The 121896-nt window shown below is 45.6% G+C and overlaps 2 protein-coding genes across 2 annotated transcripts; both read left to right on the forward strand.

Annotated features, from left to right (window-relative positions):
* Window positions 1-11332: 11332 nt before the first annotated feature.
* Window positions 11333-29340, forward strand: LOC144492966 (lecithin retinol acyltransferase-like). The gene is made up of 2 exons (XM_078211726.1): window positions 11333-12208; window positions 28675-29340. Exons 1-2 carry the CDS (start codon window positions 11741-11743, stop codon window positions 28825-28827), a joined length of 621 nt encoding a protein of 206 aa, XP_078067852.1. The 5' UTR covers window positions 11333-11740; the 3' UTR covers window positions 28828-29340.
* A 19610-nt stretch (window positions 29341-48950) lies between these two features.
* On the forward strand, window positions 48951-119500 carry cfi (complement factor I). The gene is made up of 15 exons (XM_078212966.1): window positions 48951-49082; window positions 58935-58982; window positions 62516-62563; window positions 65495-65542; window positions 76730-77000; window positions 81629-81770; window positions 81876-82072; window positions 83330-83446; window positions 83618-83725; window positions 88819-88848; window positions 92325-92443; window positions 97820-97923; window positions 106107-106390; window positions 114064-114162; window positions 119029-119500. Exons 1-15 carry the CDS (start codon window positions 49020-49022, stop codon window positions 119244-119246), a joined length of 1896 nt encoding a protein of 631 aa, XP_078069092.1. The 5' UTR covers window positions 48951-49019; the 3' UTR covers window positions 119247-119500.
* The last annotated feature ends 2396 nt before the right edge of the window (window positions 119501-121896 follow it).

Genomic DNA, 121896 nt, shown 5'->3' on the forward strand with positions numbered 1-121896 from the left:
ATCCAGATGGCCTGCTATTTCTTCTTTAATGATGGATTCCAGCATTTTCCCAACTACAGACGTGCCGCAGGGATCGGTACTGGGGCCTCAACTATTTACCATTTATATAAATGATCTGGAGGAGGGGACTGAGTGTAGGGTAACAAAGTTTGCAGACGACACAAAGATAAGTGGAAAACTGAATCGTGTGGAGGGCGTAGAAGGTCTGCAGAGAGATTTGGACAGGCTGAGTGAGTGGGCGAGGATCTGGCTGATGGAGTATAACGTTGACAAATGTGAGGTTATTCACTTTGGAGGAAATAATAGCAAATTGGATTATTATCTAAATGGAAAAAAATTACAACATGCTACTGTGCAAAGGGACCTGGGGGTCCTTGTGCATGAGACGCAAAAACCCAGTCTGCAGGTGCAACAGGTGATCAAGAAGGCAAATGGGATGTTGGCCTATATTGCAAGGGGGATAGAATATAAAAGCAGAGATGTCTTGCTGCATCTGTACAGGGCATTGGTGAGGCCGCAGCTGGAATACTGTGTGCGGTATTGGTCCCCTTATTTGCGGAAGGATATATTGGCCTTGGAGGGAGTGCAGAGAAGGTTCACCAGGTTGATACCAGACATGAGGGGTGTTGATTAAGAGGAGAGACTGAGCAGATTGGGTTTGTACTCGTTGGAATTTAGAAGGCTCAGGGGGGATCTTATAGAGACCTATAAGATAATGAAGGGGCTGGATAGGGTAGAGGTGGAGAGATTCTTTCCACTTAGAAAGGAAGCTAGAACTAGAGGGCACAGCCTCAAAATAAAGGGGGGTCAGTTTAGGACAGAGTTGAGGAGGAACTTCTTCTCCCAGAGGGTGGTGAATCTCTGGAATTCTCTGCCCACTGAGGTGGTGGAGGCTACCTCGCTGAATATGTTTAAATCACGGATAGATGGATTCTTGATCGGTAAGGGAATTAGGGGTTATGAGAATCAGGCGGGTAAGTGGAACTGATCCACTTCAGATCAGCCATGATCTTATTGAATGGCGAGGCAGTCTCGAGGGGCTAAATGGCCTACTCCTGCTCCCATTTCTTATGTTCTTATGATCTCTCTCTCTGATTGCTCTGTGTGGGTGATCTCTCTCTCTCTCTCTCTCTCTGACTGCTCTGTGTGGGTGATCTCTCTCTCTCTGATTGCTCTGTGTGGGTGATCTCTCTCTCTCTCTCTCAGATTGCTCTGTGTGGGTGATCTCTCTCTCTCTCTCTCTCTCTGATTGCTCTGTGTGGGTGATCTCTCTCTCTCTCTCTCTCTGACTGCTCTGTGTGGGTGATCTCTCTCTCTCTGTTTGCTCTGTGTGGGTGATCTCTCTCTCTCTCTGGTTGCTCTGTGTGGGTGATCTCTCTCTCTCTGAGTGCTCTGTGTGGGTGATCTCTCTCTCTCTCTGATTGCTCTGTGTGGGTGATCTCTCTCTCTCTGACTGCTCTGTGTGGGTGATCTCTCTCTCTCTCTGATTGCTCTGTGTGGGTGATCTCTCTCTCTGATTGCTCTGTGTGGGTGATCTCTCTCTCTCTCTCTCTCTGATTGCTCTGTGTGGGTGATCTCTCTCTCTCTCTCTCTGATTGCTCTGTGTGGGTGATCTCTCTCTCTCTCTCTGATTGCTCTGTGTGGGTGATCTCTCTCTCTCTCTCTCTGATTGCTCTGTGTGGGTGATCTCTCTCTCTCTCTCTCTGATTGCTCTGTGTGGGTGATCTCTCTCTCTCTGATTGCTCTGTGTGGGTGATCTCTCTCTCTCTCTGTGATTGCTCTGTGAGGGTGATCTCTCTCTCTCTCTCTCTGATTGCTCTGTGTGGGTGATCTCTCTCTCTCTCTGATTGCTCTGTGTGGGTGATCTCTCTCTCTCTGACTGCTCTGTGTGGGTGATCTCTCTCTCTCTCTGATTGCTCTGTGTGGGTGATCTCTCTCTCTGATTGCTCTGTGTGGGTGATCTCTCTCTCTCTCTCTCTCTGATTGCTCTGTGTGGGTGATCTCTCTCTCTCTCTCTCTGATTGCTCTGTGTGGGTGATCTCTCTCTCTCTCTCTGATTGCTCTGTGTGGGTGATCTCTCTCTCTCTCTCTCTGATTGCTCTGTGTGGGTGATCTCTCTCTCTCTCTCTCTGATTGCTCTGTGTGGGTGATCTCTCTCTCTCTGATTGCTCTGTGTGGGTGATCTCTCTCTCTCTCTGTGATTGCTCTGTGTGGGTGATCTCTCTCTCTCTCTCTCTGATTGCTCTGTGTGGGTGATCTCTCTCTCTCTCTGATTGCTCTGTGTGGGTGATCTCTCTCTCTCTCTCTCTCTCTGACTGCTCTGTGTGGGTGATCTCTCTCTCTCTGTTTGCTCTGTGTGGGTGATCTCTCTCTCTCTGGTTGCTCTGTGTGGGTGATCTCTCTCTCTCTGAGTGCTCTGTGTGGGTGATCTCTCTCTCTCTCTGATTGCTCTGTGTGGGTGATCTCTCTCTCTCTGACTGCTCTGTGTGGGTGATCTCTCTCTCTCTCTGATTGCTCTGTGTGGGTGATCTCTCTCTCTGATTGCTCTGTGTGGGTGATCTCTCTCTCTCTCTCTCTGATTGCTCTGTGTGGGTGATCTCTCTCTCTCTGATTGCTCTGTGTGGGTGATCTCTCTCTCTGATTGCTCTGTGTGGGTGATCTCTCTCTCTCTCTCTGATTGCTCTGTGTGGCTGATCTCTCTCTCTCTCTCTCTCTGATTGCTCTGTGTGGGTGATCTCTCTCTCTGATTGCTCTGTGTGGGTGATCTCTCTCTCTCTCTCTCTGATTGCTCTGTGTGGGTGATCTCTCTCTCTCTCTCTCTGATTGCTCTGTGTGGGTGATCTCTCTCTCTGATTGCTCTGTGTGGGTGATCTCTCTCTCTCTCTCTGATTGCTCTGTGTGGGTGATCTCTCTCTCTCTCTCAGATTGCTCTGTGTGGGTGATCTCTCTCTCTCTCTCTCTGATTGCTCTGTGTGGGTGATCTCTCTCTCTGATTGCTCTGTGTGGGTGATCTCTCTCTCTCTCTCTCTGATTGCTCTGTGTGGGTGATCTCTCTCTCTCTCTCTCTGATTGCTCTGTGTGGGTGATCTCTCTCTCTGATTGCTCTGTGTGGGTGATCTCTCTCTCTCTCTCTCTGATTGCTCTGTGTGGGTGATCTCTCTCTCTCTGACTGCTCTGTGTGGGTGATCTCTCTCTCTCTCTGATTGCTCTGTGTGGGTGATCTCTCTCTCTGATTGCTCTGTGTGGGTGATCTCTCTCTCTCTCTCTCTGATTGCTCTGTGTGGGTGATCTCTCTCTCTCTGATTGCTCTGTGTGGGTGATCTCTCTCTCTGATTGCTCTGTGTGGGTGATCTCTCTCTCTCTCTCTGATTGCTCTGTGTGGCTGATCTCTCTCTCTCTCTCTCTCTGATTGCTCTGTGTGGGTGATCTCTCTCTCTGATTGCTCTGTGTGGGTGATCTCTCTCTCTCTCTCTCTGATTGCTCTGTGTGGGTGATCTCTCTCTCTCTCTCTCTGATTGCTCTGTGTGGGTGATCTCTCTCTCTGATTGCTCTGTGTGGGTGATCTCTCTCTCTCTCTCTGATTGCTCTGTGTGGGTGATCTCTCTCTCTCTCTCAGATTGCTCTGTGTGGGTGATCTCTCTCTCTCTCTCTCTGATTGCTCTGTGTGGGTGATCTCTCTCTCTGATTGCTCTGTGTGGGTGATCTCTCTCTCTCTCTCTCTGATTGCTCTGTGTGGGTGATCTCTCTCTCTCTCTCTCTGATTGCTCTGTGTGGGTGATCTCTCTCTCTGATTGCTCTGTGTGGGTGATCTCTCTCTCTCTCTCTCTGATTGCTCTGTGTGGGTGATCTCTCTCTCTCTGATTGCTCTGTGTGGGTGATCTCTCTCTCTCTCTCTCTGATTGCTCTGTGTGGGTGATCTCTCTCTCTCTCTCTCTGATTGCTCTGTGTGGGTGATCTCTCTCTCTCTCTGATTGCTCTGTGTGGGTGATCTCTCTCTCTCTCTCTGATTGCTCTGTGTGGGTGATCTCTCTCTCTCTCTGATTGCTCTGTGTGGGTGATCTCTCTCTCTGATTGCTCTGTGTGGGTGATCTCGCTCCCTCTCTGATTGCTCTATGTGGGTGATCTGTCTCTCTCTCTGATTACTCTGTGTGGGTGATCTCTCTCTCTCTCTGGTTGCTCTGTGTGGGTGATCTCTCTCTCTCTCTCTCTGATTGCTCTGTGGGGGTGATCTCTGTCTCTCTCTATCTCTCTGTATCTCTGATTGCTCTATCTCTATCGATGACGAGGAGGTGCTGGCTTTGGACTGGGTGGGCAGAGTAAAAAGTCTCACAACACCAGGTTAAAGTCCAACAAGTTTATTTGATGCATGAGCTTTCGGAGCGCTGCTCCTTCACCAGGCGAGTGGAGAGTTGGGTTCACAAACAGGGCATATATCGACACAAACTCAATTACAAGGTCACGGATGGAATGCGAGTTCCATTCCATTATATACCTCTATCACTCTCTCTATCTCTCTCTCTATATAATCTCTCTCTCTCCATATATCTATCTCTCTCTCTCTCCATCCGTCTCACTCTCTGTCTCACTCTCTGTCTCTCTATCTATGCCTCTGTCTCTGTCTCACTCTCTCTGTCTCTCACTCTCTCTGTCTCTCACTCTCTCTGTCTCTCACTCTCTCTGTCTCTCACTCTCTCTGTCTCTCACTCTCTCTGTCTCTCACTCTCTCTGTCTCTCACTCTCTCTGTCTCTCACTCTCTCTGTCTCTCACTCTCTCTGTCTCTCACTCTCTCTGTCTCTCACTCTCTCTGTCTCTCACTCTCTCTGTCTCTCACTCTCTCTGTCTCTCACTCTCTCTGTCTCTCACTCTCTATCTCACTGTCTCGCTCTCTATCTCACTGTCTCGCTCTCTATCTCACTGTCTCGCTCTCTATCTCACTCTGTCTCGCTCTCTATCTCACTCTGTCTCGCTCTCTATCTCACTCTGTCTCGCTCTCTATCTCACTCTGTCTCGCTCTCTATCTCACTCTGTCTCGCTCTCTATCTCACTCTGTCTCGCTCTCTATCTCACTCTGTCTCGCTCTCTATCTCACTCTGTCTCGCTCTCTATCTCACTCTGTCTCGCTCTCTATCTCACTCTGTCTCGCTCTCTATCTCACTCTGTCTCGCTCTCTATCTCACTCTGTCTCGCTCTCTATCTCACTCTGTCTCGCTCTCTATCTCACTCTGTCTCGCTCTCTATCTCACTCTGTCTCGCTCTCTATCTCACTCTGTCTCGCTCTCTATCTCACTCTGTCTCGCTCTCTATCTCACTCTGTCTCGCTCTCTATCTCACTCTGTCTCGCTCTCTATCTCACTCTGTCTCTCTCTCTCTGTCTCACTCTGTCTCTCTCTATCTCACTCTGTCTCACTCTCTCTATCTCACTCTGTCTCTCTCTATCTCACTCTGTCTCACTCTCTCTATCTCACTCTGTCTCTCTCTCTCTATCTCACTCTGTCTCACTCTCTCAATCTCACTCTGTCTCTCTCTCTCTATATCTCACTCTGTCTCTCTCTCTCTATCTCACTCTGTCTCACTCTCTCTCTATCTCACTCTGTCTCTCTCTCTCTATCTCACTCTGTCTCACTCTCTCTCTATCTCACTCTCTCTCTCTCTATCTCACTCTCTCTCTCTCTATCTCACTCTGTCTCACTCTCTCTCTATCTCACTCTGTCTCACTCTCTCTCTATCTCACTCTGTCTCACTCTCTCTCTATCTCACTCTGTCTCACTCTCTCTCTATCTCACTCTGTCTCACTCTCTCTCTATCTCACTCTGTCTCACTCTCTCTCTATCTCACTCTGTCTCTCTCTCTCTCTATCTCACTCTGTCTCTCTCTCTCTATCTCACTCTGTCTCACTCTCTCTATCTCTCTCTGTCTCACTCTCTCTCTATCTCACTCTGTCTCACTCTCTCTATCTCTCTCTGTCTCATTCTCTCTCTATCTCACTCTGTCTCACTCTCTCTCTGTCTCTCTCTCTCTCTATCTCACTCTGTCTCTCTCTATCTCACTCTGTCTCTCTCTCTCTATCTCACTCTGTCTCTCTCTCTCTATCTCACTCTGTCTCACTCTGTCTCTCTCTCTCTCTATCTCACTCTGTCTCTCTCTCTCTATCTCACTCTGTCTCTCTCTCTCTATCTCACTCTGTCTCACTCTCTCTCTATCTCACTCTGTCTCACTCTCTCTATCTCTCTCTGTCTCATTCTCTCTCTATCTCACTCTGTCTCACTCTCTCTCTATCTCACTCTGTCTCTCTCTCTCTCTATCTCACTCTGTCTCTCTCTATCTCACTCTGTCTCTCTCTCTCTATCTCACTCTGTCTCACTCTGTCTCTCTCTCTCTCTATCTCACTCTGTCTCTCTCTCTCTATCTCACTCTGTCTCTCTCTCTCTATCTCACTCTGTCTCACTCTCTCTATCTCACTCTGTCTCACTCTCTCTATCTCACTCTGTCTCACTCTCTCTATCTCACTCTGTCTCACTCTCTCTCTATCTCACTCTGTCTCACTCTCTCTATCTCACTCTGTCTCACTCTCTCTATCTCACTCTGTCTCACTCTCTCTATCTCACTCTGTCTCACTCTCTCTATCTCACTCTGTCTCACTCTCTCTATCTCACTCTGTCTCACTCTCTCTATCTCACTCTGTCTCACTCTCTCTATCTCACTCTGTCTCACTCTCTCTATCTCACTCTGTCTCACTCTCTCTATCTCACTCTCTCTATCTCACTCTGTCTCACTCTCTCTATCTCACTCTCTCTATCTCACTCTGTCTCACTCTCTCTCTATCTCACTCTGTCTCTCTCTCTCTATCTCACTCTGTCTCACTCTCTCTATCTCACTCTGTCTCACTCTCGCTATCTCACTCTGTCTCACTCTCTCTCTATCTCACTCTGTCTCTCTCTCTCTATCTCACTCTGTCTCTCTCTCTCTATCTCACTCTGTCTCACTCTCTCTATCTCACTCTGTCTCACTCTCTCTATCTCACTCTGTCTCACTCTCTCTATCTCACTCTGTCTCACTCTCTCTATCTCACTCTGTCTCACTCTCTCTATCTCACTCTGTCTCACTCTCTCTATCTCACTCTGTCTCACTCTCTCTATCTCACTCTGTCTCACTCTCTCTATCTCACTCTGTCTCACTCTCTCTATCTCACTCTGTCTCACTCTCTCTATCTCACTCTGTCTCACTCTCTCTATCTCACTCTGTCTCACTCTCTCTATCTCACTCTGTCTCACTCTCTCTCTATCTCACTCTGTCTCACTCTGTCTCACTCTCTCTATCTCACTCTGTCTCACTCTCTCTATCTCACTCTGTCTCACTCTCTCTATCTCACTCTGTCTCACTCTCTCTATCTCACTCTCTCTATCTCACTCTGTCTCACTCTCTCTATCTCACTCTGTCTCACTCTCTCTCTATCTCACTCTGTCTCTCTCTATCTCACTCTGTCTCACTCTCTCTATCTCATTCTGTCTCACTCTCTCTCTATCTCACTCTGTCTCTCTCTCTCTATCTCACTCTGTCTATCTCACTCTGTCTCACTCTGTCTCACTCTCTCTCTATCTCACTCTGTCTCTCTCTCTCTCTCTCACTCTGTCTCTCTCTCTCTCTCTCACTCTGTCTCACTCTATCTCACTCTGTCTCACTCTCTCTCACTCTGTCTCACTCTGTCTCACTCTCTCTCTATCTCACTCTGTCTCACTCTCTCTATCTCACTCTGTCTCACTCTCTCTATCTCACTCTGTCTCTCTCTCTCTCTCACTCTGTCTCACTCTCTCTCACTCTGTCTCACTCTCTCTCTATCTCACTCTGTCTCACTCTCTCTCTATCTCACTCTGTCTCTCTCTCTCTATCTCACTCTGTCTCTCTCTCTCTATCTCACTCTGTCTCTCTCTCTCTATCTCACTCTGTCTCTCTCTCTCTCTATCTCACTCTGTCTCTCTCTCTCTCTATCTCACTCTGTCTCACTCTCTCTATCTCACTCTGTCTCTCTCTCTATCTCACTCTGTCTCTCTCTCTCTATCTCACTCTGTCTCTCTCTCTCTATCTCACTCTGTCTCACTCTCTCTATCTCTGCTGTTCCAGCTGAGGTTTGCCACTCCCGCCCAGCACGCGCTCCGCAGCCTCCCAATGGAACGCTGGGCTCCACCAATGGCGGCCGCTGAAATCCCTGCGCCAGCCAATCAGTGGTTGTGTTTGGGTGCGTGGCCGCGCCGGTTCCGAGTATAAAAGGCGCCGAGGCTGGAGCGAGCGCATCAGAGCGGAGAGACTGACCCCCCCTCACACAGAGACCCTCATACAGAGACCCCCCCTCACACAGAGACCCTCACACAGAGACCCCCCCTCACACAGAGACCCTCACACAGAGACCCCCCCTCACACAGAGACCCCCCCTCACACAGAGACCCTCACACAGAGACCCCCCCTCACACAGAGACCCTCACACAGAGACCCCCCCTCACACAGAGACCCCCCCTCACACAGAGACCCTCACACAGAGACCCCCCCTCACACAGAGACCCTCACACAGAGACCCCCCCTCACACAGAGACCCCCCCTCACACAGAGACCCTCACACAGAGACCCCCCCTCACACAGAGACCCTCACACAGAGACCCCCCCTCACACAGAGACCCCCCCTCACACAGAGACCCCCCCTCACACAGAGACCCTCACACAGAGACACCCCCTCACACAGAGACCCTCACACAGAGACAGAGTCTTACACAGAGACCCTCACACAGAGACACCCCCTCACACAGAGACCCTCACACAGAGACACCCCCTCACACAGAGACCCTCACACAGAGACAGAGCCTTACACAGAGACCCTCACACAGAGACCCTCACACAGAGACCCTCACACAGAGACCCTCACACAGAGACAGAGCCTTACACAGAGACCCTCACACAGAGACACCCCCTCACACAAAGACCCTCACACAGAGACACCCCCTCACACAGAGACCCCCCCTCACACAGAGACCCTCACACAGAGACCCCCCCTCACACAGAGACCCTCACACAGAGACCCCCCCTCACACAGAGACCCCCCCTCACACAGAGACCCCCCCTCACACAGAGACCCTCACACAGAGACACCCCCTCACACAGAGACCCTCACACAGAGACAGAGTCTTACACAGAGACCCTCACACAGAGACACCCCCTCACACAGAGACCCTCACACAGAGACACCCCCTCACACAGAGACCCTCACACAGAGACCCCCCCTCACACAGAGACCCTCACACAGAGACAGAGCCTTACACAGAGACCCTCACACAGAGACCCTCACACAGAGACAGAGCCTTACACAGAGACCCTCACACAGAGACCCTCACACAGAGACACCCCCTCACACAAAGACCCTCACACAGAGACCCCCCCTCAGACAGAGACCCTCACACAGAGACAGAGCCTTACACAGAGACCCTCACACAGAGACACCCCCTCACACAGAGACCCTCACACAGAGACACCCCCTCACACAGAGACCCTCACACAGAGACCCCCCCTCACACAGAGACCCTCACACAGAGACAGAGCCTTACACAGAGACCCTCACACAGAGACCCTCACACAGAGACCCTCACACAGAGACCCTCACACAGAGACAGAGCCTTACACAGAGACCCTCACACAGAGACACCCCCTCACACAGAGACACCCCCTCACACAAAGACCCTCACACAGAGACACCCCCTCACACAGAGACCCTCACACAGAGACAGAGCCTTACACAGAGACCCTCACACAGAGACCCTCACACAGAGACCCTCACACAGAGACAGAGCCTTACACAGAGACCCTCACACAGAGACCCTCACACAGAGACCCTCACACAGAGACCCTCACACAGAGACCCTCACACAGAGACCCTCACACAGAGACCCTCACACGGAGACCCTCACTCGGAGACAGACCCTCACTCGGAGACAGACCCTCACTCGGAGACAGACCCTCACTCGGAGACAGACCCTCACTAGGAGACAGACCCTCACTCGGAGACAGACCCTCACTCGGAGACAGACCCTTACACAGAGACACCCCCTCACTCAGAGACCCTCACACAGAGACAGACCCTCACACAGAGACCCTCACTCAGAGACAGACCCTCACACAGAGACACACCCTCACACAGAGACACACCCTCACACAGAGACACACCCTCACACAGAGACACACCCTCACACAGAGACACACCCTCACACAGAGACACACCCTCACACATAGAGACACTCTCACACATAGACAGACCCTCACACAGAGACAGACCCTCACACAGAGACAGACCCTCACACAGAGACAGAGAGAGAGACTCCTAGTCAGAGCGGAGAGACAGAGCTGGAGAGAGACCCTTACACAGAGACAGACCCTCACACACAGAGAGAGAGACTCCCAGTCAGAGCGGAGAGACTGAGAGCTGGAGAGAGACCCTCACACAGAGACACCCAGAGACAGAGAGAGAGACTCCTAGTCAGAGCGGAGAGACAGAGCTGGAGAGAGACCCTTACACAGAGACAGACCCTCACACAGAGAGAGACTCCCAGTCAGAGCGGAGAGACTGAGAGCTGGAGAGAGACCCTCACACAGAGACACCCAGAGACAGAGAGAGAGAGAGACTCCCAATCAGAGCGGGGAGACAGAGCTGGAGAGACCCTCACACCCACAGAGAGACCCTCACCCAGAGAGACTCACACCCAGAGAGAGAGAGAGAGACCCTCACAGCCAGAGACAGAGAGAGACTCCCAGTCAGAGCGGAGAGACTGAGACAGAGCTGCAGAGAGACCCTCACACCCACAGAGAGACTCACTCCCAGAGACAGAGAGAGACCCTCACATCCAGAGAGAGAGACTCCCAGTCAGAGCGGGGAGCAGAGAGACACCCTCACACCCAGAGACATAGAGAGACTCTCACACATAGAGAGATACTGACACCCAGTCAAAGCGGGGAACAGAGCGAGCGTCCCTCACACCCAGACACACAGAGAGAGACCCTCACACCCCAAGAGAGCGGGGAGCAGAGACACAGAGAGAGATCCTCACACCCAGACACAGGGAGAGTGTCCCTCACACCCAGAGAGACAGAGACACTCAGAGAGAGAGAGAGAGGGGAGCACAGAGACAGTGTCTCTCACACCCAGAAACAGACATCCAGAGAGAGGAGCAAAGAGACACTCACCCAGAGAGACACACACCCAGAGAGAGGAGCAGAGAGACACTCGCACCCAGAGAGAAGAGCAAAGAGACACACACCCAGAGAGAAGAGCAGAGAGACAGAGTGTCCCTCACACCCAGAGAGAGAGGAGCAGAGAGACACACACCCAGAGAGAGGAACAGAGAGACACTCAGACCCAGAGAGAGGGGAGCAGAGAGACAGACAGATAGACACTCACACCCAAAGAGAGAGAGAGTCCCTCATAGCCAGCCAGAGCGGGGAGACTGGAGAGCAGAAGCAACCCAGCCAGAACTGGGAGAGATTGGGGAGCTGGGAGGGACTTATCTATTTACCCAGTCAGAGCGGGGAGACTGAGCTCAGGAACCTGCCCGGATAAAGCAGGGAGAGACTGAGCGGGGGCAATCCAGCCAGCCAGAGCTGGGAGAGACCAGTCCTCCAGCCACCCAGAGCGGGGTGAGACCAGTCCGCCAGCCAGCTAGCCTGGGGGGAGACCGCAGACCCGCGGCAGCCCGTCTATCCACGCCAATGACTGAGGGAATGGCCTCCGAGTCGGACACTAATGCTAACTTCTGCGAGCTGTCCTCCCTGAAGAGAGGGGACCTGCTGGAGGTGTCGCGGACGCTGTTCACTCACTATGGCATTTACCTGGGCGAGGAGAAAGTTGCTCACCTGATGCCCGACATCCTGCCCCTGTTCACCGAGGACAAGAAGCTGATCCGGGACGTGGTGACCAACCAGCGCCTGATCCTGGGAGTGATCTCCCGGAACGCGAGTATCAGAGTGGATTCGGTGCAGGATTTTGCCTATGGAGCCTGCATTCTGGTCAACCACATGGACTCGGTGTGTAAGAAGCCAGCACTTCCCAACGAGGAGGTGGCAAGAAGAGCAGAGAAGCTGGTGGGAAGCACGGAATACAGCCTCTTGTGGAACAACTGTGAACATTTTGTTACTTACTGTAGATATGGCACCGCGGTCAGCACCCAGACTGACAAGGTAAAGTTACATAGTTGTGGACACTTCGGATCTCAGCATTTTCCTTCATGTTCTGTACCTTTTAAGTTTCTATTATAGAATGTGTTATCATTATACACGTTCTTGCAAATCTTTTTTTAGTCTAGGCTATTTATTTGGATCAGCACAATTTAATTAATATCATTTGTCTGTTGCACAATTGTGTTATGAGGAATTGATGAAAGGCTCATTCTCTCTACAATAAGTACAGATTTCTTTTCTTAAATGTAATTCATCATTTGCAAACGTTTAGATTTTCAATTTAAAGTGCATGTGCTCTTAAAATGGCTTCTGGAAATATCTTTGAATGCTCCTGCTGCCTCTGTGTACAAATGTCCTAGCCCCCTGAAACTGAACATGGACCCCAGATGAACAGCAGTACAGACTGTGCCAGTGCAGCACTTGGCCCATAACTTCCGCAGAGTGGGCATCTCCAGCGGATTGCCACTCTGAATTTACCCTGGCTGAGATTGCACAGCTCCTGTCTCGCCCAAACTTCCTCACTCAGGCTGGGTGGGACAGAAGATGGTAGCCATGATGTGGAGATGCCGGCGTTGGACTGGGGTGAACACAGGAAGGAGTCTCACAACACCAGGTTAAAGTCCAACGGGTTTATTTGGTAGCAAACGCCACTAGCTTTCGGAGCGAAAGCTCGCTCCGAAAGCTGGTGGCGTTTGCCACCAAATAAACCTGTTGGACTTTAACCTGGTGTTGTGAGACTCCTTCCCGTGGGACAGAAGAAGCAGAAGCATGCCCCTGGCAGTATTGGCCTGAAGTAACTGGGGCGCAGAGAGACGAGTCACTCCCTGTTTTTAGTAGCTGCCGTCAAGGGGATGTTTAAAGGGGTAATTTGAAGGGAGCAGGTAAGTTTCAAAGGTATGTAGTTGCTCTGATGGGTCCCTGGGAGATCTGAGGAACAGTTTAAAGCTTATTTATTAGTGTGACGAATAGGCTTACATTAACACTGCAATGAAGTTACTGTGAAAATCCCCGAGTCGCCACACTCTGGTGCCTGTTCGGGTACACTGAGAGAATTTAGCATGGCCAATCCACCTAACCAACGCGTCTTTCAGACTGTGGGAGGAAACCGGAGCACCCGGAGGAAACCCATGCAGACATAGGGAGAACGTCCAAACTCTGCACAGACAGTTATCCAAGCTGGCAATTGAACCCAGGTCCCTGGCGCTGTGAGGCAGCAGTGTTAACCGCTGTGCCACCGTGCTGCCCGGAGGGTCATCCTGACTCAATGTTGGTTCTATTCTCTATCTACAGATGCTGTCAGATCTGCTGAGATTTTCCAGTATTTTCTGTTTTGGTTTCAGATTTCCGCATCCACGGTAATTTGCTTTTACCCTGGGGGGTTGTGTGTATGCGGGGTGTCCCATGCGAGGCTGGGTCTGGGCTTCCTGGCTGTTACCCTGGAGTTGGAAGTGATTTTTTTTTTTCCTTTTAACTCTTTCAGAGTAACTATCAGGAAAACTGGCAGAACCAGCCAAAGCTAGTTAGTGATTTAAATTGCTTCTGTTGGATGGGTTCCCAGCCTAGTGCAAATGTCCAGGGGAAGTTAGCACTTCTGGGCAATTGGTGGGTAAACCCTTACATGGGAACTTCCTAGAGCGATTTTCCCAGCGTATATTTCGCTGGGGAACCGGAAAGTTACGGATCATGGTACAAACCTTTTGCTTTCTGCATGTGTTAGCCACCAATCCTTTCAATCGGCAAATCCTAAAGATATTGGGGGTCGAAATGGTAGGGCAGCTAAGAGAATCCATGTAATTTAAGTAAGTGAAAACAGCGTGTCAGTACACGGTATCAGTACACTTTTCCAGGCCATAACTAGAGTATATTTAGGGCGGCATGCTGGCAGTGGTTGGCATTGCTGCCTCAGCGCCAGAAACCTGGGTTCAGTTCCGGCCTTGGGTTGCTGTCTGTGTGGAGTTTGCACATTCTCTCTGTGTCTGATGGGTTTCCTCCGGGTGCTCTGGTTTCCTCCCACAGTCTAAAATGTGCAGATTAGATGGAATTGGCCACACTAAATTGCTCCTTAGTGTCCCAAGATGTGTAACTTAGGGGGATGCGTGTGGTTACTGGGATGGACTCTGGGTGGGGTGCTCTGTTGTGGGAGTCGGTGTGGACTCGATGGGCTGAGTGGCCTCCTTCCGCACAGTAGGAATTCTATGGGTTTCCCCCTCCACGTCTGCATTTTTAAATTAGTCAATTTCTAAGAGTATTTTGCCACATGCAAAAATATTTGAGGATAGCTGCATTAGAGGTTATTATTGGTGATCAGTGGAATTTCAATGTTAATAAGTTTATCAGTAATAGATAACAGTTAGGCAAAAGTGTTGCTCTGTGTTAGTGTTTTAATAAATATAACCCATCCCATTCTGAAACTGCTTGAACTTGTACTACAGAAGCTGGCAGAGAATCATCTTCCTGAACTAAAATTAAGTAACGTTTAGAAACATAGAACATAGAAAAACTACAGCACAAACAGGCCCTTCGGCCCACAAGTTGTGCCGAACACATCCCTACCTTCTAGACCTACCTATAACCCTCCATCCTATTAAGCTCCATGTACTCATCCAGGAGTTTCTTAAAAGACCCTATTGAGTCCACCACCACTGACGGCAGCCGATTCCACTCACCCACCACCTCTGTGTGAAAAACTTCCCCCTAACATCTCCCCTGTACCTTAAACCTGTGTCCTCTCGTAGCAGACATTTCCACCCTGGGAAAAAGCCTCTGAGACTCCACCCGATCTATGCCTCTCAACATCTTATACACCTCTATTAGGTGTCCCCTCATCCTTCGTCTCTCCAAGGAGAAAAGACCGAGCTCCCTCAGCCTATCCTCATAAGGCATGCCACTCAGTCCAGGCAACATCCTTGTAAATCTCCTCTGCACCCTTTCAATCTTTTCCACATCCTTCCTATAGTGAGGCGACCAGAACTGAGCACAGTACTCCAAGTGGGGTCTGACGAGGGTCTTATATAGCTGCATCATTATCCCCAGACTCCTAAACTCAATCCCTCGATTGATAAAGGCCAGCACACCATACGCCTTCTTAGCCCCCTCCTCCACCTGCGGGGCCGATTTTAGAGTCCTATGGACCCGGACCCCAAGGTCCTTCTGATCCTCTACAGTACTAAGAGTCTTTCTCTTTATATTGTACTCCTTCATCCCATTTTAATTTTATTTTTTCTCCTTACAGTATCATTACAGGGTATAATAGAAAAACATATTCAATTTCTCTCTTTCCCTTGGTCCAAGTCTTTTTTTCTTTATTTCTAATGTTACCTGGGTCTTCTGTGAAATCATGAATTTGCTGTTTGTTAGTCTGCATCATTTAGTGGTATTCTTAGATGGGTATTAAATGCCGTTTGGTTATTTGACCATTGAGAAGGGGGATGATCTGAACAGGATGTTGCCATATGTATCCAATCCTTTTTATCCATTGTCGGACCAAGCAATACCCTTTAATGAAACCAACTTTTGGACTGAAGCAGAAAGTCGCAGGCTCTGAATTCCATGACCATATACATGTATACACCTCAGAAACAGGCCATTCAGCCCAACCAATTCATGCTGGTGTTTATGCTCCTCCAGTCTTTGGAGGCTCAAAGCACTTTATGTGCAATGAAGTACTTTTTTAAAAGTGTTCTAAAGCAAGAAACCCAGCAGCTAATTTTCACTCTGCAAACAGCAATGTGATAATGGCCAGATAATCTGTTCTTCTGTGGTGTTAATTGAGGGATAAATATTTGTCAGGGAGATAACTCCCCTGCTCCGCTTTGAAAGAGTGCCTTGAAATCATTTACATCCCCCACTGGACAGGCAGATAGGGGCTTCAGCTTAATATTCCATCTAAAAGACAGACAGTGCAATGCTCCCTCCGTATCATATTCTAAGGTCTTCTGAAGAATGCTTGTTTAGAGTTCCTACTAGTTTAGCGAATGCAAATTAGTTCTATACACTAGTCAGTCACTTGGGTTTTTTTCACCTGGTAATTCCTTTTATGTTCTTTGCCCAGATGCAACCCGCAGCGTTGAAATTTGAAAGCTTTTTGGTGCTTGCTACTTTTAGAAGGTGTTTGATTATCACTGGGTCATGTTCTTTTTTTGCTTTTAGATTACCTTTGCCACTAACATTTCACTTTGGAATAATGTTTCAGCAACATCTCTTCCCGCAACAGTATTTACAGCTGCTATTTCACAGTGGGAAATACATTTTTTTATTCTTGGGAATTCCTTTTGAACAGTTCTGTCTGGGAGAAAGATGTATTGTTCATCCTAGAACCACATCTGAAGAGATTTGCCTCTTGCATCTAAGAATCAAATGTGCCATTTCCTTAAGGATGATCTCCATGTACATTCTACATTCCCCTACACGGAGAATATTGCCTTTGGCTGTAGCTTTAACCACACAGCCCTATGAGAGGTATTTTCCTAACCAGCCTGCAGTGGGTTTGGTGGCAGGCGGTGCAGTCAATCCAATCGGAGCCAAAAACAGCATATAATTCTGTTGCAATTCTAACGACAGCGGGTTGCTCCTCCTGCTCGCAGGTGGTGTAAACATCATTTACATCTCATGAATGCTCATTAAAACAGCTGTCCTCCCAACATCACGTCAGGCCTTTCAATCTTGCGTCGTGCCAGTGGGAATTTACATCGGTGTCAAACCTGGTTGCTAATGAGTGACGTGCACAAGGTGGTCCTCAATTCACCAGAGACTTCGGGGCGAATGCAGCAAATTTGGACCATAGTGCTGCACTACTCCAGATGCAGTATACATCACTCTGCCATGGCAGACCAGTACCTGTCTCCACCTCCATGCCAGGCTGGTTTTCATGGGCAGCACCGTGCTGCTGGATCCATGGACACTCCCGTGTCACTGAGTCGGATCGTTATGATGCCTGGGATTGGGGGGTAAAGGGGTCTCCTTCCCCTGGTGCAGCACACCAGTGTCTATCTGGACAGCACTGTGTTGTGGGAGGTGGTTGTGGTGGTGGTGACGAGGAGTTGGAAGATGGCTCACGGTGGCAGGCAAAGCCTGCAGAGGGGCAAGGGGATGGATGAAGAAGTCTAACAATGGAAGGCAGAGGGAAAATTGAGGAGAGGGAAGCTGTACCCCAACAAGGCCACATGAAAAGCCCATAAACAAGAGGGTCAAAGGGGCACCAAATTGTTTGCTGGAGGTGGTAAGGTGAAACCTCCCAAGTTTGATGGACAGATGTTCAAGTGGGGATTGGCACCAACAGGTGAGAGGCTTCAGGGGCGGGTGAACATACTTCCTCTTGATGCTGCTAGCCTTTTGCCTCAGGGCTGCTGACACCTTGCATGGTCTGGTGGGGATAGGTGGGCTGGACAGAGTGGTGAGTTTGTGCTGAACTGGTGTTTAAATCTAGCGCCAGGACCTTCAAAGGTATTAGCTGAAGTGGGCAGATGAATCAGCTGCCAGGAGAGTGGGAGGAGAACTTGCACGGTGGCACAGTGGTTACTGCTGCTGCCTCACAGCGCTAGGAACCTGGGTTCGATTCTAGCCTCGGGTCACTGTCTGTGTGGAGTTTGCACATTCTCCCTGTGTCTGCGTGTGTTTCCTCCGGTTGCTCCAGTTTTCTCCCACAGTCCAAAGATGTGCGGGTTAGGTGGATTGGCCATGCTTAATTGCCCCTTGGTGTCAGGGAGATCAGCAGGGTGAATGTGTGGGGTTACGGGGATAGACCTAGGTGGGATTGTTGTCAGTGCAGACTCGATGGGCCAAATGGCCTCCTTCTGCACTTTAGGGATTCTATGAAATCAGTGAGCTTCCAAGCACTGAATCTGGCATGGGATCCTGCTATTCTGGTCAGCAGGACAGAAACCGACAGAGCTGCCCACCACACAGAAAATGGGAGAATTCCTGCCCTACACTCCTGTGCTACCAGGTCCTCCCAAGCCACAATTGGATATATCTTTCAGCCCTTGCTTTGGTAGACTAACTTCGCAAAGAAGTAACCAGAACTTTGTCAGAAGTCAGAACACTTGACGGGAAGACCATAGCAGCACATATTTGGGTTCTTTAAGCCACAACCTGATTGATGCACATATGCTAGTAGACATGAGAATAGGAAAAGATACTACACAGTGCTGGAACACAAGAATTGAGTCAATGCAAGTGAGTTGCCAATAACCTGGAAACAGCCACAATTCCTTCATTTTTGTTGCAATCCATTGCTTCCTCAAGACAGATCAAATAGATTAGACAGTGATCTAACAAACCAGGTTAGTTACTGGTTTGGAGAATCCTATGGATTAATGTGGAAGACAGATTGTGGCTGATGCCTCTACCCAATTCCAGTGGACCATATCATTTTCACGCTGAAGCAGATATACTGGAGGTGGCTCCAAAGTAATCTGCTATTTATTAAGTCATTATCCAGCAAGGAGTAGCCATGGGCCATGAAAATAGTGCTATAATCTATTGTAACCAATTGTAATACTATCTCCATCTGATCAACGCCTTTCTTGATTTCTCTAAAGGTGTTGCTATTTAGCCATCAATTCGCCCTCACTCTCTCCCTGGCAACTCACTTAAGGCTAAACCAAATTGTTTACAAGCTCGGTGTCAGCCCATGTCCTGACTGGCATTAAATCTCATTATTTCAACCTCTGTCTGCCTCCACCCCGGTGCTCACTCGCCTACATTGGCTCTAGGCTGGGTAACACCTAGGATTTTAAAGGTTCTCATCCTTGTTTTCAAATCCATGGCTGCACCCCACCCCATGACGAACCTTACTCAGATTGAAACCATCTAGGGCTACCTGCACTCTTCTAATTCTCACCTCTTGAACATCCCTGATTTTAATCGCTCCAGCTTTGGTGTCTGTGCCTTTAGTTGTCTCGGCCAGAAACTCTGGAATTCTCTTCCTACATCTCTGCCTCTTGAACCTTGTCTTCCTTTAAAAGCTACCTCACTAGGGTGGCAGATGGCACAGTGATAACAGTGCTGCCTCACCGCGCCAGGGACCGAGGTTTAAATCCAGCCTTAGGTCACTGTCTGCATGTTTTCCAGATGCTTCAGTTTCCCCCCACAGTCCAAAGATGTGCGGGTCAGGTGGATTGGCCATGTTAAATTGCCTCTTAGTGATTAGCGAGGTAAATACGTGGGGTTACGGGGATAGAGCCTGGATGGGATTGTTGTCGGTGCAGACTCAATGGGTATTTAATGTTAAAGGCACCACAGAAATAAAAGTTGTTGTTTGTTTACAAATCTTTCAGCTATGATTATATGACGGTCGAAACAAAACTGGTTGGCAGACATTTCCTTCTGGTAATAACTAAATATTCAATACTCTTTCAGTTGGTACTTGTAATGGAAAAGCTTGCTTAGTGGAATGTGGAAAGGTTACATAGAAGATAGGAGCAGGAGGAGGTCATTTGGCTCATCAAGCCTACTCCACCATTCATCGTGATCATGGTTAATGATAATATTTAAATTAATGCAACATAACAAGATGTCAGGGGCCAATCAGCAGCAGCTGTACCTTTTTAATTTGGCACTAACCAATACTCATCAAAATGCTGGTTAACTTGTCAATCAGTCCCCTTTCTTATCCAAAGTTAAATTTCTGTAAAACTTAAAGGTGAAATCAAAGCTTTTATCAACCAAAAATGAACTTAATCCTTTAAATAAAATGTTGACATGTCCTTGGACTTTGTTTCAGGATTGCACACAATAATATTTTTACAACACCTACACATAAGGGAAATGATCATACATGATTGCACGGTTTACATATTAAGATATGGCATTCCTGGTCTAGGGTTGGGGATATTGGCCGGGGAGAATGATGTGTGGGCTCAGAGATTGGTTGGAATAAAGCTTCCAAGTCTTCATTGTCATTATGCATTCTTAAATTAATCTCCTCAGCAGGTAGCCCTGGGGCTAAACATGATATGGGGGGTCTCTCCTAATGTATGAAGCTTACAATTAAATGTTGCTGATGCCATCAAAGGAACTGTTGATGCAGATATGATGGGCCAAAGGGCCTCTTTCTGTGTTGTAAATTCTTATTGTGTTGCAATAGCACGAGTTGATTGGCTGAACAGTGCAAATAACCAGACTGTAGGGGCATTTTGACTTCAAACATTTTAATTTGACTCCCATTTTCTGTAGTACATATTTTCAAACTACATGCCCTGATGACTTAACACGTTTGAATTACTAAAGCACTTGAATAGTTCTCAACCTATCTCTTTTGTGGAAGTATGACTTCACAGTCACTGGAAATCCTTCACACCAAATCTTCTGGTCTAGACTTCATTAATTAAGCAAGCGTGTGTTTTGCACAGCATGATGATGCCTAGTCTGCCATCCTATCTGGGTGCCATATTGAAAAGGCACCAACATCAGTGAGCCACAAAGAAGGTGTGGAAGATGGACTCCTCCAGGACACTGAATCTGGAAGGTCCGCTCGCAGATGCTCCCCCACTCGCTGCTACGGCATTCCTGGGTCCAGCGTCTCCATCCAGGAAGCCCCAGGCATTGTTCAGGTGTGTCCTAACACCTGCATGCCATATTGTTCCAAACGTGTTTCACACTGGTGTGTTTTCCTGTGGATGTTCGGACCCTCAGCTGCATCCGATTAGCAACGTGCAAATGAGGTTCATGCCATGGTGGGCATGATCCTGCGGTAAATTTACGCTGGTGTGAAACTGATTTTTGAGCCTCTTGCTGATTCTCTCCCTCCCCTACCTGCCAGTGAACCCACGGTGGAGCCATGGGAGAATTCCAGCCATGGAGTCTGATGCTGTAGTGCATTCACATTTCCAGCAGCTGTGACAAAATGGTACTGGGAATGGAAGACATCACTTAAACAAAATGGATGATGGGGAAAGGAATTATTAGGAGGAGTAACTAGAAGCTTCATGAGAGAGGTGTGGGTTTTGAAGTGAGAGAGGCGCAGTGGTTTAGGGAAGGACTTCCAGAGTATGGAGACTGGAAAATACGTATTTGCTGAAGGAATAATGCTTCTTGAACTGGGGAGGAATGAATGGAATCCAAATTGCCACCATTTCTGTCTGTAATGACAGCCTTTGTGATACTGCAGTAATTAGAGTGCGTCATGTGGCAAAATGCAGCAAGTCAGCAATTTTCTTTGTCACACTGGACCAGCTTCAGGCATGATTCACATATCCGGATGTTACCTAGTTTTCGTGTCAAGATTTCGTAATCTGCAAGATTAAGAAACAAATGCCCCTCCTACTGTATCAAGTTGTAATATTCAGGCTTCCTCTCTGGACTCGAGCTCTGCTGTTTCCTGAGTATCATTTAATTTTCCTCTGCTGTTTGAAACTCTTACCCACATCAGTAAAATGTTCAGTAAAATGGATCCATCTTTGCTCCATATCTGGCTTGATTTGTACTTTATTGCTGAGCACCTGCCCTGCAGCCCTCCTTGGCTCAAGTTCATGAAGATCCTATTGCTTCCCCTACTCTACAGACAGCATCATCCACTATACCCATTCTAAAAGTTAGAGATGGGGAATACATTTTCAGATCCTCTTCCAGGGGCACAGGCAAGGGAATCACTTAAAGTAGAAAATTAAAATAGAAAATTGATTTTGTACAAAACCTCATTCTCACTGTAATCGAACTGGTCGCCATTTTAACTGCTCACAGCACTCAGGTGGCAGAAGCAGGCAAGATTCCTCAAATTCCCTCTGCGTATTGCACTGTGCAACTTCTTTTAAGATCGCTGTGCATGAATGCATCTTAAAGGGAACCTTGGTGGTGCACCACCTTTATTTTGTCCCCTGCATTGTACATTCCAGATTGCTGCATGGCTACCCGTCCCTCCCACCCACCCCACCCCCCACAACCTCTTGCAGTTTGGAGTAAGCATTACAGATTTATTTAACTAGGCCCAGAACAGAGAATGTTTCCTCCAAGCGCCTAGTTCCACACTCCCTCATGAAGGCTGATCCATCCTCCTTCTTAATTTTAAACCCCTCTATGGGGGAGTGGGGGGAGGGGGGGGGGGTGTAATCTCAGTTGTCCTTTCTTTGATATTTGTACTTGGCAACGTCTTGCTGAACCTTTATAACCCCGGCCTCCACGTACTTCTGCAAGTTGTGGCCCAAACTGCAAACAGTACTCCAGTGGTTAGTGTGTTTAAGTATTTATGCCCCCATTGTATCTTAACTTTCCATTTAATACCTCTTGTTAAAAAATACTGTAATTCTGTGAGTTTTAAACACATTAGATCCTGCTTTTAATATTTTGTAATCCCTCTGCTCTTCCACAGTATCCCATGATTGTCCCATTCAAATTATAATTAAATTCTTATTTATCATTATCCCAAAATCATGATTATTTTCTTTTTTCTTGCTGAGATGTGCTACCTTTTTTAATATTCTGCCTGATCACTGAACCTCTCCTAATACTCCTTAAGGATGGGTATATAATAACCCCTTTGTCACTTCAGGCAGTAAGCGATAGAAGTGTTGGGGACAAACTGGAAGCAGGCCAAGCGACTCTTGAAATTTGTACGATATTCTGTGGTGAGTTAGATCGGCTCCTTGGCATCAATATAGACTACTGCGGCTTAAATGAACTACTTGTTGAAGGATGTTATTATGAGGATTGTTCTCTTGCACACAGGGCAGCAGCAGAGCTGAAACTAATCTCATAACTGGTGCAGTAACTTCTACTAAAATGTTTCAATATGCAACATATGATTTATAATATTTCTTTCAACTGTGGGTTTTCTGTGTTTCCTTGCTGGACTGTGTCCCTCTGGGTACAGTTAACTGGCCAACATCCCAGTCATTATACAAATGAGAGTTCATGGGGGTTTTACTTAATGCCACATAGATAAATCTCATGCTACCTTGTGGAAGTTTTCTGTCCATAATATGTGTTTCTGCTATGACGACAAACTTTTAACCTGTTTGCACTTTTGACTCCAGTTTCCAAAGAACCTTTTTTGGTGAACAGTCTTGGTTTATGTTCACACATTTCAGAAGGAAATTGCATGTTTTATTTATTTAAAAAACCCCAGAACTTTGCTTTCCTGAATGTTGCCTTTACAAGAAGAGTCAAATGGCCGATATTTTCTCAGAAATGTACCAATTTAGCCCATCAGACAGTTGCTGATTCTTTTGAGGGAACTGTTTTTTATAAGCTTCTTAAGTACCTGTCCAACTTCCGTTAATTTTTTTAATGGAATCTGTATCCTGCATTCTGACAACTGTCTCAAAAATACTTTTCATTTCCCTCTAGATATTTTTTCTATTTGGAATCCATGACCTCTAGTTAAAATCCATCCAGAGCTAATTGTATCTCCATTCAAAATCTCTCATTATCTCAACTTTAATTTGGTCATTTTCTCATCCTAATGTTCCAACTCTCCTGATAGTTAGCTGAAGCTCTTCATCCCTGATAACATCCTTGTGCCCTTCCTGAAACCTTTACATTTTTCCCTGAAATGTGAAGCTTGGAATCGTCCATAATTCTCCAGCTGAGGTTTAAACCATTGATTTGTAAAGCACCCGCATGATCAGCTCATTTTTCAATTCTGTTCCCCTATATAGAAACTCAGATGCTTTTTAACCACCTTGTTAATTTGCCGTGCCACCTTTTTTGAGGATTTTTGTATGGGAGGGCTGTCACAAAGTTTCTCTGCTCATCTACACTCAAGTCGTGCCATTTAAAGCTTGGTGTCTTCCATCATTAGATCTCCTAGAGTTTACCTTTTCAAACACCTCTGCATTGAACTTCATCTGCCATGTTTTCCCCATTCCACCATCATATCTGTTTCCCAGAAGCCAGTACATAAACTTAGGCAAATAGGTGGTGGACTCGTCAACGTTGAGAGCGTTCAAGTGGTTATTGGATAAACATATGGATGATATTGGAATAGTGTAGATTAGAGGGGCTTTAGATTGGTTCCACTGGTCGGCGCAACATCGAGGGCCGAAGGGCCTGTACTGCGCTGTAATGTTCTATGTTCTAGGTCATAGGTTAACAGTTCAAAATCATACAGTGGCTAAAGTTAATACCATGTTTGGAATGAAATGAAAGAATGGTCTGCAATTTGAAATCTCAAACCCTTTGCGGTATCTTTAGCTGTACAACTTTGAGCATTTTGATCACTTTTCTCTGCGCTCTAAAGGGCAATGTCATAATGCTGCAATATTCCCAGTGATGAGAGTAAAATCAGAGAGGTTCCAAAAGTAGCTGTGGCTATCGAGAGTTTTAATGTAATCAAGATGGCCCTAAAGGCTCCAGAGGAACAGGAGGTCCACTCTGGGTTGGGGGATTCTCATTACTGCATATGGCACTTTAATTCTGCCTGTGAATGCTCTGATCTTTTGACCTAACTGTACAATTCCATTTCTTTTTGGCCTGCATTGATCTTCCATCAATATTCAAATGCCCACAGTTAGAAACAGACCTACTTTCCTGCCCTGTTGCTGCTTTAGTACTAACCAGCAGAACAAGATGAACTGATTGCCTGGCACTTTCTGTGGTTTGTTCTGCTAAGTAATTATTCATTGCAGCTTCTGCAAGGAGCCAGCCTAATGGAGGGTGGAGAAAATCTGGCCAATGGGCCAGATTTAAAGGGATGTGCACACTTAAAGCCAAGTGTCTACATATGAGAACAAGTAGGGCAGACTTTTCCCCCCAAAATTTGAAGTGTTGCAAAAGTCTAAAAACCGGCGGAACCTCTGGCCTCAGACGCCCCCCTTGGCATTGCGCAGTCCCAGAGTCCTGGCGCGAGGCTGACTTTTGGCCTCTGGTTCATATTTCCCGCCCAATACACTACTCGACCAGCACAGTGAGGCAGCAAAATCTCGCCTGTATTGTTTCAACTTGTTATCAAATTTAATTTTAAATGTGTCCAAGAGAGAGAAAACTGAAAAACGCAATGTGAATGCACAAGGTGGATTCTGTGGACAGTTAAGGATGTAATACTGCATTCCAATTTCGATTCACTGGCACAATGTTCTATAACTGCATGTGGTCGATAAATGGAGAGTTTTCCTACTTAGCCCTGGAGGCTCCCTTAACCAGAAGACAGTCAGTATGCCCAGCAGAAGGTGGTAGCTAGTGTCAATACTGTCATGTAATCTTGGAGGAGGTTTGGAAGAAGGTTGCACATTGAGGGAGCTGCCAAATTGAGGCTCCTCAACAGAACCGTTTACCAAGCGATGACCCAAGTATGTGTAGCTCAACATTTTGCTTGTCAACTAGTTCTGCATGTCAAATTTTCATGCAAACAGTCTTTCATTTCATCTTGTGTGTGCCTATTTCCCCGTAGGCCCTGCAAGCTGAGAGTTAAGCGTGTGTTTGCCATTGAAACATATATGCGACAATGTGGTTTCTCAAGAGCGCTCACAACTTTCGAAAATAGTATTTACCAAATCTTTTCTACCATGTTCACTTCTGCACCCCAAAGGCATTAGCTCCTTGCTCTATGTGCTGTGGTATGCACCTCTGGGTTTTCTTGTAGAAGTGGTTATTAATCGTGTATCAGCTGGCTACTCCGCTGCAACAGCATCACCGTCAAGCTCAATCCTTTCCTCGTCTAATGCTCTCATGGGCATCGGGATCACTGTTCCCCTTGCCTGCTTCCTCTTTTCTCCCATTCTGTGCTCTGCAGCAGCTAAATGCAATCGTAGCATTCCTCCTATTGGTTGAGTAGATAACCTCGGAAACTGGGGCCGAAACCTGCAACCTCTGGTTAACTCTGAATAAAGTTGCCGTGTTTTTGTGCACAGTTAGTTCAGTGTCATCATTAGAACTTAGAACCATCTGGAATGGCCTGTGATGTGTCATAAGCAGCACATGACTCTTCATTATACTTCAGCTGTTATTTTTTAAATGCACACAACAGGGAATTAATTCAATGGTAACTAATTCTTGTGTTGAGATGAGGGTGAAGTTGGCTGATCTCCTGCAACTGATGGAGATGGCCCTGCCTTATGGACATGGCCAGACAACACTAACAAATACAAGCAATTGTCTCGCATGGAGCTCACAAGATTCTTGTGAATGGACTCTTCCCTACTGTTCCCTGGCTTCCAGAGCAGCTAAATGCATTTATCCAGTTGTTCTGCTGATAAATTCATAGAATCCTACAGTGCAGAAGGAGGCCATTCAGCCCATCCAGTCTGCACCAACCACAATCCCACTCAGGCCCTATTCCCATAACCCCACGTATTTACCCTAGCTAGTCTCCCTGATACTAAGGGGCAATTTAGCATTGCCAATCCACTTAACCCACACATCTTTGGACTGCGGGAGGAAACCCACAGAGGCATGGGGAGAATGTGCAGACTCCACACAGACAGTGACCCAAGTCTGGAATCGAGCCTGGGTCCCTAGCGCTGAGAGGTAGCAGTGCTAACCACTGTGCCACGGGAACTCTTCCTGTACTGCACTCTTTGTCCCATTTTCACCAGTTGCTGTGAGGCCAGTGTTCAGTAGTGTTTGGAATATTAAACAAGTAAGTTGCTTCCTTTCCTGATAATTCTTTCAGACCTTTAGTTTTTGTTTATTCAAGTTAGTTAATTTAGGATTACTTGGTCTGAAGGTGGTCTTTGTGTGGACTAATAATTGGAGCTCAGGTGTTCATATTTTTTTGTTAGTGAGTGCCTAAATTAGGATGGGTGAACCCTGCCTTTTGTACTACTCCAGGATGTGGTTAATCTCAACAATCATTCCTAACCTCTATCAAATAGCTTTATTTAGTAACATTAGAGAACATTCCTTTTGGGTTTCAAAGTATCCACATATGGAAAATATCTAAAAGTCAGTTGCACATCAGCATGTTTCCAAATAAAATGCTATTTCAACAGAACTGTGACATCTCGAACATACAATTTCAAATGAGGAGCACGGTGGTTAAAAGCTGTTTTTAAATATTTAGTAGTTGCATGCTCATACAATAATGCACCAATGTATGGTTCCACATTGTAGTGAAAGTGAGACTGGGCAAGTGACTTGCCCAGGCCTTTGGGGGAGTAGGGAGGTGGCTTAATGACAAGGAAGCTTTACTCCAGGTGGCCATGTCTTGACGTAGAAAAGTAAAGGTAGTATCACATTTCCATTACGTGAATTTTTGTTTTAAAATACCATTAGCTTCTCAATATTCTACACTTCAGCTTCTCGGTAGACCAGATGATTTCATAACTGACAATGTTATGGAGCTTCTAAAAGTTTTGTTGCAAATGGCGAATCTGCACTCATGTATATTCATACACACAACTATTTCTAATCTCTTTTGAAACACATCCATTATTTACCTGCAATGGTGCACACCAACTTCACTTTACACCTTCCCTCAACCAGCCCACTGCTCCATGTTTCTGAACTCAATCCTTGGTGCCCTGGGTTTTTATACAGATTTTTTCCCCCATTTTTTTTATTCTGAGGTGTTCACCCCTATACGCCTCTTCCCTTGTAGGCGTACAAACATACTACTTGAGCAAGGGGGCCTATGTACATACTTTAAAAAAATTATTTGCTTTTTCATTCCCTTTTTCATTTTTGTTACCTTTTTGATTGGATCAAGAGCCAACTTTTATTTCCTTTGTTTTGCTGTAGTAACGATAGAGAGACTTTCCTCACAAAGTGGTTGAATTTGGATGCTGTTGTGTTTTTCAGGCAGAGTCGCCCATATTTAAAATCTTACTTTGCCATTTAATTAAAATGCAAGAAATTACTCCTGGGCTGTATTCAGAACTTCCTTGTGTATCCTCTGGTTTACTATAGCAACTAATCTAATCAAGGGCAGCCAGACTTTGTCCACATCAAACAGTGAATAAATTTATATGGGGGTTTAGATAAAAACCATCGTATTAAACAATGGATTTATAGAACATGTTTGGGTTCTAATTTACTGAGTTTAAAAAGCAAAGGAAAATGCAATTATCCACCATGACAAGTATTCCTGTTACCACAGGAACAAGGGATTGTGCTAGAGTTAACTTTTTGATGTTTTAAATTCCCTACGAGTGTTACAAGTAGAGTACATTCAAGAAAGTCTTGCATAATGGCAATGCCATAAAGTTGGTATTGCTAATGTAGATTAATCTATAATAGAAATGAAGCTTGAGTCCCTAGATTCAACCACACAAACCTTAAATTGTAGGCCTTCAAACTAGGATCCCTGAACTGCAGTAGCCCAAGGGCATCTCGCTGGGAGTCAAAGTATTTGTTGACTTATTTTGGTGCACATTGTAGCTCAATAATAAGACTGTTTCTCCATTTGGATGGCTGCATTTTACAATTTAATAGGGGAAGAGTCATACTCACAAATGTTCCTGACCTTTTCTAAAATGCAAATATGCAGAAGCATTCATTTTGGTCAACTTTGTAAGTTTGAGCTTAAAGTGGTTCTGTAACTAACTCAGCTGAACCTTTAAGTAATATGACAATGTTTTTTTTGTGTTTTTCAGTTCTGTGAAGCGGTGAAGACTGTAATCCGGGACCAGAGGAGTGTTTTTGTCACTGCTGCATTAGGGTTGGTTGGGATTTTTTGTCTGGGCTTTGGGCCGTCCACCACTCTCCCCACAGTCCTCATACCATTCTTCCTATGGATGGCTGGCTAATTTGTGCAGTGACCTCCAATGCAATGTAAATATGTCTTATAACTTGCCAATTGTGTACAAAGAGGGATATGATTTATAAATGTTCATCGAATTTCAGTAAAATAGTTGGCCTTTTTTGTGAGATGTAGCTCCATCAATACACAAAATAAAATTGTATTTGGCTTACTATGTAAGCCTTGTCTGACTTTTTGTTTTCATGGAAATTTTTGTGTGTAATAGATTCCTAAAATCAAACACTTCAATGTAACTTTCTTCTTTCTTTATAATGTTAAAGGTGCGCTGCTATGTTTGAAATCTTTAAAAAAAAACTTCATGTATTTTTACAATCTTGCGTTTACTTGCTGATGCTAACCGTTCTGTTTTGGCCATAGATGCAGCACCCTCTCTGGATAGAGTTTCCAAACCTGTATTTGCTCACAGGGCATTAATATTTCTTATTTAAATTGGTAACTATAAATACTGTGGGTCCTAAAACATTTTTAGATGAAGAAATAAAACACTTAATTAAAAATAGACCAACATTATTTAGTAGATTCTGTTTTCTGTGTGCGTTCATGATATCCAACAGACATAACCTCTACATGGTTAAACTGCATATATGAAGCAGTCTTTGATTCATGATTAAAATTCACGGGTGGAATTTTACAAAAAAAATTTCTAAGAGCCGAATGAGCATGAAAACCGGAGAGAATTGCGGCGTACGGTGTTTTTGGGGGCAAGCTCCTACACAAGCTATACAATCGTATAGCACTTAGTTTAAAAAAGAGAGCCAAAATGTGATTCTCGCCAGTAGGGGGTGGGGGAGAGCCTAATTTCACCGATGAAGGTGACTGTTGAGCACTAGGAGCACCATTGCGCAGGCAACTCAATCTCCCAGTGTAATGGGAGACCTCCTGTCACCTCGACCCCCCCCCCCCCTCCCCAAATCACACAAACATCAGGACCTCCACTGGCGAGGGGGGGATAAGTACAAGTGACCTGGACGATGGCGTCTGGGACTCGTGTGTATTTAAATTGGCTAAGGGCACAAAGTTGATTTCACCAGCAAATTAGTGCGGGTAAGATCACATGAGGTGAGAAGCGGGGCGCAGTCCTGTTTTTATTTTGCCCCTCTCCCAATCTTACCGGCTTGCCCTGCGGATTGATCAGTGGGATGAGCTGGTAAGATCGCTCCGCACATCTTTTGAACAGAGTGAAAACTGTGCCGGAAGGAAAAGATGGTGATAATCAGTGGTGAGGTTATCATTGTGAGAAATGAGATGACTATATGGTTTCTTTGGAACTGTGGATGAGATTGCTTCAACTCTTCTTTTGACACAACAAATTTCTTGAAGAAAGGTGAAGACTGACCTTGCTGAAATTAAGTGAAGCAAACATTTTGGCCCAGAGTTTTGCCAAGTTGGGTTGACTCAGGAGTCCTTTAAAATGGCAGGCAGGACCCAGTTCAGAGAGCCCTACCCCATTCCCATATCCAATCATTTTACCCGCTGTGCGGTAAGAGTACAGGTAGCTTAACCACATGGAGGTGGCAGCTGAACACCCAGCCCCCAGTGGTGGTGTGTGTGGTTGGAAAGGAATCAGTTCATTGATGGGCTTTGAAATGCAAAATAAATTGTTTCAGTAATTCAGTGCTATATTGTAAGTTCGATATGCTTTCACATATGCAGTGATTGATTATGACCAACTTACCTTTGTCCTGCACTTTTTTGATAAGTGCTCTTATACATTCAAAACTATAGAAAAGTTTTGCATATTTTGAGTAATGAGCTAAGATGATTTGATACTCTTTAAAATGGAAAAATATAACATCTCCATCAACTCCATTTTTACATTTCTCATGGTTTGTTATTATAGCCTGGCATTTATAATGGCCTCAGCTAAGTTGTGAAAGGTCCAGCCCCACCTACCACAGCATGGGGTTATGTTCACATTTTGATTTTAAGAGGTTATTAAAGGAATAGTTGTCTTTGCGGTTTACTCAATAGATCTTTGTTTATACAATGGATTAAACTTGGCGAGATAAACTTTATTGGAAAAAAAATTAAACCCCTTCAAAAAAACTTTATTTGAGTGAGTTCCGTAGGTTGTTCACTTTCTTTTCATCTCCATTTCAAAACTATGAACCCTCACATCTGCCTATAATGGGGCCTTGCTGAGTGGTTAGAGAGGGGCCACGGAGAATGAGGGAGCATGTGGGACAGGGTGAAGCTTTCAGTGCTGATGTCCAGTAAATGGAGCTGGGGCATTCCAGTTTGTCAGGCTGTCACCATTGCTGCCTTGGGCCTGCTGCCAGAGGTGCTGGACCCCAACCATTCCTCATCAACATGAAAATATATAGTGGGCAAGGACCTTTCTTAAAGGGGTCAGGAAACTTCCAGAATTGACCTTCCTGACTGTGCCACAAAAATCCAGTCCTTTACAATTCAGAATTATAGTCTAATATTGGGTTGAGAAGGTGAATATAAATATTGTGATCTTGTGAAGAGGTGCTGGACCAAAGGAATGTTATGACTGGTCAAGTGACACCGTGGATCAGCATTCTTTCCATGTCTGTACAACTACCCACAAATGAGCAACTGAAACCAAACTGGTTACGCTTTGGCCTCTGGTGTTTTTAGGAAATCGCAACTTGTAAAAGTGCAATTAAATGGTTTATAGTTTAAATCCAATATTTCTCCTTTTGCCATCCCATATACCAGCTGATATCTAGCTGCTGAAGTTATGTGCACAGCAAATGATTGTGAGTGATATATAAATGATTCTTACCCTACACTTGGAGGGGGGAGTGGAGAGGAGAGAGAGGTTCCTGAAGGCTTGAGGAAGTTTCATTTGATAATGTGATGTCGGACGCTGGTGCCCATTATTAGAGATGACATCAAAATGTCAATTTAGGTAAGCAGAAAATGTTATTTTGGAAATGTTACAAATTTCAGAAGCTTTTGGCAAAGATTCCGCATTGATTAAAGAGCAATATAAGTAATCTGAGCAGAGAACCCAGCCACTGGTTCAGGCAAGCAGGTATGTATCGTTGCTGGTCTCCAGCCTGAATAAATGGGGAGGCTTGTGGCAGGAATCTTGGGCATCAGGTTGTAAAACCACCCACCAAATCCAAAATGAATGATGGTCGGTATGAAGGTGATAATTAGCATTGGTGGAAACCCCATATAACATGGAGAAAAGCCAAAAGAGAGAGGATCAGAAGTCAAAGACAAGGGGCTAGATTTGTCAATGATGTGACTTGATTTTTAAAACTAATTAGCAGAAAGACAATTTAGCACAAATTAACAGTGCGAGAATGGCCAAGAAACAGGATGTCATTTGGGTGTTTTTTAAAAGGCCAATAGTTGCCACGACTGGGCATACCGTTGTCAGGAGGAATAGTGCAGCAGAATCAGAATCGACCCCACACCCTTACCGTACCAGGTTGAGGTTTCGACAGACACTGGGGTGAATTTTCCCGTCCCGCCCACCACGGGAATTGTAGCTGGCAGGGGGGTGGACTATGTAAAAGTCCGTTGACCTCGGTGGGATTTTCCGGTTTTGGGATGGGCATGGCCAGAAAATCCCGTCCTGTCTCTGAGAGGAGCGATGTACCCTTCTATCCATGCAGACTAAGAAGGCATGGATGGAGGTGACTGCAGAGGTCAGCAACATGGGCGTCATTTGGATGATACTGCAGCAATACACAAAAACTTCAATGATCTACTAAGGTTTGGAAGGGTGAGTGGTAAGTGACACCAGGGTGACAGCCCTTTAACTCTGTATACCCCAGCATACACGCACTCTCTTCCACCTTCTTCCATCAGGAAGAAGATACAAAAGTCTGAGGTCACGCACCAACCAACAAGAGAACAGCTTCTTCCCTGCTGCCATCAGACTTTTGAATGGACCTAACTTATATTAAGTTGATCTTTCTGTCCACGCTAGCTATGACTGTAACACTACCTTCTGCACTCTCTCCTTTCCTTCTCAATGAACGCGAGGCTATGAACAGCGCACAAGAAACAATACCTTTCACTGTATACTAATACATGTGACAATAATAAAATCAAATCAAATCAAAATGCACATGAGCTGAACAGACTGCTGATAGTTTCCAGTAACATTGTCAGGTTAAGCAGCCAGTTGCAGCAGTGAGAGTAGCTCTAATAAATCCTCCTTCATCAAATAAAATTTTAAAGTTTGTTAGTGTCACAAGTAGGCTGACATTAACACTGTAATGAAGTTACTGTGAAAATCCCCTATTTGCCACACTCCGGCGCCTGTTCGGGTACACTGAGGGAGAATTTAGCATGGCCAATGCACCTAACCAGCACGTCTTTTGGACTGTGGGAGGAAACCCACGCAGACACGGGGAGGACATGCAGACTCCACGCAGACTGTGACCCAAGCTGGGAATCAATTCTGGGTTCCTGGCGCTGTGAGGCACCAGTGCTAGCCACTGTGCCACCTACCTGACCAGGCAAAGGTGCATTGCATAGGGGGAACTTGAAGTAACTATTTTCCTGAAATATAGGCCCAAGTTTAATGATGTAGTTCTTTGTTAATATATGGAATGTCACCACTGTGTTAGATGAGATAGGTTTTTGTCTGACAATTCCATTCTTTTGTCACAAGTGTTTGGAGCTTGTAAGTTGGTGGTCTGGGAATTCCGACAGAGGAATGGGAAAGTCCCAGTGGGAGCAGTGTAGGCGCCTGTGGACTGCAAGGATTATGAAGAGCTCTCATGGGAGAGAGCATTGGAGACTCGAGAGCATTTTTACTTCTGTAAACTCCTCTTGCTGTATGTGCATCAACTAGCCACTAGATGGTGCAATATTATCACATTAGTAAAAATAACTTAAAATCCAAAAGAAGCTTTACATTTTTCTCAGTAATCAAAATTTCTAATGCCCAAAGGGTTTAAACAAAGAGAAATATTTGAAAAGTTACATTTTTCACAAAAATTAGATTAGATTTATCCATTGAATCATCTTGCATCTTTTAATTTCTTCACTGATCTTTTAAGGGTGTCAGGCTTGCATTCTGTATGACAAGATTCAAAGGTTCAAACCTCAGTCCTTCAGCATATTGGCCTAAATGTTTGCAGAGACAGGCGGGCCCCAGGCCTTAGCCAAAATGGTGCTGGTGCCATGAATCGGCATATTTGGCACGCACTATTTTTGCCAGGTTGGGGGAGTGGGACGCAGCTGGGGGACTGGGTGTATTTCACACACGTGTAGTTCACAGAAGCAGCAGCACATTTAAAAGTACAGCTGCCTTCACACACAAGCAATTTTCATCAGCCAGGTTTCTGAAACACAATTTATAGGGTGTATGAGTTTGAAAAGAAGATCTAAATCTGCAGTAGTTCTTTGATACCTTGGGAAAGACAACAGAAGACATGAATGTGCGTAAAACGTAGATAAGGTCTGTGGAACTGTGAAGTCTTTTAAATCCTCTGCTCTTTAAATTTTGAAGTAAAATAGACTGCAGTGGAAAAGAACGAGTACTTGTAATTTCAACAATGTTTAATGATAAGCCTGAGGGCTATCATTATAGCATTGGTACTGCTTGACTGCCTCGACAACCTGTCATTATCAGAGTGGTGGGGGGGGGGGGGGATCAGTCCTTAAACTCACAGCTTGATTGACAATTCCCAATGATTATAAAGGGAATAACTCTTTGGTGTGGGCCAATGTTTGTTTTTCTAAGAGATTAAATGCTTGAAGGGATTTAAATGTGTTGATTGGGTTTTTATCATTGAGCGTGTGTTTTATAGTGAAGTCTGTAATAGACATTTAGGACTTTATTTCATCTCAACCTGACTCCTGAGGTCTGCCCATGTTGGACACTGGTTGAGGTGGCATTGAGGGTATAATGACAGAGAGTTGTAGGTAGGGCACATGGGTTGGCATGATTTGGCATTAAGTTGACAGAGGGGCTATAAAGGGATCTGAGGATGAGTGGGGGGTCATGGCTTGGCATGGAGGGTATGAGGGGTGATGGAGTGGGTAGAGGGGCTTAGATTGGCATCGAAGGTAAGGTGTGGATAGGGGGGAGGTGCCGTGATTTGGCATGGATGGGGCATGGTGAGTGTATGGGGGGTTGGGGCAGATGAGGGCTTGAGGGCCTTACTGTTAATATTCTAACTTGAACAAAGTCATAGAGCAGCAAGGTGGACCATTTAGACAGCTCACCTCTGCATTTGGCCATCCCTGTGGCTGCTTCCACACTGTGCCAGGGGGCAAGCGGCCCTGATTCCAAACAGTGTCCACCCCCCAGAATGAAAATCCAGCTGTTTGGGGAAGTTTCTCCTCAATCAGTTTGTGGAGCCGGGAAATTTCCAAACTCTACACATCCGACTCAGGAGTGAATATTTGGCCCATAATTTGGGCTGATGCTCTACTGCAGCACTGAGAGAGTGCTACACTGGCAGAGACGCACTCCTTCAGATAAGATGTCAAACTGAGGTCTCACCCACTTTCATCATGTGCATCTAAAACATCCTACAGCACTATTCAAACTGTTGGGGAGCTCCCCCATTGTCCTGGCCAATATTTCTCCCTCAACCAACATCACAGCTTAGTTAGTCATTCAAAATAAATCAAAATAATGGAAATATTCAGCAGGTCAGGCAGCATCTGCAGAGAGAGGAATCTCGGATTAATATTTCACATTGAAAACCTAACCTTGAACCTCTATTGGTCAATTATCTCATTGTGGTGTGTGCAAGTATGCTGTGTACAAATTGGCCATTGGGTCTTCCAACAGTACCTACATTTTAAAAGTACTCTGTTCGCTATACATTATTTTTTTTTACATGAAGGCCTTCGCCTCTTTCAACAACTTATCTCAACAGTCTTCCCCCAGAGTTGTGGCTTTTGAGATACGAATTTTGAGTAAATACAATCCATGGTTCAGGTGCATTCTGGAACATTTGGTTTGGTATGTGTGCTCTGCCTGAAGGCAAGTCCTTGCCTCATTGTCTGCTGATACTTCATCCTGAGCTCCTTTCCATCAGACCATTGGATGTAGGAGCAGAATTAGGTCATTCGGCCCATTGAGTCTGCTCTGCCATTCAATCACGGCTGATAAGTTTTTCAACCCCATTCTCCTGATGTTTCCCTGCAACCTTTGGTTCTCTTACCAATCAAGAACCTGTCTATTTCTGTCTTCAATGCACTCAATGGGCCTGATTTTACCAAAACTTCACGCCTGTTTTCAGGGGCGAAATCGCAGTAAAGTTGGGCGTTGTGCCTATACCACGATCTGCACCCGATTCTGAGCAGATCGCGGCTTTACCAACACCCTATTCGGGCGCGGGTCCGGCCCACACCCGAATTGGGCAGCCCGACGATTTAAATGCATTTGCATGCATTTAAATCGACTTAATGAACCGCGCGCCCAACTCTACCGCCAAATCCCACTTTACCGTCTTCTGGTCCGTTCCACGTCCGCGCTGTAACCGACCTGCAAAATAAAAGTCTGAAGTCACCGCTGCAGCTTCCGAAGAATGGGGTCAGAGACTGCAATGGCTCTCTGACCCAGGTCATCCTCTGGTCGGGGCGGGAGGGGGGTGGGAGGAGGAGAGGGGGTGTGACCGATCATCCCCTGGGAGGGGGGGGGGGTTGGTGGGAGGGGAGGGGATGTGACCGATCATCCTCTGGTCAGGAGGGTTCCGCTGCCTGTCTGCGGCTGATCCCTCCTGGCACCATCAGTGGTACACTACCAGCCACAGATTACTCTTCCTTGCAGGTGCTAGAGAGCGGGAGAGATGGCTGTGGCTGGTAGTGTACCAGTGATGGTGCCAGGAGGGATCAGCCGCAGACAGGCAGTGGAATCCCCCCGACCAGAGGATGAGACGTCACACCCCCTCTCCTCCTCCTCGCCCCCCCCCCCCCCCAGGGGATGATCGGTCACACCCCCCCCCCCCCCCCCCAGCCGACCAGAGGATGAACGTCAGAGAGCCGCTCTCTTCGCTTTCTGAATTTTTTCTTTCGCACCCGGGCGCTCTGTCAGATTTTTTTCAAACTGCGCATGCGCAGTTCAGAGCTCCGATCGGTCCGCCAGCGCTAAGCCCCGCCCACAGCGCGGATCGGGCCGGAGCCGGCAAAACACGTATGGGCGCGCTGGAAAGAGGATTCCAGGCGCGGATCTATTTTACACCCAGACCCGGCACTCAGACTCAAAATGGTAAAATTCCCCCCAATGACTTGGCCTCCACAGCCTTCTGTGGCAATGAATTCCAAATTCACCACCCTCTGGCTGAAGAGATTCCTCCTCATCTTGGATCTAAAAGGCCATCCCTTTACTCTGAGGCTGAGCCTTGGACCCTGGTCTCTCCTACTAATGGAAACCTCTTCCCCACATCCGCTCTATCCAGGCCTTTCAGTATTCTGTAAGTTTCAATGAGATTCCCCCCTCATTCTTCTAAACACTCCTCATCCTCAAGCTTTTCATTCCCGGGATCATTCTTGTGAACCTCCTCTGGACCCTCTCCAAGGCCAGCATATCCTTCCTTAGATAGAGGGCCCATAATTGCTCACAATATTCTAAATGTTTCTAATAGTGCAGCCGATTCTCCGGCCCCACTCACGCAGCCACAAAAGTCCCGTTATGGCCGGAGACTCTCGCGACAGGGGCCACAACATGATTTTCTCTGAGAAAAACTAATTTTGAGATTCTCCCCGCCCCCCAGACGTAATCTGGTTCACTCCCAGTGAGCGCATGAACCAGATTAGCATATTTAAATCTTCATTTAAATATGCAGGATCTGTTTTAAGGCAGATTCACCCAGCTGCTGGAATCCACCCAGCCACCTGTGCAACGTGAAGCCGTAGGAATCACTATTGGTCTTCACAAATGCGGACCAGATGTGATGACTGAGTCGGGGGAGGTGCTCGGAAACCCTTGGAGCCCCTGTGTGGTCAGGAACATGGCTGCTGGCACCCTGGCACTGCCACACTTAGAAATGTTTTGGGAGAACTGCGGCCAAGATTTTCAAGTGGTGGTTTGCCATTGCCTTCTGCGCTCAGGAGTTGGGGAAGGAGGCTGTCCCAAACCTATCTCAGCTGCTCTGGGAATTGAACCTGTTCTGCTGGTGTTATTATGAACCATATGTTGACCAATATCTAACCAACCGAGCTAAACAGCTCCCCTCCCCTCCTGGTACATTTACTTATGGAAGACTTTTCTTTAGCATCAAGTTTCAATTTGGTTGTTTTACAAAATCATTGGAAGTAAAACTGGAGGACTAACTTCAAAAACTTTATTCAATAAAGTTTATATTGAATGCTTTCTTTAAACAGAGGACGTCTGTTTGTATATGAGAGAACGAGAGTACAAAAACAGCGATAGCATTATGACAACACATCCATTGTAGTTTTTGTTTCCTGTGATACAAAAGTCGGGTGGAATACTCAGCTGCTGAGATTGTCTTTGCATGAGCTCAATTTACATAAAAGTTGCATTTTGAATCCAACTAATGATCACACCAGTGATCTATTCAGTTACAAAATGCAAATATTCCTTGAGATAAACATCCCAGTTGTTAACACTTATGAGACAGTGCCCATCATTCCCTTCACCAACCCCTATCAAGAAGACAAGTATATTCTTCTTTAGACTAAATTGGACACAGCACTTGAGGAATGGCCTCACCAGAGCCCCACATAATTGCAGCAAGGCTTCTTTACCTCAACACCCCATTGCAATAAAGACTAAGATACATTTTGCCTTCTTAACTGCATGCTGTACCTGCATGCTAATTTTGTGAGTCATGTACAAAGACTCCTAAATGCCTCTGGATATCAACATTGATGTTTCTCTCAACTTTTAAAAAACAGGCATCATCTATTGATGCTTTAACACTAGGGGGAGCAAATGTGCAGTCCTTGGTGTTATAGCCATAGCAGATGTTATGCTGAGCAAGTCCAATCTGAGTGAACCCTGTCTTATTGATCATAACCCTTTTTTTGTTTTAACAAAATGAGGGGAAAAAGCTACTGACCCCAGCAGCATATAATTCCAGTAACATCTCTGGGTTTTTAAAAAGATTTATTAACAAGAGAAAAATAAAACTTAAGTACACAAGATTGAAGTTACAGTTAAAACGGTTTTACAAACATCCCCCCAAAACTCACTTAATCAGAATACACAGTAAACATCTCCTTGGTAACAGTCCCTTACAGATTTTTAACTCTAAAAATCCAGTAATATTACCCATGGCAAAACTGCTGTCACTTTAATAAAGTGACACAACCACACAACCTCTCACTCGCTTCCATCTGTAGTGGAAATCCAAGAAAATTCAGAAACAAGATTGCTTTCTACAACTAAGACTTTCCTGCTTTCTGGATGGCTGCTTCAGATTTCGCACCTTCTTTCAGCACAGTGTGGACCTCAGGATATCTTCCCCACACTGCCAACACAACTCATCTCAACATCTCTCCTTAAACATCCTTTTTCCCTTGCAGCTTTGATTCCATTGTCCTCAACACCTCTTTCAACTCAGCTTTTCCAAAAATACAAAAAATCTTTCATGTCTTCCTACTCCGGGTCAAATAACATTTTATAACCTTCCCTTGTTTACTGGCCTCCAATCCCCGACCACCCCCACCCCCGATCCCTGATCGCCGACTTCCTCATGGCCAGACCCAGCCATGATGTGGAGATGCCGGCGTTGGACTGGGGTGAACACAGTAAGAGTTTTAACAACACCAGGTTAAAGTCCAACAGGTTTATTTGGTAGCAAATACCATTCGCTTTCGGAGCGCTGCTCCTTCGTCAGATGGAGTGGAAATGTGCTCTCAAACAGGGCACAGAGACACAAAATCAAGTTACAGAATACTGATTAGAATGCGAATCCCTCCCATCCCTGACCCCACCACCAGCCTCCACCCCCAATGCAGAGTTCCTCCCATTCCCTCCCTTCCTTCACCCCCCACCCCCCCCCCCCCCCCCCCCACCCCTCCTCAAAAATGAAGCATAACTGAACTGTTCAGTACCAGGATCAGACTGTACAGACAGGCCAATTTAACTAGAATGGTGCTCAGTGGAACTATAGAGGTTGGGTAACCACACACAATGCTCGATAGCCAGGAAGTGAAGTATGTTGGTTCATGGTACAGGTTATGGTAATACAATGAGAGGTGATAATAGGAATAAATAGGATATGTTAACAGTCCTGTGCAGTGGGAACGAGAGTAATAAAACTATTGGGAAAAATCATTTAATACTCTGATGATGTATAGTGGCTTTGGTTAATCCCATCTGAAATCAAGCTTGTACCCGTCCATAGTTTGAAAAAACAATGATCATATTACATAGAAACATAGAAACATAGAAACCCAACAGTACAGAAAGAGGCCATTCGGCCCATCGAGTTTGCACCGACCACAATCCCACCCAGGCCCTACCCCCATATCCCTACATATTTTACCCACTAATCCCTCTAACCTATGCATCTCAGGACACTAAGGGGCAATTTTTTTAGCATGGCCAATCAACCTGGCCCGCACATCTTTGGACTGTGGGAGGAAACCGGAGCACCCGGAGGAAACCCACGCAGACACGATGGCATTAATGGCATGAAAATGAGATTTTCCTTCCAGTCATATCCTGCATTTTTTCCCTATCTTAGTCCAAAGGATCAGCTACAATGAATCATTGGTCACTGTGCGTTCCAGGGTATTAATCATGATATATGGTCACTTCCGAGACAAACTGAAGCAATGTACAACCCAAAAGATAACAAGGATCCAAAAGTCTCGCCTAATTGATGAACACACGTGGGAAGAAGGACAGGACGTCTATGTTTTCAACGTTTTACTGAGAAATATGTGATCTCTGACCCAAGTTCCCCTAAATTAAGAGCGTATTTTCCCCGCAGTTACCAGCCTCAGGCCATTAGCTTCAGTTCATATCCCAGCCAGGCAGAACCCCATTCTCACTGCATACATGCTGCTTTTTTGGAACTTTATTTTCCTGTTCAAGATACATTTACAAGGCCGGAATATCGACATCACAGCAAGGCTCTCTCCCAACAATTAGGAGTTTAAGGCCTAGGAATGCGTTTGCTCTGGCCTGTACACTGGGAGCGGGGAACACTCTGTGCCTGAATGGCTGAGCTTAAGGTGCGCTTCATATTGAGCTTTGGGCCTCAATGCCATTAAAATCTTCAGCCAATTCACCAAATGGGTGTTGCCAGGCAACTCACTGGAAGTGAGGCCTTACCGACCCTCACCAATTCTTACAGGCAGCCAAGAGAGAGGAGCAGCTAGGACGAGTGAGGGAACTTGAATCACCAGAAAAGGAATGGTTCTTGGGAAGGAAGATGACAGTGACTGTGGGGGGGGGGGGGGCGGGGAGAGGGGGGGGGAGAGGATTGCAGTGGCAATCAGAGTAAGGGCAGGCATTGACTAGTAGAAAGCCAATGTTTTAATGTCAGGTTGCTCCTCCTGGCTCCACATACAGCAGACCCTTTGATCCGCCTACCTCATGGTGAACCGGCGTGAGCCCTTTTAATTTCAGATGCTTCCTTTTCAAAAGCAATACTAATATGGCAAGCTGCTAACTTCTGGCTCATAAAGAATGTGCACTTTCTGCTAGCCAAAATGGAGACTAGCCACACTTTAAAGGTTCAGAATGGTTATGGCACCATTCACTTCCTTGGCTAAATGTTTAGAAAGCTGCACAGGAAAAGCCTTTGCTTTTAATTAAGATGAAGGTAGGTTTAAAAACTGAACTCGATGGGGCTGATCCTGGCTTCTTCCCTTCCTTGGTGCCTGAAGTTTATTGAGGTTGGCGAGGCCCAGGAGTGCTGGAATGTCCTCTCCTGAGTGAGCGCCCACCCCAGTGCGGGCCTAGCAGGATCTAGTCAGAGGACAAGGGGATTTGGATTCCAAACCATCAGCCTGAAGCTTCCGGAAGTCGAGAATGCACTGAAAAGTCAGAAAATGTCCCCTTTTACTTAATTTACCCTCACTCTTATCATTCCACATTTGAGATATTTCAGTGACTCCCAAGCAACAGCTTTGTTTCCTTCTCACTTGCATGTTGCAAATATATTTACATCAATACTATTTCTATTCATTTCCCAGCTATTACAACCTAATTTTATATTTTATCTCCACTGACTAACTTGCTAATCTACTTTGCCTTGCTCACCGTGCCTTCTGTAACTTTGTGCTTTCCAAACTTTCTTTAGAAGCTCTGAAAGAAAGGTGAAGATTTCTTACACATTATGATAAGAGACCCATTATCCGACAAGAAAACTCAGATTAAACATTTTAGAAATATTTTGTTATCAACTGCATAATAACAATAGACTTTAAAATCCCAATTTTACTTACCAGTAAATACCAATACTTGCATGTGCAACAATATGTGTAAAAGATTTTGTTTGTATAGGAATTACTACAATGCTTGTACTTATTTGCATTTTTGTTAATATGTAGTATTACCTATACAAACAAGGATATGAAATTGATTTACTTTTTGATTTGATTTATTATTGTCACATATATTAGTATACAGTGAAAAGTATTGTTTCTTGGGCGCTATACAGACAAAACATACCGTTCCTAGCGAAGGAAACGAGAGAGTGCAGAATGTAGTGTTACAGTCATAGCTAGGGTGTAGAGAAAGATCAACTTAATGCAAGGTAAGTCCATTCAAAAGTCTGATAGCAAACTTTTGTGATAAAGTTGGTATTTATGTTGCTTTGTTTATCCAGTGTCCATATGCCCTTGCAAATGTGGACAAATCTGGCAAAGCAAATACTGAAATAGAAATGAGTTAATTATTGGTAATGTTTTTTGCAATATCTGATGTTATCCTGGGTACATAACGCACTTGACAAAAAGGGTTGAATCCATGAATAAAATCAAGTCAATCAATTTCAAACAAATTCCTGAAACAAATATGCATTTTTAATATTTCTGTATTGAACGGATGAATGCTTCATTCTTTTGCAATGCCTTTACCGTGATGTTAAATGGGATTCTAATTGAGATAAACATATCCTCTCTGTTCTAGAGCACTCCTTGAGTGAGCCATTTTCAACTGCTGTCTCAATGTGGGCAGTTAGCAACTTGGAGGGGGGAAGGCTTTTTGCTTGACAGGCCCATTGATGCAATTTTCAGGTAGCCCACCAATCTGTTCATCGCATGAAAAACAAAGAATTTGTATTTATGTGGCAACTTCCATAACACCAGGGCATCTCAAAGCACTTTACTGCCAACATTGTACTTTGTTTAGCTGTTGTTATGTTGGAAATACAATAGTCAATTGACACACAGCAAGATCCCACAAACAGTAATGAGATAACCAACCAGCTAGTCTGTTCTTACGATCTTTGTTATGATCTGCTTCAATGTGCAAATAGGAAAACTTAGGCCCAAAGCAGTCGTAGGACTCTGATTGCAGTTTTCAATCATAATTGGACGGAGCATGTGCTATGCTCCTCCAGATTTGATCTTCCATACTGTGCATCTCGGCTGGAATTCTCCGGCCGTTCACACTAGCGGGATTTTCTGGTCCCGCTGCAATGAATGGAGATTTGGCTGAGTGCTAAATTCTCCGTCCTCACTTGTGGCATCAGAGGGGCGTGAACGGCTGGAAAATTCCCCCCTCATCTTTCATGTTCTTCAGATTGGATCAAAGTTCAAGAATGTCATCAGTTTGAATGTTAATTCCACACTCGACCAACTGTTCTGATTCATCAGCGATTGCTTCAAGCCCACATTCTGGAATGTTACTTCTGCTAATTGTTATGATCGTAGCCAGGCTGTAAGCTGCTGGTGAGATCTGGTTAGCGACCGATACTGTTTTGTTTCAAATAAGCAAATTTGAAATTCAAGACCAATAGAATAAGGCCACATGATTCCAAGGGTTTTGAAGCAACAAAAATGAACTTTACAATAAAAGGTCAGGAAGATAACACAATTTACAATATCTATCTTATACTCTAGCATTCAGGGTAAGTATAAGGTGCAGGTGAATCAACAGGTGAACTGTGGTCAAACTCACCCACCCAGACATTAGCAAACACAGTGAGTCAACCAATCACACTGAAACTTTATCTCTTTCACGGGGGTTTCCAATCTTCACGTTCAAAGATCTCATCTTGGAATTCTCTCCAAACATCACTCCAACCTGGACAGCCTCAATGACGGCCTGACTTGCAGAGTTTCAATCTCATCTTCTGAGAGTTTGTTCCCTTGGATTCCCAAGTACAATCAAACATCAAGCACAATTTCAGCTCTTCGGCCAAATCAAGCAGATTACTACTTCTCTAAAAGGGTACCTTTGTCCTAATGAGAGACCAACCTTCCATTGCCTTCTCGGATCTTTAGGGCTTCTTCTGACCCCTTCTGATTACCAGAGCTTCTCCTAAGCTCTTTCACTTAGAGTTTACTCTTTGCAGCCCTTTTCTCTAATTGGAGTCTGTCCTTCTTTCAACTGTACTTAATTGGGACCTCCTCCTGTTCCCTGCGTGTTGTTCTTTACCTGGGACTTCCTTTTGTGGCCTCTCTCTGTACCCCTCCTTTATCCCTCTCCTTGGGACACTTGTTGGTAATCGTGTTCTGCACCCAGTCACCAGACACAGGTTTTCACCCCTTTCTTCTTTTGCATCTATGCGCAGGAGTGCTGTGCCTGTCCTGGGCTTGTCCTGGGCCTGTCCTGGGCCTGTCCTGGGCCTGAAGAACGTAATGATACACATCTGCACATGTGCAGAAAACTCACATGCTTCACCTTCCAAGGAGGAGAGGGTGCTGGCCTTTATGGGGATTGCCATTGCTGAGACTGTGACCACCAGTGGGACTGAAGCCATTAAAGCTGACAGCATCTTCATACCTAATCCTCCATCTCACATCACACTTCCCCATTATCCTACAATCTCTTCTGATTTACAAGCTGCAAATAGTGTAAGCAGACACCTCTTACTTTTCCCTCACAACTTGGCCCTTGTCCCTTTTTACTTTCAGATACGTAAGAACCGAAACTGGCGCAGATACTGAAACTGCGCAAATTTCAGGCAGTAGCTTAAAGGTGGGATCGCCGTGTGTTAAGACAAGCAGGCACATGCATGCAGTAGCCAGAGGGAAAGAATAGTGTAGGTGCTTCATCATGGCTCTGGATACTAGTGTTCAGTTGACATCTAGGTTGTCACAGCAGCAGCTGTGGGCTCTCCAGTAGGTCAGTGTGATTGCTGAAGCACCAACTCAAGGGCCTGTGATGCTGACTCCATTGAGTACAACCTGCTGTCGTCTCTCAATACAACAGCATTCATCCCCTCACCTCTGTCACTCTGCAATGTTCTTATAGTATCCTGCCAATCCTGCCAATCCAGGCTTCTATTGCCCATGCTGAGGTGGTGCAGTCATCAGCTCGATCTAGGCCCAGGACTGCTTATTGATTTGATTTGATTTGATCTGATTAATTATTGTCACATGTATTGGTATACAATGAAAAGTATTGCTTTTTGTGCGCTATACGGACAAAGCATACCGTTCATAGAGTACACAGGAGAGAGGGAAAGGAGAGGGTGCAGAATATAGTGTTATAGTCATAGCTAGGATGTGGAGAAAGATCAGCTTAATATAAGGTAAGTCCATTCAAAAGTCTGATGGCAGCAGGGAAGAAGCTGTTCTTGAGTCGGTTGGTACATGTTCTCAGACTTTTGTTTGAAGAAGGTGGAAGAGAGTATGTCTGGAATACGTGGGGTCCTTAATTATGCAGGCTGTTTTTCCGAAGCAGTGGGAAGTGTAGACAGTTAATGAATGGGTTTGCGTGGTGGAGTGGGCTACATTTATAACCCTTTGTAGTTTATTGCGGTTTGGTCAAAAGAGGAACCATACCAAGCTGTGATACATCCAGAAAGGATGCTTTCTATGGTGCATCTGCAGAAATTGGTGAGAACCGTAGTGGACATGCTGAATTTCCTTATCCTCCTGAGAAAGTAGAGGTGTTGGTGGGCTTTCTTAACTATAGTGTCGGCATGGAGGGACCAGGACAGGTTGTTGGTGATCTGGACACCTAGAAACTTGAAGCCCTCAACCATTTCCACTACATCACTGTTGATGTAGACAGGGGCATGTCCTCCATTATACTTCCTGAAGTCGATGACTAACTCCTTCATTTTACTGATTTTGAGGGAGAGATTACTGTCGTCGCATCATTTCACCAGATTCTCTGGGTGGGATTTTCTGGCCACGCTCGCCCCAAACCTGGAAAATCCCGCCCAAGGTCAACAGACCTTTGCGCAGTCTGTCTCCCACCCGCTGCGGTTCCTGTGGCGGGCGGGACAGGAAAATTCCACCCTCTATCTCCTTCCTGTACTCCGTCTCATCATTATCTGAGATCCGACCAACTACAGTGGTGTCATCAGCAAACTTGAAAATGGAGTTGGAGCAGAACTTGACCACACAGTTATAGGTGTAGAAGGATTATAGTAAGGGTCTTCATGTTGTTCTGAAAGGCCATTTACAATATCCTTCCACGAATGGCAGTAGCTTCCCATCATCCATGCTGCAGCCACTGGGGTAGCACTGCATAGGAGCACCAAGCCTGGCAAAGAAAGACAAATGAAAGATGGGCATTAACGGAATGTACATGAGTGATTACTTTATTTTTGCATTATGGAACGATTCACTTCAGGAAGTCGGATTTGGATGCGTATTTTACTTTTGGATTTACTTTTTTATTGTGGGAAAGAGGGTGATGATAATGGAAGGGTAAGGGGTATGGGCTGTTAATGAAGGGGGAGATATGGTACAGGCTCCAACGGGCATGAAAGGGCTGTTAAATTGAAGGCTTCCCATCGCCTTTTGCTTTCTCCTCCTCTACCTGTTCCTCAGCTGCTCAGTGTACAGCTAGTGACAAGAGCTGCTCCCTCCTGGCTGTGCAGCTGACCAGCCTCAATCCTGAAAGCTGCTCAGCCAAGTACCACAGGGCTTCTCCAGAGCAATGGAATTGCCAATTGCCTGCTCTGTCACATTTCCTGTACGGCTCTCGTTGTATGCACGTTGTACATGTGTGTGTGTGTGTGTGAGTGTGTGTGTGTGTGAGTGTGAGTGTGAGTGTGTGTGTGTGAGTGTGTGTGTGAGTGTGAGTGTGTGTGTGAGTGTGAGTGTGTGTGTGAGTGTGTGTGAGTGTGAGTGTGTGTGAGTGTGAGTGTGTGTGTGTGAGTGTGTGTGTGAGTGTGAGTGTGTGTGTGTGTGTGTGAGTGTGTGTGTGAGTGTGAGTGTGTGTGTGTGAGTGTGAGTGTGTGTGTGAGTGTGAGTGTGTGTGTGAGTGTGTGTGTGAGTGTGTGTGAGTGTGTGTGTGAGTGTGAGTGTGTGTGTGAGTGTGAGTGTGAGTGTGTGTGTGAGTGTGTGTGTGAGTGTGAGTGTGTGTGTGTGAGTGTGAGTGTGTGTGTGAGTGTGAGTGTGTGTGTGAGTGTGAGTGTGTGTGAGTGTGTGTGTGAGTGTGAGTGTGTGTGTGAGTGTGAGTGTGTGTGAGTGTGTGTGTGAGTGTGAGTGTGTGTGTGTGTGTGAGTGTGAGTGTGTGTGTGAGTGTGAGTGGGTGTGTGTGAAATGGTGTCATGAATCATGTCATTAGTGGTCACCTCCTGTCACCATTCTTTGGTTTGCCGTGATGTAAAACGACTGCTGGCACAGAGGACTGCCACACAATGAAAGAACCATGATTGGTGCCAGGATTCTAGGCATTGACCTGCATAAAATTCTGTCTGCGGTCACACGCCAGCTGCACATGAGGGTGTGGAATCCTGTTCAGTTCAAGGTAGATGGCAGGGTTGATATGACAAGCACACAAAACAATGTGTGTCCAGTCAATGGGACCCTACACCACTCTAACGCTTATAAGGCCATAACCCTTACCAACCATCATGCTCACTCTGCCTGTTTCTCTCTGGTGAGAAATAACAAAATGTAGCTATCTCTCTTTCAACAGAGAACCTCGAAGGTCTCTTTCATGCATGAATGGACTGCAAACTGTGACATGTTGCTAATATTTCTAACACCAGCCTGAAAAGATCCAGACGCAAAGAAGTTCACAACTGCAGTCACTGTCACAGCCACTGGCAATGCCATCCTAGTCCTGGTCTCAAACCAGTGTTATAGCTGCAGAAATTGGCAGATTCGGTGATAATCTCCTGAGTGAAACTCAGACATCTCAAATACTGGTCTTTGCTGAGGTTCAGTTTGGGAAATTGTTCCCTGAAAACCCTGGGTTAATATGGCCTCCTTCTGACAGACTGTCTCCTCTCCCTCTACCTCCCTCTTCCAGTAGCTCTTCCTGCTGTGTGTCCCCTCTGCTCCTTCTTCCTGCCATGTTTAATTGCCAGACCTTTTTGTGCAACCACGCCTGGGAGAAACTGGTCTCCAGAGTGCGCGGAATTTTATCGCCGCTTTATGTCTGTTTTGCGGTGGGAAAATGCTGTAAAATCGGGCGTAAAGCGGCTAGCACGAATGGCGCCGGTTTTCGCGGCCAGCGCAATTTTACGACACCCGGATTTCCGGCGCAGTCAGCTTCTCGCCGGAAATGGGCGAGAGGCTGATTAATTTATTTAAATTTATTTAAATGGTGCTTTACATGTGATTAGTGAGCCGGATGCTCAATCACCGGGCTCCCTTGTCTTTATGGCCTCGCCGGGAGAGGTTCTCTCCGGCGAGGAAAACACCTGCTCCCCAGTAACGGGGAGCTGCCGTGTTGACCTCGCCGGTGAAACCGGAGGCCATTGAGGCCCCTCAGGGAGGCTGAATGTAAAGGTCCCTCGGGCAGGACTTCCTGATTTTGGGGTGAGCATGAGGCGGGGGGAGATCCTTCCAGTTACTTATTGTGAATCCAGTTGTGTGAGATTAACTGAAGCCACCAGCAAAGTGACAGCACTGATGTCAAATCGACAGTGCACGCTGATTAACATCATAATCTTCCTGTCCTACATGTTTCTGCTGGAAGTTAAACGTGAATATTCTAACAGCCTCATCAACATGGCATTTGGAACATCAATTTGAGACCCGAAGAGTGCTCCAAACACTGGAGCTATCAAGCACAATTTCACCCCATAAGGACCTGATCTAATCAGTGCTGCTTATGCAATGCTTGGTTGAAAATTAATCCTCAAACATTGACTGGCCTGAGCAGAGTGGAAGCTATTATTTCCCAATACAGACTGAGGAGCACTCAGGAGAAAGCGTTTTACCATGGTTCTCTCAGTGTCTCTGTTGTGTTTGATGGGCCTCTCGATTATTGCTGCTGAACAAAAGGTAATCGCTTTTATTAATAACACAGCAAGTGTAGCACTCAGAAACAAAATAGCCAATAACTGCACGATGAAACTTTTGATGGATTTCTCTGAAAGGTACGCTGTCAGGGTGTTCTGGTGAATCTGAGTTTGCCTCCTGCAGTATTGAGTGAGTCATTGATCCCAGTTCAGCCCAAAGGCTTGGCTGAGTTAGCTGATGCAATGGGTCTGAGGTGCTACAACTGGTCTCAGTGTCGCTCTGTTAGAGATGGGGCTGCAGTTGCAAAATGTGCACCTGTGGACCTCAGGTGAAGACAGCAATGAATTTTGCTGCCGTGCACACTTGGCTGGATGTAGCCAGCTGTGGTACTCTCACTGTTCGGTAGCCAGTTTATGCTCATCCAGCCAGGCTTGTATGTGAAGAATGGTTATCATCATCACAGGAACTGTGCCCCAGGGTTCTTGCATGTTCTGTTTTAATTCAGATCCACTGTTTTTGCTACTTGCTTCACCTCTTTATCATTCTCTATTCTATGTTGTGTGGACTTCTCCAGTGTCTTTTCCTCTTCTATTCTTTGCATTATTCTTTTTTTTTGGTATAATCCCTGCAAGATATCAACCTTCTATTACTAGTCCAGCAACAATACCAGTAGTCTTCACCTCCCCTTAATAGGGACTAGTAATCCAGATACCCAGGGTCATACTCTGGGGACCCAGGTTCGAAGTCCACCACGGCAGATGGTGAATTTGAATTCAATAAAAATCATTGTCAATTTTTGTAAAACCCCATCTAGTTCATTAATGTCCTTTAGGGAAGGAAATCTGCCGTCATTACCTGTGATCCACAGCAATGTGGTTGACTCTTAAAATTCCCTCTGAAATGGTCTAGCCTTCCACTCAGTTCAAGAGCAATTAGGGACGGGGCAATAAATGCTGGCTCAGTCAGCGATGCCCACATCCCATGAATGCATTTTAAAAGAGTAGTTTGAAGGGCATGTTAATAGGGTTAGAATAAATAGGCTGGGTTGGGACTTGTGCAGAACATCAACAGCAACAATGATCATTATTGGTGAAAGATCTGTTTTCCATGCTGTGAATTCTGTGTAAAGTTTGAATCCATCACCTTCCTCTCAGGGATTGTTTCATCAATTGCGCTCTGCTCCACGTCTCTCTTCATTTTTCCAGTCTTATTAAATGTCTTGTTCTGTCCTCCACTGATAAAAGATGCAAACTTAAAACTTCCTTACCCCATCGATAGCACCTTGAAGAGATAACCATCACTCTAATCTGATAAATATGTTTTAACATCTTATCATCTGCTTATTCTTTTCTGCGAGTTACAGAATTGGTAGGTGGCAGGTTTCATTTAGTGAATGGGATATTTTTGACATCTCAGGCCACTTATGTTTGTATGTGTTGTCCAACTTAGTGTAAGCTATTTGTTTCCCTCATTCACTGCTCACAGGTACTTTAAGTCCATGCTCTGAGATTCTGTACTTAAAACTCAACCTTGGAGGGTAAAATTCTCAACTTCATGAATTTTATTAAAAGATGTAGATGTGGGTGTGAAATAGTAATATGCTGCATTTCACTCACTTACTTTGTTGTTAAATTAGGTAAAAATGTGAGGGTGGCACGGTGGCGCAGTGGTTAACACTGCAGTCTCACAGCGCCAGGGACCCAGGTTCAATTCCAGCCTCGGGTCACTGTCTGTGTGGAGTTTGCACGTTCTCCCCTTGTCTGCGTGGGTTTCCTCCGGATGTTCTGGTTTTCTCCCATACTCCAAAGATGTGTTGGATTAGGCATGGGGTTACAGGGATAGGGTGAGGGATAAGGCCTGGGTAAGATACTCTATCAGACAGTCAGTGCAGACTTGATGGGCCGAATGGCCTTTTCTGCAGACTAGGGATTCCATGATTCTAACTTTCCAATGTTTTCTCAGGACTAAGGATTGTGTTGGAGAGTGTTATGTCATGGCACTCCAGGCTTAGTTAATACAATTCAGGTTTTGTTAGGAAATAAAGGTATTTATTGAATTTTTAAAATCAGATACAGGGGTTTGCTGCCCTGGGCTGCCTTGAAGCAGCCGACCTGGCTGCAAATCTCTGTAGCATGGTTCTCTTATTCAATAAATACCTTTTGTCCCTAATGAAGCCTGAATTGTATTAACAACGCCTGGAGTGCCATTCAATAACATATTTACAATGAGGATAGGTTGTGATGGCACAGCCTACCTGAGAGTATCCGATTTATCTGAAATTTGGCAAAGAGCGATGCTCATCTGAGTGCCTGTTTTTGGGAGAGTAGAAAGTTGTCCGGGTAATGCCAGACCCTGAGGGGTAGACAAAGTAACAAACCCGGTGTGGCCGGTGAGTCAAGGGGTTAGGAAAGATATAGAAAATTAAAATGAAGAGAGATTATCCTTCAGGAATAAAGGAAGTAAAACTTGAGCTGCAGAGAAAAGAACAGGAATTGCGACAGTGTTTTTTCTGAAAGGAAGGAAATCGAAGAAAAGAAGTGAAGAAGATTTTGTAAGATATTGGTCTCGACTGGACAGCGCGGGAGCCACTAGTGAAATTGACAAAAAGATTGATTTGCAACAAGGAGAGAAAAACAGATTCTCCAGCCAGCCAGAAAATGTAGAATTTGATGGAATAATTTTCCACCAGGTGAAAAAAAAGAAGTTAAGCAGTTTTAAAAAAGAAAGAGGAGCTGTATTCCCGCCAAAACTGCAGAAATACAGGAAAAAAGAGCTGTGGCAATTGACAGTTGTAAAGGGGTAATGCATTTAAAGTTGTACAACATTTAATGCAACAGCCACCAGAAGGAACAAAGGATAAGGGACAGGAAAGTCCGAGAAGACCTCTGATGGAGGACAACTATCAAAAGGGGGACTATAAGCAACGCAAGACCTGAGCTGAGGAAATAAAGACCTCAAGATAGAGGAAATGTTAGAGCTCAGAGTAGACAGTGAAAGATCTTGGAGAGGGGGAAGCATTGGAAGTCCCCAGCAAGGAGGCCACGGAGAGAACCCAAAAAGAGGGCAACAAAAAACCCCAAATGACCAAATGAGGAGCTGAAGGTAATAAGCCTCAGTTGCGTCCATCCTTTTGTATTGTAATGTGAAATTCCTTGAAAGTTTTAGCAATAATCTACAAGCCAATGGTAAAGGTGCAGTCAGAAAGTAAGACAAGTTACAGCAGAAGGAGAAGTGAGAAAGAAGAGAAAAGAATTGGATAAACTTAACCGAGAACTGCAGCAAACAGGAAATGAGGTAAGAAGTTTGTGACCTGTAATCTAAATGAGAAGTGGCCCAGCTATATCAAAGCTCAGATTTTTAAAAACTAGCACGATCAAAAAGGTAGAAGTAGCCAGGAAATCCATTAGGGCCAGTAACAATATAACATTTAGCAGCAAATAGTGAAGGAACTGGAATTAAAGCAGGAAGTTATGAAAAAAGTAAAAAGGGTTGAGAGAAAAAGCACAAGCGGAACTCAGTAACAGAGGTCATAGCATGGAACTCGAGAAGAGCCAAGGAAATCCCACCGGTTTCATGATGGCTGAGAGAACGCTGCTCTCAGAGTGAAATGCATCAAAGATTTGATCCATGGCGCTCATGTACGACATCCTGTATCATCGACTGTAAGAGTCACCATGCCAAAGTTAGAGCAGAACCGTCATTTACCAGAGCCATTACTGGGAATTCTTTAGAGATCCAATTGAATGACTGAACTACCAGTCATGTGGAAAACACGTGAGCTGGAGAAATTGGCATTCTGCAGAGAGGCAGAAACTGTCTGGTGTTGAGGGTGCTGAGGAGGACTTAGCAATGGAAAGCACACCTGTTGGAACAAGTTAGCAATTCAGGAGAATTGTCTAATAAATTTAACAAGAAGAGACAGGAAATGTTGGTCATAAGAAGTAGAGTTGGATGCAACTACAAAAGGAATATATCAGTTCTCTGAAAACATGCCAAGCATAAGAAGGGAGAGATCGTTATCAAATGTTGTTAGGAGGAAATGATGGATTCACCTAGGAAGAAACTCAGAAACAGATAAACTGAATGGATGGCAAAAGCAGATGTTTGGAATAAAGAACTGCTCATGTTCAAGCAGAAAATTGGTTGAGGTAGAAGATGAAAGGAAGAGGTTGGAAAATAAAGCCGCTCAGCTGTGGAAAGTCGTGCCAGAGAGAACTCGACAAAGCAGCATTTCATGCAGAGAAGGAAACTGAGATTAGACACCAGAACAAGATTGCTGAAATGGTCACACTAACAGAAATGCACAAGAACTAATCTGACAACATTGTCAATGGGAAAGATGCTGAATAGAAATGCTGGAAAGGAAGAAACTTTATCACATGACCTAAATACCAGAAACAGAGTACCACAACCATTTCCTTCACAAGTGACAGACCGGGTTTGTAAATGAGCGATCAAGACGGAAGACAGTGTTGTATTGTGATGATGCAAGACTATGGCTGGAATTTTACCATCTCGCCTGCCACGGGAATCGGAGCAGGTGAGGGGCGGACCATGGAAAGGTCCATTGACCTCGGGTGCGATTTTACGATTTAGGGACGAATGAGGCCATAAAATCCTGCCCGAAATGTGAAACTTTGCATGGTGGCAACCTACTAGTAGAAGTGTTATGTTAAATGCAAGCCTCAAGGTCTCATCATTGAGCAATCGCTACATTGATTTACACATGTCTAACTTGTGTGTATAACGTTTATTTAGAATGTTGGTTTGAGTGAATCGATTTTGAAGACTGTATAAAAAAACTAAAGGGGGAGGCATGTTGTGTATGTGGCATTTGTTTCTTTAAGACAGTACAGCGGAAGAAGGTCACCTGGCTTGAGGAACCAATGAGAACCAAGGGGAAGTGATCACCCCTGAGGGTGGAGTCCTCTCTTGGGCAGAATAGATCTGGACGCCGTGTAGTAAGCATGTAAGGACTGGAGACAAGGCTGCCTAGGGCTACAAACCCCCGTACAAAGATTCTCTTTATCAATAAATACATTGCGTTCCTAAAAAAAGTCTGAAATCTCTTGGCAACACAAAGTGCCATTACATAACAGAAAGAAGTCCTTATAGCAGGGATTCAATTCAGAACAAAATGAAGTTGCTTTTTTCTTGGATAGATGCAGTAATAGTTTGCTCTGAATCTTGTTCAACTTATTGGGCCCAATTTTACCGTTGCGTCGCGCCCGTTTTCGGGTGTGAAAACGTAGTAAAGTCGGGCGTGAGGCCATTAACGCGATCTGTGCCCACGTCCGCGCAGATGCCCACTTTACCGAGGCCTGAAAATGGCCGCGATCCGATTTGCGCCCGTTCCGGGCGCAACGGCGATTTAAATGCATTTACATGCATTTAAATTGAATTAATGAACTGTCTGCCCAACTTTACCAGTATTTCCCCCTTTACCATCACGTTCGCGCATCCAGGTTCGGCGCAAAACAGACATGCTCGGCCAAAGGTCTGTTTCAGGCGCTCCAGCTTCTGAAGCGGTAGGTTCAGAGCTTCCAATGGCTCTCTGACTCAGATCGGTTGTGGGGGTGGGGGGGGGAGAGGTGGGCCAGATCATTCTCTGGTGGGGGGGCGGGGGGCGCCAGATGTATCTCTGGTGGATGGGGGGGGAGGGAGGACAGATTCGTCTCTGGTTGTGGGGGGTGGTGGCGGGGGGGGGGGGGGATTTGGGGGGAGGGCAGAGGGCAGAGGGAGGCCAGATCATTCTCTGGGGGGGAGGGAGGAGGAGGCAGGTCAGATGTATCTCTGGTGGGGGAGGGAGCGGGAGGAGGGAGACCCGATCGTTATCTGGTGGGGAGGTGGGGGAGGTGGGTCAGATCATTCTCTGGTGAGGGGGAGTGCGGGAGAAGGGAGGGCAGATCATTTTCTGGTAGGGGGGGAGGCGGGTCAGATGTATCTCTGATAGATCGGGGTGAGGCCTGATTGTTGTCTGGTGGGGGCCAGATTGGGGATGGAGGAGGGCAGATCGTTGTCTGGTGGGGGGAGGGAGGGAGGCCCGAACTTTCTCTGGGGAGGGGGGTGTGGGGGGGTGGGAGGCCAGATGGATCTCTGGTGGGGGGAGGGGGGTTTTGCGGGGAGGCAGGGGGGACTGCTGCCACTCTACTGGCGATCGGTGGGGACGAAGGGGGGCAGAGGGTCGCGATCGGTCTGGGTTGCGGGGGGGTGGGTGGATAAGGGGGACAGTTATGTTGTGGGGGTGGGGGTGATGTCTGTGGGAACCATCGCTCCCACTTTTCGCTCCCGGGCCGCTTTATCCGCTTTTTGCGGCCCAGGAGCAATGTGACAGCGGCGCGATTTTCAAATTTTTTTTCTCACTGCGCACGCGCAGTTCAGAGCTCCGATCGCTTCAGGTGCGATAAGCCCCGCCCACAGCGCAATTCAGATTTGCGAAAAAATTTTCGGGCTAAGTGCGTATGGGGGCGCCTGAAAGCAGGTTTCCAAGTCGGATCTGAATTGCGCCCAGATTCAGCACTTAGAATGAAAATGGTAAAATCGGGCCCTCTGTTTTAGGCACTCGAGTTCCAATGGAAAAAATACAAATTCCAGCAGAATGCATATCGGTATGGATTCTTGTGATATGGCCAGATTGAACACTCATTAAAAAAAAATTCCTTTCTCAGGGTTGCAAAGCCAATGCGCAGAGTGAACAGAGCAAGTCCTTAATCCGTCTCCCTGCTTGGTCCAAAAGCCAATTCAAATTCAAATCAAATCCAATTCATGGCCTCCAAAAGAGACATAGAAGATCCAAGCTGACAAGAACAGGCATTACACCTGATCTCACGTTTGATTCCACACTTGATCTCAGCTAAAAGGACAGACTTTTCACTCACATAAGTAGAAACTAGTGAGAGTTGTCGAAACCAATCCGAGCAAAGGGTAGTTTAGTGAAGAGTTCCAGGGTTCTGTCACAGCGACCATGGAAGAATGGTGCTCTGCTCCAAGTTGGAAATTAGAGAAGGTCTCGGAAGTGAAATTAATTGGCAAATAATAAATCTGGCCTGTCAGGCAAGACCAGCGTGATGCAGAACTGGAGGCCCAGAGTGCCCAGACATAAAAGGCAAATGCAAGATGTCTTAGAGTGGAGTTACTTAAGCATTAACCTGGAGAAACAAGAGTAGACACTTTGAAACAAAAGAGAAGGGAAAAGCTTTCAGGGATGGACACTGTGGGGAAGTGGTCCTCAGACTTTGAGATGAATAGTGAACTGGAGGAAGAAGTAGGTGAGCGGTATCCCTAGATTCCAAGCTTTTTTTTTCACATGAACAGAGAAGATTAAAATGGTACAATAGAGTGTTTCAAAGTTTGAGAGGGTAAATCATAAAAGATTGTTTCCAATGACTAATAAATGAATGAGAAGACAGCATATACTCGTGGTGTTGGAATGTGGAAAAAGAATATTTAAGTCCATAAGACATAGGAGCGGAAGTAAGGCCATTCGGCCCATCGAGTCCACTCCACCATTCAATCATGGTTGATTTGTACATTTGTACATTGAAATTCTCGAACCGAAGTGGAAAATTACAGATTAAAATATTAGTTAAGAGGAAACTGGATCAGTGTTGAGAGGAAAAATGTAAATGAGCAAAGAGAAAGGGCAGGGAGATGGATTTAGAGTGTACAGAAAATCTCACTCTGCAGAAGCCAAAATGTCCACACTCTGCACTGTAATTCCTATGATTTGAAGAGAGTATTTTTTTCAGTATGTCTTTAACCAATCTCTCAGTCACTTCTCCTCCCTACAGAAAGTTACTTCACCAATGATCCTTTCCTTGAGGAGCCGCTGAACTTCAGATCGAATGAAGATCCGATCCTCAGCGCTGTAACGCCTACTCTTAGTCGCAATGGGCTTGCAGCCTGGCACAAGATTCTGGAACAGGGAGGGTGTGGTGATCTTCAGCGTCGAGAGGCTACAGGCGGGGCGTGTTGGGCAATTTGGAGGCTGCTGTTCTCCCACTGAAAGCGAAGGGAGTGGCCCACCGTACTGTAGGGTTACACTCCTCAGGTGGACCATGAAGTTTAGTCCGAGAAGTATTGGCGCGCAAAGGTGCGGCAACACCAGGAGCTTGAAACGCTCGTAAACTGTGCCTTGCACCGTTAAAGTTACCACGCAACTCCCTACCATGGTGACAGGCCGGGACCTTGATGCCATAGAAATTGTCTGTTTGACAGGTTGAATCCGGAGTCCACACCGCTTCACAGCGTCTGGGTGGATAAAACTCTCAGTGCTCCCGCTGTCAAACAGACAATAAATCAAGTGGTTGTTTACCTGAATGTCCATCATAGACTTGTCAAGTCTATGAGGCTTGGCCTGGTCCAGGATGATCGACGCCACCGTTGGTTCATGAGCGCCACTGCAGGCAGCTGAAATCGCCGAGGATGACCCCTGCTGGTCGTTCATGGTCGGTGCCGACCAACATGGCCGCTCCCATAGGTCGCACGTGGGTGATGGCGCCAAACTCAGCGACCCCTGGTGGTCACACATCTCCGACTCCGTCGACCGTAATGGCGTCGTCCTGGCCTCGCACGTGGACGAAACCCTCGACGATGTCGACGACGAAGAACCGGGCTCTGAGGAATCGCAGGCCGCACTGCTGTTCCGAAAAGCAGATTTAGATCGGCACACTTTCGAATAGTGCCCCTTCTTACCGCAGGCGGAGCACAACACAGCTTTAGTGGGACACCGTTGCCGAGTATGCTTCGCTCCCCCACAGAAGTAACACCGCGGGCCGCCCGGAGCTGCTGCCGTCGTCTGGCCCGAGTGTGAGCACGCCATTACGCAGCATTTCGAACCCGAGGGACGAGGAGGGATAAGCGACTGCTCCTGCCACGTTGTCTCCACGTGGTCTTCAGGATACAGTACTAGGCTTTTGGAGGCCGTCTCCAGCATCTCCGCTAGTTCTATTGCCTGGGTGAGGTCAAGGTTACCTTTCTCCAGTAGTTTGAGTCGGATGTACGATGATCCGACTCCCGCCACAAACGCATATCGAGCGAGGTCGTTCATATTCTGCTCTGCTGACACTGCTTTGCAGTTACAGCCCCTGGCTAGCTGTAGGAGCTCGTTCGCGTATTCCTCCATCGTTTCGCCGGACTGCCGTCGTCGAGTGACTAAGAGGTAACGAGCGTGTATTTCGTTGGGCGGTTTAATATAACGCTTCTTAAGAAGCTCGAGGGCCTTTGTGTAGTCGGTGGCCGCACGGATCGTGAGGTAGACGGTGTCGCTTACCCTCGTATGGAGGACCCGGAGTCTGTCATCATCTGTGGTGACCGCTGCGGAGGCTGCCAGGTAGTCCTCAAAACATTTCAACCAGTGGTCGAAGGTGTTAGAGGCGCCCACCGCATGTGGATCTAGTGTAAGGCGTTCAGGCTTCAGTATCTGCTCCATACTCTCTTTCTTTTTTCTTCGACGAGAGTTTATTTACAGCAAATAAAATTGATGCGCGTTATCACACACGAGAATTGATGCTCAGGAAATAAAGGCTTTGATTTGCTGTAACAAGGCAGCTACTAATTATATACACGATCCCAGACTGAGGGGTCCCAGACAGAGCAGAGACCTTTATACCTCTCCCAGGAGGCGGAGCCCGACTGGGATGTACCACAATAACTATAATACAAGGTGTAACAGCCCAACCCTAACCCCAACAGCAACAAGTAGAACAACCCATCCCTAACCCCAACAGCAACATATATACATACTTGTAGTACTGGCCAGACCCTGGCTCAGTACTATCTAGTGGGAACCAATGATGGTTCACCACATTCCTTTTTGAGGTTCTGTTTCAATGTCAGTTGTTGTAATAATGTCCCCAAAGTTACTTCACCAATAATTATATCCATCTTGTGTAGGTGTCGCCGACAAGAAAGAGCAATGAACCAGTGAGCAGCACTCAAGCTGTAAGTATTGTGATGTTTTTCAATCTGTGGCTTACTGCTGTCCAGTTTGAACAAGAGTAAAAAGATACAACAAATGAAGCATTACTGTTAACATTGACTTGTCTGTTTATTTTACCAATATCATTATATCAGACACGGGTGGCACGGTGGTACAGTGGTTAGGACTGCTGCCTCACAGCGCCAGGAACCCAGGTTCGATTCCGATTTGGGTCACTGTCTGTGTAGAGTTTGCATGTTCTCCCTGCCTCTGCCTATGTTCCCTCTGCGTGCTCTGGTTCCTCCCACAGTCCAAAGATGTACGGGTTAGGTGGATTGGCCATGCTAAATTGCTCTTGGTGTCAGGGGGTTAGGAGGGTAAATAACTAGGATGATGGCGATAGATCCTGGGTAGGATTGTGGTGGGTGCAGACTCAATGGGCCAAAGGGCCTCCTTTTGCACTGTAGGGATTCTATGATTCTATGACCTGTGCTCCTCCAACTTTTCTTCACTTGCTTCCTCTAAACTCACAATCTGCCACCTTATACAGCATTGTTTCTCTACAGTCACAGAGTGTTGAAATCAAAGTGCTAATTCCTTCCTGATGCACTCAGGTATTCTGTGTACATGCATTGTGGAACTGGCAGCTAATCTCAAGCACTGCTATCGCTGCACTTTGGACTTCCCTCACCTGACCATTTTTCGGGGAGGCACTGAGAGTACAAGTGGGCTACCTTAGAAACCCTAATTTAATTCAAGTGTTCTTTAGCTGATGTCTTTTCTGGTGTCTTCACTCCTGTTGTACTGCTTGTATGTGACAGGTCCTTCCAGCACTCCATGCTGTTCATTAAGAAGATTGAATTCTTAAAGCTGGGACTGCATTGTGCGGCAGTTTGAATCTATTGTCTGATTTTCCATCCCTGCTTTATTGGAGTTTAATGTGGGAAAATGTGAGGTCACCCACTTTGGCAGGAAGAATAGAAAAGCAGAATATTATTTAAATATAGAGAATGCTGCAGTACAGAGGGATCTGGGTGTCCTTGTATACGATCACAAAACGTCAGCAAGCAGATCCCTCAATTAGGAAAATCGACATGGCCTTTAATGGAAGCGGGTGGAGTCTAAAAATAGGAAAGCCTTGCGACAACTGTTCACAGCTTGATAAAACCTTGGTAGTGCACCTGACGTAAGGAGGGATATAGTTGCATTGAAGGCAGTTTAGAGAAGATTCATGAGGCAGGTTCCTGGGATGAAGAGGTTGTCTTGTGAGGAAAGGTTGAGCAGATTGGGCCTGTACTGTTTGGAGTTTAGATAAATGAAGATGGACTGTGTGCAATTCTCCCGAATTGGCTCTTAGTGCCCACACCAGCAGGAAAGCCGGAGTGTCTCCCACTGGCGATCGCAGTGGCTGTGAGGTGGGATTCTCCCACCTTATCAATGCAAAGTTATGCATTGCGCGAAACACTCCTGCCAGCCCAGCTGTTCCGCGCTGACAGACAGGCAGCCCACCCCCCAAACCGGCCTCTCCCCCCCCCCGCTCCCCGCCCCCCCCCCCCCCCCCCCGCCCCCCCGCCCCCGGGTGCCAATGAGGAGAAACCTCTGCTCTCAGATGGTCATTATCATTTGGAATTCTCTTCCTAGTGAGCAGTGAATGCCTTGGATACCGAATTTATTCAAGAATGAGCTGGACAGATTCTTGATCTACAGGGGAGTAGCAAGATGATGCCTCATTTTGCATTGAGAAGAGGTAGTGATGGGAGAAATGGAACTCTCTGAATGCTGCTCCTTCTTGAGTCAAGCAAGTGCAAAGCATTAAAAACTGATAGGAGTGTTTGGGCCATCCTTATTGAGCTTGTGTTGCATTAACATGAGTCCATCCCTGTGAAAAGTGGACTTCCAGCTGCTTAATAGCTGCCATTCACACGGAGTTGTTGATGCCATGGGTGAAAGATCTTTACTATGTGAAGTTGCTTAAGGACGTGTGCTAAGGGAGCAGTAACCAGATACCGCAGTGGCCCTATTGTCCGTGGTCTCTTACAGGATGATCCCATCATTTGGTGATTGAGTGACTATTAATAGTTCTCTAATCATTGTGAGATATTTGCCCTGTTGTGAGATATTCAAGCTGAGAATGAAGGTGTTGGAGTGTCCCATGTATCAAAAGCTGAAGGAAATCTCGACTGTGAGAATTTGTCATCACCTCACTCTGCCTGGAAACCGAGAGCTATCAGGTTCTCACATTCCAGAGCCTTCAATGCCCACGACTAATGAGCGACAAGGGAGCATCGACCTTTAATGATGTGGGAAGAGAATTTTTGCATGTGGAAGTTTGATCATTTATCCAGGTAACGGGATAAATGTTGAGAGGAAAAATGTAAATGAGCAAAGAGAAAGAACAAAGAACAAAGAACAATACAGCACAGGAACAGGCCCTTCGGCCCTCCAAGCCCATGCCGCTCCCTGGTCCAAACTAGACCATTCTTTTGTATCCCTCCATTCCCACTCCGTTCATATGGCTATCTAGATAAGTCTTAAATGTTCCCAGTGTGTCCGCCTCCACCACCTTGCCTGGCAGCGCATTCCAGGCCCCCACCACCCTCTGTGTAAAATATGTCCTTTGATATCTGTGTTAAACCTCCCCCCCTTCACCTTGAACCTATGACCCCTCGTGAACGTCACCACCGACCTGGGGAAAAGCTTCCCACCGTTCACCCTATCTATGCCTTTCATAATTTTATACACCTCTATTAAGTCTCCCCTCATCCTCCGTCTTTCCAGGGAGAACAACCCCAGTTTACCCAATCTCTCCTCATAACTAAGCCCCTCCATACCAAGCAACATCCTGGTAAACCTCCTCTGTACTCTCTCCAAAGCCTCCACGTCCTTCTGGTAGTGTGGTGACCAGAACTGGACGCAGTATTCCAAATGCGGCCGAACCAACGTTCTATACATCTGCAACATCAGACCCCAACTTTTATACTCTATGCCCCGTCCTATAAAGGTAAGCATGCCATATGCCTTCTTCACCACCTTCTCCACCTGTGACGTCACCTTCAAGGATCTGTGGACTTGCACACCCAGGTCCCTCTGCGTATCTACACCCTTTATGGTTCTGCCATTTATCGTATAGCTCCTCCCTACATTATTTCTACCAAAATGCATCACTTTGCATTTATCAGGATTGAACTCCATCTGCCATTTCTTTGCCCAAATTTCCAGCCTATCTATATCCTTCTGTAGCTTCTGACAATGTTCCTCACTATCTGCAAGTCCTGCCAATTTTGTGTCATCCGCAAACTTACTGATCACCCCAGTTACACCTTCTTCCAGAACAGGGAGATGGTTTTAGAGTGTACAGAAAACCTCGCTCTGCCAGAGTATAAGATGCTCTCTTCACTCAGTCACTTCTCCTCCTTTGCTGGACATTTATTTTCACCTCCTTTTTGTGAAGTGCTTTGGGAGATACTTCCTCCTTTTTGAGGTTCTGTTTCAATGTCAGTTGTTGTAATAATGTCCCCAAAGTTACTTCACCAATAATTATATCCATCTTGTGTAGGTGTCGCCGACAAGAAAGAGCAATGAACCAGTGAGCAGCACTCAAGCTGTAAGTATTGTGATGTTTTTCAATCTGTGGCTTACTGCTGTCCAGTTTGAACAAGAGTAAAAAGATACAACAAATGAAGCATTACTGTTAACATTGACTTGTCTGTTTATTTTACCAATATCATTATATCAGACACGGGTGGCACGGTGGTACAGTGGTTAGGACTGCTGCCTCACAGCGCCAGGAACCCAGGTTCGATTCCGATTTGGGTCACTGTCTGTGTAGAGTTTGCATGTTCTCCCTGCCTCTGCCTATGTTCCCTCCGGGTGCTCTGGTTCCTCCCACAGTCCAAAGATGTATGGGTTAGGTGGATTGGCCATGCTAAATTGCTCTTGGTGTCAGGGGGTTAGTAGGGTAAATAACTAGGGTGATGGCGATAGATCCTGGGTAGGATTGTGGTGGGTGCAGACTCAATGGGCCGAATGGCCTCCTTTTGCACTGTAGGGATTCTATGATTCTATGACCTGTGCTCCTCCCACTTTTCTTCACTTGCTTCCTCTAAACTCACAATCTGCCACCTTATACAGCATTGTTTCTCTACAGTCACAGAGTGTTGAAATCAAAGTGCTAATTCCTTCCTGATGCACTCAGGTATTCTGTGTACATGCATTGTGGAACTGGAAGCTAATCTCAAGCACTGCTATCGCTGCACTTTGGACGTCCCTCACCTGACCATTTTTCGGGGAGGCACTGAGAGTACAAGTGGGCTACCTTAGAAACCCTAATTTAATTAGGGCGGCATGGTAGCACAGTGGTTAGCACTGCTGCTTCACAGCTCCAGGGACCTGGGTTCGATTCCCGGTTTGGGTCACTGTCTGTGTGGAGTTTGCACATTCTCCTCGTGTCTGCGTGGGTTTCCTCCGGGTGCTCCGGTTTCCTCCCACAGTCCAAAGATGTGCGGGTTAGGTTGATTGGCCATGCTAAAATTGCCCCTTACTGTCCTGAGATGCATAGGTTAGAGGGATTAGTGGTTAAATATGCAGGGATATGGGAGTAGGGACTGGGTGGGATTGTGGTCGGTGCAGACTCGATGGGCCGAATGGCCTCTTTCTGTACTGTAGGGATTCTATATTAATATATATTCTATATATTAATTCAAGTGTTCTTTAGCTGATGTCTTTCCTGGCATCTTCACTCCTGTTGTACTGCTTGTATGTGACAGGTTCTTCCAGCACTCCATGCTCTTCATTAACAAGATTGAATTCTTAAAGCTGGGACTGCATTGTGCGGCAGTTTGAATCTATTGTCTGATTTTCCATCCCTGCTTTATTGGAGTTTAATGTGGGAAGATGTGAGGTCACCCACTTTGGCAGGAAGAATAGAAAAGCAGAATATTATTTGAATATAGAGAATGCTGCAGTACAGAGGGATCTGGGTGTCCTTGTATACGATCACAAAACGTCAGCAAGCAGATCCCTCAATTAGGAAAATCGACATGGCCTTTAATGGAAGCGGGTGGAGCCTAAAAATAGGAAAGCCTTGCGACAACTGTTCACGGTTTATAAAACCTTGGTAGTGCACCTGACGTAAGGAGGGATATAGTTGCATTGAAGACAGTTTAGAGAAGATTCATGAGGCTGGTTTCTGGGATGAAGAGGTTGTCTTGTGAGGAAAGGTTGAGCAGATTGGGCCTGTACTGTTTGGAGTTTAGATAAATGAAGATGGACTGTGTGCAATTCTCCCGAATTGGCTCTTAGTGCCCACACCAGCAGGAAAGCCGGAGTGTTTCCCACTGGCGACAGCAGTGGCTGTGAGGTGGGATTCTCCCACCGGAGCAATGCAAAGTTGTGCATTGCGCGAAACACTAATGCCAGCCCAGCTGTTCCGCGCTGACAGACAGGCAGCCCACCCCGCCCCCCCCCCCCCCCACCGCCACCTCCGTGGCAATGAGGAGAACCTCTGCTGATGGTCATCATAATGACGGTCATTATCATTTGGAATTCTCTTCCCAGCGAGCAGCGAATGCCTTGGATACCGAATTTATTCAAGACTGAGCTGGACGGATTCTTGATCTACGAGGGAGTAGCAAGATGATGCCTCATTTTGCATTGAGAAGAGGTAGTGATGGGAGAAATGGAACTCTCTGAATGCTGCTCCTTCTTGAGTTAAGCAAGTGCAAAGCATTAAAAACTGATAGGAGTGTTTGGGCCATCCTTATTGAGCTTGTGTTGCATTAACATGAGTCCATCCCTGTGGAAAGTGGACTTGCAGCTGCTTAATAGCTGCCATTCACACGGAGTTGTTGATGCCATGGGTGAAAGATCTTTACTATGTGAAGTTGCTTAAGGACGTGTGCTAAGGGAGCAGTAACCAGATACCGCAGTGGCCCTATTGTCCGTGGTCTCTTACAGGATGATCCCATCATTTGGTGATTGAGTGACTATTAATAGTTCTCTAATCATTGTGAGATATTTGCCCTGTTGTGAGATATTCAAGCTGAGAATGAAGGTGTTGGAGTGTCCCATGTATCAAAAGCTGAAGGAAATCTCGACTGTGAGAATTTGTCATCACCTCACTCTGCCTGGAAACCGAGAGCTATCAGGTTCTCACATTCCAGAGCCTTCAATGCCCACGACTAATGAGCGACAAGGGAGCATCGACCTTTAATGATGTGGGAAGAGAATTTTTGCATGTGGAAGTTTGATCATTTATCCAGGTAACGGGATAAATGTTGAGAGGAAAAATGTAAATGAGCAAAGAGCAAGAACAGGGAGGTGGTTTTAGAGTGTACAGAAAACCTCGCTCTGCCAGAGTATAAGATGCTCTCTTCACTCAGTCACTTCTCCTCCTTTGCTGGACATTTATTTTCACCTCCTTTTTGTGAAGTGCTTTGGGAGATACTTCCTCCTTTTTGAGGTTCTGTTTCAATGTCAGTTGTTGTAATAATGTCCCCAAAGTTACTTCACCAATAATTATATCCATCTTGTGTAGGTGTCGCCGACAAGAAAGAGCAATGAACCAGTGAGCAGCACTCAAGCTGTAAGTATTGTGATGTTTTTCAATCTGTGGCTTACTGCTGTCCAGTTTGAACAAGAGTAAAAAGATACAACAAATGAAGCATTACTGTTAACATTGACTTGTCTGTTTATTTTACCAATATCATTATATCAGACACGGGTGGCACGGTGGTACAGTGGTTAGGACTGCTGCCTCACAGCGCCAGGAACCCAGGTTCGATTCCGATTTGGGTCACTGTCTGTGTAGAGTTTGCATGTTCTCCCTGCCTCTGCCTATGTTTCCTCCGGGTGCTCTGGTTCCTCCCACAGTCCAAAGATGTACGGGTTAGGTGGATTGGCCATGCTAAATTGCTCTTGGTGTCAGGGGGTTAGGAGGGTAAATAAATAGGGTGATGGTGATAGATCCTGGGTGGGATTGTGGTGGGTGCAGACTCAATGGGCCGAATGGCCTCCTTTTGCACTGTAGGGATTCTATGATTCTATGACCTGTGCTCCTCCCACTTTTCTTCACTTGCTTCCTCTAAACTCACAATCTGCCACCTTATACAGCATTGTTTCTCTACAGTCACAGAGTGTTGAAATCAAAGTGCTAATTCCTTCCTGATGCACTCAGGTATTCTGTGTACATGCATTGTGGAACTGGCAGCTAATCTCAAGCACTGCTATCGCTGCACTTTGGACTTCCCTCACCTGACCATTTTTCGGGGAGGCACTGAGAGTACAAGTGGGCTACCTTAGAAACCCTAATTTAATTCAAGTGTTCTTTAGCTGATGTCTTTTCTGGCGTCTTCACTCCTGTTGTACTGCTTGTATGTGACAGGTTCTTCCAGCACTCCATGCTGTTCATTAACAAGATTGAATTCTTAAAGCTGGGACTGCATTGTGCGGCAGTTTGAATCTATTGCCTGATTTTCCATCCCTGCTTTATTGGAGTTTAATGTGGGAAAATGTGAGGTCACCCACTTTGGCAGGAAGAATAGGAAAGCAGAATATTATTTAAATATAGAGAATGCTGCAGTACAGAGGGATCTGGGTGTCCTTGTATACAATCACAAAACGTCAGCAAGCAGATCCCTCAATTAGGAAAATCGACATGGCCTTTAATGGAAGCAGGTGGAGTCTCAAAATAGGAAAGCCTTGCGACAACTGTTCACGGTTTATAAAACCTTGCTAGTGCACCTGACGTAAGGAGGGATATAGTTGCATTGAAGGCAGTTTAGAGAAGATTCATGAGGCTGATTCCTGGGATGAAGAGGTTGACTTTTGAGGAAAGGTTGAGCGGATTGGGTCTTTACCCTTTGGAGTTTAGAAGAAATTCTCCCGAATTGCCTCTTCGTGCCCACACCAGGAAAGCCGGAGTGTTTCCCACTGGCGATAGCAGTGGCTGTGAGGTGGGATCCTCCCACCTGATCAGTGCAAAGTTATGCATTGCGCGAAACACACCCGCTAGCCTGGCTGTTCCGCGCAAACAGACAGGCACCCCATTCCTCACGCCAATGAGGAGGAACCTCTGGTCTCAGATGATCATTATCGTTTGGCATTCTCTTCCCAGTGAGCAGTGAATGTCTCGGACACCAATATATTCAAGACTGAGCTGGACAGATTCTTGATCTACGAGAGAGTTGAGGGCTATTGGGGACAGGCAACTAAGGCCCATCAGATCAACCGTGATCTGATTGATTGGGGGAGCAGGCTCAAGGGGCTGAATGACCAACTCCTGCTCCTATTTCTTATGTTCTTATTATTGCATGAGTGTTTTCACTGTTTGCTGGTGAATGTTTTAAAACTCTAGACAACTTTGTCTCAGATCTTTAGCCACAGCACTGCCTCCATCTTTAGATATAATTGCATTGCTTAGTACAGACATTTCATTGGGCTTTCCAATGCCTTTTATGGAGTTGGAATAGGACAAGGGAAGAAACACAAATCCCCTTCCTGGACTGGCCCAGGTGTTAGACCCTGATGTAGTCACGGGAATGAAGTAAAGGTTAAATTATCAGGATATGGATGAAAAAGTTCTGAATCCCTCGAACGTATTTGTGTCACTTATACATCATAGGCTGGCTAAATTAAAGAGAAAAAAGACTATATATTTTAAAATTAAAAGTAAAATAATAAGGCATTGAGTAACCTAGAAACTCACTTTCTTATTTAATTCCTGCATCTTAACAAGTAGCAAATCCCTGACTCTGTAGGGATTTTCTTTTATTTTTTTCATGAGATGTGAACATTGCTGTCTCATGCCCATCCTTAAGTTCACTTGTGAAGATGGCAGTAAGCTACTTCCTTGAATCGCTGCAGTCCACCTGGTGTAGGTATGGCCAAGGTGCTGTTAGGCAAGGAGTTCCAGGTATTTTCCAGGTCAGGGTGAGCAGGGATGGCTAAGAAGAGATTTGATAGAGGCATTCAAATCATGAAGGATTTTGCTGGAATAAAATATGGAGCAACCGTTTGCAGTGGTAAAAGTGTTTGTAACCCCAAAGTACATAGATTTAGGGTGATTGGCAAAAGAACCAGATGTGACCAGAGAAAAAAAATGTTACACAGCAAGCTGTGATCTGGAATACACAGCCCAGACTTACCTAAAAATGAAGTGTTAACGTAGTGAAGCAACAACACAGGACTAACCACACGGACCCCCACCAACTATGACAAGGTCTGCAAGACATAACAGGCTATAAGAAGAAGACATGTAAAATCGCCAGCTCCAATGCACTCCTCCCTGATGAGCTCAATGCATTCTACGCCCGTTTTGAGCAAGAGGTCAGCGAGAGCATGCCCTCCACCCTGGAAGCCCTGGGTGAACCTGTATCTGAGGTCACCGTTGCCGACATCAGAGCAGCTTTCTCGAAGGTCAACCCACGGAAAGCGACTGGCCTGGAAGGGGTACCCCGATGAGCACTCAGATCCTGCATGGATCAGCTGGTGGGAGTATTCGCAGACATCTTCAACTTCTCTTTACAACAATCTGAGGTCCCTATCTGCCTCAAGAAATCGACCGTCATCCCAGTACCAAAGAGAAGCCAAGCAGCGTGTATGAATGACTGTCGGCCGGTGGCTCTGACATCCATCATTATGAAGTGCTTTGAAAGGTTAGTCATGGTACGAATCAATTCCAGCCTCCTGGATTGCCTGGATCCACTACAATTCGCCTACCACCGCAACAGATCCACAGCAGACACCATCTCCCTGGCCCTGCACTCAACCCTGGAACACCTGGATAACAAGGACACCTATGTCAGACTCCTATTTATTGACTACAGCTCAGCCTTCAACACTATTATTCCCACTATTATCATCTCCAAACTCCGTGGCCTGGGCCTCGGCATCTCCTTCTGCAACTGGACCTTGAACTTCCTAACCCACAGACCACAATCAGTAAGGATAGGCAACAACACCTCCTCCACGATCATCCTCAACACCGGTGCCCCACAAGGCTGTGTCCTCAGCCCCCGAATATATTCATTATACACCTATGACTGTGTAGCCAAATTCTCCTCCAGTTTGATTTTCAAGTTTGCTGATGACACCACCGTAGTGGGTCAGATCTCAAACAATGATGAGACAGAGTACAGGAATGAGATAGAGAATCTGGTGAACTGGTGCAGCAACAATAATCTCTCCCTCAATGTCAACAAAACGAAGGAGATTGTCATCGACTTCAGGAAGCGTAAAGGGGAACATGTCCCTGTCTACATCAATGGGGACAAAGTTGAAATAGTCGAGAGCTTCAAGATTTTAGGTGTCCAGATCACTAACAATCCGTCCTGGTCCCCCCATGCCAACACTATAGTTAAGAAAGCCCACCAACGCCTCTACTTTCTCAGGAGACTAAGGAAATTTGGCATGTCAGCTACGACTCTCACCAATATTTACAGATGCGACATAGAAAGCATTCTTTCTGGTTGTATCACAGCTTGGTATGGCTCTTGCTCTGCCCAAGACCGCAAGAAACTACAAAAGGTCATGAATGTAGCCCAATCCATCACTCAAACCAGTCTCCCATCCATTCACTCTGTCTACACTTCCTGCTGCCTTAGAAAAGCAGCCAGCATAATTATGGACCCCATGCACCCCAGATATTCTCTCTTCCACCTTCTTCCGTCGAGAACAAGGTACAAAAGTCTGAGGTCACATACTGACCGACTCAAGAACAGCTTCTTCCCTGCTGCCATCAGACTTTTGAATGGACTTACCTTGCACTAAATTGATCTTTCTCTACACCCTAGCTATGACTGTAACACTACATTCTGCACGCTCTTCTTTACTTCTCTATGAACGATATGCTTTATCTGTATAGCGCGCAAGAAACAATGCTTTTCACTGTATACTAATACATGTGACAATAATAAATCAAATCAAATCAAATGAAATCGAGGTCAGAAATGGGGATGTTTGCTAATGATTGCACATTGTTCAGCAGCCTATGTGACTCCTCAGATACTGAAGCTAACTGTGTCTATATGCAACAAGATCTGAACTACTTTCAGACTTAGACTAGTGAATGGCAAGTAACATTCATGCCACGTAAGTGTCAAAAATAATCTCCAACAAGAATCTAACCATCTCCCCGTGACGTTCAATGGCATTACCTTTATTGAATCCCCCACTATCAATAGCCTAGGGGTTACCATTGAACAGAAACTGAACTGGATGAGCCGTGTAAATACTGTGGCTACAGGTCAGAGGTTGGGGATTCTGTGATGGGTAACTCAATTCCTGACTCCCCAAAATCTGTCCACCATCTAAAATGCACAAGGAGTGTGATGGAATATCCTCCACTTACCTGGATGAGTGCAGCTCCAACAACTCTCAAGAAGCTCAACATCATTCAGGACAAAGCAACCAGCTTGACTGGCACCCCAACCACCACGTTCAACATTGACACCCTCCACCCACCAATGCACAGTGGCAGCCGTGTTTAGCAACTACAACATGCAAAGCAGCAAAGCACCAAGCCTTCTTTGCCAGCACCATCCTAACCTGCAACCTCTACCACCTGGAGGGGCAAGGACAGTTGGAACATGGGAACACCACAACCTGCAAATTTCCCTCCAAGACACACACCATCCTGACTTGGAAATATATTAATATTCCTTTACTGTCACTGGGTCAAAATCCTGTGACACTGCGCACCCTCTCCTAACCGCACTGTGGGTGTACCTACACCTATATTAACGATTTGGAAGAGGGAACTGAACGTATTATCTCCAAATTTGCAGATGATACTAAGTTGGGTGGGAGGGTAGGTGTGAGGAGGATTCTTCAGTGTGATATAGATAGGCGGAGTGTGTGGGCATTCTCATGGCAGATGCAGTATCATGTGGATAAATGTGAGGTTATCCACTTTGGTAGCAATACTTGGGAGACAGATTATTACTTGAATGGATGTAAAATGAGAGAGGTGGATACTCAGCGAGACCTTGGAGTCCTCGTGCATCAGTCGCTGAAAGTAAGCGCGCAGGTACAGCAGGCAGTAAAGAAGGCAAATGGTATGTTGGCCTTCATAGCAAGAGGATTTGAGTACAGGGATAGGGATGTTTTGCTGCAATTGTATAGGGTGTTGGTGAGGCCACATCTGGAGTACTGTGTGCAGTTTTGGTGTCCTTATCTGAGGAAGGATGTCCTTGCTATAGAGGGGGTACAGCGAAGGTTTACCAGGCTGATTCCTGGATGGCAGGTTTGTCATATGAGGAGAGACTAAGTCGGCTATGATTATATTCACTGGAGTTTAGAAGAGTGAAAGGGGATCTCATAGAAATTTATAAAATTCTAACAGGGTAGATTCAGAAAGAATGTTCCCAATGGTGGGGGAGTCCAGAAATAGGCGTCGTAGTTTGAGGATAAGGGGTAAACTTTTTAGAACAGAGGTGAGGAGAAATTTCTTCACCTAGAGGGTGTTGAAAGTGTGGAATTCACTATCACACAATGTAGTTGAGGGCAAAACGTTGTCTGATTTCAAGAATAAATTAGATATAGCCCTTGGTGCTAAAGGGCTCAAGGGATGGGGGGAAAGGGGGGGGATCAGGATATTGATTTCGATGATCAGCCATAATCAAAATGAATAGCAGAGCAGGCTCAAAGGGCCGAATGGCCTACTCCTGCTTCTAGTTTCTATGTTTCTGCACCACATTGACTGCAGAAGGTCAGGAAGGCAGCTCACCAACACCTTCTCACGGGCAATCAGGGATGGACAATAAATGCTGGCCTTTTCAGCAGCACTCACATTCCACAAAATAATTTTTAAAAACTGAAGTGATATGATTTTCATATTAAAATCAGGGCTACCTCCAGCTGCGGCACGATGGTAATAACTGCATTTATACAATTGCAGCATCTCCTCCGCAATTAATCTCATGGACTTTGATGTTGTTTTTTAAGAACAGATTATGTGGCTTGCCTGTTGTGCAACTCAATTCCCGTAAAACTCAGCCTATTCCAGATAGTCGTACGAAGCCAGTTGTTAGCCAGTTTTTCCAGAACATTGATTATCATAGGAAGAAAGTAATCAATTATTTCCTGTGTATACAGACAGCTGAGATTACATCACAACAGTATGCAAATAATTAATCTGCTCTCCGGAGGTAGTCCACTCAGTGAAATATTTAAGTGAGGCCACATGCCTAAGATTTTATCTCAGTTCCAGATTTCTGGGACATAGGAAACCCACCAGATAAGGAGAGATGAGAATGATTGGTTGGAGCAGGTACATATATTTCCTGCACCGCTTGTGGGCCAAGCAGAACAAGAGAACTTCCCCAAACTCCTCACCCTTGGTCCATAAAGAAAATCTGCTTTCATCTCTGTGATTGGAATATCCAGTTCCTTCAATTTGACCTCATCCTGGCACCGACTGGCCCCTCCCCAGTTACTTCCCCTGCATCCTAAACATCACACCCCTTGCTTCCTGCCAGTGCGTTCCTGTCTTTCCGTGTGCCACTCCACGAAACCGCTGCCATTCTCCTGGGGCAGTGCTTTAACAATATGTCGGAGGAGAGATTGCAGGAATGTCACGGTGCCTTTGCAACCCCTTTGAACACTGGTAAATGGAGGCATAATGGCAGCAGTCTGAGCTTCCACTAGCACTCCCAACATTTCATGGAAGCTGTTAATGTTACATCAGAATTGTTGTGACATTGACCATCAGCTGCTCCATCATGGTCGGTCCCTCACGTATGCTGATGGAGGTGACCATTTTGGAAAGGAGGGGCTCCAATCTCTACATAAAGGCCTGTGCCATTTTGGTGTTGGGCTCCTCCATGCTATTTGTCATAGAGTGTCTGGCAGGCTTTCCCGTTCACTCAGCATTTGGGTTTGTGCACTGATTAGCTTTATTATTTAACCTAGCCCATCAAAATCCTCGTTCGAGTCCTCTGCAGAAGAAGTCGATGATCTCATCCTGGCACCTGCACTATCTTTTCCCCTGATGTGCACACATGTGTAACATTTCATCAAGTTCAGACACCTATTTAATCCAATCCTCTAACATACCTCAGTGTCTAGGCTGGTGACTGTGACTGTGAGGTTGAGTTATGTGGCTCTTTACATTCATGTTCCTCCACTGACTGGGCAGCTTCCATTTTATAAAAATATAATGAAGGCAGAGGAGAAAGTAGGAGGTGCATGTTTACACCATCTGCAGCTTATGAGCCAGAGAGAGGAGAGGCTGAGAGAAGGAGGATGAGATATACAGATAACTTCATCACTGGTCGTTTCAGCCCAGCAATGACATTGGTCTCAGCAATGCCCCACCCCATGATGACCGGCACTGTCTCGTCAATGGGGTTGAATCATGGAATCCCTACAGTGCAGAACGAGGCCATTTGGTCCATCGAGTCTGCACTGACTCTCCAAAAGAGCATCTTACCCAGGCCCACCCAACCTCCGCCCTATCCCCGTAACCCCGCGTATTTACCATGGCCAATCCACCTAACCGTACACATCTTTGGACTGACGGAGGAAACAGATGAAACCCATGCAGACATGGGGAGAATGTGCAGACTTCACACACAGTCACTCAAGGCCAGAATTGAACCTGGGTCCCTGGCACTGTGTGGCAGCAGTGCTAACCACTATACCACCGTGCCACCAAAAATGCAGTTAATTCCAACTGTCTCTCTTCTTTATTCTTTCATGGAATTTGAATGACCTTAGTGACCTATCCCTCATTGCCTTTGAGAAGGTAGTGGTGAGTTTCCATCTTGAGCAGCTGCAGTCCATGTGGTGTAGGTACACCCACAGTGCTGTTAGGGACAGAGTTCCAGGATTTTGATACAGCGACAATGAAGAAATGGCGATTATAGTTCCAAGTCAGGATGTGTGTGGCTGCAGGTGATGATGTTCCCAAATGCCTGATCCTTGTCCTTCTAGCTGGTGGAGAGCATAGGTTTTGAAGGTGTTGTCAAAAGAGCCTTGGTGAGTTGCTGTAGTGCATCTTGTAGATGGGGGAAAGATGAGAGAGTTTATTTTACATCTAACCATACTGTACCTGGGTTAATAATGCTTAATGATTACATTAGGTAGTGAAAATGGAGTAGGCATAATCACCTTGATTCCAGAATTCCTTTTAGGAGACAGCACTGAAGGGAAACATTCAGCTGAATTGGAATGTGCCAGGGCTTATAGTAAAGCAATTTAATTAGGCACACACCCCTGCTCCTGTCAATACTTACCTTTCAGGTGTTCCTGAAAATTCCTTTCTCAAATTTACGATTGATTTCAGATCACAATAAGTTGCTGAGTAAAAATTGCTTGCCTCCTGATGCTTCTGGTTCTTATCCCAATCATAGTCTGGATACTGGAAGCCATGATGTGGAGATGCCGGCGTTGGACTGGGGTAAGCACAGTAAGAAGTCTCACAACACCAGGTTAAAGTCCAACAGGTTTATTTGGTAGCAAATACCATAAGCTTTCGGAGCACAGCTCCTTCGTCAGATGGAGTGGATATCTGTTCTCAAACAGTGCACAGAGACAGAAATCAAATTACAGAATACTGATTAGAATGCAAATCTCTACAGCCAGCCAGGTCTTAAAGGTACAGATAATGTGGGTGGAGGGAGCATTCAACACAGGTTAAAGAGATGTGTATTGTCTCAGCACATCTCTTTAACCCGTGTTGAATGCTCCCTCCACCCACATTGTCTGTATCTTTAAGACCTGGCTGGCTGTAGAGATTTGCATTCTAATCAGTATTCTGTAATTTGATTTCTGTGTCTGTGCCCTGTTTGAGAACAGATATCCACTCCATCTGACGAAGGAGCTCTGCTCCGAAAGCTTATGGTATTTGCCACCAAATAAACGTGTTGGACTTTAACCTGGTGTTGTGAGACTTCTTACTGTACTGGAAGCCATCCAGGCAAATGTTCAGGAGGCACTGGGAAGGAATAGCAACAGAATTCAATGCCAGGGGTGTTGCTCCAAGAACATGGATGGAGGAGGAAGTTTAATGATCTCACACAGCATGCCAAGATAAGTGAGTTCATTTCAAATGGCACATCCCATCAACTGTACATCTAACTTCAGCCCCTGCTCAATTCACTACAGCTCCATCATCACCTACCAACAATTTTTATCAGCCAGAACATGACCCTACCATACACAGGCTTCACCTCATCCTACAGACTAAGCACAGTTGCAAGTCTCACAACCACATCTCACAGATTCTATATACTAGAAATTATTCAACCATGACAGCCAGATCACTCAAATCTATTGAAGAGCAGTCACAAACACACTTTTCTTGTCATGTGGGAGAAGATGCTGCATGGCAGAGGCTCGGAGTCCTGTGGTACATAACTCACCTCCTGACTCCCCAAAACCTGTCCACAATCTACAAGACACAAGTCAGCAGTGTGATGGAATACTCTGCACTTGCCTGGATGAGTGCAGCTCCAACAACACTCAATAAGCTCGATATTCCGAACAAAGGATCCCACTTGTTTGACATCTCTTCCACAAACGTTCACTCTCTCCATCACTGATGCACAGTGGCAGCAGTGTGTGCTCCATCTACAAGATGCACTATAGCAACTCACCAAGGCTCTTTTGACAACACCTTCCAAACCTACGCTCTCCACCAGCTAGAAGGACAAGGATCAGGCATTTGGGAACATCATCACCTGCAGCCACACGCATCCTGACTTGGAACTATAATCGCCATTTCTTCATTGTCGCTGTATCAAAATCCTGGAACTCTGTCCCTAACAGCACTGTGGGTGTACCTACACCATATGGACTGCAACTGCTCAAGAAGGCAGCTCACCACCACCTTCTCAAAGGCAATGAGGGATAGGCCTTGCCAAGGTCACTCAAATTCCATGAAAGAATAAAGAAGAGAGACAGTTGGAATTAACTGCATTTTTGGTGGCACGATGGTATAGTGGTTAGCACTGCTGCCACGCAGTGCCAGGGACCCAGGTTCAATTCCGGCCTTGGTTGCTGAAAGACCACTTTTCAATTTCTCCAACTGACTGGGGGTTGCACGGTGACACAGTGTTTAGCACTGCTGCCTCACAGCGCCAGGGACCCAGGTTCGCTTCCTGGCTTGGGTCACTGTCTGTGCAGAGTCTGCACGTTCTCCCCATCTGCGTGGGTTTCCTCCAGGTGCTCCAGTTTCCTCCCACATTCCAAAAGATGTGTAGGTTAGGTGCATCGGCCATGCTAAATCCTCCCTCAGTGTACCAAATAGGTGCCAGAATGTGGCAACTCGGGGATTTTCACAGCAATTTCATTGCAGTGTTAATGTCAGCCTACTTGTGACATTAATAAATAAACTTAAAAAACATATCCATCTTCAGCACTCAATTGACCACCTCATTCAATCAATGGTGAATTTGGGGTTTTTACCCAAGGGAAACTAGTTTCGTTGTTATAAGCATTTATCTACAGAGATACAAATGGCAAACGTGCGCCTCCTCACCCAAAAAAGAACAGTTCCTATATATGGAAACACAAGTGAATCCCTATCTTGGTGATAATCAACTAACTCAGATAGCAAACTGGTTAGATGCTAAATAAATTCTCCAAAAGAGTGTTTTTTGACAGGAGGGCATTTGAAAATCAGTCCTATTGTGTTAACATTTGAAGATTGAGCAAGTTACTACAGGGCAGCCAGCAGCCATAGATTCATAATGAGTAGGTCTTCAGGAGATAATTTGAAGAACATTGGTGAGAAACAAGCTGCATTAATACTAAATTTCTACCCACACAGGTTTCACATTCAAGTCCTCACCTTCAATGGCTGGCTGAAGGTTGCCGAGAGAAGAAGTTCACCTACAGATCATGCCAGAAAGTCTTCTGTCAGCCCTGGGAAAAGTGCATTAATGGGAGGTGTGAATGCAAGCTGCCGTATCAGTGTCCGAAGCAAGTGAACGAAGTCTGCTCAAGCAAGGAAAAAAAATATAGGTCATATTGCCAGCTGAAAAGCATTGAATGTATTCGAGGCTTGGAAAGCTTCTCTCACTTTGGGATGTGCTCAATGGGTGAGAATACAAGTATTATTGTAATGAAGGTCAGAATCCTACAGCCCCTCCTGCTGGCAGGATCTTCCAGTCCCGCCAAAGTCAATGGAGTTTTGAACCACTCACTGCATTTTCCAGCCCTGCCCCACTGTGATAGGGTGGTACAAAATTCTACCCAAAGTGTTTTCTACTTATCACCAGTTGAATAGGAAGATTCCGGCAATTTATGCCAGGCCTTTAGGCGGGTGGGCACACTCCTCAGTAGGGATGGGGGTGGGGAGGTGAACAATCTTTCCCATTGCATTTCATTTATTGGGCCTGATTTTAATTCCTGTTTTCGGGGGAATATTAGGAAGGTAGCACTGTAAAAGGTACAGCGTGACACTTACTGCCCTCTTACTGGCAATGTCTACCTTCCTTGAAGTAGGCGGCCTATTTCCTCTTTGGCCCTTGAAAATGGGTCAAAAGGACTCCAAGGCCATTTCAAGGTAAGTTTGGACACATGCAGCCTAACAAGCCAAGCTGCTGCAAACTGCTCCGAAAACCTTTCCACCTTAATTCCTGTAACAATTCTTTGTGGGTCCAAGAGAAGCACAAATGTGTTACCTTCGCCACAAAAAATAACCCTGTTTGCTCCTTGTTCCCCCACAGCTGACTCCCCACAATTGCCTGCCTCCCCTCCGTGCCCCAACTACACCCTCTAATTAAATTCTGCTATTCAGAGGAACCATTGGATTTCTCAACCTCATCCAGTTGGCAAAATCTGCCATATTTCTCAAACACATGGGAAGCCCACTGTCAGGTACTGAAAGCCAATGCAATCTCTGCAATATTGGGGGCGATTCTCCCAAAAGTGCTGAATTCGTGGAAAAACCGTTCTAGATCACAACTGCTTTGTCAGTTCAACTTCTCACTCGAATCTCCACACTCTGTGCACTGCAGAGGTCCCAATCGTGAATCTAATTAAAAACCCAGGGGGCGGGGCCTATTCACGCCGGAGTTTGACAGTTCCGGAACTCTGCGCATGCGCAGTGGTCCCGATCTGTCAGACTCCCCGTTTGCTGGCCAGCCTGGGACCCCCGCAGTGCTGCCCCTCCAGCCACGGCCCAATCACAGCCCACACAACAATTCCCAGGCCAGCCCTGACCCCCCAACCCCCCCCCCCCCCCCGCCCTGGAGCTCCCCGATGTCCAGTCCAGCCCACCCCCCCACAGCAGTGGCAATCCCTCCCCCCGCCCCCCCGGGTCAGACCTCCCCCCCAGAAGGCAGGCACCCCCCCGGCAGACCACACCCCCTGGCCCACCCCAATCGTTGCCCTCCCTCCATCCCAGACCGATCACCATGCAGAATGGAAGCGGGACCCCCCCCACCCCACCAATTGCCCCTAGATCCCACCCACAATAGGTCCCGCCCCTTGACATTGCCCAAAGGGCAGTGCCAAGGTGCCCCCTGGGCATGAGCACTTTGCCCCTTGGGCAGTGCCAGGGGGCACAGGCTGGCACTGCCAGTGTGCCCAAGTTCAGAGGACACCACCATACCACCCGACCCCCTGGGGGGCCCCTATTGCCCCCCTCTTCATTCCAGCGGGGTCTCCCACTAGTTCCCCGAACGTGGGGAGCTACTCGAAACCCCGCCACAATGAAGTACTCCTGGCGGGGTGAGAGATTCAATTGGGACCGGCAAGTTCCCGAAAATGACATTGAAAACATCTTTAAAATACATTTAAAAAGATTCAAATCACTCACCTGTCCTCCCGCCGGTTTCCAGCGTGGTCTGGTGTCCGACTGTTCTCCGGCTCTGGGAGATGTGCATGCGTTCCCGGCGCATGCACAAATCCCGGAATAAGGCCGATGACGCACATCTCCCAGCCCGACCAGCCAGAAAAGTCGTGGGTTGCGATGGGAGAATTGTTTCTAGAAGCTTCGGCAATCGAAGCTTAATTTCCTCAAACTTGCTGCAGGAGAAAATAATCATTGGGACATTAAAAGAATTTTTTGAATGCTTTAGTTTATCAGTTGTGCAAACATTGTAGCTAGGGGTAAAATATGTATTGTCCTGAGTGTGGTGTTGGGAGGTCATGTGGTGAAAAGCCAAGTAGCACTTCCAACCAGAGTCGGAAAGTCAAAAGCTTGACTGAGAAAATTGATTGGGCTCCTCACCAGCGACATCTGGTGGGCAGCAGACATATTGCACTGATATGTCACACACCCAAAAATTGGCCCTAATATGATGTTCACTCCTTAAGGGCATTAGAGTCAAAACCTGATCCTGATCTAATCTGATGTCCATATGAATGCAACAGGGACCACTAAATATGAAGGATGGAACTCCAAGGTGATTTTATTCCCTTTCTCTGATCTGCTGATGCTGCAATCAATTCATACCAATTCAGCAACACAGACTTGTTCAAGAAGTCAGCCTCGGGTCGGTTTCAAGCTGAGGAATTTCAGCATTGGGAAATGGACTGTCTCCTGGTTTAGGCACCCAAGGGTAGAAATTGGACTTTGTTGCAGGTATATAAACTAGATGCAATAGGGCCCAGTATTGCAGGTCCTGTGCCCCTAGGATACCTGTAAAACATCCAACACAATGTTGAGTGGGCCGTTATTTATCACAGCTGCCTAAATTAGGTGATGTGTTTCTCAAAGATGTAAATGAGAGGGCTCAATGCCAGCTTTAGGTGTGCTCATAGAAATGGCTGAGGCAACTGCCAACTAAAGAAGAGGTTAAAATGAAACATGTATTTTTAAAATTCATTTGTGGGACATGGGCATCGCTGGCTGGTCAGCATTTATTGCCCATCTCTAGTTGTCCTTGGAAGGCAGTTGAGAGTCAACCACATTGCCGTGGCTCTGATGTCACGTGTAGGCCAGACCAGGTAAGGACGGCAGATTTCCTTCCCTAAAGGACATTAGTGAACCTGATAGGTTTTTCCCGACAATCGACAATCAATTTAAAAGGGTTTAAATGAAAACAAAACCTTCTTGCAGGTCCAGGAGAAGCAAGAGTGATACCCAACTTCACAGTGGCCACAGCTGACTGCCCCATTCCTCCTCCCCATCCTCCAACCTACAACCTGTACCACCTCCAGGCTGCTGTTGCGGCAAGTCAGTCTGATATTGGAGTTTCTCAGTTGTATGAGCTGCCCGTGGACAGGCAAATGGACAGCTCTGCTTTGATGCTAACACAGAGTAAAAATCCCTACATTCTGTCGCAATTTCAGAGCAGCTCCCTCTGCTGCACCAAGGCAACAATTTCTGTTCCCTACCTCAGCCGTTCGATGGTCTATCCACTATTTTCCCGGCGACCCATTTTTACCAAATGGCTGTCCCTTGCGACCCACGTCACATGGGATGTGTAATGAAATACAATCTTTCCACTTTGTACTGACGAGACGTCAGGGTATCAGTTTCAGATCCATTTTCCAATTTATTCAGGCCATATTCCACACAAAGGAAATTGGTGTCAGTATTTTCCTAACTCCTCGTGTCAACATATACATTCAAAATAAATGTCTGAAATCAGACGATACACTCATTTACTGTGCGTGCATCAACCATCCACAGAAAATTGACTGCCGTTTATTTGTGAGAGATTTCTCTTTTAAAATGCATCTTTGGACTGCAGAATTCACCAGATCAACATACTGCTTTTATGTGGAAACTTAATAGGGTAGTCACCAATTATCCCTATCTGTTAACATCCCATCCCTGGTAGGTGGAACATGTCACATCAATAATTGAAGTCTGTGGTTAATGTATCGATTACCCTTTCTCACATACAGCCGTAATTTATTTTAAAAAGTCTCAATGACTGTCCTGTTTTGCAGACGTCATCTGATTTTGAAATTGATTCAACAGCAAAATATTTTTATCCACATGGGAAAAATAATGAGTTAGATTGCGAGATAATGACTATACTTGTCAAACTCTGACGTTATAGCCTGCCTCTATGGCAGGAAATTCGACGCTCAGATAGAGTCCACTGACCAGGCAAGCTGCAGTACTGCAGCCACAGAGACAATCTAAATGGGATTTACCCTACATTTAAAAATACACCTCTCTCCTAATTCTTACCTCTTCCTTTCATAAAGTGCATGTAACTTGAATTGTATCAGACAATACTAAGCTTTTCCTCCACATCTAAAGTCCTCATGCAGGCTCTGTCATCCTCAAGAGGCCCTCATTATCATACCGCCTTCTATAAAATGTGCGCCATAAGCAGAACGTCCCGTGTTTTTTTTAACAGGATCACAGAACACCCTGTAATTTTTTTCAGGATCTCAGAAATCCGGTTTTTTTAACTATAACCATGGAAAATCCCATGTCTTTTTTTAACAGGATCACAGAACATTCTGTGGTTTTTTTTTGAACAGGATCAGTTTCTAGGGCAGCGAGAATATATCTGGCGACCCATTTTCAACATCCTGCAACCCATCTGTGGGTCACATCCCCACTTTGAAAAACCCTGGTCTATCTGAATGAGAACTGAAATGTACCATTAATCTGGGATAGAGATGAACCAAAGCCTCAGAGTTAAAAGGCCACTTTTTAACCTACTGAATCACTCTCAGTAATGATTTGGCTTACCTCGGTCTGTGCAAGTATATTTGTGAACTTAAATATTGAATTTACTTTCTTTAATTTTAGGAAATACTGTTGTGAACAAAACAAACAATATTGTTCTGTTCAATTTCAACTCCACGTTACGAAACTTGCCTGTGTGCGTGAATGAGAAGAAGTGGACAATGCATGAAGCAAATGTTGTCTGCAGACAGCTCAACTTTCACTTGTGAGAATGTACCTTTAAAGTCAAACCAATGTTTGCAAGTGAGTATTCTGTTTTTATAAAGATATTTGATCTGCTGCTACTCACCACCTCGTTCTCTTTTGCCAGAGGAGCAAAGGAAGTTTTACAAGTTACAGGGAGTAAATATCTCCTGAATGTGACCAATTATGTGAAATGGACTACCAGCACACGCTGCAGAGGGTTCGAGACCAGCCTATCAGAATGTTTCCTCCTCACCGACATTGGAACGGCACGGAAGACGTCCAGACATCTTCTGTTTGCTGCGGTTAAATGTTATGAAGCAGGTTTTTAAATTTTCTTGTTATTACACTGGGCTTCGTTAGTAGTGGAATCTAGGGAATGGGGATAGGTGGCTGTGGGCTGTGTACTCTCATATTGCTTGTGTATGGATCATCAGCTGGCTAGAGCGTAGGGGTGATGTGGAGATGCCGGCGTTGGACTGGGGTGAACACAGTAAGAAGTCTCGCAACACCAGGTTAAAGTCCAACACTGCTCCTTCTGAAAGCTCGTGCTACCAAATAAACCGGTTGGACTTTAACCTGGTGTTGTGAGACTTCCTACTGTGCCCACCCAATGCTGGCATCTCCACATCATTACTTGGATAGAGATGATTGCTTCTCTCATGTTTCATCTGTTGATTTAAGTGAAGGGGAAAACCAGGCGATTTCTGTCACTGAAGTGTGACCCTCGCTGTTACACTATCCATTCTGTAACCCATCGAAATCCATTCTGTAACCCATCGAAATCCATTCTGTAACCCATACGAAATCTTCAACAGTCCTGTCAGAAAGCTGCCTCAGAGAGTTAGATAAACCGTACCAAAACAATCAACCCCAAACAAACTAAATTGGAATTAACACACATTTCTGCAGGCATAAGCAACACTAGTATCGGCCCCTCCTGACACTCCTTTATCCAATTGATTCTAACCCCAATAACCATGGGTAAATCAGCCACTAGTCAGGTGTATCTGGACTCAATTTACTCTCTGATTACACAATGCATGTAATGTCTGGACTCCAGAGATTACAGTTATCCCCACAATCTACAATTTGATTTTAAGTAGCTAAAAGGAATGGGTTTCACAATTGATTGTTTCTGTAAAGTTGTCACTGTAGGGCTGGTCTTATTTTTCTATGTCATCACGCACACTCTTTCCAGCAGAATAGCTGCAAAGTGACCCATTGACTTCTCCCATCTGTTAGCCTGTGGTGGAGAGGCCAGTTGCTTCCAGTGTCTAATTGTAGTTTGACTGTAAAACAAATTCTTGCCATCAATCATATATCTGTTGAACTTTTATCAACAAAAGCAGGCACATGTCATCAATAAAACGGAATGTGATGCCCCAGTTTACAATAGATTATAATGATCTAAGTCAAGTCACTAATATGCAAAGAGTTTCAGCTTGTCATGGCCTGCTATGTAATAATAGCCATTATCCAGTTGCCCAATCTGATCATTGAGAAATGCAGTAGGATCACGCAGTTGTTTTCGTTTTGCTTTCTACTTCACTGAGACTGTTTCTCTTGTTTGTGTGTTAGATAAGAATTGCACCAACGATGAATTCAAATGTGAGAATGGCAAATGTATTCCACTGGAGAATCTTTGCAATGGCATCGATGACTGTGCTGACTTAAGTGATGAGGCATGCTGTAAAGGTAAATGAATAAGTCAGATCTCATCTCTCCTATGAGGCTATCTCTGGAGGCTTGAGGTATTTTGCAGATGTTCTTGATCTAGCAGCACTTTTAGTTCATTAAAAAGGCTCCAAATGGTAACTGAGTATCATTGCCTCTAATGTATGACATTTGTTTCTACTGATAAAATAGGATGCAACAATTCTTATCACTGCAAGTCAGATATATGTATTCCACATTTTTCTGTGTGTGATGGTGAAGCTGACTGCTTGGATGGAAGTGATGAGAGCAACTGTACTGGTAAGAAATAGTCTTCATAGATTAATGCATCCTACAACTATTGAAGTATATGGCCACGTTTCCATGTAGGTTCAGGAAAACGTGATTTGCAGACATTCATAATGGCCACAGCTATCAACACATTATTGTAACTGCAACAGCATTAAATTGAAAGAAGAGGTGTCCTGTCCATTTCAAAGCAGATTGCCTGTCAATCAATGGAGGTTAGCAGGTGCTTTTTCTTTTACCTTTCAAAAGCAATGTGCATAGACATTGGGCAGGGTTTACTGTGATCCCCTCCTACAGGAGAGTAAGCTAGCAACACTGCTGCTAAGTCTTGCAAATGTAGAGCTAGCCATTGGCTGAGGTGCTGGAAGTCTGTCAAAACCAATAGAACTGTACAACAGCATTAGTCAAAACTAGCCAAAAGATTTAACATATTTTGATTGATTGCAATGAATTTCCTTGAGCGTTTTCAATCTTATTCATTATCACCACAGGAGAAGCACTGTAGAATCCCTGGATAAATGATATGAACACCATTGGCCTGTATCTTCTGATGGCAATAGCTACAAGTGTTTCAACATTTGTTGCTAGTGCATATTGGGACCCTGAAGAAATCCCGACTTGTACACATACATGGTACTTATCTGGAAATCTTTAACTTCTGATGGGCAAAATTAAGCTGCCCCTGGCCACTCTGAGAATGTCTCCGTCACTGACTTTAGTGTTGGAGACTTGGGGCAGGATTTTCTGTGCAACCCATCGCGTATTTCGTGGCAGCAGTGACAGCCCTCCATTGGCTGGTGGTGGGATCTTCTGGTCCTGCCATTGTCAATGGGGCTTCCCTTTGAACGCACCCCTCAATGCCAATGGTGAGGTGCGCCATCGGCAGGATCGGAAGATCCGGCCAGCGCGAACAGTCAGAAAGTTCTGTCCTTGGGCTTGATGCCCTAAACCTATCCAGATATTTATCCCATCTTTCCCCTGCTATTGATCTCAGGAGTAGGATTGGCATAGGGTGATGTATAGGGAAGGCACTAAAACACCCACTGCAACGCACCCAACACAGTCACACTCCCTCCACACCCCTGACATTACCAACATTAAAGTGTCCAAGCAAGAGAAATGCCGAGGAAATTCAGTCCATTGACTCGCTCTGAAAAATAAATGCCACTCCAAGTGTAAATTTACAACCAGTATCAATAATTCGATAATTTTCTTGCGACACAACATGTTACCTATTCAACCAGAAACAAATGAGAAACCTTTGTTACTGCAAAACATTTCCTGAATAGAAGCACATGCTAATCTCTCTGAACAGCATCTAGTTGGCAGCATTCAGTCGCATGATCCCGGGTTTCAGAGACCGAGCCAATAAATTAGAAATAAAAACCGAAAATTCTGAAAAAACTCAGCAGGTCTGGCAGTATCTGTGTAGAGAGGAACAGAAACTCTTCTCTGGAGATAAATTAAAAGCTGTTACATCCTAGCAGTGCAGTTTTGGTCTCCATATTTAAGGAAGGATATACTTGCATTGGAGGCGATACAATGAAGGTTCACTAAATTGATCCCTGGGATGAGGGGTTGTTCCCTGAGTAAAATATTCTCGAGACTTTAAAAGAATGGGAGGCAATCACATTGAAACATTCAAGATTTTGAAGGGGCTTTATAGGATGTAAGCTGAGAGATTGATTCTGATGATTTGGGAAGACTATAACACAGGGGTACAGTCTTAAGATAAGGTGTTGATCATTTAGGACTGAGATGAGGAGAAATTACTTCACTCAAGGCTGTTGTGAATCTTTGGAATTCTCCACCCTAGAGGGTTTTAGGGTGCTGCAGCGTGGAATATATTTATGGCTGAGATGGAATGATCTTTGATCTCGCAGAGAATCATGGGATATGGAGAGTGAGTGGGTGGGAAAGTGGAGTTGACGCCCACTGGCGGCCATGTTTGTATTGAATGCTGGAGAAGGCCCAATGAGCCATAATGGGCCCGATTTTACCATTTTCATTCTAAGTGCTGAATCTGGGCGTAATGCAGGTCCGACTTGGAGATCTGCTTTCCGGCGCCCCCATACGCACTCAGCCACCTCCAATCCCATTCGTGCTGTGGGCGGGGCTTAGTGCGGCCAAAATGATCGGAGCTCTGAACTGCGCATGTGCAGTTAGAAAAAAATTTGAAAAAGCGCGCCCATGTCAGATCGCTCCCGGGCCGGAGAAAGTGGCTCGGGAGCAAAAAGCGGGAGCGATGGTGCACACACACATCACTGTCCCTCTTATCCACCACCCCCACTACCCACACACATCACTGTCCCCCTTATCAACCCCCCCACTACCCACACACATCACTGTCCCCCTTATCCATCCCCCCACTACCCACACACATCACTGTCCCTCTTATCAAACCCCCACTACCCACACACATCACTGTCCCCCTTATCAAACCCCGACTACCCACACACATCACTGTCCCCCTTATTCACCCCCCAACTACCCACACACATCACCGTCCCCTTTATCCACCCCCCCCACTACCCACACACATCACTGTCCCCCTTATCCAACCCCCCCGCTACCCACACACATCGCTGTCCCCCTTATCCCCCCCCGCTACCCACACACATCACTGTCCCCCTTATCCCCCCCCCGCTACCCACACACATCACTGTCCCCCTTATCCACCCCCCGCTACCCAGACTGATCACCACCCCTGCCCCCTCCCCTCCCCACCGATCACCCGCAGAGTGGCAGCGGACCCCCCTGCCCCCCACCCCTCCATCAGAGATCCATCTGCCCCCCCCACCAGTGATCGATCGGGCCTCCCCCCCTCGAGATACATCTTACCCACCTCCCTCTTCCCCCCCCCCAGACAATGATCTGGCCTCACTCCCCCCCCCAAGAGAATGGTCTGGCCTCACCCACCACCCCCCCCCCCCCCCCCCCCACCATACACACCATACAAAGATCTGGCCTCACTTCCCCCCCCAACAATGAACTGGTGCCACTCCCCCCCCCCCCCAGAGAATGGTCTGGCCTCACTCCCCCTCCCCTCCAGAGGAACATCTGACCCGCCTCCTCCTCCCTCCTCACCAGACAATGATCAGTCTTCTCCCCCCACCACCAGACAATGGTTGGCCCTCTTGCTCCCCCCCCAGAGATACATCTGACCCGCCTCCTCCTCCTGCCCCCCCGACCAGACAATGATCTGACCTCACTCCCCTCCTCCCCCCCCCCACGACTGATCTGAGTCAGAAAGCCGTTGGAAACACTGAACCCGCTCTTCAGAAGCTGGAGCGTCTGTTTCAGACTTTTATTGAGCAGGTCCATTACGGCGCGGTTCCGGATTGGCAAATGCGGTGGTAAAGGGGGAAATGCTGATAAAGTTGGGCAGGCAATTCATTAATTCAATTTAAATGCATGCAAATACATTTAAATTGTTGTTGCGCCCGTTTTGGGCGCGAATCGAATCGCCGCCATTCCCGGGTTTCGGTAAAGTGGCAATCTGCACGGATGCAGGCGCGGATCGCGATAATGGCCTCACACCTGACTTTAACAAGATCAAGAGTATGAAATTGTTAATGTGAGGGAAGAGGATGTAGAGTCGTGCATCTGAATAATTGCTGTGAAGGGAACTGGTTTGCCATTGTGCAAGATTCCAAGTTGGAGCCCCCATTTTTTGATTTGATTTGATTTGATTTTGTTATTGTCACATGTATTATTAAACAGTGAAAGGTATTGTTTCTTGCGTGCAATACAGGCGCGGGTCCAATGTCTACTCCTGCTCCTATTTTTTGTATTCTAGTGAACAATGATGCTGGGGATGCCCCCCTCCCCCCACCCGAACCCCTCTTATCATAATATAAGGGTTCTAACAGAATTTCTTTTCCTCTGCCCTTCAGCCAATTTCTCATTCATACCCAAGATTTATCCTGATTCCCCAGAGTTTTGAGTTTGATTAAAAGCCTGTCATGTGAAACTTATTCAAATGCCTTCTGCAAGTCCACATACAGCTCATCTTAAGGTTTCCCACAACTCCCAAGGAGGTGTTACCTCCTCAAAGAAGTTAAGGAGGTTGGCTAGGCAGGACGTTCTCCCTCTGACTCCATGTTGGCTGTTATCAGTTGAATTATGTAAAGAAATTTTCTGATTTTGCACAGGGTATGATTCCAACAGTTAGATAGTCCCCTGGCTCTAATCACGCTGAAGCATGCTGGGATGTTAGTATGGGAGCAGCTCAGGTGTCCACCAATCCACACAAGCTGTCAACTCTCGTGCCTGCTGCCATCTGACAGAGTAATGGGGATTATTAAACAGTGAAAGGTATTGTTTCTTGCGTGCAATACAGACTAAGCAAACCATACATAGAGAAGGAAAGGAGAGGGTGCAAAATGTAGTATTACAGTAACAGATAGGCGTAGAGAAAGATCAACTTAAGGTATGGTAGGTCCATTCAAAATTCTGATGGCAGCAGGGAGTAGGTGGGTACGTGACCTTGGACTTTTGTATCTTTTTCCCGACGGAAAAAAGTGGAAGAGAGTATGTCTGGGGTGCGTGAAGTCCTTGATTATGCTGGCTGCTTTTCTAAGGCAGTGGGAAGTATAGACGGAGTCATAGAATCCTACAGTGCAGAAGGAGGCCATTCAGCCCATCGAGTCTGCACTGATCACAATCCTACCCAGGCCCTATCCCCATAACCCCATGCATTTACCCTAGCTAGTCCCCCTGACACAAAGGAACAATTTAGCATGGCCAATAGCACCCAGAGAAAACCCATACAAATATGCAAATTACACATAGACAGTGTCCCAAGCAAGGAGTCAAACCCAGGTCCCTGGTGCTGTGAGGTAGCAGTGCTAACCACTGTGCCACTGTGCCGCCCAATGAGTCAATGAATGTGAGGCTGGTTTGTGTGATGGACTGGGCTTTGTTCACAACCCTTTGTAGTTTCCTGCGATCTTGGTCAGAGTAGGAGCTGTATCAAGCTGTGATGCATTCGGAAAGAATTCTTTCTATGGCTGTTGAAAATCCCTGAAGTGATAGTGCTATTAACATTAAGTGGAAATGGTTATCATTACGATTAATACACTTCTGTCTTTGTTTTTATAAAGGACAGAACACAATCAAAGATTCTAACACAGGTACGTGGTAATGGCAATGGTTTTCCAGTGAATGTGTGAATTTTCCACTGAGATAATTTTCAACTGTATTTTCAACTTATGTGATTACAATAAATACAGCTGAGACCAAAAGGGCCAGAGACTTGCTTCCAAAACTCTTATGATGATCTCCTCAGCAAAACACATTGGCCTGAATTTTTAGGAGCTGAGGAGTTGGTTGAAGACAAACCCCTACCAACTCCGAGAATCCAGCTGCCATATTATGCTCCAATGCCCGTTGATTGGCATGAGGCAGGACTTCTGCCTCTCAGTTAGGAGGAAGCGAAAGGGCCTCGACTGGGGCAAGGGTGAGCCTCCCATCTGAAGCCCTGTTGATCCCAACATAAAATCGCTGCAAGGTTGAGGTGGGCGGGAACTCAGAGGGAATCCCATCCAGGCAATTTCACAGCCGACCCTCCACCACCTCAGAACCCGCCACAGGGGGAGGGTAACATTCTGGCCATTGTCTGGTGCAGAATAGGGTGATGTAAACCAGATAGGCCATCAGACAGACTGCCGGTTTGTGCAGTCAGTGTATCTCAGAAAGCCCAACAATGCATTGCTTCAATTGATCTCAGCAAACCTGTGGAAGAAATCAGCTAGGCTGCCCACTTTCGATCGCTCTTTAATGATGCTTGCTACACAAAGTGGACAGATGTGCCTTGGGGTGGAGTTTTATGCCCCCTCCACTAGAATGTTTGGGGAAGGCCAATTAACGGCCATTTAAGGACCTCATTCCGGCACTACCTCAACCACATGTGCGGCTGGCGAAGGTAAAGGAAGACGGCAAACCTGGTAGGAAAGCGGGAAGGTGGTGTACATCCTATGGGGGGAGGGGGGGTGGTGTCTCCATGCTCATTGGACCTCCATGATGGTACCCCTACTTTCTTCATCCTTTCTGACCTCGAAACCACCCCCCCCCCCCCCCCCCCCCCCCCACCGCAACCTCGCTCGGATCTTCAATCCCTCCCCAGCCTAAATGCTTGGGTTAGTCTTAAAGTTCAATAAGTATTCATGTGCTTCCTTCCTCGGAGTGTGTGTAGTCCCAGCAGTGGCAACCAGTTGTCTCTGGTGCTGCTGGAACTACAGAGCTGCTGGAAGTTCTCGAGGGCAGAGCTTCCTGTCCCTGAGTGGCAGAATAAGTCCTACTCTTATCTCATTAAGGCCACCACTAGCATATTATCGCCAAGGCATAAACAGATCGAAAGTTAGTGTGCTGCCTGACTGACCTTGTGACCTGGTGTGGAGGTGCAGAATACATCTCCATCTCTCTCAGCCCCTGTAAAATTCATCCCTTATTGTTAAGTGAGGAATAGTTCGCACTCTTCATGGTCAATTACCTTATCATGCTCATTCATTTGACCTTCAGATGAAGAATAGTGACTTCTGGGTGGTATCAGATAGTGGTTGGCACATGCCCCTCACATGTTAAGAGAGGTGGGGAGAAATTGTGAATGAGTCCATTAAGGAAGAAACAAATGTCTTCAGCTTCTTCCCTGGCAATGTACTATTTACCGTCTGAGGGACCCGCAACTTGATGCTGAATAAATAAAAAATAATTGTAATTGTGTAAATCGAAAATATTCCACATTTCCAAAGTGCTGCTGAAAGCCTCGAGAATGTTTCTTTTATTCATTCATGGGACATTGGCGTCTCAGGCTGGCCAGCATTTATTGCCCATCACTGGTTGCCCAATGGCAATTGAGAGTCAACCACATTGCTGTGGCTCTAGAGTCACATGTAGGCCAGGCCAGGTAAGGATGGCAGATTTCCTTCCCTAAAGGACATTGGTGAACGAGACGGGTTTTTCTGACAATTGACAATGGTTCCATGGCCATCAGTAGATTCTTAATTCCAGATATTTTTTATTGAACTCAAATTCCACAATCTGCCATGGTGGGATTTGAACTCGGGTCCCCAGAACATTAGCTGAGTTTCCGGATTAATAGTCTAGCGATGATACCACTCAGCCATCACCTCCCTGATGGAGGTAGCATGTGGTAGCCTGCCCCTTTATGGGGTGAGTTATCGGGGGGTCACGTGACCCATTGAGCCAATTGTGGCGAGGTGCGTGAATCGTAAGCGGGAGTGCCGAGATTTCTGGCAGATGGGGTCCGGGTGTCATGGAGTTCGGAAGTGTTCTTATCTCTGCCAAATATATGGCTCTCTAATGGGGAGAGGCGCGGGGCGATGGGGGCAGGGGCAGGGAAGATCCGCTGCCATTCTGCGTGTGATCGGTTGGGGGGAAGGGGGGTCTGCTGCCTCTCTGCGTGCTATCGGTGGGGGAGGGGGGGGGGGGGGAGGGGGGTCCGCTGCCACTCTATGTGCGATTTGTGAGGGGGAAGGGGGTAGGGGGCCATGATCAGTCTGGGTAGCGGGGAGGTGGGGGGATAAGGGGGTCAGTTATGTTGTGGGGGTGGGGCAATGCCTGTGGGGCCAAGGGAGGCATTATCCGGCCCAGGAGGGAGGGGAACGTTTTTCTATTTTTTTTTACTGCGCATGCATAGTTGAAGGCTCCGATCGGAGCTGCAGGATTTTGGGCACGTTAAGTCCCGCCCACAGGCTTGTGCCGCGCGATTCGGAATCACTGCTATTTTTTCAGGCAGAGTGTGTATGGGGGCGCCTGAGAACGGGTCTAAAAGTCAGATCTGAAACACTCCCAGTTTCAAGTCCGCCCAGCACTTAGAATTAAAATGGTAAAATTGGACCCATAGTTAATTTCCCCTAAATAAACCCCTGTTGGTTTATCTGCCTTGTTGGTCGTCTGATCCGTGCAGCTATTACAGTTTCCTTTGCAGTGAAACGCAGGTCCTATTTGCAGTGACCTGTCAAGTCTGCGTAGCTCTGCTGGGCTACATTGTACAAAATGGAGAAAAAATGTTCAGCCTTATTCCAGTGGGAGAACCAGGGAGACTCGTTTCCGCGGGCCTGCAGTACCATCGGGTCATGCACCCTGGGGCTATTTACACTATAACCCACAATGGTTTTGTTTCCCGTCAGTAGAGACAGAGGACCGTGGCAAACAGCTGCTGCAAGTCCCCCATCCAGCTGTTAGTCAGCCAAATGTTGTTGGCATTACTTGTGTGGACCTTCCACTATGTAGAAGGGAAATGTGCAACTTGAAAAGGAAAGGAACTCATTTGACTTTCCAGTCACAGGATATAGATGAAGCTTATGTCCAGGTAATTAATTTTCAGTGACCAAATTTTCCCCCACGGATTAATTAGGGTACAATTCAGCACAACAAGATTTAAATAAGGAACAAGAGGAGGTGTGCAATAGGCTGCTGATTTACTGCTGCCCACTATAGCCTATTGCCTAAAATAAAAGTAATCCCCATTGTTTTGAGGAGCTGTCTCCAATTTCCATCTCCCCGTGCTGAAAAAAGTGGCCTGGCTTGAACTTGGTGCATTAGTCTTATGAGAAGGCTGAAAATATGCATTTAACATTACCTTTAGAGAGAATCCAGCTCAAGCAATCACTTCCCAAAATATCCTGTGGGCATTCAAATGTTACCAGAGCCACAGACTCCTCCAGAAGATCGAAAAGGCTTGTGGGAGGTAAAGACGCTTTACAGGTATGTCTATAATTCTCATTTCATGACTTTTCATTCTCTCTTGCTCTTCAAGAACATGTGGTAAATGTTGGGTGGAATTTTCCAGCCATTTGGAGGGCTGAAGAGCCTGTTTCCTGTGCTGTACCGTTCTTTGTTCTTTGTTTGTTCTTTGTTTAAGCCAGCTGGACTTTCCGGTCCCGCTGCAATGAAGGGATATTTGGCTTAGCGCCAAATTCTCCATCCTCGCTTTCAGTGACAGTAGGGTGTGAATGGCCAAATTTTTCCAGCCATTGACTTTGTGCAATTGTGTAAAATAGTTGATCATGAGTTAGCAGCCGTGTTACATATCTCCCGATATGAATTTCATTGCCCTCCAGGCAACTACTCCATCACCAAGAGGTCACTGAGGAGGTCAATGCCTGAAGCCTAGCTCCCAGGCCACTGCTGCAAAGTTGAAAGTTCAATGGTCTCACCAGCGCTGTTAAGGTAAGCGTTCTCTCTACTCAGATCTTCACCACTGTCTCCTCCCTGCTTCCCTTCACTCCCCCACAATCACCTTGTCACGTAATATTCCACATCCTTCTCCGCACACTTTCACACTCACCACTGCACCTATTGCAATCCTCACCTCCTACTTCTCCCATCTTGCACACTACATTATCAACTATGTGATTATGACAGCACATTCTCTATATATCCCACAAGATGGTCACTAACACACACCCTTATTTCTTGTGCACAGCTATTGTTTGAATGCTGCCTCTGGGGAGCCCAAACCTGTCTGCACATCCTCTCTACCATGGGATAAAATGGGTATGGAGAGTAATAGCCCTGGTGAGTGATAATGTGATGGGATGTAGACATTGTACAAAGTTTCTTCACACCTTTTTCCTCTTTCTCCCTTCTGACTTGTATCCCATCTTACACACACGCTGCCAAACAAATTGGAGCTGCTTTCACCAGATCCTTCTCTCTCTGTTCGGAGTTAACATTAAAACCTGTTCTTTATTCTCATTTCAGGTGTTGAAAGAAATCAAGGCGCCTGTGCTACTCCAAGAGGAGACCAGTCTTCCTGAAGACACATGGTCACTTGTTCCAATCCTAACATGTCCCAGCCTGAAGACTGGTATCATGCATTCTTTTGAGAGCTGATTTGGAAAGGGGTCTTCATGTAGCGAATCACCTGGCACAAGCACATAGAAACTCAGGCAGGAGATTGCGATGCCACAGAGGTCAGCGCACTGGAGAGGAGCTCATGCAGATGCTCAGCTGCAGAGAGTCAGATGGCGTCTTGGAGGACCCAGGATATGGAAGAAGGCTGGCGGGCATACAACAGAATAAAACTAAGTGCACTGGGCAGCCTTGCCGGTGAGCTTGTGCACAAAGTTTCAGAGTAGGGAAGAATCCAGACAGGGTATGGAAACCATTCTGTCCAACATGGGCCTAGTGTCCAGTCACAAGAACATGGTGAAGTTCCCATCATGGAAGCTTGCTGACAACTCTCATAATTGCAACGACTACCACCGTTGAAGCACAGTTGGCTGACTTAGCTCAGGGGGCCAGTTTAGACAGAGGCTTGCAGAACTTTAACGTTACTCCTGCACTCTGTTCTTATGCAGAGCTGTATGAGTGACATTTACTCCTTGGGAGAGAAATTTGCTGTTGTCTCTCGGGATAAATTCACGCCTCGTACCCGGCCAGTCACTCCAACAGTTCCCTTCCTGGTTTTGGACAGCCAGCTGGGTCAGGCCACTACAGCCAACACTAAGATGCTGGAGTCTACAGCTGAGCCCTCAATAACCAGGGCCCCACCTACCTCAGCCATCTGAAACATCCCCAATGGCAGCTCAGGAGTCTCCACCTCTCATGCTGTGACCATTGGGAAAATACTTTGTGGGAGCACTAAGATAAGTAAATAAGCACAAGAAGATAATGGAAAATGCGATTCTTAATTCTTTCATTTAACTAATAGAAATGGAATTGTATTTTTGGATAAAAGTGTTTTGGTTCCAGATTTGATGTCGGTGTTTTATAGCTGTATTGAATCTAAGGATAGACCCATAAAACCGGACTAAAGGAAGGCAGTCGGATGTGACTGTTTGTGCATTAGTTCAGATGGAGTACTTTTCGATGTATGGCATGGTGGCACAGTGGTTAGCACTGCTGCCTCACAGTGCCGGGGACCCGGGTTCCATTCCAGCCTCAAGTAACTGCCTGTGTGGAGTTTGCACATTCTCCCTGTGTCTGCGTGGGTTTCCTCCGGGTGCTCCGGTTTCCTCCCACAGTCCAAAGATGTGCGGGTTAGGTGGATTGGCCATAGTAAATTGCCCCTTGGTGTCCCAGGATGAGTAGTTTGGATGGATTAGCCATGATAGATGTATGGGGTTACAGGGATAGGGCAGGGAAGAGGACCTGGGTAAGATACTCTGTCAGAAAGTCATTGCATACTAGTTGGGCCAAACGGATCCTATAGGGATTCTATGAGTTTATGAGCAGTTCTCCTGAGAGCTGAAGATGTGATGGACACTCGAGGTCAATGCTACTTCAAATCAACGAGCATTGTAAATACTTCCAGCATCCTGGATGGTGGACTTGCGCAAGGGTAGGGTGGGGAGGGGGTGGGGCTGCTCTCTACCAGAGTGGATGTTTAGGTGTCGAATTTACACTTGTTAAACAGGAGCAGTGTCAATGGATTCTGAGGACCATGCCTTTGATCAGGACTTGTGCTTTTAGTAGATAAATCAGAGCTCACAAACGTGGTACTGAATTTTTGACCAGGGCTCATGAAGTAGAGATTCGGCTATTCCACATAGAGAGCTGCATTGCTTTTGCACCAATGTAAAAAGATTGATGCTTGTCAAAGGCCTGAGGAAATATTACACAAGCGTTTTCTGGGTCAGCTCTTTTTAATAGCTATTGGAGGAGTGATTGGTGTTCATTCTGGATTAATGAGTTAATGTGCTGAGCTATGTGGAAACTGAAGTACAGTCTCTGAAATGGGAATTGTGACCAGACTGGAGAGAGCATGGCTTGGCTCACTCACTCACTTGAGTATTGGCTACCTTAAGATACATGTCTCAGGAATAACGTTGTGCAAATGTTTAGAACGTTTTTTAAAAGAATATCATAGGAACAACTGACACATGCAGTCAAAAAAAGACAGTAGGATCTGGCATGCAGGCAGAGGAGAAGGTGGTACAATTTCATAGAGTCAAACCTGTAGCTAGGAGGCTCAGACTACTGCTCACCCGTGGCAGAAAGCTCCTCAGAAATGTCAGTTGTGACACCTGCTGGAAGGTGGTACTGCCACTGAGTGCCAACTCTCTCATACCCAGGACTGTAAAATAGTTCCACAAGAAGGTCAATGACCTGACCAGAATAGGGAAGGTTAAAAAAAACCTTCCCTGACTATGTCAATGTCCATCATGCTTTCACTATCTGAATGAAACACTGTACCACAAACCCTGCACAACACACTCTGGTTATAGAAAGCAGTGCGCCTCAAACTTGGTACCATACATTATGGCCACCTCTTCCCCCAGCAATTCTTATATGCATCACTCTAAAAATCCTTCCTTCAATTCAAAAACCTGATACCCAACAATCTTACTTCACCCGCCCTTGTCATTGATACCCACTCTTCAACTACTGGTTTGCCCCCAATTTGCACAATCTTGTTGCTGGAGGAATTGATGCATGATGCCCGCATGACACCTTAAAATTTCTTACACCCTAAAAGGGGAGCTGATGTGGCAGGGCTCAGGTCTTGCTGTGGGAGATGATAGTTTCAGTGGCACGTTGCCAGTAGCATGTTGCCAGTAGCTGTTTTGCTGCTGAATACAAGCACTGCCACCCAAGCATCTCGGTGAAGCAAAATTATGCCACAAACCTCCACTCGATTCTTCACCCATTCGCATCTTATTCCCTCAAGTCCACCAGAGCAAGGGCGAGGGGGAAGAAAAACAAAAAAGACCTGACTGCCTGTTTATGAATCATGGTGATGAGGAAGATAAAGAAGAAGAAGTAGATGAAGGAAATAAAATTAGATTCAAATTCTCACAGATCTACAAAACTCCCTCAAACACAACACCAACATTAACTTTCCTTACTTCAAAGACCCAGCTTGGATACTTTTGTTTACAAGGAAGCACTAGATGGTGTTCGGTAGAAGGTGATTCAGAGAGCGTGAGAGAGCCAGAGGATTGGGGAATGGGTGAGGATATGATCCTGCCCCAGATTTTTCAACATGCATTCTTGGCAATTGAATGGGTGTTCCCGACATGAGATTTATTGCCCGTTGTTGTCCTGCACTGGTTTGATATAACTTTTTGGATTCTTCAGAGGTCAATAAAGAGACAACAATTAGTGTGGGACTGGAGTCACATACAAGCCAATCCAGCAAGTATCCTTCCCTAAACGGGTTTTGTGAACCAGTTGGTTTTATGGCAATCCACCAACCTCATGATCACTTTTACTGATCCCAACATTTGATTTCCCTTTATTTTGTCCACGATGCAAACATATCCACTTCTGAGTAAGGATGAGGAGAAAGCAGTCTATCACCTTCCAGAAGCGAGACCCAGAACTCATCCATACTTGCTTGAAAAGTAGGTTATTTGAGGACTGTCAGACTCCAAAACCATGCAACATCTGACAGAAATAACTCTTGTATTCTCCTTCACTATAACATCAGGGAAGCTTTGCCTTCGTCACAGGGACCAGTTGGTGCCTCCACCTCCATGGAACCACAGGTGAGGACCCCCAGGCCGTGCCAACCACACTGATCCTGCTGAGTTACCAGGATCTGATAGCTATATTCAACCAGCCTCTTGCTGATCAGTAAGGCACGATACCAGTGCCTAGTGGAATGTGAAGGTTGGAATCCAACTGCCTGATACCGTCATCTCCAAGTAGAGCAGCAAATGTTGCCAAGAACAAGCTGCTAAGAGATGAAGGTCACAACATTCCTCTGACATTTTTTGTGGAGTACAAGGAGCCTCCACTTTGGTGGTATCGAGGTGAAACACTGGAATAGGTGAAAAAAGAGCATTGGTAGCCATTCAGCAGAAGCAGTCCTAGAACAATTGCTACGTGTTCTTTCTGCATAGCCATAGTTTTTGAAAAGAACTTCCTCAAGGTTCCCCATCTCCCACTGTGATTTGGGTGGGAGGCTGACAGAATTCCGAGAGAAATTAATGTAACTAGAAGGTTGGGAGATTTGAATGGAATTTCAGGTCTAAAATATCCGATCTTGCTTGAGAATTATTCATTTTGTACTTACGTTGTCTATTCTTTGAAACCAAGCTGAACAGTGGGTGTATTTTACATCTTCTTTCTCTAGATGTGCCGGTATAAATACAAGTACAGCAGCAAATGTACTTTTTGTTGTTTTCACAGGGTGAATTTCCTTGGCAAATAGCAGTTTATGAAGGTCCAACTTTGAACTGTGGAGGAGTCTTCATTGGTGGCTGTTGGATTTTGTCAGCTGCACATTGTTTAAGGTGAGAATCTGCATTCTCTGGACAAACTCTTCATAAAGTACGTCACAAAATAATCCATTAGACGGGATTTCTGGCCACGCTCGCGTCCGGAAAATCCTGCCTGAGGTCAACGGACTTTAGCATGGATCTGTCCCACCTGCTATGATTCCTGTGGCGGGCAGGACGGGAACATTCCATGGGATTCTCTTTCACTGCATTTTTTCATTGCTTTTTGGATACATTTCTCATCATAGAGTGACATAACTCTACAACATTCCATCTCTAGCCTAACTACATTCAACTTCATTTTCTTGCTTCTGCGCCATTTGCCCCGAATTGTGCAGCTCCCTTCAATAACCTGGGTATCTGCACAGCAAGGTCTTCTATTTCTCTACTGTTTTTAAAATCTAACCATTTAAAGTAAGATAGACATTTACAGCGTGGAAGGAAACCATTTGGTTTGATTTGATTTGATTTATTATTGTCACATGTATTGGTATACAGTGAAAAGTATTGTTTCTTGTGCACTATACAGACAAAGCATACCATTCATAGAGAAGGAAAAGAGAGAGTGCAGAATGTAGTGTTACAGTCATAGCTAGGGTGTAGAGAAAGATCAACTAATGCGAGGTACGTCCATTTAAAAGTCTGATGGCACCAGGGAAGAAGCTGTTCTTGAGTCAGTTGGTACGTGTCCTCAGACTTTTGTATCTTTTCCCCAATGGAAGAAGGTGGAAGAGAGAATGTCCAAGGTGCGTGGGGTCCTTGATTATGCTGGCTGCTTTTCCGAGGCAGCGGCAAGTGTAGACAGAGTCAATGGATGGGAGGCTGGTTTGAGTGATGGACTGGGCTTCGTTCATAATCCTTTGGAGTTTATTGCGGTCTTGGACAGAGCAGGAGCCATACCAAGCTCTGATAAAACCAGAAAGAATGCTTTCTATGGTGCATCTGTCAAAGTTGGTGAGAGTTGTAGCGGACATGTCAAATTTCCTTAATCTCCTGAGAATGTAGAGATGTTCGTGGGCTTTCTTAACTATAGTGTCCGCATGGAGGGACCAGGACAGGTTGATGATGACCTGGACACCTAAAAACTTGAAGCTCTCAACCATTTCTACTTCGTCCCCGCTGATGTAGCCAGGGGCACGTCCTCCACTACACTTCCTGAAGTCGATGACTATCTCCTTCATTTTGTTGACATTGAGGGAGAGATTATTGTTGCTGCACCAGTTCACCAGATTCTCTATCTCATTCCTGTACTCTGTCTTGTCATTGTTTGAGATCCGACCCACTACGGTGGTGTCATCAGCAAAGTTGAAGATCGAGTTGGAGGGGAATTTGGCCACACAGTCATAGGTGTATAAGGAGTATAGTAAGGGGCTGAGGACATAGCCATGCAGAGCACCAGTGTTGAAGATGATCGTGGAGAAGGTGTTGTTGCCTATCCTTACTGACTGCAGTCTGTGGGTTAGGAAATCTAGGATCCAGTTGCAGAGAGAGAGCCAAGCTCCAGGCCCTGGGGTTTGGAGATGAGTCTCGTAGGAATAATGGTGTTAAAGGCTGAGCTGTAGTCTATGAATAGGAGTCTGATATAGGTGTCTTTACTTTCTAGGTGTTCCAGGGTTGAGTGTAGGGCCAGGGAGATGGCATCTGCTGTGGACCTGTTGCGATAATAGGTGACCTGTAGTGGATCCAGGCAGTCTGGGAGGCAGGAATTGATTTGTGCCATTACTAAGCTTTCGAAGCACTTCATAATGATGGATGTCAGAGCCACCGGACGATAGTCATTAAGGCACGCTGCTTGGCTTTTCTTTGGTACCTGAATGATGGATGTCTTCTTGAAGCAGGTAGGGACCTCAGATTGATGTATAGAGAGGTTGAAGATGTCTGCGAATACCCCTGCCAGCTGATCTGCACAGGACCTGAGTGCTCATCTGGGTACCCCATCTGTGCATCTCCACATCATGACTATCCCATCTGGGCCAGTTGCTTTCCATGGGTTGACCTTCGAGAAGGCTGCTCTGACGTCTGCAATGGTCACCTCAGATAAACGTTTATCCGAGGCTTCCGGGATGGAGGGCATGCTCTCGCTGACCCCTCGCTCAAAACGGGCATAGAATACATTGAGCTCATCAGGGAGGGGTGCATTGGAGGCAGTGATTTGGGCCCACATATCTGTGCTAACTCTCTGCCAGGATAATCCAAACCCTATCTTACTGCCCCACTCTCTTTGTGTAGCCTCATGTCTTACTCTGCTTCAAATAATTATCCAATTTTCCCCTAAAATATACAACGGTTTCTGCCCTTGATCATTCATTGTGATTGCTCCAACAACCTCTAAACCTCTTTTCTCGTTCCCTCGGTGCTAATTTTGAAGTGATGTCAACTCTTCACTGATTTCCCAGCAAGATTTCATTGTCTTTACTAATTACTGTATTAAACCCTTCACAGTTTTAAAACACCTTCTCCATTATAATTCTTGCATCTCAAGTCTTTCCTTGTAACTGTTATTTGATAATTCTGGTATCACCCTGACATGATCCTAGATAATTTACAATGTACATTCTCTACAGCTTTAATTTCCTTTCCAGAATGGGACACAGTGCTGTAATTAGTACTCTGTGGTTTAACAAATCCTTTGTAAACATTTATCAATACTTCTTTACTCTCGCATTCTATGCCAGCATTTATAAAATCCAAAATGCTATTGGCCTTTACAAGGTTTTATCTCCCTGCTGTCACACATTCATTGTTTTATGTATTTGAATACATTTTGTACATTTTCATAAACTTCCTATACTTAAGTTCAATTCATTTGTATATGTGTGTGTACATGAGTGTGTATGTGTATACGTATGTGGGTGTGTTTGTTGGTGTAGTATGTGTATGTATAGTGCATAGAAACATAGAAACTAGAAACAGGAGTAGGCCATTCGGCCCTTCAAGTCTGCTCCGCCATTCATTATGATCATGGCTAATTGTCGAATTTAATATCCTGATCCCCCCTTCCCCGCATATCCCTTGATCCTTTAGCCTCAAGAGCTGTATCTAATTTCTTCTTGAAATCAGACAATGTTTTGGCCTCAACTACATTCTGTGGTAGTTAATTCCACACATTCACCACCCTCTGGGTGAAGAAATTTATCCTCATTTCAGTTCTAAAAGGTTTACCCCTTATCCTCAAACTATGACCCCTAGTTCTGGACTCCCCCACCATAGGGAACATTCTTTCTGAATCTACCCTGTCTAACCCTGTTAGAATTTTATAAGGTTCTGTGAGATCCCCTCTCACTCTTCTAAACTCCAATGAATATAATCCTAACTGACTTAGTCTCTCTTCATATGTCAGACCTGCCATCCCAGGAATCAGCTTGGTAAACCTTCGCTGTACTCCCTCTATAGCAAAGACATCCTTTCTCAGATAAGGACACCAAAACTGCACACAATATTCCAGATGTGGCCTCACCAATGCCCTATACAATTGCAGCAAAACATCCCTAACCCTATACTCAAACTCTCTTGGTATGAAGGCCAACATATCTTCTTTACTTGGTATGAAGGCCTTCTTTACTGCCTGCTGCACCTACATGCTTATTTCCAAACTGATGCACCAGGACTCCAAGATCTCGATTATCCACCTCCCTCAATTTACACCCTTTCAAGTAATAACCTGTCTTCCTATTATTGCTACCACATGCTACCTGCATGTGTGTATGTTTGTGCATGTTTGTGTATATATGTGCGTGTGTGTGTATGTATGTGTGTGTGCATGTGTGTTGTGTGAATGAGCCAATATTGACCCTTTGTGTGCACCACATCCAATTCTCCAATCTAAACAAACCTGTTAACTTGACCTTTTTGCAGTTAAAGGTGGTGTGCATTGTTAACATTTTCAGAGGAAATGCTAATGACCAATATCCAATGGAAGTGCTTGGCCCAATTTGCAGAGGACCTGGGTACAGTCAGCTAGCAGTCTAATTTCCACTCATTCTCGTAGACTTATGTCAAAGTTACAACGGAGTCCACTGAAATACCCATTAATATTCAGTCTCCCGCATTTTTCCAGTCTAATTTACTTCTGTTTACTCTAATCCTTTACCTTCAGCTTTACAAACTGAATTTGCTTTAATTCTGCATGCCTTAACATTGCCTTAATGTTCTTATGTTGCACCTTATCAGGTGAGTTTACCATATCCATTGTATTTCCATTAACCTATCTTCCCAGTTATTTCATCAGAGAACTCTATAACAACAATAACTTGCACCTATAAAATGCCTTTATTGCAATAAAATGTTCAACGGTGCTTAACAAAAGTAATATCATTAGCAACATTTGACACTGAGAAAAGAAAAAGCTATCAAGACATAAAATTAATGTAAGGTTGGCCAAGTACAACTTATTTTTGAGAAATCCCTGCAAACCAGTTACAATTAGTTCTTCATCCTTAATTTCCCTCAGAATTTTCAGATATAAATTATTGTGCCCCATTGACTTGTCCAGCTTAAATTTGCGAACGTTTAAAATACTGACTCTCTTTAAAATAATTCACATTGTTAACAGTTTTACATCCATATCTTACCGTTCTCCAATTTCAATATTTACTTTCTCTACAAAAGTTGAAGCAAGGGGGTATAATTTAGATAGCGCCAGCCTGCCAGCATGAATTGAGCCTGCACATGTAGGCTCAAGGCCCAATAGAAATTTGTCTTCAGGCCTCATTTAAATTAGAACAACTGAACTCGGAAGCCTACTGCACATCCTCAAGCAACCTGCTGGTGAAAATAGATCCTGGGAGGGTCAGGTAAAGTAGTGGTGAGGAGCCTGAATAGAGCCTGCCAATGGCATTCAGGATTGCAGTAGAAGTGAGAGGGGAGCATGCCTGCTTCTCTTTGCACCACACTAAGGTAAGGATGTTTTAAGAAGCTTGTCTTTTTGAGGATTCTGGTTAGCCTGCATTGGACCTATTCCATGTCCTTTTATGTGCAGATTTGCTTTTAAACATAAGGCAGGAGAACTAAGAAATAGTAGGGGCGTCAAGTGGCACAGTGCCTAGCACTACTGCCTCACAGCGCCAGGGACCTGGGTTCGATTCCTGGCTTGGGTCACTGTCTGTGCGGAGTCTGCACTTTCTTCTGCGTGGGTTTCCTCCGGGTGCTCTGGTTTCCTCCCACAGTCCGAAAGACGTGCTGGTTCGGTGCATTGGCCACGCTAAATTCTCCTTCAGAGTACTCGAACAGGCATCGGAGTTTTCACAGTAACTTCATTGCAGTGTTAATGTAAGCCTACTTGTGACACTAATAATTAAACTTTAATTTGGCCATGGAAATTCTAGTTGGAATTTAATAGGTTTGGAGGTGACGGGGTTAATTAATGGGGCTGAAGGGTGTGTGGTGTGCATCCCACCATCCCAGTGGGTTCACTAATCTCCGTCCAATTGCAGAATCATGGAATTGTTACAGCGCAGGAGGAGGCCATTTGCTTCATCATGTCTGTACCAGCTTTCCAAATTAACAACTCGTGCACCTGGGGCAATTTCCCATCCTTCTCCCCATAACATTCTTCCTTCTCAGATAACAGTCTAATTCTCTTCCGAATGCCTCGATTGAACTTGCCTCCATCACACTCTCAGGCAGTGCATTCCAGATCCTAACCGCTCGATGTGTGAGTTTTCTCATACCACTTTTGCTTCTTTTACCAATTAATTTAAATCTGTGCCCTCTCCTTCTCGAAACTTTCATAAGTGGGTACAGTTTCTCCCTTTCTAGTCTGTCCAGTCTCCCGTGGCTTTGAAGGCCTCTTTCAAATCTCCTCTTAGTCCCCTCTTCTCCAAGAAACACAGTCCCAACTTCTCCAACCTATCTTCATAACTGATGTTCCTCATCTCTGGGACCTTTCTAATGAATCTTTTCTCTTCAATGCCTTCACATCCTTCCTAAAGTGTGGTACCCAGAACTGGATGTAATATTCTAGCTGAGGCCAAACTAGTGACTTATGCAAGTTCAATATAACCTCTTTGCTCTTGTACTCTATGCCCCTATTAATAAAACCCTTTTCAAATGCTCTCTCAACCTGTCCCGCTATCATCAATGAATTATGCATGTGTGCATCCAGGTCCCTCTGCTCCTGCCTCCCTTTCAGAGTTCTAAACTTTATTTTATATTGTCTCTCCATCTTTTTCTATGAGAATGAATCACTTCATATTTTTCTGCTTTGAACATCATCTCCATCTTTCTGTCCTTACCACCAACTTGTCTATGTCGTTTTGAAGCTTTACCCTTTCCTCCTCAAAGTTCACAAAGCTTCCAATTTTTCTATCATCTGCAAACATTTAAATTGTGCTCTCTACATCAGGGTCTTTGTCATTAAATGATTAAGTCCAGGACAGGGAGGTTCATGCACACTAATTGAGGTCAAGTGGGCAACATAGGAAGCCCTCAATCAAAGACACTTAGTTTCTGATTAAGGGACTGGGCATCGGGAAAGGGGGTTGGGGGTTTTGTTGAGAGCCTTGCTCCACCCTTTCTTCTCATTCCCCCTCCCTTGACCTAGCCAGTGACTCCTCCCCTTAACCACCATTCTGCCCTCACTCACCTGTGGCCTGGGTCCTACGGTGGCGATTCTAGGCATCGATGCATTACTGGCAGCTGCCAACATTCTGCTGGACCTGACAAGCAATGGACAGCGGCCTTTAGCTGGCAGTTCTCAGTGGTCGGGGCGGGGGGGGGGGGGCATGATTTCTGCCCCAAAGGTCCTAATTCCCGGGGAGGGCCAGCTGCTGACCAGTTAGGGGAGTCGGTGGGGTAGTAGTATTGTCACTGGACTAGTGACATAGAAACCCAGGGTAATGCTCTGGAGATCTGGGTTCAAATCCTACCACAGCAGGTGGTGAAATTTGAATTCAATAAAAATCTGGAATTAAATGTCCAATGATGAAACCATTCTCAATTGTAACAATCCATTGGGTTCACTAATCTCCTTTATGGCCTCGTCAATCACTCAGTTCAAAGGCAATTAGGGATGGAATAAATGCAGGCCCAGCTCCCTGTTGCCAATATTAAATTCACCCTTTCTCTTTCAAAATATTCCCACCCCCATTAAAAAAAAGCTAATTGCTCTATTTCTACATCTGCCAACCTTTCTTCAAGTGGCACGGTTGTGCATGCCATAGCTGGATTGATGAATTTTTTAAATCGCAGCAGGTCTAACAGCATCTGTGGAGAGACAATAGCGCCAACAATTCGAGTCAGAATGAGAATCCTGACATTGGAGAGAGCGCAGAAAAGATTCATGAGAATCATCCAGGGATGAGAGACTTCAGTTATGAAGTTTGGTGTCAGAGCTGCTATGACAAAGGGTCATCCAGACTCGAAACATGAGCTCTGTTCTCTCTCCACAGGTATCTGTCAGACCTGCTGAGATTTTCCAGCATTTTCTGTTTTTGTGTCATTATCACACATGCTGCGATTATCACTAATGGAATATATGGGATTTTGGGGGTGAAATGTGTTTACAATACACCACTTGGAGCAATGCTATGCAGGCTAATGTCAATTCCCCAAGGGCAGGCACTGCTCAGGTAGCACCCAGTGTGATCTGTGTAGCATTCTTCCTCGATACTATTGAAGAATACCACACCGGCTGCAAACAGAAACCAGAGGCTATTTCTGCCCCGAAAAATCAATGTCAGCCTCACGACCTGAACGGATTTCTCCCCACATACTTCCCACTGAGGTTTGTCAATGAAAAATAAGCTATGTTCCACGTATCATTTACTTTCTCATAATTATCACTATAATATCGTAGAATCGTAGAAACCCTACAGTGCAGAAGGAGGCAATTCGGCCCATCGAGTCTGCACCGACCACAATCCCACCCAGGCCCTACCCCCACGTATTTACCCGCTAATCCCGCTAACCTACGCATCTCAGGACTCTCAGGGGCAATTTTTAACCTGGCCAATCAACCTAACCCGCACATCTTTGGACTGTGGGAGGAAACCGGAGCACCCGGAGGAAACCCACGCAGACACGAGGAGAATGTGCAAACTCCACACAGACAGTGACCCGAGCCGGGAATCGAACCCGGGACCCTGGAGCTGTGAAGCAGCAGTGCTAACCACTGTGCTACCGTACCGTATAATATCTGATACAATTTGCAGTGCGTTGCAGAAATTCTTCTTTATTCATTTCTTTTGTCCTTATTCCAGGCCTTACCACTTGTCTGACTATGTGGTGAGAATTGCAAAGTACAATAAAAGAGGTGTTGCAGATAATGAAGAAATCTTGCCAGTCGCGAAAATCATCATCCATCATGACTACAATCCCAAAACATACGAGAATGACATTTCCTTAATAAAAGTGGTTCACGTTTTTAAAAACAGAGAATGCATTCCGCTGAGCATTGATGTCCAACCTGTCTGTGTCCCCTGGTCTGAGTATCTATTCAGACCCGGAATGTCTTGTGTAATATCCGGTTGGGGTCAAGCACCAGGTAAATATATTATTACAGAGTAATGTGTGGAAAGTATTACGTTTTCTTTCAGGATTTTACTTTTAATGTAAACATTGTAACAGTATTAGACTTGGATCTAACGTACATTTCTGACCACAGAAAGTTAACTCACTCATATTTTTGAGGTTCGAGTTGCAAAATGTGCTTTCCATCAACGCTTCTGTTTTGTCTAACATATTTTGAGGATTATTTTTGCCCTCTGTTCAATCCCTTGCAGCAATCATCTTCTAAGTGACCTCGAGGTTTGCCCTGAGACATGGATTAAGTCAAACATAGTTCCAATGAGCCTCGGTGGACTTTCAGTTTAAATTTTAGATGCTGCTCAAACCATAAACAAGCAAGAGAATTGAGGTTTTTCAGGACATTTTGCCAGCATAGAAAAATGTCCATCACAATTTAAATTCCAAACTTACGTCAGAGCTGGGTTTATCATTTTGGTTAATCATGGATTCCTTAATTGTGCCCCTCCCTAGAGTGTCCTTTTATTGTTTGTTACCCTTTGCCTTTTTTTAAAGCCACCCAGCACACACAGACAGGATAATGTCCTCTGCATTAGTTTCTCCCCCTCTCTTTCTGAAACTGCTGGCTCTCACAATCTTACATTTAACTCTCTGCAGAAACTCTTACACTCAAAATCCCCAGCTCTATTCTGGGATCACATGATGGCATTATAACACAAAAAATGGATGTGTTTGAATCAGGTGGGATGTTAAAAATCTCAAAACAAATTCCAAATGACCTCAAACCCTGCCTCTTTAGGTTTTCAAAGAGTTGGAATGGGGGAAAGGCAACCAAGCTGATCCCAGGAGTAAATATTTTAATGAGGTGAAGTGTCTTAACAGCGATTTTTATTATTCATTTGTGCGACGTGGGTATCGCTGGCTGGCTACCATTTATTGCCCATCCCAAGTTGCCCGAGGGCAGTTGAGAGTCAACCACATCACTGTGGCTCTCGAGTCACATGTAGGCCAGACCAGGTAAGGATGGCAGATTTCCTTCCCTAAAGGACATTCATGAACCAGATTGTTTTTCTGACAATCGTTTCATGGTCATCAGTAGATTCTTAATTCCAGATATTTTTTACTGAATTCAAATTCCACCATTTGCACGGTGCGATTTGGACCCAGGTCCCCAGATCATTAGCTGAGTTTCTAGATTAGTAGTCCAGTGATAATACCACTAGGCCATCGCCTCCCCTAATTAATAACAACAACCAGCATATATCTGGTCGATTTAGTGATTCCCCCTTTCTGGCCATTCTAATCCAGCCTTTTTGATCTCCCTGCCTGGTCTTTCCTATTTGAACCTTCCTGCAGCCTCTGATCTGCCCCATGTCACCTCCCAGCCTTCCCAGCTCCAGCTTCTGCCTTTCGTCTTCAGCCTCCAACCTATCCCCAACCCCATTCTTTGCAGTCACGCCCTTCCTCCTCTCTAATTCCTGGATTTGGCCTTGCGTCGAGGCCAACCCACCCAACTGCTGCCTCGCAATCGGCTGCTATCAGGAAACAGAACTGTTAATGAGCTTCTGACATTAAATATGAGAGGACCTGAGGGGAACCTATTTTTCTAGGCTTCCTGAGTACGGTTCAGTGACTCTTCTCTCAACTCTGCCACCCACCACCCCAATTCCCCCAACTCTTCCCCTGCTCCTCACTTCCCCATAAATATTGGAGTGACAGTGTCCCGCAAACCATGGATGAACATCCTAAATAACAGGTAAACAGAATAGCAGGTGGCTCACATATTCGCCTTTACAAATCAGCAACAATCTTGAAAGGAGAGATGTGATGAGGATGTTTCCTCTTATCAGAGAATGTAGAACCAGGAGTCACTGTTTAAAAATAAGGGGTCGCCCATTTATAGTAGACCTGAAGCAAAACTTTTTCTCTCTGCAGGTTATGAATCTTTGGAACTCTATTCCTGAAAACGTGGTGGAAGCAGAGTCTTCGAAATGTTTAAGGCAGAGGTGGTAGGCAAGGGGGTGATAGGTTATCAGGGACAGGCGAGATACAGATGTGAGGTTACTATCAAATCAGCCACGATTTTATTAAATGGTGGAGCAGGCTCGAGGGGCCGAATGGCCTACTCCTGCTCTTTGTTTGTATTTCCGTATTAACTGTTCCAAGGAGAAGAACAGCAGATTTTAATACTGTGTTCAGAATTGGAAATTTAAAAAAATAACTGAATATGATAATCTCCTCTTTCTAACGGTGCATTTAGTGAAGGACACAATAACTTGCATTGACACCAGGGCTGGAATTCTCCGGCCGTTCATGTCGGTGGGTTCTCCGGTCCCGCTGGCAGCGCACCCCCACCCATGGGTTTCCCGCCAGCGTGGGGTGATGTCAGTGGGAATTCACATTGACAATGGCGGGACTGGAGAATCCGGCCACCAGCAAACAAGGCGCCACCTCCCACCGGCAGGAAACACGTGGCTCGAGGCCGGACAATCTCGTCCCATATCTTTAACATAGTAAACATCTCAAAGCCATTTCACAGGAGTGATCAACAAACAAAATTTGACACCAAGCCACGTAAACAGATATCAGGACAAGTGGCCAATGTTTGGCCACAGAGTAGGTTTTAACCGCAGGGATCTGTGCTAGAAGACCAACTGTTCACATTTGATTTGGAAGAGGGAACTGAATGTATTATCACCAAATTTGCAGATGATACAAAGTTGAGTGGGAGGGTGAGATATGAGGAGGATGCAGAGATGCTTCAGTGTGATTTGGACAGGGTGAGTGTGTGGGCATTCTCATGGAAGATGCGGTATGTGGATAAATGTGAGGTTATCCACTTTGGTAGCAATAATAGGAAGACAGATTATTACTTGAATGGGAGTAAATTGAGAGAGGTGGATACTCAGTGAGACCTTGGTGTCCTCATGCATCAGTTGCCAAAAGTAAGTGCACAGGTACAGCAGGCAGTAAAGAAGGCAAATGGTATGTTGGCCTTCATAGCGAGAGGATTTGAATATAGGGACAGGGATGTTTTGCTGCAATTGTATAGGGCGGTGGTGAGGCCACACCTGGAGTATTCTGTGCAATTTTGGTGTCCTTCTCTGAGGAAGGATGTCGTTGCTGTAGAGAGAGTACTGCAAAGGTTTACCAGGCTGATTCCTGGAATGGCAGGTCTGTCATATGATTTTGATTTGATTTGATTTATTATTGTCACATGTATTACAGTGAAAAGTATTGCTTCTTGCACGCTATACAGACAAAACATACCGATCATAGAGAAGGAAATGAGAGAGTGCAAAATGTAATGTAACAGTCATAGCTAAGGTGTAGAGAAAGATCAACTTAATGCAATGTAAGTCCATTCAACAGTCTGACAGCAGCATGGAAGAAGCTGTTCTTGAGTTGGTTGGTACATGACCTCAGACTTTTGTCTCTTTTTCCTGAAGGAAGAAGGTGGAAGAGAGAATGTCTGGGGTGTGTGGGGTCCTTAATTATGCTGGTTGCTTTGCCGAGGCAGCGGGAAGTATAGAGAGAGTCAATGGATGGGAGGCTGGTTTGTGTGATGGATTGGGCTACATTCATGACCTTTTGTAGTTCCTTGCGGTCTTGGGCAGAGCAGGAGCCATACCAAGCTGTGATACAACCAGAAAGAATGCTTTCTATGGTGCATCTATAAAAGTTGATGGGAGTCGTAGCTGACATACCAAATTTCCTTTATGAGGAGAGACTAAGTCAGTTAGGGTTATATTCACTGGAGTTTAGAAGAGTGAGAGGGGACCTCATAGAAACTTATAAAATTCTAACAGGGTTAGACAGGGTAGATTCAGAAAGAATATTCCCAATGGTGGGGGAGTCCAGAACCAGGGGTCATAGTTTGAGGATAAGAGGTAAACCTTTTAGAACTGAGGTGAGGAGAAATTTCTTTATCCAGTGGGTGGTGAATGTGTGGAATTCACTATCACAGAATGTAATTGAGGTCAAAACGTTGTCTGATTTCAAGAAGAAATTAGATAGGCCGGCTTAAGGAGGGAGTTCCTGAGTTTGGAGCCTCGACAGTGAAGTTGTGGCTGCTAAAGGTGAAGTGAAGAAAATTGGGGTGGCGTGGAGCAGAATTGGAAGAGTGCAGAATCTTGGAGGATTATAGCAGGGAGAAAATGACAGGGACAGGTAGGAGCATGACCATAAAAAGATTTAAAAACAAGGATAAAATTCTTAAAGTTGAAGCATTAATAAAATAGGACCCAATGCAGGTTAGTGGACACAAGGGCAATGGGCGAACGGGTGGTAAGAACAAAGAACAAGAAACAAAGGATATTAAAGCACAGGAACAGGTCTTCCAAGCCCGTGCTGATCATGATGCCCTACTAAACTACAAAAAAACACCTTCTGCCCTGACTCGGTCTGTATCCCTCTATTCCCTCCCTATTCATGTACCAATCCAGATGCCTCTTAAATGTTGCTAATGTGCCTGCTTCCACCACCTCCTCTGTCAGTGCATTCCAGGCACCCACCACTCTCTGTGTGAAAAATGTCCCCCACACATCTCCCATAAACTTTACCCCTCTCACTTTGTATCTGTGCCCTCTTGTAATTGACACTTTCACCTTTGGAAAAAGCCTCTGACTATCCACCCTGTTTATTTTGTAGACCTCTATCACGTCTCTCCTCAGCCTCCGTCTTTCCAGTGAAAACAATCCTAGTTTGTTCAACCTCCCCTCACAGTCAACACCCTCAAGACCAGGCAACATCCTGGTGAACCCTCTTTGCACTCTCTCCAAAGCTTCCATATCCTTCTGGTAGTGTGGTGACCAGAACTGCACGCAATACTCCAAATGCAGCCTAACCAAGGTTTTATATAGCTGCAATATGATTTCCCAATGCTTGCACTCAATGCCCTGGCTGAAGAAGGCAAGCATGCCATGTGCATTCTTAATCACCTTGGCCACCTGTATTGCCACTTATAGGGAACTCTGGATCTGCACGCCCAGATCCTTCTGTATGTTAATGCTCCTAAGGGTTCTGCCATTTACAGTACAATTCATACCTAAATTAGATCCTCCAAAATGCATCACCTCGCATTTGTCCGGATTAAACTCCATCTGTCATTTTTGTGCCCAAGTCTCTAATCTATCTCTATCCTGTTGTATCATCTGACAATCCCCGGCACTACAGTCATCTGCAAACTTACTAATCAGACCACCCATATTTCCCTCCAGAACATTTATATATACTACAAACAGCAGAGGTCCCAGCACCGATCACTGCAGAACATCACTAGCTACAGATCTCCATTTGGAAAGACACCCTTCCACCGCTACTCTCTGTCTTCTATGACCAAGCTGGTTCTGTATCCATCTAGCCAGCCCACCCCGAATCCCATGTGATTTTAGGTTTTGTACCAGTCTGCCATGTGGGACGGACCTTGTCAAACACCTTACTAAAGTCCATATAAACTGCATCCACAGCCCTTACCTCATCAATTATCTTTGTCACCTCTCCAAAAAACTCAATCAGGTTGGTGAGACATGACCTTCCCTATACAAAACCATGCTGCCTATCACTAACTAGTCCATTTTCTTCCAGACGTGCATATATCCTGTCCCTCACTATCTTCTCCAAAAGCTTCCCCACCATTGATGTCAGGCTCACCAGCCTATAATTTCCTGAATTATCCCTGCTTTCTTTCTTAAACAAGGAACAACATTGGATATTCTCCAGTCCTCTGGAACCTCGCCTGTGATCAAAGAGGATGTGAAGATAGCTGTTAAGGTCTCAGCTATTTCTTCCCTTGCCCTCCACAGTAACCTGGGATAGATCTCATCTGGCCCCGGAAACTTGTCTACCTTAATACAATTTAAAATACCCAACACTTCCTCCTTCGATATATTGACATTCTCTAAAGCTTTCACACACCTATCCCTGACTTCATCCGTCATGTCGTGCTCCTTGGTGAATACCGATACAAAGTACTCATTAAGGGTCTCACCCACTTCCTGTGACTCCACGCATAACTTCCCTCCATTGTCCTTGAATGGACCTACTCTTTCTCTTGCTCCTAATATATGCATAAAAAGCCTTGGGATTCTCCTTGTCCTTGTTTGCTAAAGACATTTCGTGGCCCCTTTTGGTCCTCCTAATTCCGCGTTTAAGTTCCTTCCTACTTTCACTATACTCCTCAAGGGCATCGGCAGTTTTTAGATGCCTAGACTTATCATATCTTTCCTTTTCCCTTTGACTATGCTTACAATTTCCCTTGTCATCCATAGTTCCCAAGTCCCACCATTCCTATACATTTTTGAGGGATATGCCTGTCCTGCACTTCAATCAACTGGCCTTTAAAAGCCTCCCACATGTCAAACATGGATTTGCCCTCAAACAGCCGGTGCCAAGCACATATCCCAATCCCTGTCTAATTTGGATGTAATTGGCCCTCACCCAATTAAGCGCTCTCACCCAAGGGCTACTCTTGTCCTTATCCATGACTACCCGAAATCTTATGGAATGTGGTCGCTAAGCCCAAAGTGCTCCCCCACTGAAACATTGATCACTTGGCCCGGCTCATTCCCCAATATCAAGCCTAGTATGGCCCCCTCCCTGGTTGATACATACTGTATCAAAAAGCACTCCTGGACACATCTAACAAATTGCTCTCCATCCGAGTTCCTGGTTGTAAGGGAGTCCCAGTCAATATGGGGCAAGTTAAAGTCACCCACCACAACTACCCTGCTTTTCTCACACCTTTCCAGTGTCTGACAACACAACTGCTCCCCTGTCTCCTGCAGGCTGTTGGGGAGTCTATAATACACTCCCAACATTGTGATTACAAGATCCCTCCAATGTGTCCTCCCTCAACACAGCTGTGATGTGCTCCCTAATCAGTAATGCAATTCCCCCGCCCTTTTGTTTCTCCTTCTATCCCAAAATGTTAAGCTTCCAGTCCTGTCCCTCCTTTAATCATGTCTCCGTAATTGCAATATCATCATAATTCCATGAGTGTTGGTCCGTGTTAGGAGACAGCCAACAGGATTTTGAGTGAACTCAAGTTTATCTAGGTACAAGGTGGGAAGTCGGCCAAGAGCGTATTGGAATAGACAAGTCTGGAGGTAACAAAGGATGAGAGTTTCAATAGCAGTGGAGTGAGGTCAGGTGGAGATGGGCAATGTTGTGGAAATCAAAGAAGGCAGTCTTCGGTTGGAGGTTGAAGAGAATCTGGAGACAGAAGCTCAACTCAGGGTCAAACATAATGTCAAGCTACAAAATGTCTATTTTAGCCTTGGTCAGTGACCAGGGAGAGAGATTCCATCATAAAACAACAAAGAAGTCATTTTTTGCTAGGCTTCTGCCAGTATTAATTTGCATCTTGCCACTTGATAGAGGCTGGTTCTTGGTAGCTCGACTAAGATTGGAGGATTGCCATTTGGAAGACTGTGGGAAAGATCTATTTTTTTCTGGGGAAATCCGAATAATTTTATATGCTCCTGTAAGAATCTAAATTGCACACAAAATTAATTAAGTGGAATACCTGATTCTTCAGCATTCGACAGAACCCATTTGAAATGGAATTGCTCATAAGCAAGTTTCTAGCTGGGAGGAATCGTTAATCAACTTGCTGCAGAAATGATGATATTAAATAGCTGGTGTTACATTAATGTATGCCACTGTCACTTATTTGTATTATTGTATTTCTAGGTTCTAAAGTCAACATTCTTCGTTGGGCTGAGCTTGATATTTTTGAAAACTGTTCAGCTATTTACAAATCTAATTTCTTTGAAGGAATGGAATGCGCAGGTAAGGTTAAAACGTTGATGAAATTCTGCTCCTCCTCTCAGAACCTTGAAGGGTTCAAAAATCCATCGGTTTTGATAGATGTTATGGGAAGTGCCTAGGGTTACAGTCTAAGAATAAGGGGTAAACCATTCATGACTGACATGAGGAAGAACTTCTTCACTCAGAGAGTTGTGAACCTGTGGGATTCTCTACTACAGAAAGCTGTTGGGGCCAGTTTGTTAGATATGTTCAAGAGGGAGCTGGATGTAGCGCTTGCGGCTAAAGGGATCAAAGGGTGGGCAGAGAAAGCGGGAGTGGGATACTGAAAGTGCATGATCAGCCATGATCATATTGAATGGTGGTGCAGGCTTGAAGGGCCAAATGGCCAACTCCTGCACCTATTTTCTCTGTTTATATCTTAACATTTAATATTTATTTATTAGTGTCACAAATAGGCTTGCATTAACACTGTAATGAAGTTACTGTGAAAATCCCCTAGTCGCTACACTCCGGCACCTGTTCGGGTACACTGGGGGAGAATTTAGCATGGCCAATGCACCTAACCATCTTGGACAACAGTGGGCCAAGTGGTAAGAGATTTGGAGTGGGATCTGGATCTGCTGTGTCTCCACCTCTTTGACGTACACCAGCAATTTTGATGAAAATCGGGAAAGGTGTTTCTTGTGATCACCCTCTTCAGCAGTAATATCAGTGGCAGGGTTGACATCATCTTCTGGAACCCCCGCTGCCCCCACTGTACCCCAGTTCAGTCATTATACACCAACACACAGTAGAAGTGAGTTGCATGTTAGGCCACATCCTGGCCATACTATTCGAAAGGCCTGTTTCTTTATAGCAGTAAGTCAGTCATTAGCTCTCAGAAAGTTACTGGGTTGATTCTTTTTCAGATGAGTACTGCCACCACCTCCCCCGCCGCTCCCCTACCAAACACACACACACAGACAGATCTCCATCTGCAGAATTTCTTCTCATCCAACTCATGAGCCACTACTAAAGTGGGCCTCTGCATACATTATCATCGAAATTATACAGTCAGAAAATGGTTACAGCGTTTGTTACTGACTCTCTGTAAGAGTAACTCAGCCAGTTCCACTCCCTGTGCTCTCCCTGTAGCCCTGATAATGATCTAATTCCCTTTGAAAAGCCAGAATTGAATCTGCCTCCACAACACTCCCAAGAGCGGCACGGTAGCACAGTGGTTAGCACTGCTGCTTCACAACTCCAGGGTCCTGGGTTCGATTCCCGGCTTGGGTCACTATCTGTGTGGAGTTTGCACATTCTCCTCGTGTCTGCGTGGGTTTCCTCCGGGTGCTCCGGTTTCCTCCCACAGTCCAAAGATGTGTGGGTTAGGTTGATTGGCCAGGTTAAAAATTGCCCCTTAGAGTCCTGAGATGCGTAGGTTAGAGGGATTAGTGGGTAAAATATGTGGGGGTAGGGCCTGGGTGGGATTGTGGTCAGTGTAGACTCGATGGGCCGAATGGCCTCCTTCTGCACTGTAGGGTTTCTATGATTCTATGAAGTGGTGTATTCCTAATCTTAATCACTCGCTGCATAAAAGTTTTTCCTCATGTCACCTTTGGTTCTTTTGTCATTCATTATAAGTAGGTGTCCTCGGCCCTTACACCAATGGAAAGTTTCTTGCTATCCATTCTGTCCTCATGATTTTGGACACCTCTACCAAATCTCAGACTTCTCTTCTGTAGGGAGAATGAGACCAGTTTTTCCAGTGTACCCACATAATTCAAATCACTCTGTCCTGAAACCATTCTTATAAATTTTTTCTTCACGCTTTCCAATATGTCTTCAAATCCTTCCCAAAGTGCAATGCCCAGAATTGCGCACTATACTCCAGCTGAGGCCAAGCTAGGGGCAATCTTACTGGCTTGTCACATCGGTAAGATCACATGAGGGGCGGAAAACTGGGTTCGCACCTGGTTCCTCACCTCTTGTGATGTTATCGGCCCTGTTCTGCCAGCATAATCAGCCTCACTCCTGGGAGGGGGCCCTGGCACTGCCAGCCTGGCACTGGGGAGTGACAAGGAGCAGGGTCTAAGAAGAGGGGGCAGGGCCTAAGGGGAGGGGTGGGGCCCAAAGGGGACAAGACCTGAAGGGGATGGGGTCTGAAGGCGAGGCAGGGTGTGGGAGCTCTATAGAGGCTGCGTACTCTGCATCGAGGATCGCCGGGGCAGTGATCAACCAGGGGGGGAGGAATTGGGGGTGGTGATCAGGGGTGTGATCGTCGAGGGTGGCGATTGGGGGGATGCGATCAGGGGTGGCGCGATTGGGGGGTGGGTAGGGGAGTGACAATCTTCCAGTGCATTGTTTACTCCACACCCCCTACTGGCAAGCATCACACCTTGCCTCATTTTTTTTCTAAGTGCCATAAGATAGTGTCCAGGAGCTCGCCCAAATAATGGTTGCAATTCTCTCCCATTTTCACGCTTGTTCAGCATTTAGTGTTGATAAATGTTCACCATAGCTCCTTTGGTTTTGTACTTTATGTCCCTATTTATAAAATCCAGGTCCTGATGTTCTTTTAATCATGTTCTCAACCTGTCCTGCTACCTTCAATTATTTGCGTACATATTCTTCCAGGGCTCTCTGCTCTGGCATCCCATTTAATTGTATTCTTTATTTTATTAAACTAAAAGCAAATGGAAATCTGAACTAAAAATAGAAAATACTGCTTAAAATCCTGGAATTCCCTCCCTAACGGCATTGTGGGTCAACCACAGAACATGGACTGCAGCGATTCAAGAAGGAGGCTCACCACCACCTTCTCAAGGGCAACAAGGGACGGGTGATAAATGCTGGTCAGCCAATGACGCCCATGTCCCATGAATGAATAAAAAAATTCAGCCGGTCTGACCGAATCTGTGGAGAGAGAAAAACAGAGCAGTGATTCTTCCTCAGGACCAGAGAGCAGTAGAATGTGATAGGTTTATGTTGTTGAAAAAGTGAGGAAGGCCAGGGATAGGTTAGAGGACAGGAGAGATGAAATGACAAAGATATCATGGAACACAAGACAAAGGGAGTGGTAATGATAGTGTTAAAGTCTAAAGCTTTGATCCAGATTAGGTGTTAATAGCAAAATATAGGTCAGCACTGTCTGAAAGCAAAATAAGAAGTTTAACAACACCAGGTTAAAGTCCAACAGGTTTATTTGGTAGCAAAAGCCACACAAGCTTTCGAGGCTCTGAGCCCCTTCTTCAGGGACCTGAAGAAGGGGCTCAGAGCCTCGAAAGCTTGTGTGGCTTTTGCTACCAAATAAACCTGTTGGACTTTAACCTGGTGTTGTTAAACTTCTTACTGTGTTTACCCCAGTCCAACGCCGGCATCTCCACATCATGAAAGCAAAATAGCAGAATGTGTTAACAGCAGAAAAAGGGTCAGCGCTGTCTGAAAGCAAAAACTTGTAGAGAGGCCCTTCCCCAGCTCCATTCTTTCCATGATAGTGTACAATTTTTTGATATGAATGGGGGCTGTGCTACTTGAATGGTGGGAGGATAGGGCTTGGGAGGAACATACCTGGTAAGGTCAACGCAGTGAAATTATTTCTTCTGGTGAGACAATTTAGAAGGGAGCCATAATCTTAAAATTAGATATAGTCAAATCAGGAAGCAGTTTTTCACACCCCAAAAGGTTTGTGAATACAGGGATAGCTGAAATGGTCAACACTATAGATTTGTGTAAGGTGTTCAAGGATGCAGGGTAAACCTGTACATGGAGAGTACAAGTACTGATCAGACCTGATCTGACTGAATGATGGAACTGGCTTGGATTGAATGGGCAATCCTCCTCCCATAAAATACCAATTTAAAGGCTAGCAACTGGTATTTCTGGATCCCAGTGGAGTTTTGATTTGATTTGATTTATTGTTGTCACATGTATTAGTATACAATGAAAAGTAGTGTTTTTTGCAATGCTATACAGACAGAGCATACTGTCCATAGAGAAGGAAAGGAGACAGTGCAGAATGTAGTGTTACAGTCATAGACGGTGTAGAGAAAGATTAATTTAATACAAGGTATTCAAAAGTCTGATGGCAGCAGGGAAGAAGCTGTTCTTGAGTCAATTGATACGTGACCTCAGGCTTTTATATCTTTTCCCGATGGAAGAAGGTGGAAGAGAGAATGTCCGGGTGTGTGGGGTCCTGCTTTTCCGAGGCAGTGAGAGGTATACACAGAGTCAACGAGGTTGGGAGGTTGCAGTTAATGGATGGGAAGCTGGATAGTCCTCTGTCCTCTTGGAATGACAGTGAATGTCTGCTGAAAATGATTCAGCTCTACAAGTACTTAATGCTTTTTGAACTTTTGAAACATATATGATCTGTATCATGGAGCAACAATGTATCCAAACTGTGTTGTGTAAATTGTAAGGGGCTAAACACAGAATGAACTCTATAATATCACACGACCTTCCACCCTAAGCTCAATAATAAATGAGAGGAAATCCCTAATAAATGGCAGAGGTCCCATGTAAATAAACTCATTACGGAAGACCAGTAGATCACGCAGGACTTCCTGAACCATGGAATTATACAATGCAGAAAGAGGCCATTTAGCTGTTTGAGCATTCCCTTGTTCTCTGAAAGCTACTTCATATTTGCGTTCCCTTGCTTATATATTTTTGCGAATATTTAAATTAACTTAGTAGTTGTAGTGTTAAATTTGACATTGAATTTCTCCTGCAGTTCCTAAAGTTATTCAGCAAAGTGATACAGATGTTCAGAGTTTCATTAAGTTACTTTTATTATTTGTTTTTTTTAAAAAAAACAGCCGAATGAAGGCAAATTTGAATCTGCACTAGTGACTCTTTTACATTTTGAGCTTTCTCCCTAATTTTCATACTTCTTTTCTTGAGCAGGGAAGATGGATGGGACAGTCGATGCTTGCAAAGGTGATTCTGGAGGTCCATTAGTTTGTTCTGATGAAAGAAATGAAGCGTACGTGTGGGGTGTAGTTAGCTGGGGTGAAGGGTGTGGAAAAGCTGGATTACCCGGTGTGTACACAAAGGTGGCACATTATTTTGACTGGATTAGCAGCCACGTTGGTAGAAGTCTGATTAACAAATACAACAACTGAAAGTTCAAAGTCTTCTACTGTACCAACACCTAACTTGGTTGCAGAAAGTGCATTCTTCAGAACTCACATTTTCATTGGAGAGGTTTGAAAATGATAACATAATCACATCATCGGGTACAAATACAACTACCACCAACGACCCTGTCTTATCAGAAAGAAAGTTGTGAAGTACAATGATCAGAATTAAGCAGAGGTGGATACTGATCTGTCACTTTATAACCTCTGTTCTAATAATAAAATATGCTTTACGACATCAAAACCATTATTGTGTCAATTACTTTTTACAAGGAATTGTCACTATTAAAGGTTTAAGTAGTTAAAAGTCTAGAGAAGGAGAAATGTCACCAGATTGAGAAGGCCAAAGGATTCCACCAGAAATCCAAAATCCACCAGAAAATCCATAAAAGATCTCTAGGGGAACCAAGGTAAAGACAAACTGGCAAGAAACATACTGCCTACTTTATCCAAATTGCTCATAAAAGCGAGTAGCGTATAGTCTAGCCATGGTTAGCACTGTCAATGTCTCTTTTCCAAGGGTTAGCAATTTACATTGGGTTTAATGTTCACCTAAGCAATGTAAATGCCAAGTATTTTTTCCAACATGTTTAACTCAATAGTAAATGTTTACTGCTTATGGTCTTAAAGTGCTGGTCCAGTCAACTGTTAAGCCACAGATCCTGGAATGGTCACCACTGCTGGGACTGCAGTGAGTCCCTAAGCAATACTGTTGCCAAACTTGAAACTAGGCTGCCCTCGCCAGGGACAGTCAAGCAAACCCCAGTGAAGTGTTGTGAGAAGCAGCGGTGGATGGGAGGCTGGGAGTGAGGTTCAAACGAGGGATGCCCTTTTCACCGAGGGGCCCTCCCATGAGCGTGCCTGAATGGAAGGGACTCGCTTGCAGCCAGGCCATCAGCTTTGCCATGTGGCATGGGCACCCTCTGCTGCTGGTAAAATACCTGCAGTGGTGGGAGGAGCAATTGGGCATTTTGCATCACAATTGGCCCAAGGGCGCGTGAGCGACCTAACACCTATCCTATTGTTAAAATGCCAAAATGAGCAGGTGGGTGCCTCCTGCTATCCCACTTAATTTTATGCCTTGTACGTGCTAGCCCAGTCCTGGAGGTGGGGGGAGGGGGGAGGAGGCAGGGATGGCTGGAATTTGGGGTGGGAGAGCATAAAATTCTGGCTCATTTCTTCTCTAACGCATCTATTTTGATGGAGTAAAACAAAATCACTAAGTTTGCACAAAATGGAGCATCTGGAATTCCTGTGGTCTAAGGTCTGGGTGCACAGTTATTTAAAAATTTTAGTTGAGGCACATGGAATGTTACCAACAAACCTCCATGGCCAAGTATTGTGCTGCTGTGGGGGTTTAAGCCTACAGGTGGGTGGGTTGCTTTGTTTAAATCCTTTGATAAAATAGCATTCTTTTCTGAGAAGAACCAAACTAAATCCTTCCTGAGATCTGATTTTTAAACCTATCTATCCTGCATCCTCGGATGCCAAGCCTCTTGAATTTCCTGGAAGTCCCTGGGAACATATGATTGATATCTCAGTTCCTGTTTACCTAGGAGAAACTGAGGTTTGCACCTTTGACCTCTCTGTCCATTTAAAATGTAAATTCTGCTGCTCAACTCAACCTGTCAATTGCCACGCTGTCTGCCTCATGCCTCAATCTATTGACTGATTCTCCTGGACTGGACTACCCCTCATGGCTGGTTCATCGCCCTTATGTTCACTGGAGAAGCTGCTTGTCTCGCTTCCTGTGAAGTTACAATGGTGGAGCTATACCAGCCATGAGGAATCTCACTGTGTCTGGAACATTCTGCCTCATTCACTGGCAGTGAGCAGGAACGGTACAATTCATGCCCATTCGACAAGCCAAGTGATAGAGAGAAGCTGGCCCCCAGGTTAGAAAAAAAGGTCCTGCTGTGATGAATCTAAGGTAAGTGTTAGATCCTCAGTGTAACAGTCAATGCATTCTAATAAAGTTTGACACTATCATACTCAAGTGTTGGCATTACAACCTTCAATGGCAATCATTGGCACCTCAGCAGAGCACTGATGTCAAAGTAAGTACAAAACATTTGCAGATTCAGTGACTGCAATGTGACCAAACATCCAGGAATAAGTCCAAAAGGAGGTGGCAACCCAAGTGGGAACATCTCTGTAGAAAGTTATTCCCTGCTGCAAGTGAACATCAACAAGCTTATCACTGTGGGCAACACGGTGGCACATTGGCTAGCACTGCTGCCTCACAGCCCAGGTTCAATTCCGGCCTTGGATGACTGTCTGTGTGGAGTTTGCACATTCTCCCCGTTTCTGGGTAAGTTTCCTCTGGGTGCTCTGGTTTCTTCCCACACTCCAAAGATGTGCAGGTTAGGTGGATTGGCCAAGTTAAATTGAATCATAGAATCATAGAATCCTACAGTGCAGAAGGAGGCCATTCAGTCCATCAAGTCTGCACCGACCACAATCCCACCCAGGCCCTTTCCCCATAACCACATGCAGTTACCCTAGCTAATCCCCCTGATACTAAGGGGCAATTTAGCATGGCCAACCCACCTAACCCACACATCTTTGGACTGTGGGAGGAAACCGGAGCACCCGGAGGAAACCCACGCAGACACGGGGAGAGCATGCAAACTCC

This window comes from Mustelus asterias, chromosome 1 (assembly GCF_964213995.1).
Source record: "Mustelus asterias chromosome 1, sMusAst1.hap1.1, whole genome shotgun sequence".
NCBI lineage: Eukaryota > Metazoa > Chordata > Chondrichthyes > Carcharhiniformes > Triakidae > Mustelus > Mustelus asterias.

What these genes read in the sequence shown, in the direction of transcription:
- LOC144492966 (XM_078211726.1), top strand. Translation starts at nt 11,741, where the DNA reads ATGACTGAGGGAATGGCCTCCGAGTCGGACACTAATGCTAACTTCTGC. An exon ending in TCAGCACCCAGACTGACAAG is followed by an intron (nt 12,209 to 28,674) that starts GTAAAGTTACAT and finishes TGTGTTTTTCAG; the next exon opens with TTCTGTGAAGCGGTGAAGAC.
- cfi (XM_078212966.1), top strand. Translation starts at nt 49,020, where the DNA reads ATGGTTCTCTCAGTGTCTCTGTTGTGTTTGATGGGCCTCTCGATTATT. An exon ending in CAGTGAGCAGCACTCAAGCT is followed by an intron (nt 62,564 to 65,494) that starts GTAAGTATTGTG and finishes CATCTTGTGTAG; the next exon opens with GTGTCGCCGACAAGAAAGAG. An exon ending in TCAGCTGCACATTGTTTAAG is followed by an intron (nt 97,924 to 106,106) that starts GTGAGAATCTGC and finishes TCCTTATTCCAG; the next exon opens with GCCTTACCACTTGTCTGACT.